The following is a 144179-nucleotide window of genomic DNA, read 5'->3' as shown; positions in this document are numbered from 1 at the left end:
ATCCTCAATGTCAGCATCTGAAAGACAAAGTTTTCATTCAGAAAGACAACACCAAGACTTCAGACTTCAGCCCATCTACTTAGCTACTTTGATCAAGGTACTGCCTGGCATCACTAAAAAATGCCTGCTATCAGACACAACAAAATAACCCTGATTAGAACTAGAGCAGAACAGCATAATACTTTCCAGAAAAGTACCTACCATAGAGCAAACAAAATCAACACTACTAATTGCAAATTTATTATATACACATATTTGTAAATTGCTAATGATCTCATAATGACTGACTCTACAAAGCCTGTACAGAATATTTCACTGGTATTAGAAATACAAAAGTTCTGTACTACTGATCCACAGTGACCATCTGTGAAATTTTCTCACTACTTTGTCTCAATTTCATCTGCTTACGTCCCCAGGGAAGTGGTCACAGCACTGAGCTTGGCTGAGTTCAAGAAGCATCTGGATGATGCATTCTGTCACATGCTCTGACTTGGCTGGCCCTGTGTGGAGCCAGGAGTTGGACTTGATGATCCTTGTGGGTCCCTTCCAACACAGTATATTCTATGAAACTATGATTCTATGATCTGTTAAGATTAAAAGATTTTTAGGGAAATGGTCTTCACTTCTTTTCTAACCCAATAATGTGAGCTATGTGGATGATGCACTAATATTATAGCAATAAATAGTAATAACGACGCACTGAGCATCTATCGCCTGAAAATATCAGTGATGCATCAAAGGATCTCTGGCTAGGCCAGAGTATTCCACATATACAGTTTCATTTGCTGTAGCTTTTAGTCATGGGTACAAAAAAAACATTATGACAAATATAGACATATAAACAGTGAATTATTTACATATTTAAGAGCAAAAATGTGGTTTTCTGCTAAGGAATAAGGCTCAAAATAATAAAAAAAAAAACCAAACCCAAAGAAACACTCATTTTGTTATTATTCAGGATAAATTCCACAGAAATCACTTCAGAAGATCCTAATCTACTTTTTCAGTAGTCCCAAACACTATCAACATGATAGCATGTCAAATTTGCCACTGGAGTCTTTGCATCTCAAATCTCAATAGAAATATATTAGCTGAGCTCATGTTAGAGATTCATTACTACATCTCACTGCATGAGAAAAATAAGGAAGCCACATCCCAACACAGTAGTCAAAACATTGCCCCCCCCCCCTTTATGTTTTTTTACAATGAGACAGAGAGCCAAAGGTACTATGTTTGAACATTGCCTTCAGGCACTGCAGTCCAGCTGTAAGGACATGGACAAATAAGTGGCTTGAATTCCGCTGCAGAAAAAATGACACTGCCATTACTCTCTTTTTCAAAAGCCAATACATCTGCCACAAAGGCAAAAAAAACCCAGATACAGATGTATCTTGCATATGCAATAATGTATACCTCTTCATATTCTAGAAGCATTAGGCAAAGGAAAATCAATTTTGAGTTTCTGTTGCCTGCTTAGCTTCCACTGCACTGTATCTGAACCTTGTCATTATCTGTCACTGAATCCAGTCCTATGTGTTGTCAATGCTTGAAAAGGAAAAAAACCAAAACATTTTTTGTGAAGTTTGGAATTTTTCCTTGCTTTTCTTTACATTGGACATAATGCATATATGGCAATGCAGTATCAAAGCAACAAAGAATGTTTTCTCCAGTTGTATTGTTAATCTGTGGGTAAAAGGCAAAAACTTTATTCTTCTATTTTATCTACCCACCAAAACCCCTGGAAGTACATCTGTGAGGAGGTATTCCCTAAGGTGGTGAGAATTCTTTGCAAAGCATCAGATGCAATATCCACAGAAAATATGCCAACAGCAGTCCTTATTTTTAAAGGATTTTATTCCTGAATTTCAAAGCACAGGCATTTTTTCCTATTATTATCATCACTGTTGTTATTATAATGCCAGTATGCTATTACTCATTTTGCTAGCTCTTTTGCAAATGTCTGTAAACATGTGGTTCTTTGTCTCGGATAATTTACTGTCTAATAAGAAACAAATACAAGTGAAATGAATAAACAGTGAAAGAAAAATAAAAAGGAAAAAAAATAAGAAAAGTAATCTAATAACCATAGTTAAAAGTTGTCTGTCACTCCCTGCTTTTTTTCAGCAAGACAATTGGGTTCTTCTTCTAATTTGTGTAGCTATTAAGCTACATTGCCACAGAAGCTAATTGTTGATTAAGATAATCATTATGTGATGAGTGTATACACTTACGCAGTGTCCTGCAGAGTTACACCTGAATTCTGTTTTGTGTCACCTAAGATAAAAGCAAGTTGTTGGGAAAAAAATCTGTGAAACTGGCAAGGCATTAGTTACAGCTAAAAAAAAACACGCTAAAACTTATGAACAAAGCCTTAGTAACTCAGACTAAGCCTCCAGATATGCCATAAAATCATTATCTTAAAGACGAGTACGACTAGGACGATTTTTCAAGCACTTAACTCTATGGTGGATTTTTTTTCTGCCAGTTCTTATATAGCATGAGTAAATTTAAAGTAAACTTTCTTTCATTAATTCTTCAGATTACAAAAAGGCAACTTCATTAAAAAAAAAACAAACAATGAGGACTTTTAAAAATATGCTATGCTTGCTTGTTCTATAAATTGGATAAATCGGGCAATGAACATGCTTGTAGAATACATTGCAATTCAGCTTTAGGCTTATGCATCCTAGCCACAGTTTATAAACTTAGACAATATTGAATTCTATGCTCCTAATAGTGGACTAATAACATTACCAGGGAGAACTGAGTTAAAACTTAATTCAAGATAATCTTCAGCTCAGATAAAACCTATTCCTTCCATAATCTACTGTGGTTGTGACTCCAGAAAGTTCGTTGCCATGAATGGCAAGACATGCAGTTTATCCAAAAAACTCTATTCATGGGGGAGGGAGAAGATTGAGCAACATGAAAAATACAGCCTCCATGGCAATGTGTTTCTCTGCCTAATTAAAATTACGTAATTGCTTAAACTATGAGTTCTGGAATTTTTTTTCCAACTAGAAGAACTCTGAGAATACCTTTATATTTTAGTGATATTTTTATATACAAGGCTTTCTAACGTAAGTATTTTGTCCCCCAAATATAACTGATCTTACTGTTGATGCACACTTATATTTAACATAATTTTATTCAAATGATTAAAGTTCAAATTAGGAAAAAAAGAAAAAAGGATGTTCTCTAGACTTGATGATTCTGAGGTTGAAGGCCTGGGTATTGTCAACTATTTCAGAACTACACAGTGCAAATTAAACTGTGTAGTCTTCATCATCTCGAAGTTATACTGACCTAAACCCTATCTGCATTCATCACTGATAAAGTGAGAGGTCATAAAATCATTCCCTTTTAGCAAAACCTACTCCAATGTTTCTGGCTACAACTATCATATTCTAGTTGACAATTTTCCAGGTCATAGCACAATGTTATTCACCAAATGGACAAAATATAAGCAGCTTAATACATGAGGTTTTATACTTTAATAAGTTTTCATATATATACATACACGTATCATTACAAGGGTCATTTATGATTGTAAGAGTAAAATTCAGGCATCTTGCAACTATGCACTAGAAGCAGTAAAATGTTCTTTATGATTTATTATTCTCTAGCAATGGTTATTCCAAATAAATTTGGTAAAATAAAATCCATGTATAATTGAAATATTCTAAAGAAACTTAGCTTGTATTTTATCACACTGATTTACAAGTCAGCAGCTTTCTTCACAACCATAAATACATTTAGTTCTATCTTTCATTGTGAAACATGTCACTTGACATTGGATCTCAATGGAAACATTAAAGTGTATAATTAAACTCTAAAACCAGGTACAGTAAAGAACTTAATTCACTTGAAAATAGCTAGACTCTACTAATGTTTTCACTGTTTATTAAAAAAGTAAATCACAGGAGCTCCAGGTCAATAAAAAAGGACAATTGTGACTCTCACACAGTAAAACAGGTCTCAGTGCTTATTAAACTGCTGAGCTTGTTCATTACTTAATGAAAAAAAACTACAGTGAAGAAAGAAGCTGTACCACGTCACACATTTACACTCAATTTACTTGGTGAATAAATAAGCTACAAAATGGACAAGACAATCTATTAAAACATAAAGGAGACGGATGACTACCCAGAGCCCTTGTTTTAATGTTTATAGCTGCATGAAAATAGGAAGACGCACAGTTGACCTACAAAATACTGATTTAGAATTCCTCTTTCTCGCTTCTTTTTGAGCTGATGCCACCCAATTCAATCATCTTTTAATGTCTGGATGCTCTAAGAATACTCACTACTCAAGGCCAAATTCTTCTTTCCGGCTCATGTTTTATCCTTCATTCATTCATACAATTGCTCTAAACACATATTCTTTACTTCTTCCAACCATGGAGCTCATATCTAAATTGAACAATCAAAGGTTGCTGCATAGACACAGAGTAGCCTCCCTACTGTTGAAGACACACAAGTATGTGTCATTAAAGGCCATTTTCTAATGAATGTATAATCTTCCCTTCTTTATTTCAGCTTTGACACTGCTACTCACTCCATCTTGCCACACCACTTTAGGAAAAGAGACACTAAAATGGAGCATATTGTTATTTTCAGCTTCTGCATTTCAATTAAATGAGTTAACAGAGGCAAATCCTTTAACATAAATGATAGTGGAACCAATTTGTGTGTTTATAAGACAGTTCATTTTCACTGTCATATTTCCAAATTAGCCCTATAGATGTCTACGTTACACTGAAGTTTGGTTTATATGCTTCTTTGAAAATTTCACAAGTTACACAAGAATAGCAAAACAGTAGAATTGGACATATTCATCCACAACAGATATGTGGAAATCATGGAACTGCTGCTGCTAGGTCAGAAAGTAATCCATTTTGCATTACTAACCTGTTACTTGAATTATTAACATGTAACAAAATTGTCCATCCCACTAATTTTTCTTAGGAAGAAGATACCCATCCTCTACCAGTAAGATTACATGCACCAGTTGTTTTAGTTTGTAGTTTCATGCCTATTGGTGAAATATTTCATATCATCAAGCTTAAAAGTAATCAACATCTATTAGTTAACATTTTTTTTAAATTGTCATTTCATAGGCAATCCATTCATTCACTGATAGCAGATAATAAAGAACATTCAGTTATTCTTAGTATTTTCAGAGGAATTTTCTGACCTCTTTATAGGTAATTTTCAATAGAAGTGTCTTGCAACAGTGAATAGAGCAGTAATAATTGGAGAAAAAAGCATTACTAAACAGTATATGAAAATAAGAAATTTTTGTGCTTGCTCATAAAAAAAAAATTGCTACAGAGAAAAAAACACATTAGTTGTATCTACATAGTTAAAATCTGAATAAATCCTTATAAAAACCTATAATAAATACCCATAGTGGAGTGAAAATCAAAGAAATAAACAACTGACCTTTAAGAAATTCTATTGCAAGGTATAGTCATCAAAAATTTGAAAGAGACAGTCGGCCTTTTGCATACAGATGAAGCAATACCTAATTTCATTACCCAGATGCTACTTATTCCAAATGAATAAGTATTTTGTACAGTGCACAATAGGTCTAGGTGGTGATAAATGTATGTAAGGAAGATCCACAGTATCTCTTCCTTAGTGGACTCTAAAAATTATGATGTATATCAATGGCTACATTCACCTGACTTTTTTCTGCAATGCAGCTATTAATTTGCTAAATGATAATGATGGCACTCCTCACTTCATAGCTGAGTTTGTAAGATACGCTAATCAATGTCTATCAAGCAGTTACGTATCTAAGTGATGTTTATAGGGAAATTAACAGTTCTGTCTTCTGAGCTGAATAGAAGACAATAAAAAACAAAGGAAAACATGAACCCAACGAGGAGAAAAATCCTATTCTATGGCTGCCTATTCTCTTAGTACTATTTTAGAAATCACAGAACTTCATGGAGTGAATAACTAATTTGATATTTAAAGCAAGGTAATACTCCATATTTCAAGAATTTCTGTTTGGGCACATCTTAAATTTGTGATGCTTGGCATGATCTTATCAAAACACTCCTAAGATAAGCTTTTGCTCATTGTTTTGCTTTGGGCTTTGTTTGTTTAATTTACTATGAGGGGCAAAACAAGCTGCATTTAGGAATGTGTCATATTTTCTATATAATTTGATTAAATTTGAAATAATTTGAAAGCATATTCTAAAAATCAGAATGTTTTTCTGTAGCTCTCCATGTTTTTTCCCTGACTTGTGCTTTGCCAGTCCTTTTCTAGAAAAGCTCAGGGCTGAAACCAGATGTTTGTTATTTTGAGTGTTTCTCTTGATATATGATCCAGTAACACTTGCTGAATTCACAAACACAGTCAATAGAGAATAGGGCAGTCTGTCATTAGTTTCCCTGATTATTAAAATGCATTCCATTTAGTCTCCAGTAGAACAATATCTTTTAAATACAGCCTTCACTTAGATGAATGTGGTACAGTAATACACGCTCTGTGGATAATGCAAACATCAGGCCAAAATCCATCATTGCAAAGCTCAAAAAATCAATTTACAGGACCTGGCGAATTATGTGCTATTGTTGTAAAACCGCATTTTCTGACTGAGAATTGGACATGACTCAGAAAGACAGGTTCTCATTAATTCATAGAATTTTCAAAGTCACATGTTTCCTATGGTTAACAAACAGTTTAATAGGATTTAAAAGTGTAATTTAGAACCACATCTGAAATAGGATAAGAAACCCTCTTACAAAACTATTATTCAGAAAAAGGTAGAAATACTGGTATAAATGAAGTAAGTTTTTCAGATCATTAATCTCCTGAAGTCACTTAAATACTATTGTCAGATGTGTGCTTTCCATGGGCAACATTTCTTTTCTTTAATCCAAACTGGGAAAAATGACCAAAATGGCTCCCTTAGCTGTAAAACCAGAAGCACTATCTCACAAGTCCCTCACCAAAATCATTTGTTCTAGAAGTTATTTCTCTTCTTGTATTGGACACTGACTTCTGTGACCTGCTTTATGCCTCAGCTCACAGTGCAATGAAAGATCAGGAGTGCTGTGAGTAACAACCATTTCTTTCAAAGACAGTATTTCACAGGACAGCAAAGCAGTAAGAATGAGGAAAGGTGAGATAAGAAGTGCCCAGATCCTTTCTAAATACTGCTTTTGAACAGACGTTGAACTGCATTTTCAGAAGTACTTACTAAGACTTTTGTGACTGTCTTCCTGAAGAGTAAAATTTCTTCAGCTCCAAGTATTTTTCAAAAATTACCAGGGGAGGTTTACAGTACAGATAATATATTTTATTTGTCCAACTAATTAAGTATAAAAAAACCCAAACAAACAACTTTTGGCATAGTAGAATTCCTCTTCAGTAGGAACAGCAAAAACAAGTTGTATGACCTTTGAAATTCACTTTGGCTCTATCAATATCCTTCAGCCACACTACTGTATGTGGAGACACAGTAGAGAACTTTAGTATAGTTTTCTTTGCATAAGTAAAGAACCCAAGAAGTAAAGGAAGTTTTAATGAAATTTGGAAGGAAAGTTAAGATTCATACTCAATTTTGTTTCCTGTATTTTTATGACAATGATATTCTAAACAATAACTTTAAATATTAAAGATAAATTATAAATTTATTGTAGTGTTGCAGTAAAGTATACTAGTAAAGTAACATACAGCTTAGTAAGCTTTAAGTAAAACTGACCAAAACAGGTTTAGTTTACTGTAAAAGGACATACCATTCAGTACTCAAATTTATGGATACAGCCAGTAACTTACAAAATCCCATTTTGGGAAAATGCTTTTATTACCTTTTACAATAAAGGATTAGAAAGAAATTTCAGCATTAAATAAAAATATCTCTAAAGTAAGGACTTTTGAGACTAAATGAAAAGAAACATTATTAAGTGAACAAAAATAGAAGTTTTCATATTTTATCCCAAAAATAAAAGAATTGGGAGCATTCGTCAGATAACCAAATGAACAAAAACAGTTTTGCAGTCTTTTGACTCTTAGTGAAGCAGAGAAAAAAATCATGCGCTTAACCCAAAAAACCTCCTTACAAATATACCAGAGAACTTAACTTGCTTAAGGGGAAAATTAATTCTTCACCTGACAATTCAAGTGAAGAATTCTCTATCTTAATTAATGATTTAGTCAGTATTGAAATAGCTTCAATGTATGCTTTTTCTAGGGTGATGTAAAAATAAGGCAATGCATGATATCACTGGATGGCATTTCTTTTGCACTTAAAAGAAGAACAACTAATTTTTTTCCATATCTTTCTTTATTACTAGTAATTTTTTTCATTAATTATATACTTACTATTATACTTCTTGGCAGTTACATTTTACCATTGGCATATTATGCAAAGGCAGGAATAATTTTTGGGTTTGAATTTATGGACTGGACTTCTAGTTTTATTTTGATACATTATTAGTGAACACACTAAAAAGTCTACATTCCATGATATTATAATTCTATAAATGGCTCTCATAATCAGAAATAGGATTTGCATGTAAAAGCCACATTAATAAAAGTGTCCTATTATAAGATACAGAAACATCCACAGACAGATAAAAGAGGTCTGTGGGAAACATTCTTTGAGGACTCTAAGGTGAGCTAAGTGTGAAGCTGACTAGATATTGAAATGTTTATCTTACAGAAAAGCCCCCAAATTACAAACCAAATACTTTTCCAAAGGCTAGAAGGATTACAAACTTGAGATGTTGATACCTTTGGTTATGGCTGCCTCTACCTGCACAGCAAAGAAAACCTGGAAAACTTCATTCTCCCTCTGAGTCTTCAAGAGTGTGCACCATTGAGGAGAGGAGCAGGGAAGGCTGATTGCTGGGAGATCTTAGCCAGCAGAGCTGTGGAAGCATGTTCAGCATAGCGGGTGTACTTGTTTGAGCTCGAGTAATTTGCTTCATAGTAGCTTGTCTGGGACCATGGTTTGGATTTGTGCTGGAAACGGTGTTGATAACACAGGCTTGTGTTATCAGGGCTTGCTGAGCAGGGCTTGCACACAGCCAAGGCCTTTTCTGCTGCTCACACCACCCCACTAGGCAGGAGGCTCGGGGAACACAAAGAACTGGGAGAGGATACAAGCAGGACAGCTGACCCCAGCTGACCAAAGGGATATACCATACCATATGACATCATGATCAGCATATAAAGCTGAGGGAAGAAGGAGGAAGGGTCAAAGGTTCGGAGTGATGGCATTTGTCTTCCCAAGTCACTGTTAGGCATGATGGACCCTTGCTTTCCTAGAGATGGCTGAACACCTGCCTGCTGCTGGGAATTTGTGAATGAATTCCTCCTCTTGCTTTGCTTGTGTGTGAGGCTTTTGCTTTACCAATTATGGTATGTCTTTGTCTCATACCACAATTTTTCTCACTTTTACTCTACTGATTCTCTCCTGCATCCTGCTGGGATGAGGAATAAGCAAGCAGCTGTGTGGTGCTTGGATGCTGACAGTTTAAACCATGACAGCAGGGCAGTCCAAATCCAAAGTCCTGGAAAAACTCACATCATGTACTCGTTCTTTACAAGCTGACTGAAATCCATCGTAGATTCCAGAAAAAAAAAAAAAAAAACAAAAAACAACTAAATGGATGTTTCATAAATGTGTTCATGTTTTACCACATGAACACTTTCCAGAAAAATACCTCAACGTTACTGGAAAATTGAGTCAAACTCTAAGAAACTCCTTGCTGCTGAAACATTCCTTTCCTGGACAGCTATGAAAATCAAGACCAAAGGTATGATCCAAACTGAAACATCAAGAATAAAAGTACTGGGTGAAGGGAAGTGTTTCTCAGATTAACTTCAAGGGGGAAGTGGGGAGGGGAGAGGAAAAAAAAACCCACAGCTTGTAAGAAAACTGGTTGCAAAGGAAAGAAAAGTAGCAAACAGAAAAAATTGAATGGGTCAGAGAGCAACAAATACGGGTTTGGTCAATTTTAACTCAGTTCTTACACGTTCCTGTACTTTCATGTTCCAGCACTGTATGGAGTAACAGTAGGTGATAGGAGGTGGTTGTCTGTTGCTTAAAGAACTAGTTCTTCATACTCTGTACTGAACAGCATGATCAGCTTGCATACTCTTCCCTTAAAAACAAAACAAACTAAACAAACCATTTTCATAGCAAAACGTTTCTATAATGTCCTTCATGATGACCTCACACAGGAATGCATCTAAATAGAAAGACGGTATCTGAAATCGATTAAAAGCTATAGTGGCTATTTTCCTTGTCCCACATTATACCTTCAACAGGTGCTGAATCTGATCTTTGGGTCTCAGGGTTATAAAATGACTAGAGCTTCTAAGAGCTCAGGATTAACAACATGTATAATTAAACATTACTTTGTGTTCATGTGAACTTGAACCCTTTACAATATCCATGATCACTGCATTTACATCTTTCTTCGATTTTCCAGGAAACAGACATTTTCTTTACATCTAAAACCAGGTTTTTTGATCAGAGAACACTTAAACATACTGAATACGTGTATGTACATAATTGTGTCTTTCTGTCAGTCTTCTCAGCTTCTTAGGTCATTGGGCCAATTTCATTCAACTTCAATGAACAGAAGAAATGTAAACATTTTATGTATTTTTAAGGTGGTCAGCAAAAAAACCCCCATAAAGCCACATCTTATTACCATTCACTTTTAATATAACACTTCTTTTCTATGCTCAAAATATTTCCTAGCAGTTTTTAAACAGAACCATAATTTTGATCAAATTATTCCCTTAATGTCTCTACTGATTCCCAGGGGGCTTACTTTCAGATCCAAATTCTCTCCTTGTATGCTAAAAGCATATTCTAACCACGTAAGCCCTGTAATTAGACGTATAACATCATGTAATTACCACTGCATCCAAAGAATAATATTGAAAGCTGCATTTGTTGGCTTTTACCCTTTCACATCTCACAGCAAAATCAAGTGATTTGGCAACGTAGCTTTATTGATTTTATAAAATAATATGCTAACATCTTATAACCTGCTTAAGCACCTTTCTATTTTAAAAGAACTTAATCTTATTTACAGGACTGTTTAGATTTTTACTATTTTAACAGGACCTTCAAGAAATCTTTAAAGGATAATTCCATCTTCTGTTCATATATGGCTCCTACAGGTTTCAGCTTTGTACACTTATTCCTAGGAAAAGTTTATAAAACTTGAAGAGAGAGATTACAAATAATAAAGCAAGATATGATACCATGTGCACCTTGTGAGATAATGGAAAAAAATAATTCAAATCCTTCACTGAATTTTAATGTGGTGTATTGATGTTTGTATATTTTCTTTTAAAAAAACCAAAAAATGCCCCACCCTCCACTCCTGCAAACAGACAAACCAAGAGCAAAAAGCACCACACTGGGATGTGCACTGTTTCACTATTCCAGTTAATTTGAGTAATGAAACCTAAAGCCAAAATCCAAAACAAAGAATTGTCTCTCTACCCTGATCATACAACCCACATCCAAGAGTGAATTGCTTTTCTCATACTTCTACGTGGTAATTCTTCATGTTGTTTTATTTGCAGAAACATCACCAAGTTATCTGTGTACAGCAATCCTTTGTTAACTTTACGTCACATAAATATTTGAGGTAGGATATGTGAGAGTGCACATGTGTATAGACTGGAAGGTTCTGTTTTGTTTGTTTTCTCCATAAAGCCTCTTAATGCCCCTATTCCCCTAACCTGTAGACTCAAGAACAGGAGGACACAAACATAAAGTTTTACTTTTTGTGCCATCAAAGATGTCATCACAGCAAAGGCAGCAATGGGCTAGTGCTTTTCCACATCCTGCAACTGAACGTAATATGCCAGAGATGTGCCACATAGCTCACCAGCAAGTATCTCATTCTCCTCTGGTACAGACAGCAAACACAGTGTGAAAATCTTCTACTGCTGATTCACTGAGTTAGCAGATAATTTTCAGGTCTAAATACTGTACCTGTGTGAACCATATAGATTTTGTTCAGATGATACAAAATGTCAAGAATACTTTTTTTTTAAGCCTAAAACATATACTGAAAATTTTAAGTCAAGTCAACACTTCTGTGTGCAGAGGTCACTTTTGATTAGACATTTTATTCTGGCTTTGGCAATGATGCTTGCAGTTGTTCAGCCAACAACTGAAAGTCTCTTAAACATTGGTGGTTTTCCAAATGCCTGCTGCAATTATTTGCTGTTCAGTGTTGTAAACTGTGGTGCTTGGCACCTGTTTGTTTTTTCCTTCTTCCACTCTGCAAGTAAAAAAACCTGCAAACTTTTGCAGAGGACAAGTAAATTCTGTACCTATTTGAAAACATGTGGGTTTTTGAAACTAGAAAGATTTGGTTCATGATAATAGACCTGTTCCTAGAGTGCACAGTAGAATTACTGCTGTATTTAGTAAGTGAAGAACCTTGTTTGAAGATTCTTAGAGCTTATTTTAGTTATCTCCTGCCCTTCTCCACTCCACCCCCTATTGACCTTTATTTCTTAATTCATTCAGTTAGGAGACAGGTGTCTGATACTGCAGCTGTGGAAGGCTGCCTCTTGGAAACTGCTTTCTAAGGTTTGAAATGGTGATTGGGGCAGGATTTTCCATGCTGTGCTACAGCATGAGAGATTGCTGGATGTGACTTTACATCAGTGACAGCATCTAGTGCCCAAGACATCTTGCCCTCAGGAAACAAAAGATGAAATTCTTGCTTAAGCTTCTTGTTGGTGTCCATATTCTGTGTTTCCAAGACTGTCTTCCTGACACTGATGGACAGCTGCAGGAGTTCCTTTCCATGTGATTCAAGACAGGCAGGTGTGAGAGGGCTTTGATCTGGAGGCTGTGCAGCTCTGCTGGGCTGCAGCCTGGTAATGGGCAGCAGCGTAAGTGCTGCCTTGGCTCTGGCTCCCTGTGCTCACAGCATTTCAGTGTCTCAGCTGAGGGATGGAGGTAAAGGTTATGTTTTCAAGCGTTGATAGGTCTGTTTCCCAGTGCTTGAGCTGGGATTTTTTGCTTTTGTTTGTTTGGGTTTTAGTTCCCTCCTCTTGGATACCTGCTTATTGCTCCAGTGTGCTAAGAAAATGCCAGTGTACTCTTATTTTTCTGTGTTTAAGCACTGATAGTGTGCTCTGTGCTGTGCAAGGTAGGCAGCGAAGACAGTTCTTGTTTATAGGAGCCAAGTCTAAAGATCTACAAAAGCCAAAGGTGCGCTGGGATGTCTTGAGGGTTTAGGTTAGGCTTTGAAGAGTAACAGTTGACCCTGTTTGTGGGTGGCATGGAAGTTTAATATCTTATTTTGTTTTAGTACCCCAAGCTTTGTACCATCAGCATTACTTAATTTGTATTGTGCTGCTCAGTGAGATGCTGAGACTGCTCTGTGGCTTGCTTACAAAAGCTAATTCTAAAACCTTCTAGTGACTTGCATGGTTTTTACTACTAACGTATAGTACCTAAGATAGAGCTTTTTTTTTTAATAGCAAAATTATACAGCTTTTTTTTAATCAAAATGCCTGCAGTGATTTCAAAACAGCTTAAAGTTGCTATAGTTAGATTGAGAATTTTATTCTTCATCTCACGTTCCCCATGTTAAGTGCTGTAGTATTCTGGCTGTACTGGTAAAATGCTGCAATTGAGGTCCAGCTATTTTTGAAATATTTTCTGTCCCATAGGATAGCTTTTATAAAAGAAACATTATTTTGCACCGGCTAAATAATTGTAGAAGTTTTATCCTGCTGAGTAAACGTATTTGAAAACATGGCAACCAAATCTAAAGTTTGCCTGAAAAGTCTGACTACATATTATCTTTTCTTTCTGTGTGTCAAAATCACATTTTGATACTTTTATAATAAATCTCTTGTTTTGGTTTTTCTTTTCTGCTCATCTGGTTCACCAGAAAAGTTCACGGGCTTCCTCCATCTTTATCTTTTCAGTCATCTGATTTAGACAAAGGTGCTTGGTTTCTTTGTTCAACAAAGGCATTGTATTCATTTTGCCTCTTCTAGTTTTAGTTGCATCCGTCAAGCTTTTTTATTTTGCTGTAGAATCAAAAATCCTCTGGTTAAAGGGGTGAAAGTTTTAAAAATTGGGGTCTTGTGGCATTTTTCTTGTGTTTTATTTAAGTTACCAGCATAATAGCATTAGATAGATGTATTGAAGGAAATAAATGATCCTAACTCTTTCCAAGTATTCAAAACAGCAATCCTTACCCCAAGCATGCTTGAATGCACTCCTCATTAACAGGCCTTGAGAACATGAATCAGTATTAGTAGTCATTTGCAGTAAAGTTCCTTTTAACCATTCCAGCCAGCTTTCTGCAGCACTAAGCATTCTCTTAGTACCTCCTGAGATCATCAGGATCAGTTAATAGGCATGCTTTGACAACCTGTGGCTGGTACCTTTTATTTGAAGGAGCCTGTGCTGCAGTCTGAGTCAGTCCTGTTTGAGCTCAGTTCAAGTAGGATGCAGAGATTCACTGTCCTCACTAGGTGTCTGGAAAACATTTTTGTCCTTGGCTTAATTTTTAAAGCTTCTCCCCTGTTTACACTGATCTTTCCTATAGGCGATTTCAACTTCCTAATGTTAGTAACTTTTTCCCTTGTTTCACTCACCCCACAGAGGAACTGGGCTGATTCTTTCCCAGTTCTTGTGGGAAAACGTACAGAAGTGACAACTGAAATGAGATTTGCTGTGTCTTAACTCCAGTCTTCAGAGGTGTAACGTGCAGTTTGCAGGTCCTGCTGTGCCTTCTCTGCCTACAGGTATTTCAGTTTGTAGGGGGAAAAGTAAGTTTGTTGTGCAGAACCTGAATGTGATCAGAACAGGAGGAAGCTCCTAGCTGGACACCAGCCAGTGCTGTCAGGCTCTAACCTTGGTACATTAAATGCAGCACCAATTACCAGTCCTTGCTTGTCGCATAACCCTGCAGGCTGGTTTTCAGGAAAACCTGATGGCCAGAGAAACCCAGCTGTAGCTCTCTGCAAAAGTACCAACATTCTGTCCTTCAGAAACTGTGTAGAACCTTTTTTGAAGTCTGTTGCGCTGGAAACTTTGCACTCTTCCTGCTTTCACTTGTCATCTCACCTCTAGATGCTCTTTTGGAACTGTAACATCAGAGTTTGTAAAAGAAAACTCTAGATAACTGATGCTATATGCATGTAGTTCTTAGTCAGGTTTATATAAATTATTCTGAAGGATAAGCACCTTTTTCCCCTCTTAAATGATGTCAAATTATGCTTTAAATCTTTTTGATTTTGTTCCTTCCAAGCACAAAAAAAACCAAATGACAAGTCTGCTTTTGCCTCAGGAGTTTTGAGGCTCTTGCATTTTGATTTAAAAGCACATGCTAATTTTTACCTTCTCCCTTCTGCATGTCTGGTGCTTTGTGACCCTTAAATTTAGGGGTTACTCCCCTGAGCTTTATAAAGCAGAAGCATTTTTTTTTTAAAAACACTAAGAATAATTTGCACTTGATTTTAAAAACAGAATTAAAATAAAAGAGCTAAACCAGTTTCCAACTACTGTGAAATTAATAAATTCTTCTTTAGCAAGTCGTAACTTAATTAATATTTCAGCTATGAGAATTCCAGTTAGCACTGTAAAGGTTATACATCTGGATTTTTGTTTTAAAGTAATGAAAACCGTGTCTCAATTCTTCAGAAATTCATCAAAATGTTTTCAGTGAAGAGCAGAACTTTAATGTTCTGTACTGATTGCCTTCACTAAGTGTCTCTTAGCTATCTATTTTTAGACACCTGTGTACTTTGTTTTTTGATTTCTCTGATATAGTCCTGTTTCTTAGCAAGAGGAATGTGGGTTCTCTTGATACATACCAAGTACATAAGTAAAATATTCAAGGTAGAAACTATGCATCAAGATCATTGAGCATAGAAAAGACTGGAAGCTCTCTAGATGAATTTTTCAGCTCATATCAACTTGTATTTGAGGCTTCTTCTGGGGTTCATGTTCTGTTATCTTCTGCATAGAGATTCCATAGCAGTTAAAATATTTTGCTGTTTGTCTAATTCAGACCTGTGCATGTTTGCTCAGCAGCTTCTGGGTGATATAGTGGCTTCTCACTAGTGGGACTTGTGAAACATGGGTTTGGCAACATCCAGACTACTCTGGATTTTGCAATTGAGGTGAGCTTGCTTAAAAATCCATTGTTTTTTTCTTTTAAAGGAGAGAAGAAAGATGGGCTGGTGTTGCAGCAGTACTTACTATTTTGGCTTGCAGAGGGGAGAGATGGGAACCAGGGCATAGTGTGGGACCGTTTCAGTGGGTGGCATGTGGGGGAAAACAATTAGGTGTTTATTGGTTTGGTTGATGTGGTTTGGCTTGCTTTGTTTGCGTCTTTTTAAAAAAAAAAAAAAAAGTTGGGCTCAACTTCAAGTTGAGTAATGTTTTGAATAAATATATCTTATCAAGAACTGAGTTCTGGAGTTATGTTTGAGTCTGGTTTCCTAGGAAACCAGAATACATGTTTCTCTCCATTCACTGTCACAGTTTTGCCAATTTAATCCAAACTTTAGAGAGGACGAGATACTCTAGACATTGAATTCTTGAATATTTCATAAAAATATGCAGCTGGGAAGAGGGGAGAGAACTTATGATTGCCCCCTTAAGGGAAAAGGTTTAACACAAGTGCAACTTGCGATGGGGATTGCTCTAGGCAGTGCTTTCAGTTAATGAATCCAGTGGTGATGCTCTGCATGGAGCTATAGAAGATAAAAACTCTCTACTGTGCTTGAATTGCTGCCTATGTGATTACTGAAACTTCTTTCAATTAGTGGTTGGTATGTTTCCTCCATGCTGGGTATCCTTTTCCTTCCAATTTCCAATGGTATTTACTAGTGAATCCTAGGTATTGTTACCTAAATAGGTTGATCAGAATTATCACCTCTAAATGTGAGATGCAGTCTGATTCTGGCCTAACACTGCCCAAGAAAGGAAGAAATCACTCCATGGGATTTTTCTGAAGAGCAGAAAAATAAAGTTGTAGAGAATGGTGGGGTATTTTCCCCTGGATTCTGCAACCAAGTGTAGCCTTGTTTTCACAGCACTAAAAAAACTCCTAATGATGTTTGAAGGGGAGTGGATTTGTCTCCAATCCAGACTGGTTTTAGCACTTTTGTTTGCTGGTATAGTGAATGGAAGAAGGGAAGGGGGGTATTGTCTCTTGCAGAAATTTTGGAAGAAAATTAAAATCTGATTTAAAGCTGAAATGAGAAGGTAAGAAATATCTTGATTTCCTCACTCAATGCACATTTAGACAAAAAAGTGGATAGTCTTCTCTCTGGTAGCTTGAATTTTTACTTTGCTTTTTGGGAGCACAGCAAAACTCTAGATGCCTGAAATGGTGGAAGGTGTGTGTGTGTGTGTCACAAGTTAGCATGCATTTTCTGTTTGAGAGTACCTTACCTCAGAAAAACACATTGTCCATTTTGAATGAGGCTGGAGAGTTCTGTTCTGTACTGGCCAGTCCCATTCCTAAGAAGAGATCAAAAGGTTTTTGGATAGTGACCAAAAACCCATGAGAACTGCCTATCTGTGTAATATGAGATAGCGAGCCTGCTTTGGCAGGGGGGTTGGACCCGATGATCTCTTGAGGTCCCTTCCAACCCCTAAGATTCTGTGATTCTGTGATTCTGTGAGAACGAGTTGCTAGACTGTAGAGAGGTTGGAGCTTACCTAGGAAGAGATGGTTGTAGTGCTTGAGTGTGAGGAATATTGGGAGACACAACTGCCTCAGCTGTGTTTCCAGCTCTTAAGGTGTGATACTTGCAGGCTGACACTCTCAAGGTGAGGTGTACGGCTGCTGTATCTATTTTCCACTGGCTTTCCGTAATGATAAAGTAGCTGGCAGGATAAGGTCACTGAGGGATCTGGAGTGTTTTAGTTCAATGGAGCCTGTTTGCACAAGCCATTTTTAAAAAAATGATTTTACTTGGGTTTCCAAGCAGTCTGTCAAGGATGACTTCCTGAAACGTACTGCATGGACCACTGAGTCTCAAAAGCTGTGCTCTTAGAAGCACTGACTATACTTAAGTGAATTACTTGTTTAATACAAAAAGCATTCCTGCAGATCTTGCTGTGAAATCCAGAGCATTCGCTGGTCACAGTGCTGCTTTTCTGGGGACAGTTGGCTGCACTTAGAAGGTTACTTATCCTGGAGAAGAGAGTTTAGAAATTAAGGGTGAATATTCTCACGTGCAAGGATGTGAAAGTCTCTGACACCTTCAGTATCACCAGGCTGAACAGGGAAGGGAATTACTACTGGGTGTAAGTGTGGAGAGACTTCCGGCTCCTTTCTTCTTTTTCATTTTTCTCTTTTTTTGAAAACCTCTCCATTCTGTTTCCCTCCCAGCTTCATTCCAGATACTGAGAAAAAGATCCATAATAATCAGATCCTACTGTTAAGAATGATTTTATTTAACTTGAAACATTGATTTTAGCTACTATTTTGTCTTCCATTTATGAAGAGGTTGAGAACTGATTATATTGAAATTATATGTGCTCCTTCTGTGTTTCCTGAAGGGACTTGATGTGTATAGCCTTATGCTAGCTTCATGAGTGGTTTAAGCTGCCAGAAGGAGCTGTCTTGCCATTCCCTTCCATGGTGGTGAGGTTTGTGTGCCTGCATAGGTTAGGTGGAACCTAATTTGGGGAGCCTGATTATTTTTCAGTCAGATTTGTTTGAAGTTTTGGAAAGGGGCAGAACTGTCTCCTTTGCAGGAACCTAATTTAGGGAGCCTGATTATTTTTCAGTCAGATTTGCATGAAGTTTTGGAAAGGGGCAGAACTGTCTCCTTTGCAGCAGAAGGGCCTGGTCTGACTTGCTGCATGAGGTGAGGCAGCACCTTTGTGGTACTGTTTGAGTACCTGGTTAAGTCAGTCTGGAGATTGGTTCCCACTTCACATCTGTGCCCTGTGCAGTATTGTTTCAAGCCAGGTTAGTGTACTGGCTGTAGGTTTAGAAGTCTCCCCTTCCCCAAGGAGGCACCTGCCGCAGGGTGAAGGAAGGGAGTAGGACTGTCCTTTCTGTAGGAACAGGATGGTAATTGAGTTGAATTGTCTTGTCAGTCCATGTTGCTGGACTTAATAAATGATGTGACTTTTCAGTAGCCTCTTGTGTGCGTGTGTGTGTCTGTCATAGAATCACAGGCTGGTTTGGGTTGTAAGGAACCTCAGAGCCCATCCAGTTCCACCCCCTTGCTATGGGCAGGAATGCCCTTCACCAGGCCAGGGTGCCAAAACCCCATCCAACCTGGCCTTGGACACTGCCAGGGAGGAGGCAGCCACAGCTTCTCTGGGCAGCCTGTGCCAGGGCCTCACCATCCTCACAGGGAAGAATTTTTTTCCATCCATCTAATCTCAGTCTGTCTGTCTTCAGATTAAGGCCGTTACCCCTTGTCCTATCACTCGCCCTTGTAAACAGCCCCTCTCCATCTCTCTTGTAGCCCTTTCAGGTACTGGAAAGTCTCCCATGAGCCTTCTCTTCTCCAGGCTGAACAAGCCCAGCTCTCTCAGCCGCTCTTTATAGGAGAGGTGCTCCAGCCCTCTGATCATCGTCATGGGTCTCTACTGGACTTGCTCTGACAGGTCCAGAACTGGACACGGTGCTGCAGATGGGATGTCACCAGAGCAGACCAGAGGGGCAGAATCACCACCCTTGACTTGCTGCTCACTTTTGATGCAGCCCAGGACATGGTTGGCTTTCTGGTCTATGAGCACACATTGCTGGCTGCGTTGAGGGTTTTGTGTGCTAACACCCCCAGGTCCTTCTCCTCAGGGCTCCTCATTCTTTACCCAGCTCGTAGTTGTACTTGGGATTGTGCCAGCCCATGTGCAGGACCTTGCACTTAGCTTTGTTGAACTTCAGAGTAGCTATAGTTTAGTAAGCAGAAGGAAATTGTTTTAGACTGTAGTGATGATCAGTACTTCAGAGAAACTCCTTTTCTAACAGAAGCTGGGCAGTCACTATATTTGAAATAAATATTTTTGTTTTGTGGTGTGTTTTGTTGGGTTTTTAATTGCAGGGTATTAAAAACAGTGGATTTCTGCAGCTCCTGGTGCCCCCGCGCCGAGAAGGGCCCTGGCTGGGTTCGGCCGTTCCCGGCCGGTGGGTTCGGCAATTCCCGGTGGGTTCGGTCGTTTCCGGCCGGTGGGTTCGGCAATTCCCGGCAGACTCGGCAATTCCCGGCGGGTTCGGCAAGTCCCGGCGGGTTCGGCGGCCGGTCGCGCGTCGCCGTTGCCCGGGCAGCCGGTCCGGCCAGTCCCGGGCGGGGCCGTTAAACGCTTTCGGACTCCCCGCTCCGTTTCCCGGGACACGCGTCCTGCCCACCCGCCGCTCTCGCTCAGTCGAGCCTTCGGCCATGGCTGAGCCGGTCGGTACTGCGGGAGCGGGAGAGGAGACCGGCCCCGAGCGCCGGGAGCGCGCTGAGCAAAGGGCTCGGTAAGCCCCGGGAGCCTCCGTCCTCTCACCCGCTGAGCCGGGGGGAGGAGACCGGAGGGGGAACCTGCCCAGGGGCCTGGCCACTGGCCGGTCCCACCCACCTGCGTCCCCCGGGCCACGGACCCCGCGGTTTGGGGGGGGAGAGAGAGAGGAGAGAGCCGCCCCTCTGCTCCGGCACCGCCGGGGAGAGCTCAGCAGCTCCCGCAGCGCCCACGCACGGCCCGGGCGGCGGCTGCTCGGCGCCGAGCTCCCCGGAGAAGCCCCGCCCGGGGCTTTCCGAAGGCGAGGGAAGAGGGAAGCGTCCCGCCCAGCCGGAGGAGGGGCCGGCCGGCCGGGAAGCAGGAGGCAGAGCCGGGGGAGGGGGGATGGACACGGCCCAGCCCACCCAGCCCGGTGCTGGCGAGGGAGGCCCCGCCCGCGGGAGGGGGAGCAGCGTGACCGCCCCTGGCCCCGCCCCTTGGGTTCCCTGGGCTCTCCCTCCCCTGACAGGCAGCGGTAGGAGCCCATGGAGGGGCTGCTCCGCAGGGTCGTGGGAGGGGCGGACGGGCTGGGCCGTGCCTGGCGTCGCGCGGGATGGGCGTGTTTCCACTGCAGGCTGCCGGGGTCCGTGTACCAATGGCTGCCGGGGGTCTCCGCCGCTCAAGAGGCCGCCCCAAGACCGTACGGCCACTGAGAGCCTCGTCCCGTCCCGAGTCCCCGCGGCCTCTCGGGGTGCAGCCTGTGGGACCTGTCCCCCCGCTCCCCTCCGAGCCAGCCCGGAGCGCGGCGCCTCGGCCGCCTCTCCTCGGCCTTAGAGCCCAGGGCGGGAGCGGAGCTGGGTGTCCCCCCGCCCCGAGAACGCCCCTGGCAAACACACCCCCCTCCCCCCCCCGCCCCCCGGCCATCCCCCACCGTTGGCTTTTCCGTCTGTGAAGCGGGAATTTGAAAAGAAACGGGCCCTGGGAGCATGTGTGGGGCAGAAGCAGAGGAGTGTGTGTGGGGGGGGTGGGGGTGTCTGTGTCTGTGTCTCTGTCTCTGTCTGCCAGTCTGTCTGTGTGTGTCTGTGTGTGTGTGAGGGGATACAGCGGGTGGAGAGGGGTCCCGGCGTAGGGCGTGTGGAGAAACAGGGATGCCTTCCCAGGTGTTAACAGTTGCCAGTATCTCAGAGCTCCCAGTAAGAGATGGTGGATGGTTGTGGGGTGAGAAAGGACCTTAGAGATCCGTCTTGTTCCAGCCCCCATGCTGTGGGCAGCGGTGGCCACCCCATGCCTGTGGCTTCTGTGTCCCTGAGGAGAAGGAGCGTCTGGTGAAGAGAGACACCGGCTGCACCAGTAGTAGTTCCCAGCAGCCGTGCAGAGCGCAGGGCCAGGGCAGGAAGGTGCCTGTGCAGGCGCTGCTGGCTGTCCTGGCACGATGTGAGCGGGAGACCCGGTTTCCCTCAGCGACCCCTTGCTGGGAATGGCGGGCGAAGCGGTGCCAGGGAAGCCGCATCAGGTGCTCCAGCTGCTCTCCCGCTGCAAAGGGGTTTTCCAGCAGCGCTGGCTGGGACGGGCTGTAAGGTGCCACAGGTGTTCCCAGGTCCCCTGTGTGAGTCCTTGCACGGAGCTCTCAGAAGGGAATTATCCCGGTGTGGCAGGAGAATTAGCGGTGCCTTGGCTGGGAGAGGCGGGGGATGCTCTGCGGTGGCTCTGTGTGTGTCTGAGATGATCCTGGGGGCTTGGAAGGGGAACTACAGCAATTAGCTTTGGAAGTTTGCTTGTGGGAAGCTCAGCCGTGGTTGTAAATCCCTGTTCTGTGTGTTCTTTCCTCAGCCCTCAGCCACCTGCAGAACATCCTGATGGGCAGGAAGCTCAACAGCTACAAGCAGGTGCCGCCCATGACAGAGGTATTTCACAGCCCTGGTTCTTCTGGGGTTTGGTGTCCCTTGGGAAACTGTGGGGTGTCTGAAACTGCAGAAGGGTGTGCAGCTTGGAATGAATCCCAGTGCTTTGGGTGGGATTAAGGTGGTGTGGGTGGAGGTTTTGCCCTGGCTACAGGCCAAATGCCCACCACGCCGCTTGCTCACTCCCCTTTGTTAGAAATGCCAAAGGTCCCAAGAAAGGACTCGCAGTGACATACTAGTGAAGCAGTAATTTATTATACCTTCCTGCAAGAGAGGGTGACCGAGCAAAGTAGGCACACCTGTGGTCAGAGTTTACAGCATTTTTATACCATATTCCCCTCCGAAATCCCTCCCCTGTTTATCTATGGATTAGGTGTTTCCAACAGGAAAACCTGGTACAGGCTCAACCAAGGCGCCTTCTTCACCTGCTGCATGTCTGGCAGGTTCCTGCTTTCCATTGAAGCCAAATGGGGACCCTCAAATGCTTGCCTTTATCTCACTGCTTAGGCAGCTGAATAGCGGGGCTTGATTGGGACTCAGGGCACGTCTTATTTTATTTCTTCTCCAATCCCCATATGTTATACTTGTCTGTTTATAACACCACAAAGAACATGGAATCCCCACACAAGAAAGTAAAAGTAAAATACTTCTCAAAATAACAAATGTGAAAAGTTGTTTGAGCCAGGCAAAGTTTGGGAGCCAGGAAGTGAGCTGATTCCAGACTACTTTAAATCCCCAGGGTGTATCATCTTGAGCTACTCGGTAGAGAATCTTTGTTTGCTTCCACATATTATTTAAATCTGTTTCAATTTCTTTTTTCTGACTTATGTATGCACAACAGCTTTGTTATAATACCATGCACACACCTCCTTCTTTGGCCAGCAGCAGATCTGAGGCCATCCGATTGTGTCTAACTACGTTACTGAAGGAGGAAACTTGTAATTGCAATCTATGGACAGCATCCCTTGTGTCCCTTTGGAAGAACTCCATGCTAGCAGATATATTAACTACAAAGAGTCCTTTTTCTTGTTGTATCTTTTGTGTTTGATCTGTTAATTTCTGAATGCTGGCATGAATGGACTGAGAGTGGTCAGACAGATTCCTGCAGCACGTGCCACCAGAATCTTGACACCCGTGTCTGTGAGCCAGGAACAGGAGATCAGTTGCTGCAGGATTCTGTGAGGTGGCAGGTCTCACAGAATCCACATCTGTGGCCAAGTGCCTTAGCTACCTTTGCTGTTGTATTTGTTTGCTTTGCCAGTCAGGAGTGTCAGGAGTGTCTGGGTGTAGGTTACAGCAGCTTCTCTTCTGGTACAGGCAGCCATTATTGTCAGTGATCTTAGGCTGTGGGGAAGTCACTGTTTCACTAATTTTCAGGCGTATTTTAAAGACTGTCAAATAGTTCAGTATGTCCCAGAACAAAACTTGAGTCCACCGTGGCTGCAGTTGGAACACTTGACTGATCCTGGTGTCAGGATCTGGTCCTGGTTCCTGCAGGCTTGCTTTCTTCTGGATGCACAGCTTTATCCACTTGGCTGGTCCCCACTAGGTTCCCGTATCTGTAATGACACAGGCAGATCTCCTTCCCCCAGTTAGTACCTGTAACTTCATTTCTTCCTAACACCTGACATTGACTTTCTTTGATCCCTTCCAAACCTCCTTTTAAACCTACTCCGTGTTTCACCATTGGAGGTGCCAAACTGTCCTGAGGCAGACTTAAATGGTTCAAAAGAGAAAGAGCTTTGTTTAGTCGAGCAGCTGGGGAGATGTCCTTCCCTCCCCCTTTTTGTTTGTGAAGCAAACGCTTGAGAGTTTGATTCCTCCGTTCCCCCATGGCCTGGCCTGTGGGCGAGTGCGGTGTCCCTGTGACATGGGGAATGCCCCAGAGCTGGCAGGAGGTTTGTGTTGCCTGTGCTGTATATCCTGGGCCACTGTCGGGTCTGATTTCAGGGGGTACCCCAGGTGCTGCTGTGGCAGAGCGCACGTGGCGTTGGACATGTTTACTAGATCCCCCTTTGTGCAGTAGCCCCACACTGCCAGAGAAAAGGGCTCTAGACAAACATGGACATACTTTTGCCCTCCAAATTCTGGGAGGTGGGTAACGTCCATTTGCCAGGCTTCTGGTGGGCCTGTGCCACGAGGACTGACACCAGGGGCAAGGCCACTGGTGAACTGCTGACAGTCCAGGCACGACTGTTCAATCCCTTTAGCCTCAGCAACTGACAGGTGGTGTTGTCGCTGAAGCACCCTGGCAGACTGATGAAAGGATTCATGTGATGTCCGAGCCTGTGCGCAGCGCTCTGCTGAGGGAGCAGCCCACGCTGGTGCTGCCAACCTGTCTGCTCTCTCATCGCCTTCTGCCAGACCTTGAGTTAGTGCAGTGTGACTGCAAATATGGGTAATAAAGTACTGATGCTGTCGGTTAGACAGGAGGAGCCAGAATTCCTTAACCTGTTCAGAGTCCTGTTTCTTTAGGAGAAGACTTGCAGTGGTGGCCAGAGAAGGTACTGAATTGTTTTTACTCTGTTATTTGCATGCTGTGCAGTTGATTTCTGATCCATTTTCTTTTTGTTTTTTAAATTAAATCCCCCCCCCCCAAATGTATTTTCTGTATTTCCTTTTGGAATATTGTATCTCAGTTTATGTGATATAATGTAATAAAGATTATTCTTTATTGTGCGCTTAGGAAAATTAAAAATAGCACCCTTATAGCTGCACGCCTGTTATTGCTGTTTTAACTTCCTTCTCTGTTTGCTCTGAAGGCCCTGCTGGAGATAATATGGTTTGGGGTGGGTTTTACTTCTTTTCTTTTTTAGGTGCACAAAGCATTTAATGTGCAATGGGAAACTCGTGAAGCAGTTTAAACTATCCTTCATCAAGAAACCTTCTTTGTTTTGATTGGCATTATTCCCAGAGATACTTTAGGCTTTTAAGCAGCAACAATGAAAGTTGATGTTTATTTGCAGTTGTGTTTGGAGTTGCCCAATAACAGAAACAAGTATCAGTTACTCCTTCAGAATCCCTTTGGCTTTGAATAGCTGGTTTTCTTTGTAACCTGAATTCATTTCCAGGCAAGAACTAATTCCCACATGAGATACAAGAATAATAGGGACACTAGCCAGCTAGCCCGGTGGTCAGGGGGTATCTGTAGTCACTTAAAGAAATCTTTGAGTGACTTTGACACTTGGGGAAATGTCTTTAAAAACAAAGCAAACAACCCAAAAAACTTGCCAGGAATAAAAGTGATTTTTGAATAAGGATATGGTATAAAAGTGCTACAAACTCTGTCCAAAGGTGTGCCGACTTTGTTAGGTCACCCGCTCTGGCAAGAATGTGTAAGAAATGACTGTTTCACTGACGTGTCTAACTCAAGACCTTTCTCTAGGACCACTGGCATTTCTAACACCAGTGCTGTGGGAACAGCCTGTGCAGTTTGCTCTGTACCCAGATCACAAACGTTCGCTCCACACGCTGAGCTCCTGAGCTCCTGTTTTAATTCTTCCCCCCCCCCCCCCGCTCCGTTCTGCAGCTCCTGGTGCCCCCGCGCCGAGAAGGGCCCTGGCTGGGTTCGGCCGTTCCCGGCCGGTGGGTTCGGCAATTCCCGGTGGGTTCGGTCGTTTCCGGCCGGTGGGTTCGGCAATTCCCGGCAGGCTCGGCAATTCCCGGCGGGTTCGGCAATTCCCGGCGGGTTCGGCGGCCGGTCGCGCGTCGCCGTTGCCCGGGCAGCCGGTCCGGCCAGTCCCGGGCGGGGCCGTTAAACGCTTTCGGACTCCCCGCTCCGTTTCCCGGGACACGCGTCCTGCCCACCCGCCGCTCTCGCTCAGTCGAGCCTTCGGCCATGGCTGAGCCGGTCGGTACTGCGGGAGCGGGAGAGGAGACCGGCCCCGAGCGCCGGGAGAGCGCTGAGCAAAGGGCTCGGTAAGCCCCGGGAGCCTCCGTCCTCTCACCCGCTGAGCCGGGGGGAGGAGACCGGAGGGGGAACCTGCCCAGGGGCCTGGCCACTGGCCGGTCCCACCCACCTGCGTCCCCCGGGCCACGGACCCCGCGGTTTGGGGGGGGAGAGAGAGAGGAGAGAGCCGCCCCTCTCCTCCGGCACCGCCGGGGAGAGCTCAGCAGCTCCCGCAGCGCCCACGCACGGCCCGGGCGGCGGCTGCTCGGCGCCGAGCTCCCCGGAGAAGCCCCGCCCGGGGCTTTCCGAAGGCGAGGGAAGAGGGAAGCGTCCCGCCCAGCCGGAGGAGGGGCCGGCCGGCCGGGAAGCAGGAGGCAGAGCCGGGGGAGGGGGGATGGACACGGCCCAGCCCACCCAGCCCGGTGCTGGCGAGGGAGGCCCCGCCCGCGGGAGGGGGAGCAGCGTGACCGCCCCTGGCCCCGCCCCTTGGGTTCCCTGGGCTCTCCCTCCCCTGACAGGCAGCGGTAGGAGCCCATGGAGGGGCTGCTCCGCAGGGTCGTGGGAGGGGCGGCCGGGCTGGGCCGTGCCTGGCGTCGCGCGGGATGGGCGCGTTTCCACCGCAGGCTGCCGGGGTCCGTGTACCAATGGCTGCTGGGGGTCCTTGGCGCCCTCCGAGCTGTTTGCGGCCTCGCCGCCGTTCAAGGGGCCGCCCCCCAGGTCAGGGAGCCGCCCCGAGACCGTACGGCCACTGAGAGCCTCGTCCCGTCCCGAGTCCCCGCGGCCTCTCGGGGTGCAGCCTGTGGGACCTGTCCCCCCACTCCCCTCCGAGCCAGCCCGGAGCGCGGCGCCTCGGCCGCCTCTCCTCGGCCTTAGAGCCCAGGGCGGGAGCGGAGCTCGGTGTCCCCCCGCCCCGAGAACGCCCCTGGCAAACACACCCCGCTCCCCCCCCGCCCCCCCGGCCATCCCCCACCGTTGGCTTTTCCGTCTGTGAAGCGGGAATTTGAAAAGAAACGGGCCCTGGGAGCATGTGTGGGGCAGGAGCAGAGGGGGGGGGGGGTGGGGGTGTCTGTGTCTGTGTCTGTGTCTCTGTCTGCCAGTCTGTCTGTGTGTGTCTGTGTGTGTGTGAGGGGATACAGCGGGTGGAGAGGGGTCCCGGCGTAGGGCGTGTGGAGAAACAGGGATGCCTTCCCAGGTGTTAACAGTTGCCAGTATCTCAGAGCTCCCAGTAAGAGATGGTGGATGGTTGTGGGGTGAGAAAGGACCTTAGAGATCCGTCTTGTTCCAGCCCCCATGCTGTGGGCAGCGGTGGCCACCCCATGCCTGTGGCTTCTGTGTCCCTGAGGAGAAGGAGCGTCTGGTGGAGAGAGACACCGGCTGCACCAGTAGTAGTTCCCAGCAGCCGTGCAGAGCGCAGGGCCAGGGCAGGAAGGTGCCTGTGCAGGCGCTGCTGGCTGTCCTGGCACGATGTGAGCGGGAGACCCGGTTTCCCTCAGCGACCCCTCGCTGGGAATGGCGGGCGAAGCGGTGCCAGGGAAACCGCATCAGGTGCTCCAGCTGCTCTCCCGCTGCAAAGGGGTTTTCCAGCAGCGCTGGCTGGGACGGGCTGTAAGGTGCCACAGGTGTTCCCAGGTCCCCTGTGTGAGTCCTTGCACGGAGCTCTCAGAAGGGAATTATCCCGGTGTGGCAGGAGAATTAGCGGTGCCTTGGCTGGGAGAGGTGGGGGATGCTCTGCGGTGGCTCTGTGTGTGTCTGAGATGATCCTGGGGGCTTGGAAGGGGAACTACAGCAATTAGCTTTGGAAGTTTGCTTGTGGGAAGCTCAGCCGTGGTTGTAAATCCCTGTTCTGTGTGTTCTTTCCTCAGCCCTCAGCCACCTGCAGAACATCCTGATGGGCAGGAAGCTCAACAGCTACAAGCAGGTGCCGCCCATGACAGAGGTATTTCACAGCCCTGGTTCTTCTGGGGTTTGGTGTCCCTTGGGAAACTGTGGGGTGTCTGAAACTGCAGAAGGGTGTGCAGCTTGGAATGAATCCCAGTGCTTTGGGTGGGATTAAGGTGGTGTGGGTGGAGGTTTTGCCCTGGCTACAGGCCAAATGCCCACCACGCCGCTTGCTCACTCCCCTTTGTTAGAAATGCCAAAGGTCCCAAGAAAGGACTCGCAGTGACATACTAGTGAAGCAGTAATTTATTATACCTTCCTGCAAGAGAGGGTGACCGAGCAAAGTAGGCACACCTGTGGTCAGAGTTTACAGCATTTTTATACCATATTCCCCTCCGAAATCCCTCCCCTGTTTATCTATGGATTAGGTGTTTCCAACAGGAAAACCTGGTACAGGCTCAACCAAGGCGCCTTCTTCACCTGCTGCATGTCTGGCAGGTTCCTGCTTTCCATTGAAGCCAAATGGGGACCCTCAAATGCTTGCCTTTATCTCACTGCTTAGGCAGCTGAATAGCGGGGCTTGATTGGGACTCAGGGCACGTCTTATTTTATTTCTTCTCCAATCCCCATATGTTATACTTGTCTGTTTATAACACCACAAAGAACATGGAATCCCCACACAAGAAAGTAAAAGTAAAATACTTCTCAAAATAACAAATGTGAAAAGTTGTTTGAGCCAGGCAAAGTTTGGGAGCCAGGAAGTGAGCTGATTCCAGACTACTTTAAATCCCCAGGGTGTATCATCTTGAGCTACTCGGTAGAGAATCTTTGTTTGCTTCCACATATTATTTAAATCTGTTTCAATTTCTTTTTTCTGACTTATGTATGCACAACAGCTTTGTTATAATACCATGCACACACCTCCTTCTTTGGCCAGCAGCAGATCTGAGGCCATCCGATTGTGTCTAACTACGTTACTGAAGGAGGAAACTTGTAATTGCAATCTATGGACAGCATCCCTTGTGTCCCTTTGGAAGAACTCCATGCTAGCAGATATATTAACTACAAAGAGTCCTTTTTCTTGTTGTATCTTTTGTGTTTGATCTGTTAATTTCTGAATGCTGGCATGAATGGACTGAGAGTGGTCAGACAGATTCCTGCAGCACGTGCCACCAGAATCTTGACACCCGTGTCTGTGAGCCAGGAACAGGAGATCAGTTGCTGCAGGATTCTGTGAGGTGGCAGGTCTCACAGAATCCACATCCGTGGCCAAGTGCCTTAGCTACCTTTGCTGTTGTATTTGTTTGCTTTGCCAGTCAGGAGTGTCAGGAGTGTCTGGGTGTAGGTTACAGCAGCTTCTCTTCTGGTACAGGCAGCCATTATTGTCAGTGATCTTAGGCTGTGGGGAAGTCACTGTTTCACTAATTTTCAGGCGTATTTTAAAGACTGTCAAATAGTTCAGTATGTCCCAGAACAAAACTTGAGTCCACCGTGGCTGCAGTTGGAACACTTGACTGATCCTGGTGTCAGGATCTGGTCCTGGTTCCTGCAGGCTTGCTTTCTTCTGGATGCACAGCTTTATCCACTTGGCTGGTCCCCACTAGGTTCCCGTATCTGTAATGACACAGGCAGATCTCCTTCCCCCAGTTAGTACCTGTAACTTCATTTCTTCCTAACACCTGACATTGACTTTCTTTGATCCCTTCCAAACCTCCTTTTAAACCTACTCCGTGTTTCACCATTGGAGGTGCCAAACTGTCCTGAGGCAGACTTAAATGGTTCAAAAGAGAAAGAGCTTTGTTTAGTCGAGCAGCTGGGGAGATGTCCTTCCCTCCCCCTTTTTGTTTGTGAAGCAAACGCTTGAGAGTTTGATTCCTCCGTTCCCCCATGGCCTGGCCTGTGGGCGAGTGCGGTGTCCCTGTGACATGGGGAATGCCCCAGAGCTGGCAGGAGGTTTGTGTTGCCTGTGCTGTATATCCTGGGCCACTGTCGGGTCTGATTTCAGGGGGTACCCCAGGTGCTGCTGTGGCAGAGCGCACGTGGCGTTGGACATGTTTACTAGATCCCCCTTTGTGCAGTAGCCCCACACTGCCAGAGAAAAGGGCTCTAGACAAACACGGACATACTTTTGCCCTCCAAATTCTGGGAGGTGGGTAACGTCCATTTGCCAGGCTTCTGGTGGGCCTGTGCCACGAGGACTGACACCAGGGGCAAGGCCACTGGTGAACTGCTGACAGTCCAGGCACGACTGTACAATCCCTTTAGCCTCAGCAACTGACAGGTGGTGTTGTCGCTGAAGCACCCTGGCAGACTGATGAAAGGATTCATGTGATGTCCGAGCCTGTGCACAGCGCTCTGCTGAGGGAGCAGCCCACGCTGGTGCTGCCAACCTGTCTGCTCTCTCATCGCCTTCTGCCAGACCTTGAGTTAGTGCAGTGTGGCTGCAAATATGGGTAATAAAGTACTGATGCTGTCGGTTAGACAGGAGGAGCCAGAATTCCTTAACCAACCTGTACAATCTCTGGTCTGAAACCCCTTTCAATAGTGCCCGTTCCATGCGGGTCACTATTCCCACCACACACAGGGAGTCACAGACTGTATGAACCGGTTCAGCTTTCCGCTTGTCAAACACTTGTACAGCTGCCTGCACCTCCAACTGCTGAGCTGAGGCTGGGGCTCCTTTTAATATCAAATGCTGCCTTTCTCCATTCTCTTGCCATGTCATTGCAGCCTTCTGAGTTCTGCCTCCCCCATCAGTAAATACTGTAACACCCCGAACCGGACACCCAGACAACAAGGGCTTTTCTTCTGTTTGACAGTTCTGTGCTACTGTAGAGATTCTGTGTGGTGGGTAATGCACTTTCATTTCCCCTGCACAGTCTAATAAAGCTATTTGCAGGGCAGTGCTGTTCCTCAAGGCAGTGACCTGGGCTGTCGCCTCCAAACACAGAGTCACAGTTCCCTTTGGCTGCATGGGCAAGAACACCCATTCTAACAGCCTTAAGGGATCTTTGTCATTAGTCCCCTGCATTATAATAGCAAACAGTCAGAATCCCATGGATGGGCACTAATAACTTCCAGGGCCTTTTCAGCTGCTTCTGACAGGATTCTGGGTGCTCCTGCACCACCTCCTCCCTTCAGCAATGCCACTAAAGGTTCCAGTTCCCTATTTGTAATGCCAGACAATGGTCTAACCTAGTTAATATCTCCGAGCAGCTTTTGAACATCATTTACCGTGCTGACCTCAGCTGGGATCTCAATCTTTTGGGGTGTTACGGTACTTTTATCAATCTGCCACCCCAGATATTTCCACACTGGCTTCTTTTGAATTTCCTCTGGAGCAATCTGTAACCCCTTGCTTTTCAAATGCCCTGTTAACTCATGAATCCAACTGTCAATGCTCAAGTTTTTTCCTGCAATCAGCCTCTCCTCCATGTCATGAGAGAAGATGAGGTCAGGATGGGCTTTTCGTACTGGAGCCAGTGCCCAGGGTACATGAGCCTGGCACACAGTGGGTGAATGTTTCGTGCCTTGTGGGAGCACCACCCAAAGATTCCTCTCCATGGGTTCATTTTTGTTTGTAGCAGGGACTGAAAAGGCAATTTTTCCTAATCATCAGGGTGTAGAGGAATAGTGAAAAAACAATCTTTGAGCTCAGTGATGAAAACGCCCCCGTTTTTAGGTCTGCTGTCTGGAGGGGTCATCCCGGGCTGCCAAGCTCCCAGCTCTCCCATCCCTGGAGGGACTTTCCTTAACTCGTGCTCCCAGCGCCATCTCCCGTCCTTTCCAGGAATGGCACCAAGAGGCGTGTTCCAGGGCCCTGTGGCAGGCGGGATGTGTCCCTTAGCCAGTGGCTCCCGTGTTGGATCCTGTCGGTGGGCAAGTGGCTGTGCGGGTCACAGCCCCTGATCAGCCCCAGCGGGGTTTCTGTTCCCAGGGTCAGTGTTTCCCGGGAGCTGCCCCCTGTCACCGGTGGCTCTCAGAGCCCCTTTCGCTGTGTCCCCAGCCCTGCTCTCAGGGGATAAGCGCATCCCTGGCCGCGCTCTCTCGGCCGCTTCTCGCAGCGCCGCTTTTCTGCCTCCCCCAGCGCGCAGCACAGCGCGGTCCTGCCGGCCAGCGGGGCTGAGCCCCGGGCGAGCGCTCGGAGCCGGGGCAGCGCCGGGACCGGGCGCCGTTTCCACGCTCCCACCTCCCCCCGTCCCGCTGTCAACTTTCTCCCCCACCCGCTCGTTCCCGGGTCAGCTTTTCCCTGGTAGTTTCTGCGATTGAGCAGCAATTGAGTTCCCTTCAGTTGGAATCCACATCCCCAGATGGGGCTGTTTTTCCCGCTCTGATGCCACCTGACGTGCCCAGGCTCAGGTGTGATCCCCCATCTGATGCAATGACCCCAAATCGAGGTATTCTTTCATTTAGCAGTACCTTAGTTACTTCTCTTGCTTTGTTAGTTCTGCAAGGGAAAGCTTCTGGCCATCCAGTAAAAGTATCCGTCAGTGCCAACAGGTATGGATAACCCCCTTTTCTTTGGAATTCAGACAAATCAATTGGCCAGGTTTCTCCAGGAGTATTTCCCTTTCCAATCGTACCCCATTTATTCGATTCCCTGTATTAGGATGATTTCTTCAGCACACTGCACGTTGCTGTGTGATCTGTTGGACAGTTGTACACATATTTTTCCCTATCCACTTTTGGCTTAAATATTCCTTTAAAGCATCTGCTCCCCAATGGGTTTTATCATGTTCTTTCTTAACCAAATTCCAAATGAGATTGGAGGGTCTAATTATCCTTCCATCCTCTAAAAGTGCCCATCCTTTAGAGGGGATTTGTACTTTAAGTTCTGACATGAATTCCTGATCTGATTTAGAATATTTAACATTTTCCTGATCACATAATTCAAGTTCATAGTCTTTACTGGTTGGAACCAGAGTTAAAATTTGATTTCCAGATGTCCTTTCTGCAGCCTGCTTAGCTTCATGATCGGCCAGTCTGTTACCTTTTTCTGGATCAGTGTTACTTTTGGTATGTCCCCGACAGTGCAGAATGGCAACCCTGGCTGGTGGCTGTACTGCTTCTAATAAGGGAAGTATTTCTCCTGCATGCTTAATGTGTTTCCCTTGACTTGTTAAAAGTCCACGTTCTTTCCAAATCGCTCCATGGGCAGCACAGCTCCAAAAGCATTCTTGGAGTCTGTCCATATATTTATCCTTTTTCCTGCTGCAAGTTCCAGTGCTGTGGTGAGGGCACTGATTTCTGCTTTTTGGGCTGAAGTTCCAATAGGTAAAGGATTTGATTCTCTTACCTGGTCAGTAGTGGTCACTGCATACCCAGCCTTAGGGATTCCTTGTCAGACGAAACTGCTGCCGCCTGTGAACCAGGAATCTTGGGCACCTTCTAAAGGTTCTTCCTTCAAATCAGGTCTGCTAGAATACACAGCTTCCATAGTCTCCAAGCAATCGTGTACCAGTGGTTCGGTTGTAGTTTCACTGAGAAAAGCAGCTGGCTTCACAGTGTTAGTTACTTTAATCACAGTGTCATCAGACTCCACAAGAATTGCTTGATATGTCAGAAATCTGGATGGGGAAAGCCAATGACTTCCCTTTTGTTGCAGAAGAGCAGACACAGTGTGAGAGACCATTGGTGTTATCTTCTGTCCTAAAGTGAATTTCTGGGTTTCTTCAATGTTAAGAATCCCAGCAGCTCCTGCTCGTGAACACCCTGGCCATCCCTTGCTCACTTCATCTAGCTGTTTAGAGAAGTTTGCCACCGCTCTTTTATAAGGTCCTAAATGCTGAGCCAGGGTTCCCAGGGCTACTCTTTGTTTCTCATGTGAGAAGAGCAAGAAGGGTTTAGTCACGTGCGGTAGCCCTAAGGCTGGAGCTCTCATGAGTTCCTTTTTTACTGTATTAAAAACGTTCTGAGCCTCTTTTGTCCACACCAGTTCTTCTCCGATCTCTTTCCAGTGCAGAATCACACAACCCAGGGGCTTTCCTTAGGGATTTCGCTGCTTTGTTTCCCTCCCATCCTTAGTCAGAGTTACCTCTCAACCCCCATCTTTAAGGAGAACATTAAATACATTCCACACCGATTACACCAAAAAGAAAACAAACTGTAGATTTCTATCAGGTCATTTTCTCTCTCTCACAGACACGCTGTGACTCGGGCACTCCCCACTCACACCAGAGTCAGCTCATTCCACTCACACCAACCGCTCATCAAATCCAAATCCCTTTTCAAAAGTCAGTTCCTTGTAACAATATCCAAAGTTCAGAGCAATCACTCAGTGCCACCAGAGCAGCGTTGGGACTCAAACCCTGGTCTCCCTGTGACAGGCAGGAGCTCTCTCACTGACCGCAGAGCAGCACGCTGTGACAGAAGGTGGCAGCAGGACTCCACACTCACCTTGTGATTACTGAAACACCTCGGTCACACTGCACAAGATCTTTATATGATAAATCCAAACCAGAACAATGCTCACTCAATACAGTTATGGAGATTCTGATTGTTAGCAGCATTTACAGGCTACTAACCAGGTGTATACAATCAGGCACCAGTGACCTGGGATACGACACTCGCCTGGGATGTCTCCCAACTGCCTACAGTATCCCCAGACGACCGGTCTCCAGAAACCAAATGCCAAGATACCCAAGTACACCAGATACAGACGGGCATCCACCACACCAGGAGCTCAAATAAAGTTAAAGGAACACCTTAACAATGGGAGGATGGTCCTGGTCTGCTGTTGCAGTGAGCCAGGCAGGGCGCGGAGTCCCTGCGGGAAATCCCAGGGCGTGCTTGGGGAGTCCTGTTCCTCACTGGGTCCTGCAGCCCAGCAGAGAGGGTCCCATCTGGGTGCCAAAGTGATGCCTCGGAAAGCTGGAATCCAAACTCACCAGCCTTGGTGACTGTTAAGCAGGGATCCTTTATTGTAGCTCTGGGCACACAGGGGATCGCTTCTCCCAGTGTGTATGCCCATTAGAGCCAAATTTCTCCTATTTATACAGATTAACTCTACATATTCATTCTAATTTCTAGGGAAAGGCAGAGTTATGCAAATGATTTGTAAGAAGTCATTTCTCTTAATTCCCCACAGATAGAGCATGCTCAGTGACAGCCAGGGGGTCCCTCGGTGGTCCCCAGGGGTGAAGGCTGAACGCCCTCCTTGCTCCCAGCGCACGTTCCCCACGTCTCCTCTCCATGCTTTTCTGGGCTCCCAACACCTGCACCAACTAGTTAGTTTTTTACTGAAAACATGATTACAGCCTGTCGTGGTTTTACCCCGGCTGAGAGCCGAGATCCACGCAGCTGCCTGCTCCTTAATTGAAACGAGCAGGGAAAGAGTGAAGAGCGGATGAGGTGAGAGGCAAGGGAAGGGAAAGGAAAGGGGCAAATAACAACCCCAAAACCAAGACACTAAGAGGCCCGTGGGTTGGGATAAGGATAGTTTACTAAGATAACAGAAAGATACAATATAACAATGCTAACAGGACTTCAGAGCAAAAACACATGAAGCTGTTGATACACAATGCAGTTTCTCACCGAACCACATAACTCAGGCTGTGCCACCCAGAGCCGTCCTGGAACCCAACCTTCCTCCAAGAATTGTGCGTCCCGGAGCCGCCCCTGCTCTTTCCTCATCAGCCCCCCGATATCCTGGGCAGGACATAATTGGCATGGAATACTCTTTTTGGCCAGTTTGGGTCACCTGTCAGGGCTTCGCCCCTCCTTTCTCATGAATAGAGAAATACGAAGAGCTGAGAAAGTCCTTGACTGTCTGACAGCAGCTAAAACCATCAGGGTGTTATCAGCACTGCTTTCATTTTAACTCTCAAACACAGCATTCCATCCTCTGCTACAAATGAAGTTAGTTCTATCCTGACCAAAACCAGGACATTCTCCACCCCTTATTCCATACCATTTACGTCATGACCAGATCCAACCATTTCTTCTGGGTACAACCAGTTTCTTGTTTCAGACACACATATATGCATGTACACATGTATACGCACACATGTGCATACAGGGATTATTCCCTTAGTCTCTGGACCATTCCTCTGCGTTTGTTGAGTGAATGAACATTTAGTCCATGATGATTTTCAGGCTTCATTCGTTGTAACAGTCTCTCATGGTGTCAGTATGCGCCATTGGATCGTTGCGTGCTGCATCTCGGGCTCTCGACCAATACACCTGATATGGTCCATGTTCATAGTCTGTGAATCCAAGATGCTCATATTCAAAGGGAAGGAGGAAGAAGTTCTTGGAACACCAGGTCTTGGTCCCGTCATCCTTCATTGACTTGTTATGACTCCGGCTGTGACTCCATTAGTACAACATACAACAACATACAGCAATAATAGCAATAATGAATGTACAGTAATGGGTTATTTAGCAATTATAATAATAGAATTTCTACCTTATTAATTATATTGGCTATTCTCACCTAAAATCAAATCCCTTTGAGGTACACATTGAATTTCTCCATCCTCCTGCATTACCCACCAAGTACAACCAGGTCCTTGAGCAAAAACAATCCCAGACATGGGTTTACCTTTGCCTGAAGCAGGGATGACCCAAACTGTCTTCCCTAATATACTCTTCATATGCACCACTGGGACTCTGTCTCCTTCTACAGTGTGTGGAAATTTTGACTGGGCAGGACCAGCTCGATTGGTGGATCCCCTAGAGTTAACTGACCACATGACTTTGGCTAAATGTGTATCCCAATGTTTGAATGTTCCACCACCCATCGCTTTCAGGGTAGTCTTTAAGAGCCCATTATATCGTTCAATTTTCCCAGAGGCTGGTGCATGATAAGGAATGTGGTACACCCACTCAATGCCATGCTCTTTGGCCCAGGTGTCTATGACAGCGTTTCGGAAATGAGTCCCGTTGTCTGACTCGATTCTTTCTGGGGTGCCGTGTCGCCATAGGACTTGCCTTTCCAGGCCCAGGATTGTATTCCAGGCAGTGGCATGTGGTACGGGATCGTAAGCACGTAACGTTTGCCATGGCGGGTTCGTGGGAGGGTGATGTAATCAATCTGCCAGGCCTCCCCATATTTATATTTCATCCACCGTCCTCCATACCAAAGGGGCTTTAACCTCTTAGCTTGCTTGATTGTGGCACACGTCTCACATTCATGGATAACTTGTGCAATAGCATCCATGGATAAGTCCACCCCTCGATCCTGAGCCCATCTATATGTTGCATCTCTCCCTTGATGACCTGAGGAATCATGAGCCCATTGAGCTATGAATAATTCACCTTTACATTGCCAGTCTAGATCTACCTGAGCCACTTCAATGCTAGCAGCCTGATCTGCCTGATGGTTGTTTTGATGTTCCTCTACGGCCCAACTCTTTGGTACATGGGCGTCAACATGACGTACCTTTGCAACAAGCTTCTCTAACTGGGCAGCAATAACTTGCCATAAGTCAGCAGCCCATATGGGTTTGCCTCTACGCTGCCAGTTGTTCTTTTTTCACTGCTGCAACCACCCCCACAGAGCATTAGCTACCATCCATGAATCAGTATAAAGGTAGAGGATTGGCCACTTTTCTCTCTCAGCAATGTCCAGGGCTAACTGGATGGCCTTCACCTCAGCAAACTGGCTTGATTCACCTTTTCCTTCAGTGGCTTCTGCTATTCGTCTCGTAGGACTCCATACAGCAGCTTTCCATCTTCGATGGTTTCCCACAAGGCGACAGGAGCCATCAGTAAACAGGGCATATGGCTTCTCATTCTCAGGCAGTTTGTTGTAAGGTGGGGCTTCTTCAGCTCGTGTTACCTCCTCATCCTCTGGTGACATCCCAAAATCTTTGCCTTCTGGCCAGTCTGTGATCACTTCCACAATACCTGGGCGATTAGGGTTTCCTATTCGAGCCCGCTGAGTAATTAGTGCAACCCCCCTTGCTCCACGTAGCATCAGTGGCCCGACTCCAAAACCCCAGCGGTTGACCTCGAGTCTCCCCTTGTGCTTTCTGCCAGAGACTCCAGGTAGGGCCATTCTTCCCAACTGCCGTGTAAAGCACATTTTTAACATCTGTCCCTGTCTGGACAGGCCCAAGGGCCACTGCATGGACTATCTCGCATTTGATCTGCTCAAAGGCTTGTTGCTGCTCAGGGCCCCATTGGAAATCATTCTTCTTCCGAGTCATGTGGTAGAGTGGGCTCACAATGAGACTGTAGTTTGGGACATGCATTCTTCAAAAACCTATAACACCTAAGAAAGCTTGTGTTTCCTTTTTGTTGCTTGGTGGAGACATAGCTGCTATTTTATTGATAATGTCCATTGGGATCTGACGATGCCCATCCTGCCATTTTATTCCTAAAAACTGTATTTCTTGCGTAGGCCCCTTGACTTTACTTTGTTTTATAGCAAGACCAGCTTCTAAAAGGATTTGAATTATCCTTTTTCCTTTCTCAAATACTTCCTTTGCTGTATTGCCCCATACAATGATGTCATCAATATACTGCAGGTGCTCTGGGGCTTCACCCTTTTCCAGTGTAGTCGGAATTAGTCCATGGCAGATGGTGGGGCTGTGTTTCCACCCCTGGGGCAGACGATTCCATGTATATTGGATGCCTCTCCAAGTGAAAGCAAACTGTGGCCTGCACTCTGGCACCAGTGGTATTGAGAAGAAAGCATTCGCAATGTCAGTTGTGGTGTACCACTTGGCTGCCTTTGATTCCAGTTCATACTGCAGTTCCAGCATGTCCGGTACAGCAGCACTCATACCTGGAGTGACTTCATTTAGGCCACGATAATCCACTGTCAGCCTCCACTCTCCATCAGACTTCCGCACTGGCCATATGGGACTGTTACAGGGTGAGCGGGTTCGGCTGATCACTCCTTGACTCTCCAGTTGACGAATCATCTTATGGATGGGGATAAGGGAGTCTCGGTTAGTACGGTATTGTCTTCTGTGCACCGTCATCGTAGCAATTGGCACTTGCTGTTCTTCGACCTTCAACAACCCCACAACAGAAGGATCCTCCGAGAGTCCAGGCAAGGCACACAATTGTTCAATGTCTTCTGTCTCCAAAGCAGCTATTCCAAAACCCCACCGGTACCCTTTTGGGTCTTTGAAATACCCTCTATAGAGATAATCTATACCTAAAATGCACGAAGCGTCTGGGCCAGTCAGAATGAGGTGTTTCTCCCAGTCCTTCCCAGTTAGGCTCACTTCAGCCTCTAACACAGTCAATTGTTGGGATCCCCCTGTCACTCTGGAAATACAAACAGGTTCTGCCCCTACATGATTCGATGGCATTAGCGTACACTGGGCAGCAGTATCCACCAGAGCCTTGTACTCTTGTGGGTCTGAGAGCCAGGCCATCGGATTCGCACAGTCCAATAAACACTGTTATCCCTCTCCTCCACCAGGATGGAGGCAGGGTCCCTCTATTGTTGCTGATTGTATTTGCAGCGTTCTTCCTGGCAGAATCTCATTGTGCAATTGTTTTACCCCGCAGCTCATTTACTCATGTCTCACGATCTGCACCCAGATAGACTGCTTTGGCAGAGGTTAAACCCCCTTGCGTTCAAACCGACATCAGATTGCTATGGGTGGCCTGGGGCAGCTGGGCTTAACCCCTGAGTGATGTCCAATTAGGTGCTTTATCGTGAGGAGGTCTTCACAATTCTCGGGAACAGAATTAAGACTCAAAATGAAGTCAAGGTTTAAGTTACTTTACTTGGCCTGCAACAAGTGTGCAGGAGAAGGGGGGGAATAGGGAAGAGAAAGAGAAAAGAGTGAGAAAGAGAGTGAGAGAGAGAGAGATTGCAATATCTACCACCACGGAGCTGAGATGTCCCATCAGTCTGAATTGACTTCACGTCAGATGGGGGTGGGGTTTCATTAGTTGCTACTTGTCATGGTTCAGCGCTGGGTGCATGGGGCATTGCTCCACTGCAGACATGCACACTAACGTGGTAGTTCTTCTTGGTTATATACAGTTCAATGTTACTTATTCATTAGGTTACCTCATACACCTGTACATATTCATAACCTGTCCCGCTTCGTATTAAAATGAGTTCCAAGAAGTGATTTCCATCAACTCCTCCCCGCTGCGCCTGCGCACTGCTGTTTGGTGGTGGTGGTTGAGGGTCATGGGGATGAAGTCGGATGGCTCCTCCGAAGGCAAGTAACCTTCTGTTTTGCGCAGACTCAGACAAAAACTGAACCCTTGACTCTGATCCAAACTACAAGTTTGGTTTCAGCAGGTTTTGTGTACCTTCAAGGACAAGGGGGAGCTTGAACTAGTTACAATGAAATGCTTTGCCTGCATTTGTGACCAATTCGAGACAAGCAAGGAATTCATCGAACAGATCAGGAGGAGGGGGGTACTGGAAATTGTCAAAGAAGTCATTTTATTTCCACAGAGCACATAGTCCTTGGATGTGTAATTTACTTAAAATACGGTGTTAGACTCAAACTTACATCCTAATTGATGTTTCTTTGCCACGACGGAGAGAGACGGGACACAGCTTGATGCAAGCAAGAGTCGATTTATTGTTAAGAATCATTCCTTTTTATATGCTCTGCAGACAGCTGCTTACTTTCAAACATAGGGTGTTCGTGGGCTACATCTGATTGGTCAACGTTTTGCTATCACAGCAGCATCTCTATCTTACCATGGTAATAGGAACTCTAAAACCTCATCGGATAGCAGATATACCTTAACAATAGAGGACACTTTTTACTAGAGCCTGCCCAATCAGGGGGCCGGCAACGATGCTGCCACCTTGTTTACTAAGTAGAGGAGGACAAGGAAGAGGATGAAATGGAGGATGATGAGGACAAGAGGAAGAAGGATCCAAGAAGGAATATGAAAAGGAGAAGGAGGTGCAAGTGGAGGTGGAGGAGGAGGCGTAGAAGGAGAAAGACGGACAATGAACAGTAATAGGAGGAATATTAAGGAAGAATATAGGTAAGTGGAGGAAGAATTTGAGGAAGAGAATGAGTCAGACAAAGAAGAGGTTGAGAAAGAGGAAGAAGAGGACGAAAAGAAAGAAGATTCCAGAAAGTAATACAGAGAAGAATATGAGGAGGAGGTGGATGCAGAGGTGGAGGAGCACGGACAGTGAATAGTATGAAGAGGAATAATAAGGAAGAATACAGGCAAGTGGAGGAGGACATGGAGGAGGATGTGATGGAGGAAGAAAAGGAAGAAGAATGCAAGAAAGAATATGAGGAGAAGAAGGAGTTGGACATTCAGGTGGAGGAAGAGTTGGAGTAGGAGGAAGACAGACAATGAAGAGTAGGAGGTGGAATACTTATAAGGAACTAAAGATAAGAGATGGAAAACTACAGGGATGAGAAAGAGACAGAGGAAGAATAGGTTGAAAAAGAGGAAGGACTAGGAGAATGAAGATTCCAGAAAGGAATACTGAGAAGAATATGAGGAGGCGGAGGAGGTGGTGGCGGAGGAGGAGGAGGACGGAGAATGAACAGTATGAAGAGGAATAATAAGGAAGAATACAGGTAAGAAGAGGAGGACAAGGAGGAGGATGAGATGGAGGAAAATGAGGACAAGGAGGAGGAAGAATCCAAGAAGGAATAGGAAAAGGAGAAGGAGGTGCAAGTGGAGGAGAAGGAGGAGGCAAGTAGGATGGAAGCAAACAATGAACAGTATGAGGAGGAATATTAAGGAGGAATACAGGTAAAGTGGAGGAAGAATACATGGATGAGGATGAGACAGACAAAGAAGAAGCTGAGAAAGAGGAAGAAGAGGACGAGGAGAAAGAAGATTCCAGAAAGGAATACAAAAAATGTTATGAGGAGGAGGAGGAGGTGGAGGCAGAGGCAGAGGAGCACAGACAATGAACAGTATGAGGAGGAATAATAAGGACGAATAGAGGTAAGTGGAGGAGGACTAAGAGCAGGAGAAAGATGCGATGGAGGAAGAAGAGAAAGAGGAGGAAGAAGAATCTAAGAAGGAATATGAGGAGGAGGAGAAGGAGGTGGAGGAGGAGGAAGACAGACAACGAAGAATAAGAGGAGGAATACTTATAAGTAACTAAAGGTAAGAGGTGGAAAACTACAAGGATGAGAATGAGACAGAGGAAGAGGAGGTTGAAAAGGAGGAAGAAGAGGATGAGGAGAAAGAAAATTCTAGAAAGGAATACTGAGAAGAATATGAGGAGGATGAGGAGGTTGAGGTGGAGGAGCACGGACAGTGAACATTATGAGGAGGAATACTAAGGAGGAACACAGATAAGAGAAAGAAGGAATATGAGGAGGATACATACTAAGAAGAGATTGATAAAGATGAAAAACAGGACTGGGAGAAATGAAGATTCAGGAAAGGAATACTGAGAAGAGTATTAGAAGGCAGAGGAGATGGAGGTGGAGGTGCACGGGGAATGAAGAATATGAGGAGGACTACTAATGATCAATACAGGTAAGCAGAGCAGGATAAGGAGGAGGATGAGATGGAGGACGAAGAGAAAAAGGAGAAAGAAGAATACAAGAAGGAATATGAGGAGAAGGAGGAGGTGGAGGTTCTGATGGAGGAGGAGTCGGAGTGGGAGGAAGACAGACAATGAAGAGGAAGACGTGAAATACTAATAAAGAACTAAAGATAAGATGTGGAAAACTACGAGTATGAGAATGAGACAGAGGAAGAAGAGGTTGAAAAGGAGGAAGAGGACGAGTAGGATGAAGAATCCAGAAAGGAATCCAGGGAGGAATCTGAGGCAGAGGAGGAGGAGGAGGCATAGGAGGAGGAAGGACAATGAAGAGTATGAGGAAGAATAAGAAGGAAGAAAACAGGTAAGTGGAGGAGGACGAGGTGGAATATGTGGTGGAGGAAGAAGAGGAAGAAGAATCCAAGAAGGATTGCGAAAAGGAGGAGGTAGAGGGGGAGCAGAAGGAGGAGGTGAGGAGGACGAAGACAGACAATGAACAGTATGAGGAGGAATATTAAGGAGGAATACAGGTAAAGTGGAGGAAGAATACAGGAAGAGGATGAGACAGACAAAGAAGAGGTTGAGAAAGAGGAAGAAGAGGATGAGGAGAAAGAAGATTCCAAAAAGGAATACAGGGAGGAATATGAGGAAGAGAAGGATTAGGAGGCAGATTTGGAGGAGGACCGACAATGAACAGTATGAGGAGGAGGAGGAAGACAGACAATGAACAAGATGAGGAGGAATACTAAGGAGGAACACAGGTAAGAGAAAGAAGGAACATGAGGAGGAGTGAGAGACAGTGGAAGAAATGGTTGTGAAGCAGGGAGAAGAGGACGAGGAGAATGAAGATTCCAGAAAGGAATAGTGAGAAGAATATGAGGAGGTGGAGGAGGTGGAGGCGGAGTTGGAGGAGGACTGACAATGAACAGTATGAGGAGGAATAATAAGGAAGAATACAGGTAAGATGAAGAGGACGATGAAGAGGATGAGATGGAGGAAGAAAAGGAAGAGGAGGAAGAAATATCCAATACGGAATACGAGGAGGAGGAGGAGGTGGAGGAGGAGGAAGACAGAATATGAAGAATAAGAGGAGGAATACTAAGGAGGAACTAAATCCAAGAAAAGGAATGATATGATGATGAAAATAGTACAGAGGAAGAAGAGTTTGAGAATGAGGAAGAAGAGGACGAGAAGGAATTATCCAGAGAGTTATACAGGGAGGAATATGAGGAAGAATAAGAGGAGGAATCCAAGGAGGAACATAAGAAGGAACACAAGAAGTAATACGAGGAGAAGGAGGAATGCAAGGAGGAAATGAGAAGGAATATGAGGAGGATGAGGAGTACTTGGAGGTGGAGGAGGAGGCGGAGGATAGACAATGAACAGTATGAGGAGGTATAGGCTGAGGAAGAAGATGAGAAAAAAAAGACGAAAGAAAAAACGGCGACGAAAGAAAAATCGGAGGAAGAAAAAACGGCGATGAAAGAAAAAACGGCGACGAAAGAAAAAACGGAGACAAAAAAACGAAGGAGAAAGAAAAAACCGCGATGAGAGAAAAAACGAAGGAAAAAGAAAAAACGGCGACGAAAGAAAAAACGAAGGATAAAGAAAAAACGTCGACGAAAGAGAAAACGAAGGTGAAAGAAAAAACGGTGACGAAAGAAAGAACAACGACGAAAGAAAAAATGAAGGAGAAAGAAAAATGGCGACGAAAGAAAAAACGAAGGAGATTGAAAAAACGGCGACGAAAGAAAAAACGGCGACGAAAGAAAAAACAAAGTAGAAAGAAAAAGCCGAAGAAAGAAAAAACAGAGACGAAAGAAAAAACGAGGGAGAAAGAAAAAACGAACGAGAAAGAAAAAACGAATGAGGAAGAAAAAACAGCGATGAAATAAAAAACGGCGACGAAAGAAAAAACGAAGGAGAAAGAAAAAACGAAGGAGAAAGAAAAAAAGGCGACAAAAGAAAAAACGGAGAAGAAAAAAAACAAAGGATAAAGAAAAAACGACGACGAAAGAAAAAACGACGAAAGAAAAAACAGAGGAGAAAGAAAATACGAATGAGAAAGAAAAAACGGCGACGAAAGAAAAAAAGGAGAAAGAAAAAACTGCGACCAAAGAAAAAATGGTGACAAAAGAAAAAACGGCGACGAAAGAAAAATCGGAGGAAGAAAAAACGGCGACAAATAATAAAAATGGAGAAAGAAAAAAAGGCGACTAAAGAAAAGAAGAAAGAGAAAGAAAAAACAAAGGAGAAAGAAATAACAAAGGAGAAAGAAAAAAGGCGACGAAAGAAAAATTGAAGGAGAAAGAAAAAACGTTGACGAAAGAAAAAATGGCGATGAAAGAAAAAACGGTGACGAAAGAAAAAACGAAGGAGAAAGAAAAAACGGTGACGAAAGAAAAAACGGAGAAAGAAAAAACGGCGACAAAAAAAAACGCAAGAAAAAATGGCGATGAAAGAAAAAACGAAGGAGAAAGAAAAAATGGCGACGAAAGAAGAAACGAAGGAGAAAGAAAAAACGGCGACGAAAGAAAAAAGAGCGACGAAAGAAAAAAGGAAGGAGAATGAAAAAACGGCGACGAAAGAAAAAACGAAGAAGAAAGAAAAAATGGCGACGATAGAAAAAAAAAAGGAGAAAGAAAAAATGCTGGAGAAAGAAAAAATGAAGGGAAAAAAAGGCGACAAAAGAAAAAACGAAGGAGAAAGAAAAAATGAAGGAGAAAGAAAAAAGGAGAATGGAAAAACGAAGGAGAAAGAAAAAAAGGCAAAGAAAAAACAAAGGAGAAAGAAAAAACGGCGACAAAAGAAAACATGAAGGAGAAAGAAAAAACGAAGGAGAAAGAAAAAACGTTGATGAAAGAAAAAACGGAGAAGAAAGAAAAAACAAAGTAGAAATAAAATACGACGAATAAAGAAAAAACGGCGATGAAAGAAAAAACGAAGGAGAAAGAAAAAACTGCGGTGAAAGAAAAAACAAAGGAGAAAGAAAAAACTGCGACGAAAGAAAAACAATGATGAAAGAAAAAACAAAGAAAAAAGAAAAATCTGCGAAGAAGAAAGAAAAATAGGCGACGAAAGAAAAAACGAAGGAGAAATAAAAAACGTCGACGAAAGAAAAAACGAAGGAGAAAGAAAACACGGAGACATAAGAAAAAACGAAGGTGAAAGACGAAACGGCGAAAAAAGAAAAAACGAAGGAGAAAGAAATAACAAAGGAGAAAGAAAAAACGGTGACGAAAGAAAAAACGGAGTAATATAAAACTGCGACGAAAGAAAAAACAAAGGAGAAAGAAAAAACGGTGACGAAAGAAAAAATGAAGGTGAAAGACGAAACGGCGACAAAAGAAAAAACGAAGGAGAAAGAAATAACAAAGGAGAAAGAAAAAATGGTGACGAAAGAAAAAACGAAGGAGAAAGAAAACACGGTGACATAAGAAAAAACGAAGGAGAAAGAAAAAACGGCAATGAAAGAAAAACTGAAGGAGAAAGAAAAAACGACGACGAAAGAAAAAACGAAGGAAAAAGAAAAAACGGCGATGAAAGAAAAAACGGATAAAGAAAAAATGGCGACGAAAGAAAGAACAACAACGAAAGAAAAAACGAAGAAGAAACAAAAACGGCGATGAAAGTAAAACGGCGACGAAAGAAAGAAGTAGAAAGAAAAATGCCGAATAAAGAAAAAACGGTGACGAAAGAAAAAACTAAGGAGAAAGTAAAAACGAATGAGAAAGAAAAACGAATGAGGATGAAAAAACAGCGAAGAAAGAAAAATTGGTGACAAAAGAAAAAACGAAGGAGAAAGAAAATACGAAGGAGAAAAAAAAACAAAGAAAGAAAATATGACGACGAAAGAAAAAACAAAGAAAGAAAAAACTGCGACGAAAGAAAAAACGGCGACGAAAGAAAACACGAAGGAGAAAGAAAAAACGGCAACAAAAAAAAAACGATGGAGAAAGATAAAATGGCGACGAAAGAAAAAACGAAGGAGAAAGAAAAAACGTAGACAAAAGGAAAAACGGAACAGAAAAAAAGAAGAAAAAATGACAGCAAAAGAAAAAACAACGACGAAAGAAAAAACAGAGGAGAAAGAAAATACGAATGAGAAAGAAAAATGGCGACGAAAGAAAAAAAGGAGAAAGAAAAAACTGCGATGAAAGAAAAAACGGCGACGAAAGAAAAAAAGGAGAAAGAATAAACTGCGACGAAAGAAAAAACGGCATCGAAAGAAATATCGGAGGAAGAAAAAACGGCGAGGAAAGAAAAAACAAAGTAGAAAGAAAAACAGAGGAGAAAGAAATAACAAAGGAGAATGAAAAAAGGCGATGAAAGTAATAACGGAGTAAGATAAAACGGCGACGAAAGATAAACCGAAGGAGAAAGAAAAAATGGCGACAAAAGAAAAAACGAAGGAGAAAGAAAAAACGGCGATGAAAAAAAACGAAGGAGAAAGAAAAAATGGCGATGAAAGAAAAAACAAAGGAGAAAGAAAAAATGGTGAAGAAAGAAAAAACGAAGGAGAAAGAAAAAACAGCGACGAGAGAAAAAACGAAGGAAAAAGAAAAAACGGCGACGAAAGAAAAAACGAAGGAGAAATAAAAAACGTCGACGAAAGAAAAAACGAAGGAGAAAGAAAACACGGAGACATAAGAAAAAACGAAGGTGAGAGACGAAACCGCGACAAAAGAAAAAAGGAAGGAGAAAGAAATAACAAAGGAAAAAGAAAAAACGGTGACGAAAGAAAAAATGAAGGAGTAATATAAAACTGCGACGAAAGAAAAAACGAAGGAGAAAGAAATAACAAAGGAGAAAGAAAAAACGGTGACAAAAGAAAAAACGAAGGAGAAAGAAAACACGGAGAAATAAGAAAAAACGAAGGAGAAAGAAAAAACGGCGATGAAAGAAAAACTGAAGGAGAAAGAAAAAACGGCGATGAAAGAAAAAATGAAGGAAAAATAACGGCGACGAAAGAAAAAACGAAGGTGAAAGACGAAACGGCGACAAAAGAAAAAACGAAGGAGAAAGAAATAACAAAGGAGAAAGAAAAAATGGTGACAAAAGAAAAAACGAAGGGGAAAGAAAACACGGTGACATAAGAAAAAACGAAGGAGAAAAAAAACGGCAATGAAAGAAAAAACGAAAGAGAAAGAAAAAACTGCGACGAAAGAAATAACAGCGACGAAAGAAAACACGAAGGAGAAAGAAAAAACGAATGAGAAAGAAAAAATGAATGAGGAAGAAAAAACAGTGACGAAAGAAAAAACGAAGGAGAATGAAAAAATGGTGACGACAGAAAAAATGGCGACGAAAGAAAAAACGGCGACGAAAGAAAAAAACGAAGGAGAAAGAAAAAACAGCGACGAATGAAAAACCGAAGGAGAAAGAAAAAACGGCGACGGAAAAAATGAAGGAGATAGAAAATACGGCGACGAAAGAAAAAACGACGGAGAAAGAAAAAAAGGCGACGAAAGAAAAACTGAAGGAGAAAGAAAAAAGGCGATGAAAGAAAAAACGAATGAGTATGAAAAAAAGGCGATGAAAGAAAAAAAGGAGAAAGAAAAAACGGCGACGAAACAAAAAACAGCGATGAAAGAAAAAATGGCAACTAAATAAAAACGGGAGAAAGAATAAAAGGCGACTAAAGAAAAGACGAAAGAGAAAGAAAAAATGAAGGAGAAAGAAATAACAAAGGAGAAAGAAAAAAGGCGACGAAAGAAAAAACGAAGGAGTAAGAAAAAACACCGACGAAAGAAAAAACGAAGGAGAAAGAAAAAATGTTGACGAAAGAAAAAACGGCAATGAAAGAAAAAACGGCGACGAAAGAAAAAACGGAGAAAGAAAAAACGGCGACAAAAAAAAAACGCAAGAAAAAATGGCGATGAAAGAAAAAATGAAGGAGAAAATAATCGGAGATGAAAGAAAAAACGAAGGAGAAAGAAAAAATGGCGACGAAAGAAGAAACGAAGGAGAAAGAAAACACGGTGACATAAGAAAAAACGAAGGAGAAAGAAAAAACGGCAATGAAAGAAAAACTGAAGGAGAAAGAAAAAACGACGACGAAAGAAAAAACGAAGGAAAAAGAAAAAACGGCGATGAAAGAAAAAACGGATAAAGAAAAAATGGCGACGAAAGAAAGAACAACAACGAAAGAAAAAACGAAGAAGAAACAAAAACGGCGATGAAAGTAAAACGGCGACGAAAGAAAGAAGTAGAAAGAAAAATGCCGAATAAAGAAAAAACGGTGACGAAAGAAAAAACTAAGGAGAAAGTAAAAACGAATGAGAAAGAAAAACGAATGAGGATGAAAAAACAGCGAAGAAAGAAAAATTGGTGACAAAAGAAAAAACGAAGGAGAAAGAAAATACGAAGGAGAAAAAAAAACAAAGAAAGAAAATATGACGACGAAAGAAAAAACAAAGAAAAAACTGCGACGAAAGAAAAAACGGCGACGAAAGAAAACACGAAGGAGAAAGAAAAAACGGCAACAAAAAAAAAACGATGGAGAAAGATAAAATGGCGACGAAAGAAAAAACGAAGGAGAAAGAAAAAACGTAGACAAAAGGAAAAACGGAACAGAAAAAAAGAAGAAAAAATGACAGCAAAAGAAAAAACAACGACGAAAGAAAAAACAGAGGAGAAAGAAAATACGAATGAGAAAGAAAAATGGCGACGAAAGAAAAAAAGGAGAAAGAAAAAACTGCGATGAAAGAAAAAACGGCGACGAAAGAAAAAAAGGAGAAAGAATAAACTGCGACGAAAGAAAAAACGGCATCGAAAGAAATATCGGAGGAAGAAAAAACGGCGAGGAAAGAAAAAACAAAGTAGAAAGAAAAACAGAGGAGAAAGAAATAACAAAGGAGAATGAAAAAAGGCGATGAAAGTAATAACGGAGTAAGATGAAACGGCGACGAAAGATAAACCGAAGGAGAAAGAAAAAATGGCGACAAAAGAAAAAACGAAGGAGAAAGAAAAAACGGCGATGAAAAAAAACGAAGGAGAAAGAAAAAATGGCGATGAAAGAAAAAACAAAGGAGAAAGAAAAAATGGTGAAGAAAGAAAAAACGAAGGAGAAAGAAAAAACAGCGACGAGAGAAAAAACGAAGGAAAAAGAAAAAACGGCGACGAAAGAAAAAACGAAGGAGAAATAAAAAACGTCGACGAAAGAAAAAACGAAGGAGAAAGAAAACACGGAGACATAAGAAAAAACGAAGGTGAGAGACGAAACCGCGACAAAAGAAAAAAGGAAGGAGAAAGAAATAACAAAGGAAAAAGAAAAAACGGTGACGAAAGAAAAAATGAAGGAGTAATATAAAACTGCGACGAAAGAAAAAACGAAGGAGAAAGAAATAACAAAGGAGAAAGAAAAAACGGTGACAAAAGAAAAAACGAAGGAGAAAGAAAACACGGAGAAATAAGAAAAAACGAAGGAGAAAGAAAAAACGGCGATGAAAGAAAAACTGAAGGAGAAAGAAAAAACGGCGATGAAAGAAAAAATGAAGGAAAAATAACGGCGACGAAAGAAAAAACGAAGGTGAAAGACGAAACGGCGACAAAAGAAAAAACGAAGGAGAAAGAAATAACAAAGGAGAAAGAAAAAATGGTGACAAAAGAAAAAACGAAGGGGAAAGAAAACACGGTGACATAAGAAAAAACGAAGGAGAAAAAAAACGGCAATGAAAGAAAAAACGAAAGAGAAAGAAAAAACTGCGACGAAAGAAATAACAGCGACGAAAGAAAACACGAAGGAGAAAGAAAAAACGAATGAGAAAGAAAAAATGAATGAGGAAGAAAAAACAGTGACGAAAGAAAAAACGAAGGAGAATGAAAAAATGGTGACGACAGAAAAAATGGCGACGAAAGAAAAAACGGCGACGAAAGAAAAAAACGAAGGAGAAAGAAAAAACAGCGACGAATGAAAAACCGAAGGAGAAAGAAAAAACGGCGACGGAAAAAATGAAGGAGATAGAAAATACGGCGACGAAAGAAAAAACGACGGAGAAAGAAAAAAAGGCGACGAAAGAAAAACTGAAGGAGAAAGAAAAAAGGCGATGAAAGAAAAAACGAATGAGTATGAAAAAAAGGCGATGAAAGAAAAAAAGGAGAAAGAAAAAACGGCGACGAAACAAAAAACAGCGATGAAAGAAAAAATGGCAACTAAATAAAAACGGGAGAAAGAATAAAAGGCGACTAAAGAAAAGACGAAAGAGAAAGAAAAAATGAAGGAGAAAGAAATAACAAAGGAGAAAGAAAAAAGGCGACGAAAGAAAAAACGAAGGAGTAAGAAAAAACACCGACGAAAGAAAAAACGAAGGAGAAAGAAAAAATGTTGACGAAAGAAAAAACGGCAATGAAAGAAAAAACGGCGACGAAAGAAAAAACGGAGAAAGAAAAAACGGCGACAAAAAAAAAACGCAAGAAAAAATGGCGACGAAAGAAAAAATGAAGGAGAAAATAATCGGAGATGAAAGAAAAAACGAAGGAGAAAGAAAAAATGGCGACGAAAGAAGAAACGAAGAAGAAAGAAAAAACGGCGACGAAAGAAAAAACGGCGACGAAAGAAAAAACGGAGACGAAAGAAAAATCGAAGGAGGAAGAAAAAACGGCGACGAAAGAAAAAACGGCGACGAAAGAAAAAATGGCGACGAAAGAAGAAACGAAGGAGAAAGAAAAAACGGCGACGAAAGAAAAATCGGAGGAAGAAAAAACGGCGACGAAAGAAAAAACGACGATGAAAGAAAAAACAAAGGAGAAAAAAAAAACAGAGGAGAAAGAAATAACAAAGGAGAATGAAAAAAGGCGATGAAAGTAATAACGGAGTAAGATAAAACGGCGACGAAAGAAAAAACGGAGAAAGAAAAAACTTTGACGAAAGAAAAAACGGCGACGAAAGTAAAAACGAAGGAGAAAGAAAAAACCGCGACGAGAGAAAAAACGAAGGAAAAAGAAAAAAATCGCGATGAAAGAAAAAAAGAAGGATAAAGACAAAACGGCGATGAAAGAAAAAACGACGAAAGAAAAAACAAAGGAGAAAGAAAAACGGCGACGAAAGAAAAAACGGCGACGAAAGAAAGAAGGAGAAAGAAAAAACGGCGACGAAACAAAAACCGAAGGAGATTGAAAAAACGGCTAAGAAAGAAAAAACAAAGTAGAAAGAAAAATGCCGAAGAAAGAAAAAACAGAGACGAAAGAAAAAACGAAGGAGAAAGAAAAAACGAATGAGGAAGAAAAAACAGTGACGAAAGAAAAAACGGTGACGAAAGAAAAAACATAGGAGAAAGAAAATACGAATGAAAAAGAAAAAACGGCGACGAAAGAAAAAACGATGGAGAAAGATAAAACGGCGACGAAAGAAAAAACGAAGGAGAAAAAAAAACGGCGACAAAAGAAAAAACAAAGGAGAAAAAAAAAAGGACAAAAAAAACGACGATGAAAGTAAAAACAACGACGAAAGAAAAAACAGAGGAGAAAGAAAATACAAATGAGAAAGAAAAAACGGCGACGAAAGAAAAAAAGGAGGAAGAAAAAAAGGCGACTAAAGAAAAGAAGAAAGAGAAAGAAAAAACAAAGGAGAAAGAAATAACAAAGGAGAAAGAAAAAAGGCTACGAAAGAAAAAACGGAGTAAGAAAAAACAACGACGAAAGAAAAAACGAAGGAGAAAGAATAAACGGTGATGAAAGAAAAAACGTCGACAAAAGAAAAAACGGCAATAAAAAAAAACCGAAGGTGAAAGAAAAAACAGCGTCGAAAGAAAAAACGTTGAAAGAAAAAATGGCGAAGAAAGAAAAAACGGCGACGAAAGGAAAAAGGAAGTAGAAAGAAAACACGGAGACGTAAGAAAAAACGAAGGAGAAAAAAAATGGCGAATAAATAAAAAACGGAGAAAGATAAAACGGCGATGAAAGAAAAAATGAAGGAGAAAGAAAAAGTGGTGACGAAAGAAAAAACGAAGCAGAAAGAAAAAATGGCGACGATAGAAAAAACAAAGGAGGAAGAAAAAATGCCGAAGAAAGAAAAAATGAAGGGAAAAAAAGGCGACAAAAAAAAATCGAAGGAGAAAGAAAAAACGAAGGAGAAAGAAAAAAAGTAGGAGAACGGAAAAATGAAGGAGAAAGAAAGAACAAAGGAGGAAGAAAAAACGAAGTATGAAGAAAAATGGCGACGAAAGAAAAAACGAAGGGGAAAGAAAAAAACTGTGACAAAAAGAAAAACGGCAACGAAAGAAAAAACGAAGGAAAAAGAATAAACGGTGATGAAAGAAAAAACGAAGGAGAAAGAAAAACAACTACGAAAAAAACGGCGACGAAAGAAAAAACGGCGACAAATGAAAAAACGAAGGAGAAAGAAAAAATGGCGACGAAAGAAAAAACGAAGGAGAAAGAAAAAATGGCGACGAATGAAAAAACCAAGGAGAAAGAAAAAACAGCGAAGAAAGAAAAAACGTTGAAAGAAAAAATGAAGGAGAAAGAAAAAACGGCAATGAAAGAAAAAATGAAGGAAAAATAACGGCGACGAAAGAAAAATGAATGAGAAAGAAAAACGGCGAAGAAAGGAAAAACGAAAGAGAAAGAAAAAACGAAGGAGAAAGAAAAAACGGCGATGAAAGAAAAATTGGAGAAGAAAGAAAAAACAAAGGAGAAAGAAAATACAACGATGAAAGAAAAAACAAAGGAGAAAGAAAATATGAGAAAGAAAAAATGGCGAAGAAAGAAAGAGCAGCAACGAAAGAAAAAACGAAGGAGAAAAAAAACCGGCGACTAAAGAAAAAACGGCGATGAAAGAAAGAACGAAGGAGAAAGAAAAAACAGTGACGAAAGAAAACACGGCGACAAAACAAAAAACGAAGGAGATAGAAAAAACGGCGACGAGAGAAAAAACGGCTACGAAAGAAAAAACAAAGTAGAAAGAAATTGCCGAAGAAAGAAAAAACAACGAAAGAAAAAATGAAGGAGAAAGAAAAAACGAATGAGAAAGAAAAAACGAATGAGGATGAAAAAACAGCGACGAAAGAAAAAATGGCGACGAAATAAAAAACGAAGGAGAAAGAAAAAACGAAGGAGAAAAAAAACAATGGAGAAAGAAAATATGACGACGAAAGAAAAAACGGCGACGAAAGAAAAAACGGCGATGAAAGAAAAAACGGCGACGAAAGAAAACACGAAGGAGAAAGAAAAAAGGCGACGAAAGAAAAAACGGAGAAAGAAAAAACGGCGATGAAAGAAAAAACGAAGGAGAAAGAAAAAACGAAGGAGAAAGAAAAATCAAAGACAAAAGAAAAACAACGACAAAAGAAAAAACAGAGGAGAAAGAAAATAGGAATGAGAAAGAAAAAACGGCGACGAAAGAAAAAATGAAGGTGAAAGAAAAAAAGGCGACGAAAGAAAGAACGACGAAAGTAAAAACGAAGGAGAAAGAAAAACGGCGACGAAAGCAAAAACAGAGGCGAAAGAAAGAACGAAGGAGAAAGAAAAAACACTAACGAAAGAAAAAACGGCGACGAAAGAAAAAACGAAGGAGATTGAAAAAACGGCGACGAAAGAAAAAACGGCGATGAAAGAAAAAACGGCGACGAAAGTAAAAACGGCGTCGAAAGAAAAAACGGCGACGAAAGAAAAAACGGAGAAAGAAAAAACGGCGAATAAAGAAAAGACGAAAGAGAAAGAAAAAACGAAGGAGAAAGAAATAACAAAGGAGAAAGAAAAAAGGCGACGAAAGATAAAACAAAGGAGTAAGTAAAAACAACGAAGGAAAAAAAACGAAGGAGAAAGAAAAAACAGTGACGAAAGAAAAAACGAAGGAGAAAAAAAACGGCGACGAAAGAAAAAACAGCGACGAAAGTAAAAACGGCAACAAAAGAAAAAACGAAGGAGAAAGAAAAAACGGCGACAAAAAAAACGAAGGAGAAAGAAAAAATGGCGACGAAAGAAAAAACGAAGGAGAAAGAAAAATCGGCGACGAAAGAAAAAATGGAGAAAGATAAAACGTCGACAAAAGAAAAAGCGGCGACAAAAAAAAAACGAAGGATAAACAAAAAATGGCGACGAAAGAAAAAAGAAGGAGTAAGAAAAAATGGCGATGAAGGAGAAAGAAAAAACTAAGGAGAAATAAAAAACGTCGACGATGCAGAAAGAAAAAACTAAGGAGAAAGAAAATACGGCGACGAAGCAGAAAGAAAAAACGAAGGAGAAAGAAAAAACAGCGACGATGCAGAAAGAAAAAACGGCCTGTCCGGACAGGGACAGATGTTAAAAATGTGCTTTACACGGCAGTTGGGAAGAATGGCCCTACCTGGAGTCTCTGGCAGAAAGCACAAGGGGAGACTCGAGGTCAACCGCTGGGGTTTTGGAGTCGGGCCACTGATGCTACGTGGAGCAAGAGGGGTTGCACTAATTACTCAGCGGGCTCGAATAGGAAACCCTAATCGCCCAGGTATTGTGGAAGTGATCACAGACTGGCCAGAAGGCAAAGATTTTGGGATGTCACCAGAGGATGAGGAGGTAACACGGGCTGAAGAAGCCCCACCTTACAACAAACTGCCTGAGAATGAGAAGCAATATGCCCTTTTCACTGATGGCTCCTGTCGCCTTGTGGGAAGGCATTGAAGATGGAAAGCTGCTGTATGGAGTCCCACAAGACGAGTAGCAGAAGCCACTGAAGGAAAAGGTGAATCAAGCCAGTTATCTGAGGTGAAGGCCATTCAGTTAGCCCTGGACATTGCTGAGAGAGAAAAGTGGCCAATCCCCTACCTTTATACTGATTCATGGATGGTAGCTAATGCACTGTGGGGGTGGTTGCAGCAGTGAAAAAAGAACAACTGGCAGCGTAGAGGCAAACCCATATGGGCTGCTGACTTATAGCAAGATATTGCTGCCCGGTTAGAGAAGCTTGTTGCAAAGGTACGTCATGTTGACGCCCATGTACCTAAGAGTTGGGCCATAGAGGAACATCAAAACAACCATCAGGCAGATCAGGCTGCTAGCATTGAAGTGGCTCAGGTAGATCTAGACTGGCAACGTAAAGGTGAATTATTCATAGCTCGATGGGCTCATGATTCCTCAGGTCATCAAGGGAGAGATGCAACATATAGATGGGCTCAGGATCGAGGGGTGGACTTAACCATGGATGCTATTGCACAAGTTATCCATGAGTGTGAGACGTGTGCCACAATCAAGCAAGCTAAGAGGTTAAAGCCACTTTGGTATGGAGGAAGGTGGATGAAATATAAATATGGGGAGGCCTGGCAGATTGATTACATCACCCTCCCACGAACCCGCCATGGCAAACGTTACGTGCTTACGATGGTGGAGGCAACCACCGGCTGGCTAGAAACATATCCCGTACCACATGCCACTGCCCGGAATACAATCCTGGGTCTGGAAAGGCAAGTCCTATGGCGACACGGCACCCCAGAAAGAATCGAGTCAGACAACGGGACTCATTTCCGAAACGCTGTCATAGACACCTGGGCCAAAGAGCATGGCATTGAGTGGGTGTACCACATTCCTTATCATGCACCAGCCTCTGGGAAAATTGAACGATATAATGGACTCTTAAAGACTACCCTGAAAGCGATGGGTGGTGGAACATTCAAACATTGGGATACACATTTAGCCAAAGCCACGTGGTTGGTTAACTCTAGGGGATCCACCAATCGGGCTGGTCCTGCCCAGTCAAAATTTCTACGTACTGTAGAAGGAGACAGAGTCCCAGTGGTGCATATGAAGAGTATATTAGGGAAGACGGTTTGGGTCATCCCTGCTTCAGGCAAAGGTAAACCCATGTCTGGGATTGGTTTTGCTCAAGGACCTGGCTGTACTTGGTGGGTAATGCAGAAGGATGGAGAAGTTTGATGTGTACCTCAGAGGGATTTGATTCCCTCCCCAAACCCCCTTCCTTTTAAGGAATAAGTGATTTTGTGGTGCTTGGCTCTCAGCTGGGGCAAAACCACAACATACAGGTACAGCGGAAGATGCATATTTCTTCTGCTACCATCAATACCAATCCTGGAAATTCCCAAGTAGTCAAGTGATTCAAGCGATCAGTGCTCTGTCACCCTCACAGTTAAAAGAGAACAAATGTGTCCCTTTCTATGCAGACATAATGCAAAGAGAGCACAGCTCGTCATTGCACAGTCTGGGTCACACAAGACTTTGAGAACCTTATGTTCTAATGGGATGAATGTGGACCATGATATTATAGCTTAGACAAAAAGAATTAAAAAGAAACAAACAACTAAAATCCCTACTAAATCAGACTAGTTCTAACATGTTCTGTAGTCAGCAAAATGCAGAAGAAGATAAGGAGTTTGTTGTTATTTAGAAATAACCAGTCATCAGTTTCCACGTGGCATTCTTAAGCTCCTGGTTCCTCATGCTGTAGATGAGGGGGTTCACTGCTGGTGGAAACACCGAGTAAAGAAATGCCACTACCAGGTCCAGAAATAGTGAGGAGATGGAGGGGGACTTCAGGTAGGAAAACCCTGCAGTGCTAACAAACAGGAAGACCACGACCAAGCGAGGGAGGCAGGTGGAAAAAGCTTTGTGCTGTCCCTGCTGTGATAGATGAGCCTTTGTTCAGTAAACCACATGTACCTTGAAACAGGTTGTAACATTCTGATTTTGTAAGAATGATTGTGTAACGTATATTGTTAGTTGCTAACGAAGCATAGAACTGAGTTATAGGTAACTTAGAAGTGGAAACCATAGGAATTAAGTAGCCAATGAATGAGCTTGCTGTTAAAGATGACCAAATATGGGAGAGGGGTCAACTAAGGGACAAGTGAGGAAGAGGAGCAACTTCATCCCATCGACCACTAGAAGGTAGAAGACGACCCCCTAACAACAACTGGCGCATGTGCAGAAGAAGCCTCAGTGAAACAATCGGGACCCGGAACTAAAGGACTATAAAACCCTGAATTGGGAGAGGGACGGTGCGTGCCGTTGGTAGAGCTGAGACTCTCCGGCCGCCCAGCGCTGTTTGCTTAATTGCCGCCTGCCAAATTAATAAAATTAAGTTTGTAACTGAATTAACTGGTTTCCGACTGGTGACTGGGAAACCCACGATAACAATTTGGTGCCGTGACTCGGATGGAGAACAACCGGACGTGAGCCTCTGAGCAGGGAGGCGCCCCGCTGTATCAGCGGCCCTGCCAGAGGATCCGCTCGGCTCTCCACCGACGAACCGAAATTCTCAGCAATAAGCACAGGAAAGCCGGCAAAGCCCCTTAATCTTTGTGCACGAAGCCCCGGACGAAGACGCAGGACGCGTGAGTACAGGCCAGTTTACCGTTCGGTTGGGGCCAGGATTCCCGGGGTGGGAGAGGTACGAACCCCGAGAGGTGAGTAAGAGTACAGACCCTGGATGATGGGACAGAGGAAAAGCAGGCCCACTGTCACCATGGGTGGGGGAGATCCTGTGAATCTTTCCCCAGTACCCCCGAGTAGTCCATTGGGACTGATGATTAAGTACTGGGATGCTCACCCTTCTAGGCGGGTAAGAGTAAAGTAAAGATGATACATTAATGTATGGAAGTCTGGGCAGGACAACCCATAAGGGGTGAATCTGTTCGCTGGCCCAGGTTTGGTTCCTTTGAGGATTGGGTATGTCAAGCTCTAAATTTGTGTGTAAATGAAAAGGAACCCTTTAGTTTAGAAGAAAGTGAATATGCAGCCCTTTGGGTAATTTCTGAAACAAGGGCAAATTTATACCCTTTAAGTGAAAGAGAACCCTTTACGAGAAGTGGCAATGGGGGGATGAGAAAATGTTTAAAGAAGACTAGGGGTGTCAAGAACTTTATTTGCTGGGGATAAGGAGTAAGACAGAGCCCCTGGTAAAACTGAAAGTATGTCCCCAGCAGTAAGAAATTGAGTTCCTTGTGGACTCAGGGACGGAAAGATCCACCATCCAAAGTTTACCCCCGGGGATGTAAAATTTCCTCGGAGACAGTACAGGTAATTGGCGCAAAAGGGGAACCCTTTGCGGTACCCGTGGTCAAGGAAATATTATTTGAAAGCAACTCCAAAATTGGCTTAGAGTCATTGTTGCTGGTGCCTGAAGCCGACTATAATTTACTGAGACGAGACTTAATGGTTAAACTAGGAATTTCTTTGGAAATAAATAAAAAAACCAATTACGAGTTAAATTACGCTCCCTTAAAGTCGAAGACGAAAAGCAAATTAACCCTGAGGTATGGTATACCCCAGAGACCACGGGAAGATTAAATATTAAACCTTTTGTGATTGTGATTAAGGACCCTGAGGTCCCGGTACAAATTAAAAAATGCCCACTACCTGAGGAGGGTAGGAGGGGATTGGAACCAGAAATTAAAAGACTAACAACTTTTACGGGAATATGAGCCGGGCCAAGGAGTAACCCTCGTCCAGTCTGTGGACGACTTGTTGTTGGTCGGAGAACATGAGGAAACAATTAGACGGGAGAGTATTAAACTTTTAAACTTTTTAGCTTTACAGGGTTTAAAGGTGTTTAAACAAAAATTACAGTCTGTAGAAGAAGTAGCAAAGTACCTAGGACACAGACTCAGTAAAGGAACTAAAAAATTGGATCGTGAAAGGGTTAATGGAATACTCTCTATGCCTCTGCCCAGAAATAAATGACAAGTGTAACAATTATTGGGACTTTTTGGGTATTGTAGGCAATGGGTTGAGAATTTTAGTGGAAAAGCAAAATTTTTATATGCTAAATTAGCTCACGATGGGTTGCTAAAGTGGACTCCAGAGGATGGAGAAAAATTGGAAACACTTAAGAGGGAATTGACAAATGCCCCCATGCTCAGTTTACCCGACTTGCAGAGACCCTTTTTATTATTTGTTAATACAGAGGGAGGTGTCGCATACGGGGTATTGGCTCAGGAGTGGGCAGGAAGCAAAAACCTATAGCCTATCAAACTATTAGACCCGATTAGCAGGGGATGGCCCATTTGTCTGCAAATAATAGCAGCCACGGCACTATTGGTGGAGGAAGCTCTCAAAATTACCTTTGGAGGAGATTGAAAGTAATCTCCCCACAGAACATCAGGGGAGTATTACAACAAAAAAAAAAGCAGACAAATGGATATTAATTGCTTCTCCAACGTTGTCTCTAGAAACTACCTCTCTGCAGAATCCGGCCCAATTTTTATATCTGGAACCTTATTCACAGACTCAAAATATGCTTTTGGAATAGCTTGTACATTTAGAAGATTTGGAAATAGAGAGGGTTAACAAATTTACAAGGAAAAGACTAATCCATCAAGAGCTTACAAGCCATAAGGGGCCTTAAGAAAATTGCAGTGGTACGCTTGAGGGGACACCAGAAAGGGTTAACCCTGCAAATAAGAGCAAATAATTTAGCTGACTAAGAAGCTAAAAGAGCTGCTTTACTAATTCTGGAGACTAGGGACACAGATATATCGGATAAGAGGCAGAAAGAACTAAATCCACAGGTACCGAAATTCATACCACAGGAGTAAGAAAAACTAATAACGATGGGAATACAAAAGAATAGTTCAGGAACCTGAGAATTACCTGACAGCCAAGAGGTTTTTCCTAAAACAATGGCCCTCAAAATTTTACAAAGAATACACAGCGGTACACACTGGGGCACTCAAGCCTTAATTGACCAATTTGTAATTAAGTATATGTGCATTGGTTTATATGATCTGGCTAAGCAAATTTTAAGGGGATGTATAACGTGTCAAAGGGTCAATAGACAATATCTAAGAAAAAATAAAGCAGCTGAATCCTGTAGTTTCACAAAATGTTTTAACTAGTTTTTTTAACAGTACTGCTGCCTACAACAAGAGGTTTCCTCCTCCCAGGCACTGTGCCCCTCCCCTGTGCTGGCATCTTGCTGGTGCCAGTGTATCTGCGGGGTGGACCTGGCCAGGGAGATCACAGAGTTACAGCTGCGTGGTGGTGTGCTGACTTAGCAGGCAGCTCAGCTGCTTCCCCTGGCTGGTTCACCAAGCAAGCATGGAAGCTGCTTGCACTGGCTGGAGGGAAGCACAAGATGCACATGGAAAAAGCAGGAGGAAGAATCCTGGCCCATAGACCCTTTTCTAATACACAAATTGATTTTACCGATTCGACAACACGAACCACGGCCTGGGTGGAGGTTAAAATATTATTTGAAAAAAAAAAAATTAATTACTCCCCGATGTGGGATTGTTGAAACTGTAGATTTGGAATTGAGTGGCAACACCACACACCATGGCACTCACAAAGTTCTGGCAGAGTTGAAAGAATGAATGGAGAAATTAAAAAACAATTAACAAAATTAAAATTGGAAACAGGGATGTCCTGGATTAGGTGTTGACCATTGGCTCTATTAAATATCTAAACACAGCCAAGAACTGATGTGGGTGTTTCTCCCTTTGAAATGTTATATGGGATGTCATATGACATGAGTAACCCGGGGAATCATCCGCGATTGGAGGATTCCCTAGTAGAGGCTTACAAAACACAACTAATGGCAAGAAGAAAGGAGTTAATAAGAAAAGGAATATTGGCACAACGCCCCCCCCCCCCCCCCTTGGATATGGCGATACACAAGATACAACCGGGTGACAAAGTCCTGATAAAGACTTGGAAAGAAACTTCTTTAACACCTCAAAGGGAGGGACCTTTTCTTGTCTTACTTACAGCAGATACAGCCATTAGATCTGCTGAGTGTGGATGGACACATGCCAGTCGAGTGAAGGGACCTATTTCGGATTCAACATTGCAAGAGCCATCCTGGAAGGTCATCAATTCCCCTGGAAGTCTCAGAATGACCCTAAAGAGATCTTAAACACCGATGTTCTTATACAGATAAGTGATGAAGGAGAAACTTGTAACTCTAAGTGTGTAAAGACTTTACAGTTAAGTGTGGAGTCAAACGTTGTAATTGTTATCCTTTTGTGTGTTTTATTTGTAAAACCTGCCAAGGACGGTTGTGGTCTCATTGTTAGGAAGGAACCCCTCCTAGGGGAATTTATGGGAATAATTACACACAAAAATTGAAATTGACACAAGAAATATTTGAGTATAAAACAGCTGAAGGGGAAATTGAAAAATGGTCACCACAGTGGTGGAATATATATAGGTTACCAGAATATTATTGTTTCCACCCAAACGAGCCTGTTCCTCTTTCAATAACTCTTGTCCAGGTGTGTTGCCGGAGAGACCTAAGTGGAGTATGGTGCAGCTCCCCAGAGTAAAACGAATAACTGGGAGAAATTCAAACAAAGGTGCGCTAAGAGAAAAATCTCAGAGCCTCCTGAAGAATACCCCTGCTGCCGGGAAGATGGAACACCCCGTGACTCGAAGCAACCGAGCCGACGGGCGAGGCAGAGGTGTAAAAACTGTGGAGGACGGAACCCCGAGATCAGAGTAATGCACAAGCCTCGGAGGAGCTGCCCTAGTGCAAATCCCGGCTTAACACTGCCTCAGGAACACACCCACCTAGGAAAAGAAAAAGGGGGGCTAGAGGGCAATAAATGGGATCAAGAAAAACCTTGTAGGAAATCAGAATACCACCACCCATCCTGGCTGATTATTTTAATTATTGTATGTATCTGGGGCAATTAATTAGACCATGTCAAGGATCCTTGTTAGGTGGGAGGATTCAAAGGTCCTTAAAGTTAATGTTAACGGAAAAATCCCTAAGATCACGATCTGAGGTGGTGTTACAGAACAGGAGAGGTTTAGATCTCCTATTTTTAAAACAAGGGGGACTTTGTATAGCCTTAGGAGAAGAGTGTTGCTTCTATGCTGACCACACCAGGATAGTCCGTGATTCATTAGCTAAGGTACGAGAAAGGCTGGAACAAAGAAAAAGAGAAAGAGAATCTCAAGCTCCTTGGTATGAAAATTGGTTCAAGGGATCACCCTGGCTTACTATCTTGTTGTCAACTATTGCTGGACCAGTAATTATCCTTATCCTTATATTGACCGTTGGACCATGTGTGTTAAATAAAATAGTATCTTTGATCCAACAGAGAATAGATCGAATTGAAATCCTTACTATTCAAACCATAGAATCAGCAAACAGGTGATTAAAGAAAAGGGGTGGAATTGTTATGAACGTTTGCTGATTCTTCCGATAATAGTTGAAAATAGTACGAGGTTTGGATGAATGATCATAAACGGAATGCTTTAGAAGCTTTTCTGCTTGCCTAGACTCGAACAAAATAAACTGCAGGAGGAGGGAATGATTCTTTTTATGCTTGTACGAGTTAAAACAAAGGTAAAATAGTTTAAAGTTAATATTAAGCTTATTTTGTATTATGCTTTGCTTATGGAACGGAACGAGCATTAAGAGGAAGAGAAAGAAGACGAGGCTAATTTGGAAAACATCCTATAAAAAGTCTGTGACCACACTAGTGTGTCGAAAGACATCTTAAACCAGGGTCACCGATGAGGAAGAATGAAAAAGTCTGTTTAATGATTGGACAAGAAGACGAAGACAAATCATATATGAACTTTCTTGACTAATCACAAAAATTAATAGATAACTGGAAAACAAATTGCTTTGTTTATTAAAGAGTATAAATACTTGTATCCTACCGCTCTACGGCGCGGAGTGGTGAGACTTAGGTCTCCTCCCGCCCAGCGCTGTTTCTTTCTCTCTGAATAAACTGCTGCTAACCACACTCCCAGCGTGAGTGTCTCGTTTGTCGATAACAATTTTGGTGCCGTGACTCGGATCCGGTAATTGATCACCAGATACTTCTACGGGAGGCGCCCCACTCTATTTTGAGTGGCCCGAGGGAGGTTTTTGGGTGATCAGTCCCGGATTTTCCGAACGGCAGAGAGAAAGAAAGAAAAATCTGATATCCGTGCATGAAGAATACCGAACGAAGCAGCTCACCAGACGTTGTGGGCTTTCGGACTTCCAGTACAGTGGTCCTACGGTTCCGGTTTTTACCGAAGGTACTGGTAAGTCATTGCGTTCAGAGGTATTCTTAAAAATGGGCCAGGGGAACAGTAAAACTAAACTAACCCCCGATTCCAAGGTTCCCCCGGAAAGTCCGTTAGGACTGATGATACGTCATTGGGGAGAATCTTCTATGAGAAAAGGAAAATCTAAGGAGAAAATGATTCATTATTGTGTAAATATATGGGGAGAAAAAGAAATTGGCAAAAATATTTTTTGGCCCCGATTTGGTTCCTTTGAGGATTGGGTATGTCAAGCTCTAAATTTGAGTGTCAATGAAAAGGAATCCTTTAGTTTAGAAGAAAGTGAATATGCAGCCCTTTGGATAATTTCTGAAACAAGGGCAAATTTATACCCTTTAAGTGAAAAAGAGAACCCCTTACGAGAAGTGGCAATGGGGGGATGAGAAAATGTTTAAAGAAGACTAGGGGTGTCAAGAACTTTATTTGCTGGGGATAAGGAGTAAGACAGAGGCCCTGGTAAAACTGAAAGTATGTCCCCAGCAGTAAGAAATTGAGTTCCTCGTGGACTCAGGGATGGAAAGATCCACCATCCAAAGTTTACCCACAGGGATGTAAAATTTCCTCAGAGACAGTACAGGTAATTGGTACCCTTTGCGGTACCCGTGGTCAAGGAAATATTATTTGAAAGCAACTCCAAAATTGGCTTAGAATCATTGTTGCTGGTGCCTGAAGCCGACTATAATTTACTGAGACGAGACTTAATGGTTAAACTAGGAATTTCTTTGGAAATAAATAAAAAACCAATTACGAGTTAAATTATGCTCCCTTAAAGTCGAAGACGAAAAGCAAATTAACCCTGAGGTATGGTATACCCCAGAGACCACGGGAAGATTAAATATTAAACCTTTTGTGATTGTGATTAAGGACCCTGAGGTCCCGGTACAAATTAAACAATGCCCACTACCTGAGGAGGGTAGGAGGGGATTGGAACCAGAAATTAAAAGACTAACAACTTTTACGGGAATATGAGCCGGGCCAAGGAGTAACCCTCGTCCAGTCTGTGGACGACTTGTTGTTGGTCGGAGAACATGAGGAAACAATTAGACGGGAGAGTATTAAACTTTTAAACTTTTTAGGTTTACAGGGTTTAAAGGTGTTTAAACAAAAATTACAGTCTGTAGAAGAAGTAGCAAAGTACCTAGGACACAGACTCAGTAAAGGAACTAAGAAATTGGATCGTGAAAGGGTTAATGGAATACTCTCTATGCCTCTGCCCAGAAATAAATGACAAGTGTAACAATTATTGGGACTTTTTGGGTATTGTAGACAATGGGTTGAGAATTTTAGTGGAAAAGCAAAATTTTTATATGCTAAATTAGCTCATGATGGGTTGCTAAAGTGGACTCCAAAGGATGGAGAAAAAAATTGTAAACACTTAAGAGGGAACTGACAAATGCCCCCATGCTCAGTTTACCCGACTTGCGGAGACCCTTTTTCTTATTTGTTAATACAGAGGGAGGTGTCGCATACGGGGTATTGGCTCAGGAGTGGGCAGGAACCAAAAACCTATAGCTTATATTTCCAAACTATTAGACCCGACTAGCAGGGGATGGCCCATTTGTCTGCAAATAATATCAGCCACAGCACTATTGGTGGAGGAAGCTCTCAAAATTACCTTTGGAGGAGAGTTGAAAGTAATCTCCCCACATAACATCAGGGGAGTATTACAACAAAAAAAAAAGCAGACAAATGGATATTAATTGCTTCTCCAACGTTGTCTCTAGAAACTACCTCTCTGCAGAATCTGGCCCAATTTTTATATCTGGAACCATATTCACAGACTCAAAATATGCTTTTGGAATAGCTTGTACATTTAGAAGATTTGGGAATAGAGAGGGTTAACAAATTTACAAGGAAAAGACTAATTCATCAAGAGCTTACAAGCCATAAGGGGCCTTAAGAAAATTGCAGTGGTACGCTTGAGGGGACACCAGAAAGGGTTAACCCCGCAAATAAGAGCAAATAATTTAGCTGACCAAGAAGCTAAAAGAGCTGCTTTACTAATTCTGGAGACTAGGGACACAGATATATCGGATAAGAGGCAGAAAGAACTAAATCCACAGGTACCGAAATTCATACCACAGGAGTAAGAAAAACTAATAAAGATGGGAATACAAAAGAATAGTTCAGGAACCTGAGAATTACCTGACAGCTGAGAGGTTTTTCCTAAAACAATGGCCCTCAAAATTTTACAAAGAATACACAGCGGTACACACTGGGGCACTCAAGCCTTAATTGACCAATTTGTAATTAAGTATATGTGCATTGGTTTATATGATCTGGCTAAGCAAATTTTAAGGGGATGTATAATGTGTCAAAGGGTCAATAGACAATACTAAGAAAAATAAAGCAGCTGAATCCTGTAGTTTCACAAAATGTTTTTAATTAGTATTTTTAACAGTACTGCTGCCTACAACAAGAGTTTTCCTCCTCCCAGGCCCTGTGCCCCTCCCCTGTGCTGGCATCTTGCTGGTGCCAGTGTATCTGCGGGGTGGACTTGGCCAGGGAGATCACAGAGTTACAGCTGCGTGGTGGTGTGCTGACTTAGCAGGCAGCTCAGCTGCTTCCCCGGCTGGTTCACCAAGCAAGCATGGAAGCTGCTTGCACTGGCTGGAGGGAAGCACAAGATGCACATGGAAAAAGCAGGAGGAAGAATTCTGTCCCATAGACCCTTTTCTAATACACAAATTGATTTTACCGATTCAACAACACGAACCACGGCCTGGGTGGAGGTTAAAATATTATTAGAAAAAAAAAAAATTAATTACTCCCCGATGTGGGATTGTTGAAACTGTAGATTTGGAATTGAGTGGCAACACCACACACCATGGCACTCACAAAGTTCTGGCAGAGTTGAAAGAATGAATGGAGAAATTAAAAAACAATTAACAAAATTAAAATTGGAAACAGGGATGTCCTGGATTAGGTGTTTACCATTGGCTCTATTAAATATCTAAACACAGCCGAGAACTGATGTGGGTGTTTCTCCCTTTGAAATGTTATATGGGATGTCATATGACATGAGTAACCCGGGGAATCATCCGCGATTGGAGGATTCCCTAGTAGAGGCTTACAAAACACAACTAATGGCAAGAAGAAAGGAGTTAATAAGAAAAGGAATATTGGCACAACGCCCCCCCCCCCCCCCCCCTTGGATATGGCGATACACAAGATACAACCGGGTGACAAAGTCCTGATAAAGACTTGGAAAGAAACTTCTTTAACACCTCAAAGGGAGGGACCTTTTCTTGTCTTACTTACAACAGATACAGCCATTAGGACTGCTGAGTGTGGATGGACACATGCCAGTCGAGTGAAGGGACCTATTTCGGATTCAACATTGCAAGAGCCATCCTGGAAGGTCATCAATTCCCCTGGAAGTCTCAGAATGACCCTAAAGAGATCTTAAACACCGATGTTCTTATACAGATAAGTGATGAAGGAGAAACTTGTAACTCTAAGTGTGTAAAGACTTTACAGTTAAGTGTGGAGTCAAACGTTGTAATTGTTATCCTTTTGTGTGTTTTATTTGTAAAACCTGCCAAGGACGGTTGTGGTCTCATTGTTAGGAAGGAACCCCTCCTAGGGGAATTTATGGGAATAATTACACACAAAAATTGAAATTGACACAAGAAATATTTGAGTATAAAACAGCTGAAGGGGAAATTGAAAAATGGTCACCACAGTGGTGGAATATATATAGGTTACCAGAATATTATTGTTTCCACCCAAACGAGCCTGTTCCTCTTTCAATAACTCTTGTCCAGGTGTGTTGCCGGAGAGACCTAAGTGGAGTATGGTGCAGCTCCCCAGAGTAAAACGAATAACTGGGAGAAATTCAAACAAAGGTGCGCTAAGAGAAAAATCTCGGAGCCTCCTGAAGAATACCCCTGCTGCCGGGAAGATGGAACACCCCGTGACTCGAAGCAACCGAGCCGACGGGCGAGGCAGAGGTGTAAAAACTGTGGAGGACGGAACCCCGAGATCAGAGTAACGCGCAAGCCTCGGAGGAGCTGCCCTAGTGCAAATCCGTCTCTGCCACATGAGACCCCCCTGCCCCATAGAACGCCCCCGGTGCCAAGAGACCCCCCTGCCCCATAGAGACCCCCCCGTACCACAGAGACCCCCCTGTACAATAGAGAATCTTCTGCCCCATAGACCCCTGCCCCATAGAAACCCCCCTGTAGAAGAGAGACCCCCCTGCCCCATAGATCCCCCTGCCCCATAGAGACCCCACTGCCCCATAGCAACCCCCCTGCCCCATAGAGATCCCCTGCCCCATAGAGACCACACTGCCCCATAGAGACCCCCTGACCCATAGAAAACCCCCCTGCCCCAGAGATCCCCCTGCCCCATAGAGACCCCACTGCCCCACAGAGACCCTCCCTGCCCCATAGATAACTCCCAGCCCCATAGAGACCCTCCTGTACAACAGAGACCCCCCTGTACAATAAGGACCCCCTGCCCCATAGAGACCCCTGCCACATAGAGATTCCCTGCCCCATAGAGACGCCCTGCCCCATAGAAAACACTCCTGCTCCATAGATCCCCCAGCCCCATAGAGATCCCCCTGCCCCATAGCAACCCCCCTGCCCCATAGAGACTCCCATGTACCACAGACAACCCCCAGCCTCATGGAAACCCCCCTGCCCCATAGAGACCTCCTGCCCCATAGATCCCCCCTGCCCCATAGATCCGTCTCTGCCATGAGACCCCCCTGCCCCATAGAGACCACCTGTACCCCAGAAACCCCCCTGCCCAATAGAGACCCCCTGCCCCATAGAGGCCCCCCTGCCCCATAGATCCGTCTCTACCGCATAGAGACACCCCTGCCCCACAGAACTCCCTGCCCCATAGAGACCCCCCTGTAAAAAACAGGGTCCCCTGCCCCAGAGAGTTCCACTGCCCCATAGAGACTCCCCTGCCCCATATCAAACCCCCTGCCCCATAGAGATCCCCGTGTACCACAGAGACCCCCCATACAATAGAGACCCCCTGCCCCATAGCACCCCCCCAGCCCCATAGAGACCCCCTTGTACCACAGAGACCCCCCTGTACAATAGAGACCCCCTGCCCCATAGAGACCCCCTGCCCCATAGAGACCTCCCTGTACCACAGAGACCCCCCTGTACAATAAGGACCCCCTGCCCCATAGATCTGTCTCTGCCGCATAGAGACCCACCTGCCCCATAGATCCCCCTGCCCCATAGAGACCCCCTGCCCCATACAGACCCTCTGCCCCATAGCAACCCCCCTGCCCCATAGAGATCCCCTGCCCCATAGAGACCCCCCTGTACCATAGAGACCCCCCTGTAAAAAACAGACCCCCCTGTACAATAGAAACGCCACCTGCCCTATAGCAACCCCCCTGCCCCATAGATCGGTCCCTGCCACATGAGACCCCCCTGCCCCATAGAAACCCCCCTGTACCACAGACACCCCCCTGTACAACAGAGACCCCTCTGCCCCATAGAACACCCTGCCCCATAGAGACCCCCGTCCCCATAGCAAAACCCCTGCCCCATAGAGAACCCCTTGTACCACAGAGACCCCCCCTGTACAATAGAGACCCCCCTGCCCCATAGAGACCCCCTGCCCCATAGAGACCCCCCTGTACCATAGAGACCCTCTGTACAATAGAGACCCCCCTGCCACATAGCAACCCCCCTGCCCCATAGAGACTCCCCTGTACCATAGAGACCCCCCTGTACAATAAGTACCCCCCCATGTACAATAGAGACCCCCTGCCCCATAGAGACCCCCCTGTCCCATAGAGACCCCCTGCCCCATACATTCCCCTACCCCACACATCCCCCTGCCCCATAGAGACTCCCCTGCCCCATAGAAAACCCCCTGCCCCATAGAGACCCCCCTATACCACAGAGACCCCCCTGTAAAATAGAGACACCCCTGCCCCATAGAGACCCCCTGCCCCATAAAAACCCCCCTGCCCCACAGAGAACCCCCTATACCACAGAGACCCCCCTATAAAATAGAGAACCGCTGCCCCATAGAAACCCCCCTGTAGAAGAGAGACCCCCCCGACCCATAGATCCCCCTGCCCCATAGAGAACCCACTGCCCCATAGCAAAACCCCTTGCCCCATAGAGATCCACTGACCCATAGAAACCCCCGCTGCCCCATAGATCCCTCAGCCCCATAGAGACCCCACTGCCCCACAGAGACCCTCCCTGCCCCATAGCACCCCCCCAGCCCCATAGAGACCCCCCTGTACCACAGAGACCCCCCTGTACAATAAGGACCCCCTGCCCCATAGATCCGTCTCTGCCGCATAGAGACCCACCTGCCCCATAGATCCCCCTGCCCCATAGAGACCCCCTGCCCCATAGATCCCCCTGCCCCATAGCAACCCCCCTGCCCCATAGAGACCCCCCTGTAAAAAACAGACCCCCCTGTACAATAGAGACCCCCCCTGCCCCATAGAAACACCCTGCCCCATAGAGAACCCCCTACCCCATAGAGACCCCCCTGCCCCATAGCAACCTCTCTGCCCCATAGAGACCCCCCTGCCCCATAGAGACACCCGTGCCCCATAGAGACTCCCTGCCCCATAAAAACCCCCCTGCCCCATGGAGACCCCCTGCCCCAAAGAGATCCCCCTGCCCCATAGCAACCCCCCTGCCCCATACAGACCCCCCTGCCCCATACAGACCCACTGACCCATAGAAAAACCCCCTGCCCCATAGATCCTCCCTGCCCCATAGATCCGTCTCTGCCACATGAGACCCCCCTGCCCCATAGAAACCCCCCTGTGCCACAGAAAACCCCCTGCCCCATAGAGACGCCCCTGCCCCATAGAGACCCCCCTGTAAAAAACAGACCCCCCTGCCCCAGAGAGTTCCACTGCCCCATAGAGACTCCCCTGCCCCATAGAGACCCCCCTGTACCACAGAGACCCCCCTATAAAATAGAGACCCCCTAACCCATAGAGACCCCCCTTCCACATAGATCCCCCTGCCCCATAGAGACCCCTGCCCCATAGAGACCACCCTGCTCCATAGAGATCCCCTGCCCCATAGAGACCACACTGCCCCATAGAGACCCCCTGACCCATAGAAACCCCCGGTGCCCTATAGATCCCCCAGCCCCATAGAGACCTCACTGCCCCACAGAGACCCTCCCTGCCCCATAGCACCCCCCCAGCCCCATAGAGACCCCCCTGTACCACAGAGACCCCCCTGTACAATGGAGACCCCCTGCCCCATAGATCCGTCTCTGCCGCATAGAGACCCACCTGCCCCATAGATCCCCCTGCCCCATAGAGAACCCCGTGCCCCATAGCAACCCCCCTGCCCCAGAGATCCCCCTGCCCCATAGCAACCCCCCTGCCCCATAGCAACCCCCCTGCCCCATAGAGACCCCCCTGTACCACAGACACCCCCCTGCCCCATAGAGACCCCCCTGCCCCATAGAGATCACCCTGACCCGTGGAAAACCCCCCTGCCCCATAGATCCCCCTGCCCCACAGAGATCCCCCTGCCCCATAGCAACCGCCCTGCCCCATAGAGACTCCCATGTACCACAGACAACCCCCTGCCCCATGGAAACCCCCCTGCCCCATAGAGACCTCCTGCCCCATAGATCCCCCCTGCCCCATAGATCCGTCTCTGCCACGAGACCCCCCTGCCCCATAGAGACCCCCCTGTACCACTGAGACCCCCCTGTACAATAGAGACTGGAGAAATTCAAACGAAGGTGCACTAAGAGAAAAATCTCGGCGCCTCCTGAAGAATACCCCTGCTGCCGGGAAGATGGAACACCCCGTGACTCGAAGCAACCGAGCCGACGGGCGAGGCAGAGGTGTAAAAACTGTGGAGGACGGAACCCCGAGATCAGAGTAACGCGCAAGCCTCGGAGGAGCTGCCCTAGTGCAAATCCCGGCTTAACACTGCCTCAGGAACACACCCACCTAGGAAAAGAAAAAGGGGGGCTAGAGGGCAATAAATGGGATCAAGAAAAACCTTGTAGGAAATCAGAATACCACCACCCATCCTGGCTGATTATTTTAATTATTGTATGTATCTGGGAGCAATTAATTAGACCATGTCAAGGACCCTTGTTAGGTGGGAGGATTCAAAGGTCCTTAAAGTTAATGTTAACGGAAAAATCCCTAAGATCACGATCTGAGGTGGTGTTACAGAACAGGAGAGGTTTAGATCTCCTATTTTTAAAACAAGGGGGACTTTGTGTAGCCTTAGGAGAAGAATGCTGTATTTATGCAGATCATACCGGCATTGTTAGAGATACTGTGGCTAAACTTAGGGAAGGGTTGGAAAAGAGATGACGAGAAAGAGACTCTCAACAAGGCTGGTATGAATCCTGGTTTAACTCTTCCCCCGGTTGACTAAACTCTTATACTAAGCCACCAAGAATTACAATGGTTTACTGAACAAAATGGTGATAAAAACAAAAAGGGGGGATTGTGATAGATGAGCCTTTGTTCAGTAAACCACATGTACCTTGAAACAGGTTGTAACGTTCTGATTTTGTAAGAATGATTGTGTAACGTATATTGTTAGTTGCTAACGAAGCATAGAACTGAGTTATAGGTCACTTAGTAGTGGAAACCATAGAAATTAAGTAGCCAATGAATGAGCTTGCTGTTAAAGATGACCAAATATGGGAGAGGGGTCAACTAAGGGACAAGTGAGGAAGAGGAGCAACTTCATCCCATCGACCACTAGAAGGTAGAAGACGACCCCCTAACAACAACTGGCGCATGTGCAGAATAAGCCTCAGTGAAACAATCGGGACCCGGAACTAAAGGACTATAAAACCCTGAATTCGGAGAGGGACGGTGCGTGCCGTTGGTAGAGCTGAGACTCTCCGGCCGCCCAGCGCTGTTTGCTTAATTGCCGCCTGCCAAATTAATAAAATTAAGTTTGTAACTGAATTAACTGGTTTCCGACTGATGACTGGGAAACCCACGATAACAGTCTTCTTTTCTACTCTTTGTATAAACAGGTGTAATTTTTCCTTTATTCCTGTCACTGGGGACTTCACCTGACTTCTATGACTTTTCAAATATTATGGAGAGTGGCTTGGAAACTACATCAGCCAATTCCCTGAGGACTCTGGGATGCACCTCATCAGGTTCCATGGGCTTGAGCAGTCAGTTTCCTAAGATGGTCATGAACTTCATGTTCACTAACAGCAGAAGCGATATAGTGATCCCAGGTCCCCCATTACAGAATCATATAATGTGTTAAGTTGGTAGGGACCTTTAAAGGTCACCTAGTCCAAATCCTCAGCAGTACACATGGACATCTTTAATAGATCAGATTGCTCAGACCCTCATCAAACTTGACCTTGAATATCTCCAAGGATGGGGCCTCTGCTATCTCTCTGGGGAACCTGTTCCAATGATCTACCATCTTCATATTGAAGAATCTTTTCCTAATATCTAACCCAAATTTACCTTTTTCTAGTTTAAATCCATTTCCTCTTGTCATATCACTACACGTCCTTATAAACAGTCCTTCCCCAGCTTTCCAGTAAGTCCCCTTCAGGTACTTGAAGGCTGTTATAAGGTTTCCTCAGAGCCTTCTCTTCTCCAGGCTGAACAAATCCAACTCTCTCAGCCTGTCTGCATCAGAGAGGTGCTCCAGTCCTTTGATCATTTTGTGGCCCTCCTCTGGACACGCTCCAACAGGTCCATGTCCTTCTTGTGTTGAGGGCTCCAAAGCTGGACACAGTTTTCCACGTGAGGTCTCGCCAGAGCAGAGCAGAGGGGCAGAATCACCTCTCCCGCTCTGCTGGCCACACTTCTTTTGATGCAGCCCAGGATGCTGTTGGCCTTCTGGGCTGCAGATGCACATTGATGGCTCATGTACAGCTTTTCATCCATGAGTACCACAAAGCCTTTTTCCACAGGGTTGCTCTTCATCTCATCATCCTGCAGCCTGTATTCATAATGAGGATTGTCCCAACCTCTGTGCAGGACCATGCATTTAGGTTGCCAAGTTTGCATGGGCCCATGTCTCTAGCTGGTCCAACTCCCTGTGTGTGGCATCCTGTCCCTCTGGCGTACTGACTGCACTACCCTGCTTGATACCATCAGCAAACTTGCTGAGGGTGCACTCAATCACATCTTATTAGTTATCATTAATAAAGATATTGAACAAGCACAGAAGTGAGGCTGACAGGTTGGTAGTTCCTGGGGTCCTCTTTCCTACCCTTTTTGAAAATGAATGTAATATTTCCTCTCTTCCAGTCACTAGGGACTTCACCTGACTGCCATAACTTTTCAAATATCATGGAGAATGGCTTGGAAACTACATGAGCCAATTCCTTCAGGACTCTGGGATGCATGTCATCATTATGTATATTCAGGCTCCTCAGGTGGCCATGAACCTTATCTTCAATTACAGTGGGAGGAACTCTGTCTCCCTGGTCCCTGTCTTGTGGGCCATCAACTTGAGACCAGTGAGGAGAGGGGTAACCAGTGAAGACTGAGGCAAAAAAAAAATTGAAAACCTCAGTCTCTTCCTCCTCTGATGTTACCAGTTCACTATTGTAGCTCAATGTGGAGGGTATGTGTTCTTTATCCTTCTTTTTCTTATTTACCTGTAGAAGCCCTTCTTCTGTTCTTGGCATCCTGTGTCAAGTTCAGCTCCAGCCATGCTTTGGCTTTCCTAAACTCGTCCCTACAGAACCTGGCAACATCCCTGTACTTCCCCCAGGATACCTGTCCCACTTTCACTGCCTGTGTAGTTCCATCCTGCTCATGACTATTCTTTATGGACATCTCTTCACACTCTATTCATTTCTTAACATAAAAGGCAACACCTCCACCCCTCCTTCTCCTGTCCCTTCTGAACAGCTTGTAGCCATCGATAGCCACACTCTAGTCATTGGATTCATCACAGCAAGTTTCGTTAGTGGCCACTACGTTGTAGCTTTCCAGTAGCATGGTAGGTTCCAGTTCCTCCTGTTAGTTGTCCATGCTGTGTGCATTGGTGTAGAGGCACTTCAGCTGGCTAGTGGCTGTGTCACCTTCTTAGATGGACATCCCTTTATTCCTTCAAGGCATTCCATGGAAGTTGCTCTGTCATCTCCTATTACGTCAGGAGCCTCTGGGTTGGGCTGCAGTGCCCTTTCTTAACCCTCCTTTTCAGGTTGATATATCTGTACAAGTCCTTCTTGTTATTCTTGGCATCCCTTGCCCCATAGAACACCCATGTGATCTGATAAAAGGCCTTGTGTATAGACAATACATATCAACCTGAGGGCAGATCACAGGAAGGATAACTACTGTGTTTATGACATTCAGAAACAAAACATGAGAATTCGTGAATTTCAGAAGATCAGGTGAATTTTACCATTTAAATAATTTGAGTGAAATAGATCTCTCTGCATCATAGCTTTCTCATCTGTGAACATGAAATTGTACAGTGCATATTTGACATATACAATTTTTAAATAACAACACAAGGAATGCATAGAAGATTACAGACTTTTATTTCAGTAGATATGAAGATGAAATCTGGATATTTTATCAGCAACATTACAAGTGTCATCCACTGGTTATCAGCATTAATTTGAACATAAAGACGCATTTGGTGCCTAACAGCACCCAGACCATTATGAAGACAGATGTTGGGCTGAGGGCACATTTAATTAGATGAGCTAGCTACATTACTGAGTGAGTTACTATTTCTGTTTGCTCTGACTAACAAATGGTTTCAGAATGTTGTTAACCACCCATTCTTTTGCACGTTGCTTTTAGCAAATGCTGCATTCATTTGTAATCCCCCAGAACACACATATTCTTCAGCTTCTTAGGCACAAGAATCTAGTCTCTAAATAGGACTGGCGGTAGCAATTATAAAACAATGTGGAAAGATAATTTCCTGTGAGAAAATTGTGAGCAAACAGTGCTTTGTTCATTATAAATTTTTGCACAAAGGCTACTTTTAACAATTATCTTCAGGAAAAACAGTGGTGAATTCTAGCTAGAATCTTCCACTTACTTTCCTGCTGCTTTCCATCTAGTTACTTATCTACCTTCCATGCCTATCTTCATTTAGACATTTGTTAGATCTTTGATCTAACCCAGTCCACACTGTATTAGACCACAGATCCACTAATAATCCTGCTTTCTGCAGTGTACAGTTGCATATATTATGCAAAAATGGATACTACATTAGGGGCATGTCAGACAGTCATCCTTGCCTTGACATCTCCTGTCTGTTTCTGTCAGCTGACATTTTTGTCATAGAGGGAAATCTTCAGCTACTATAGGCACTATTCCATTAGCATAAAAAGTCAGTGTGGACATATCAGAAACTGAGACAGAGTTGTAGAATTTTTGAACTGTTACCTTGACACTTGAAATCTATTCTAAATAACATCATTTTGGGTAGTCATCAGGGTAGCAGCTTTTATGACACTTTTTCTACAAGTAAACACACCCAAAGTAAAACAGAAAACAGGCAGAAAAACACTGCTTTGTACCACAGAACTGTGCTCACCTATAGCACTCCTTTGGGCTTCAAGCAAGCCTTTTCATCCCCATGTCAGGAAAGCAGGTAAGGTTAATGGATGATGTATTTTCCTAAGCATGTTTCTCAGTTTGCTATATTGCCCTTTAAAATATGAAGCAGACTCTCTGAAGCCATATAAATAATAGTTTACCAGAGACCTTCAAAAAGGTGGTTGATGCCCTTGCCTTTGGCTGTATTTTCCTGACTCTGTCAGATAGGAACAAGAAGAATTGCTCTGTAAAACAGGTGATTAAAACAAAAACCAAAAAAACCCTATCTACCACCACCACCACAAAGCTTCTTCCATTAATACAAATTAAACTGATGGAAACTAAAACCAATGGGCAAGGATGATAAACCATTCAAGTAGTGCACTACAAATAACGCAGTTATCACTGCACATACTTTTGTAGGGAAGATGTGCACTGTTCTGTCAGATGAAGGCAGGATTACTTCTTGAATTTTCCTCTTGGCATTTGTAGACTGCTAAATTAATTATTGCTATTCAACCTTGTTTTGAACCTTGGGCGGGGTAATGTAGCTTTTATTTCTATCAGGAAATGCTGATAACCCTCATTCTGTTTTTGAGCTTTATTTCTTGCATTTAGTGTTACAGATGCCAGCTTTATCAGTCCCTTTCTCTGAGGGAAGCTTTTAAATCTTTTTTTAGTATTATGATTCAGTAACTTATTTCTGCCAACAAGCTTTTCAGGTATGTGTACCAATAGATTTTTTCCAGATTCCCATGTAAGTAGAAATCAGTTGGAGAGTAAGTCTGAGTGACGAAAACATTGCAGAGATCCAGCTCTACATGCTTATTCATTTTTACCACATGCCAGCCCTCATATTTGCCTAGTTCCTTCCCTCACAGTCTCCTATCAAACCAATTTAAATCCACAGCAACAGAATCCTCAGAACTACAGGATGGCATCCCTGACACAGCCTCAGACCCTTCTAGTCAGATGAGAAAAATTTTCTTCTCATTTATGTTTGGTTTATACTACTGACCAGAATGGTGTGATCCTAGTATATTCCACAGTACAGCAAAACAGGATCCAACCTTCGTGCAAGTACCCTGATGCCACCAGCAGGGTCTGCACCTCTGCAGTCTCTGGAAGGGGAAGCTGGGGCTGCCCTAGGCCAGATCTTGCCGGTTCCAACTGATTCCAGCAGACCCGCCATAGGGCACAACTGAGCCCCTCAGCCATGGGTGGGCACCTCAGGGAATGTGCTGCTAAAGGAGGGCAAGATGCTGCCTGGTGATGAGGAAAATAGAGCTGGGGTGGAGGGGAGGGTGGTTTTGCTTTTTTGCATTTGTTTTTCACCACCTAACTCTATTTTAATTGGCAAAAATTGACATTTACCACAAGTTGCATCTCTTTTGCCTGTGACAATAACTGGTAAGTGATCTCACCATCTTTATCGGGCTCCTTGAGCTTTTCTATCTTATTTTATCTCCTTGTCCTGTTGAAGAGAGGGATTGAGTTATCTGTTGGGTGGGCATCTGGCAGTTGGCCAAGGTCAACCCACTGTAGGCGTTAACACCAACAGATTTTGCTTATGACACCAACAAGAAGTTTCAGCTCAACAAATAGTAAACACAGGACAGTAAAGCTTTGTTTGTCGTTTCATGAAGCTAATATGAAGCTTCTGAAAAGGTTTCAAACACATCAATTTCATTCATGAGTGAGAATCATTAATAAACAAAATTAAAATATCACTAGTGTCCAGAGACTAGTTACTTCACCCTTGCAAAACCTTAACTTGCTCACGTAGACTGTGCATTTAAAGAGAGATGTAATTTTTGTTCCATTATACTTGTAGAATTCTATTTTTAAAAGATAATTAAAATACTTGAGGACTTGACTGAGACATACAGAAGATGTATGGTTATCCTCAACTTCAACTGGGGTGACAGAAGTTTAGTGGCTTGAAAAAGGCAGCCCTCACCATTATACTATTTAAAATATTGGAGACATCTTGCCCACTGCTAAAATGTATTACTATTATGGTGTCAGATTAATCCATTTTGCTTATGTCCAGCAAAGTAGAAAAATTGCCTTAAACAGAAAGATCTCATAATCATAACACAGTTGAGTAGCAAGGGATTGAATCGGGTCAAAAACATTACTTAAAAGCTAAAAGTCAGTTGCAGAAGCAGCGATGTTCCATCCCTTTAGACTACAACTAAGGTTCTACCTCAGAAGACTTTGGATCGTAACTGAATACTACCATAATTCTATTGCCAAGGCAATGAGTGAATACCTTCATCTAGCCATATCAAAAGACAGCTCAACTCAGAGCTGCTGCCTTTTACATCACACACACATTCCACAAACTCCGTGGGCATCAAAAGTGATGGTAGAAAAAGAGTATCTCCCAGCTAATACCATCTGTAGCAATTAAAGGTAAGAAAGTATGTTATCTTTATAGCTTAAATTGAGAAATTTTGCTGTTACTGGAACAAGCAGCTTGCTAGGCTTCCGGCCTTCGATCTAAATAAAGTAATAATTCATGCCACTGATAACACCAGAATTGTTACACATGGTTGAATACCAAGACAGATTCAATTGCAAGGTACTATTATTTTCATAAGTTTTGCTTTTATTCCCTAGATGACTATAAGTAAGGAAATGTATTACCACTTCATTCAAAAAATACAAATACAGTAACTTACATGTTTAATAGTTTTTAGTGTTCTGAGGTTATGTCAAGCACAGATGATCATCCAGTGATTTAACTCACATGGATAAATCCCGTTGTTCATTTCTTTTCCCTTCTGTTTCAGCAGAGTTCTATGGATATTACAGTTGTCATTATCTACCCACAGGCAGTTTCAAAATGCCCACAGGCATCTTGCTTAGCTGCAGCTTGAGGTTTTGGACAAAAGTAGTGTCATATAGAGCTGCAAAACTTAAAATATGTATATATAAAAAAATATCTGTCATTTTGTGGTATTTCAACCTGTAAGACATATGCTGGAGGTCTAAAGCTGCCACTGGTAAAACAGCCTCAATGTTCCTACGAATTCTACACGAGAACTCTTATCAGAAAAACATTGCTTAAGGCAGTCCTATACAAGACAGAAGTTTGAAAGATAAATGGTTCCCTAAGCTGAAACCGATGTGTTTTTTTCTAAGTACAAGTGATTACAGCATAATTTCATGAGCTGCTAGCAAAGATTTTACAGTCCCAACTGGTAATATAAGTAGACACTGTGACTTAATAAGATATTTTCCAAAATGTGAAGTATGAACACATCTTGAAAAAAGTATGAAAAGCGTGTTTTGGCAGCATTTTCTAGAGTAAGTGGCAAGGGAGAGTCTGTACCTCGCATAACAGATCACCCTCAAGAAATGCAGAAAAATGGTGCTGGGAAGTCTCAGGAAGCTTGCAAAATTGGTGGAAGACAAAACAGGCTACATTTTGATGTGCTCATGCTTCCCATTTTTCCTGCATTAAGATGAAAATAATGGCATCAATTAAAACCAAAACAAACTATCCTTAACAAAGTTAGGAAGATATATTGAGGTAAATAAAACCTTAATGATATTGAAACTCTGACACTAGATCAGAACATTAAAACTGAAAAATATGAATTATTGAATTTACATTATTCTTCAGTATTTACACAGAAGCAGAATCATTCACGCTGCAAGAATAGCAAAATATTTTCTATTGATTAAAAGCTGTGAAGTAGTAATTATAGTAATCTTTCAGATTTTTTTGACTGAGTAAAATCTTATCTGAGAATATTGAAAGATTTAGCTGAGAAGTTTATCAAATTTTTAGAGAAATACTAAAACATCAGTGGAGATCTGGAGGCCTGAAAAGAATCCAGTATTATGTCAATTCCTGAAAATTATGCAAAATTATGAGATGTGAGAAACTAGAGGCAGCATAGCATGATATAAATACTGTTAAAAGAACAATAACCAGGACAGGAGTTACAACTAGAGTAGAACAAAAATGATAATACTCTTGTGATACAAGTCTTGTGGAATCACAAATCTAGTTAATGGAAGCAATGGCATCATCATAGTAGTGAGCAAAGGGCTCAGCTTAGTTACACAAGACACTCTTTAAAAACAATGTAAAAATGAGAAAAAAGAGATAACTAGTCAAATGGTCCTGTGAGAGACCTGGATAGAACTGTTACCTATGCAATATCCTGGCATCATTATCAAACTCCCTAATCCATACTACTATGTTAGTAAACTTTCTGTTAGGGGGTCATAACTGAAATTGATCTTTAATAAAACAAATATGTAAACTAACAAGTGATTAAAGAGCTCATGGAATGGAATTTTGTTTTCTCAATCAGTTTGATGTCACCTGATGCAACAGGAAAGGATACCATGAAAATTTAACCAGATTTCTTGGTAAAATGAGCTCATCTGAACAATTTACGTTCTAATATGTGCTCTAATACAAGGTTTTTGAATAAAAGCTGTACTTAAAAGGACAGAAGTGTGGAATCCTGCAATGGAGAAGTCTAGATTTCTTCAGAAAAAAAAACCAACCCTGAAAAGTGAAGTTTCATTTAAGGAAGGGAATAAGGGAATATGACACCCACAGGTATTTCATGAAAGGACTGTAAAAAGAAGACAATGTGTTTAATCATACAGGATTAACCAGACCTTTACTTAAAGTCCTGTTCCTAGTTCTGTCTGCTACAGTTAAAATCATTATGAGCGAGAACGAGCACCTTTCAAATGGAAGTAAGAATTTTTTGTCAGTTCAGTAATTCAAACTGGTACAGAAAATTTCCATGAATAACCAAGTTAAATTCGTTATACAAGCCTTCCCGCTACCCATTCTTCTTCCTGAAAATTATGCTTACCTTCCCCCTGTCTATCTAGGTTGTCTGGCTGACATTTCAGTTTTTCTGAAGAACAGGGGTAGGAGGTGGGAAGAGATAGCTATGATAAGGTCCTTGCTGGGAGGATTCTGCTGTTTATGGTGGCAGGGCTCCATCATCAATGTTAGGGCCCTTTGGGGCTACTTTTATAGATTTTCAGCCATAGTCTTCCTCTTTTTCCAAGCTAAAGGCTACTCCTACCTGTAGCTCACCCACACACAGGGTTACTGTTTGCTACATGGAGACTTCAGGATTTGTGAGCCCTTCGCTGCCTGTGGGACTCAACATCCAGGTCACGCACCAGTCAGGTGGCCGCTGGCAGCTATTAACCGAGCTTCAACCAGCAGCTCATGCCAAAGCAAATCCAGGTATTTCCTGACAACCTGTACAGTCAGAAAAGCAGAAAGCCTGTGTCCATTCACTAGTAATGCAAAATTTTTATGTCTGGGCTACAGTTTACTTTTCTTCTTAAAAACACGGAAAAATGAAAAGAGGCTAGAAATACAAAAGTTAGAGCAATCACATCTATTTGCCAGAGTCTATAGAACTTTGCTTTAGGTACAAAAGTGGCAATGAGATCTGAAATCTCCAAGTTGAAGCTAGATGAATTTAGGCTTGAAATAAGACACGTACTATTAACTGTGAAAAAAATTAACCACTAGGGTGAATTAAATGAATAGACAGAAGGTTTTCTATGTCTTAATTATATGAAGATCATCTTTAAAAAATAGAAAAGGAAAATAGAGGAAGGTATTATTAATGGAAGTATTGAAGGTTCCGACCATAATCTACGGCAATCTTTTCTGTTTAGTTCCCACAGAGTGGCTTAATTTGCCTGTAATTCTACAGAGATATGTCTTGCAAAATTTAGCAAAAACCAAGTCCTCAGTTAATAGTATCCCTGCTATCATTCTGAGGGCAAAACCATAACCTTTTAAAAAAGTATTTCATAGTGTTTCTGGCTTTTCCATCTGCTCTCTGTTCAAAGGCCTTGCCTTCTAAAACCTTACTGGCCCAAGACCACAATTTAGGAACCACAGAATAAATGTAGTTAAGAGTTCATTCCTACCGGTGCTGAAAACTGGTAACACGCTATGATCACTTTTCACATAATTAAACTAGCAGTTAGAAGCACATTCATCACCACAGAGAAAGAAATTTGTAGCCCCTGCCAACAATCATCTAGTCTCAAGGGCAACAGTAGAGGAGTTAATCTAAAGGGTCTCTAAAAAAACAGCACCAGCGCTCCTAAGGGCTTTCTTCCTTGATACAAACCTCACAATTTTTCCATGTGTTCTGTCCAATAAAAACTAACAGGAACAACATGGACTTGCAGGGTAGGCTAGTTCAGACATGCACCAAATTACAATACATTTTATATAAAACAATTTTTTCCCTACTTTATGGCTTAACAGTGGAGCAGAAAACCAGGACCAAGATTTGGCTTTGTTTTTTCTTGGTTCTGTTTTGCTTGCATTTCCCCCCCCTCAAACATAGTTATAAATCATATAGGATTCACTGAGGCAGAAAGCCCTTTTACTTTCCAAGTTACAACCCTCTACCTTCTGCCCCAAGGATTTAGCTTGTACTTAAATAGCTATGTGCCTTGCATGTCTGTCCAGTTTAAAAATCTAGTTTTTTCTTTTCAATTTACTGTTCAACCTGACCTGAGATTTCTATAGCTACAATCCACTGTTGCTTTCTACAGCAAAACTCCTAATACAAGTAGCAATACTGCCTAGACAAGATATAACACAACTCAAGCCTGTCAAACCGTTTGGCAAGTATTGCTTACTGATTTTAATTCTGCCTTTTTATGCCTGCTTCACTTTACTCTTTAAAGCACTATACCTCAAATCCATCACTCCTCTTTTTTCTTTTTTTCCCTTTCTCTCATATTTTAGGATAACAGATTACTTCAACAGGGACACAGACTTTTTAAAAAAATATTTCAAGTTACAGTGATTAGTAACTGTATTTTCCTTTACTGCTTGTACTGGGGTAGAATAAAATAAATGAGCCCATAGGTATACATCTGTTAGGTTTAAATAATACCTGAAGGTAAAAAAGGAGAAAGTATATTTTTCAAGGACAAAATTCTGCGTGTTCAAATGTATTTCTAACATCAAACAGTAGCATTATACACTTATATCAAATCAGAAACTTCTTTCAAAACATAATTATACTGTTCAAAGACAACTACTGTGTACTTTTCTGAGACAATACAATGCAACTACACTATGCAGAGCACATTTCATACAAACTGCATTATGAAATGTACCACTGAGATAAATAATAGTTACACAGTCAAACAACAATAGCAAAGAGAGAAAAACATTAAGTCATAAGAAATAGAGACTATATTCCATATAATTTGAAAAGAGGACAGAGTCAGTAAGACAGGTATAAAGGCATTTCTAGGAGTTAAGAATAATAAAGGTTTTCAGAACAGCTAAAGTAAGACTGTATAAGATACATGAGTTTGCCACTATGTTAGCAAATGGAGTGAGTTACTGTCAAAGAGAAAAGGTCATCATTTATTTTCTGCGATTTTCTAAGTAATTGTAATATTGCCAGTGAAGCATTAATCGCTTGAAACATGCTGACAACCACCAATGAAATACTAAGTATGAAAAATTAGGATGGCAAGTCCAAATAAATTCTGTCAATACTAAACAAAGAAAACAAATGTGCCAGAGGGGCTTATGTGACCAAACACTAGAGTAAGTTAGCCTTTGATATTACGACTGATCTTGAGTTAAAATAAGCCACCTGAAGAAAGTGACTATGCTTGAAGACCTGTTACTGCTCTCAGAGGCTTTGAATCAAACAAAAGATCAGAAACAATGCCTGATGGTCCCTTGAACAATGCTTCAGATGAGTAAATTTAATACAAAGGCCAGAATATTATCTAGCAGAAGCTATACAATAAGAGAGCGTGAGAGAAGGAAACATTAGTAAATTCTACAATGAATTCTGTTGGATATGAGTCAGAGCAAGAAGTAATTTTGATTACTGAGTTAATGATTTTGAGGTCAGCTTGCATTCTAGTTAGTCTGTCACTTGAGTTTAGTGGGCAACTGTAAGGCAACAGTCAGGTAGAACTAAGGTCTATAATACTGCAAGAACTGCAGGAATTCTGGCATTGGAAAGGCAAATCAATTGCTCCAGATAAAAAAAAAACCCCAAGCAGGTATTTCCTTTCACCATTAAAGTGGAAATATTTTAGGAGTTGGATTTCTTCTTTCCTCTAGAATTCTCTGTAGCTTGCAATTTTTCCTTACGTAGAAAAGTGAAAAAACAGGTGAGAGCTACCTTAAATGAAAGTGAAAATTTCCACCTTTGATTTGCATTAGAGGAAGTTAATAGATTGGGTCTATCAAAGACTGCCCTTTGTATGTGTACAAATTGACTAGGACCATTAGCTATAAAATGTCTAGACAACTTTTCAACCCCATAAATTTTAGGAATTTGACTTGAAAGGTATTCGGAATTAAATAGAAATCCAGGTCAGCAACATTCCTACATAGAAAATAAACATTTCAAGTGAAAAATTAAGCCCTTAAAAACTGTGAAGCTGAGTGAAATGAGAATCTACAGTGCTATCTAGTACTGAAGGCTAGACAGCACTGAACATCCTTCCTTAAAATTGTTTGATGTTACTTGACTTACATAATATCTGAGTTAATCTCATTATCTATGACTAATTTCTCGTTTGCCTGTTCATTATCTGAAAATGAACAAAGAAAATTCTGCATATTTCAACATGGGAGGTAAATCTTCCTTTAGATGAGAGCTATTTAATGATTTAAACTTTGAAAACTTAAAATACTTCCTATAATGCAAAAACTCAAAATCACAGTTGAGTCAATTTCTGGCATTTCACAATGTTGCCTTAGAAATGACTAATGTATAAAGCTGTAAGGGAATATGGACTGATATAAACCAATTAAATCCTCCTAGCAACTTGTTTCAATTGACCTTTGAATCGCGATCTACAACATATCTAAACATTATATGAAATCCATAGTGTCATACAGATTAATCACAACAATCACAATGTTGTGATATGAGAAATTATACGGACCGATGAAAACTGTTGTATCCTTTTCCCCAGATCTAATCAATTCCGATTGACAGAGCAACTATTAGGTGCCAAGATAAAAAGTTGAAGTCAAATTAACTGCTGCCCTCTAACAAGTCTGTCTTAACAATGAAACATACCATACTGAAATAAAAAGTTATCAGCTGAATGCATGGCAGCAGATAAATGCAACAAACATACAAGCAACAATTATCTTTTCAATAAGATTCAGATGCTTTTTTTCTAGGCACAAAAAATTATAGGTCTAAAGTCTGTAACACCTTAGAAGAAATGTGTGTTTCTGCTATACCATGTCAGTTCAGTTTAAATTCTTGATTCTTAGGGCCTCGGCAAGCATTTGTAAAGGCTTTCAAATCCTAGGCACAATTAGAAAAGCATGTTTTTCATGTGTAGGCATGGGTTTGAAATCTCTTTTGTCCCCACCCCCCCACCCCGAGTGGAAAGATGTTCTATTTAATTGGAACTAGAACACTGAGTTTCCTATTCACCAGCATTGTTTCTAAACCAGGAATGTATAAATTCAATATTCTGAAATACACACCAAAATTGCTGCCAATTTAAAGTCCATAGGCATCATATGTATGCTCTTCCTAGGAATCAGTAAGTAGTCTCTATGATTTTCTCTCTCCCTTGTACTAAATCTAACAAACCATCTACCTAAGTTTCTTTGGCTTCCCTTCTGCTTTGATTAGTTTGCACTGTTTAGAGTTTTTTTAACAGTTATGCCAAATACAGTATGCAATACAGTTGTAATGCCTACAGTTAGTGCAGGGTAGCTACACCCTACACTACAAATTGAATATACATTCAACAAGCTGCAACTTACAGTCTGTGGGCAGAAGCTGGCCTGTAACAAGAGACAACCACATAGGCAAGTAATAGAGCCTGAACATGCACACACTTCTGCCTCAATACACAAAGACAGAATTGGAACATGTTGCTCCCACCACAACCAACTCAGAGAGAAAGGAGGTGCTGAGCAGCCTTGCATGCTATGCTGTTTGCTCTGCTGCCAGTCTAAACTTATCACCAAACTGGTTTCTACCACAAGTGTGGCTTAAACCAACCCTCACTTAAGCAGTAAGCACAAGGGAGGAATTTCAGAGGTACTATACCATCATACTGCCCTTGGCTTCACTGAGAATCTTTTAATATATCTATTGCTTAGAGCTCTCATTATGTACATAATTTAATATAGATTTATTACAAGTCTAAATTAGCATCTCATAACGTGCCATTTTGCTGTTCTTCAAGATGTTGTCCTAACTGACTGAATTTGAGAGATCTATTTCAAAAGCAGTAACCATAATTCTATTAAGCATATTTTCACCATTTTTTCATTATTGTGATGTTTTATAAGTAGCTTTTTCATCAAAACGATAAGTTTTATGTAATAAATTGCAAGAAATAAATGATAGTGAAAATTTTGTTGCCAACATTGAAGTGTAAGACATAAAACCTCTGTTTTTCCCTCTAGGAGAAAAAAGAAAGTTATGGCTATGGCTTTTCTTTGGTCAGAATTATACTTCGCAGCCTAAAAAGTCTTAGGCTAAATCATTTATTCTACAGTTATATGTGAGCCATTGTTGGACTAAACATTCCTCTGAATGAACAGGTCTTGTAAAAATACTTATTTGGGGATCACTCAGGTAAGAAAAGGATATGTACTTTTTTCTTGATGAAAAGGACGTATTTACCGCACAGATTAAATATCTTCCTTCTGGAGAAATCCAACCCTATTCATCTCTCTCCTAATCTAGATCTTTATTCAATATTAATTTCCTTTCTGTACCCTCCTCTTTTGAAACAGCTAATCTAATCTACTGGTGACATTCACAGGGAATGAATGAAGACCTGTTTACTGAAACCTACAGGATTGTATTAGTTAGTTCATTTAAACTATCCTTCCAGGAATGCATCAAGGATTAAGCAAGTAGCATCTGACATACATTCCTCCAAGGAGTTTTCTCATTTCCAATTCCTCGCAAGAAATCTGCTTATGTTTTAACTCAATTTCTCATCGGGAATTGCCACCTGCCTCTAATTTGATGCACAACAGAAATCTGCAGACTCACAAATACTAAAGTGCATAATTATAATCACAAAATTTTTGTGCAATAGCTTTAAATCTATTCAATATAATGTTGAAAGTTGACTATACTGGAAAACAAGTTTCCTCTGGAACTGGAGAGAATCCAAATCCTTGTTCAACCTGGAAGGTTTGTGTCATCTTGGTCAACCACCAGATGACCCCAAAGCTGTTTATGTGTCTACAGTGAAAGTTACACAAAAAAACACCATCTGGCTGCTTCAACACCTAAAGTTTACCAAAGCAGCAATGGCAAAACTGACCCTCTCTTTACTTAGCCTGCTGTAAAACCCTTCTGGGGATAAAACACATAAGCACTGTTTGAAGCAGAGACTGTATAGTAAGATCTCCTCTCATACAGGTGTATGTTCTCATTTGAAATATTTCTAGGCCATAAATTTCTGCCCACAATCTTCTCAATACTTGCTCAGTGTTTTGGCTGTAGTTAATCCTGCTCCTTGATGCCTATACCTACCTACTTATGCTCCACAGAACTCATCCCCTTCCCACTGGCAGAGCCACAAAGGTTGACCTTACATGTAAATCCTCTAAAGAATCTACACCTTATTCTCTCGCTGCATTTCCCTTAAAGGAAAATGTCACCATAAACACAATAGAAATGCCAGGATCCTCAGGAATGTTAATATTCCTGGCTACAGTAAAGCATAAAAGGTAAATCTGTTCCGTTCAATGTGCTAGTAGCAAAAATGAATTTGATTACATATGTTTTGTTAGGTGGTTCTTCAAAACATCTGTGAAATCAGTATCTGGGAGAAATTTGAGACTGTCACATGAAATAATACCTTCCTCAATGGATGGACTCCTTCAAATTGCTTCCAAAGACTCACTACCAGCAAAAATTCAGAAACATAACAACCACTTTTTTTGAGAAAAAGAAGCAGGAGAGATATGAGACAGTATTAAGCCTAAAGCACACATCTATGCATTATTATATTATTATTACTATTATCATAATTACCAGTGATTTCATAACTATGTTATTTCCCCAAGATTTAAAGAGCAACTTATTACAAGACTACTTATACTCTGTTAGACTTGTAGCTTACTTTACATTCTAACCAATATGAACATACTGCATTCAAAATGCTAGTTTTAAGTTATGATTCCTGAAAAAGAGGAAGAATATAAATCCAGCAGGAACTCCACAACGAGACATTTTCTTCTACAAAAAACCACAAATAGCTAACAGTCCTTATTAGTAACAGTTTTTTATGCAAGACAAACTACTTATTCTGGAGATTTTATTGTTTGCCTGTATGAAAAAAAGATGAACCTAACATTTTACTAAGACAGGTATTTTGTCAAAATTACTACTATAGAAAGCTATTGCCAGATTATGAAATGGTTGTTCTATGGTTTTACAACCACCTGTAACAAATCCAGTGGAAATTCCAATAATCAAACATGATTGGCTATCTCCCAGGTTTGGATGCAGCTCACAGCTTAATATCTGATTACAAACTCAGAGCTGCATTCATAATCAAAACTCAGCTGAGTAACCAGGAAGTTAGTGTTTCAAAAATATTATGGGATCACATCAATATTTAGGTCTTGCAATGGTATACATTTCATGTCCAAGAGAGAGTTTGTGAATATTTCCTCAGTGCTCATAGCTTCCCCACAGGAGGATAAAAATAAGCAAAATACAACCTGCACATTCAATTATCCTGAGTATAGTAACACGTTTAAAAGAAAACAATTTCCACAGAAAGCTTTTGGTTAAGAATTCCATATAGATTACCGCCTTTGATTAAGCTGTTCCTGTATCAATGATAGCAAAAAAGCAGAGGTTCTGTAAAAAAAGCTTGTAACATTAAGATTTTAAAAGTTTGACACAGCTTGTTTTCTCGAAATGGATGTCCTACTAATCCTACCAGATTAGTAAATGTAGGTTGGTGCCTCTGTGACAGTACCCCTCTTCTCTCAGGTACTGAACATAAAAATCTGTTACATGGAGTTACCAAGAGCCTGGGGCAAGCCACTGACTCACACCCACGCTGCCTGAATCAGGTCATCAGATTTGACTTTGTTTTGTGAATCCATTTTAGAACTGATGCTCACAAGCATTAGCAGAATGGTAAGGAGCAGGCTGTATCACTCCTCAGCAGAGCTTTGAAAACATCCCTTACAGTCTGGCAAAAGAAAGACACAGAGCCACCACAAGGAGCATTAGGGATTCAGGCCAAGCAGTCTGTTTTCTGAATAGACCTGAGATAAATTGGCAACAACACAAAAAAGAAAAAATACCTCACAGAACTATGGTGTGGTACTGTGAGGTATTTTCCAAAGGATGACACGTAGCCATGACAAGCATACTTCTGCCCTTCCAAAACTTGCTCTGTTCCTGTGCTGCTCAGCCAGTGCTGCAGGAAAAGAGCTCTTGTGGCTGCCCCGTGTGGGTGCAGCGAGCCGGGAGCCCTTCTCAGCAGGGGCTGTTTTGCCCAAGCAAGATCCCCTGGGGAAAGCGAGCCCTGTCAAGGGGCTGTGCTCAGTGCTACCGAGGAAAAGAGGACAGTCCTGGGGGGGCCTCCCTTGGGGCCCGCCCGGGGGTCCAGAAAGCTTCCTCCCCCGGCACGTGGGGCACGAGTGCACCTTCGTGGGGCCCGAGCAGCGGGCCCCGAGCCAAAACGGCCCTAAGGAGCCCTGGCAAGGGACCAGCGCACTCAGTGCCACAGAGGCAGGCAAAAAACCCCAGTGCACAGCTACTAGCCCACCGCGGGGGAAAAAAAGCCCTCCTCTCCCCAGCTGCAGGGCACGAGAGGCCACCTTCATGGGGCACCAGCAGCAGGCAGTGACCCAGCCCAGATGGTCGGGAGGGGCCCTGGCAAGGGGTCCTGCTCAGTGCTGCAGAGGAAGGCAAAAAACCCCCGGGGACCAGTGCCAATCCGCCCCGGGGGAAAATTCCTTCCTGACCCCAGCCGCAGAGCTGGCGATCGGCTATTCCCTGAGCAGGTGAGCAAGACCGGCTCCCTCCTCCCACCGGCTGGTCACGCCTCCCAGGAGAGGCCCGAGCCCTGTTCTCCCTCAGCCCGGAGCCTGATCTCCTCCCCGGCCCCATCAACTTGGGGGCAAGGATGCTTCCCGCGCCTGGCAGGGTGCCGGCATGGGCTCCAAAGCTCTGGGACGCCTTCAGAATTGCTGCACCCTGGTTGCTTACGGCTGCTGCCCCTGGCTCCGCGGGGGATGAGGGTGGTGAGCTCTGCAGGCTTCTCAAGAAGGCATCCCCTTGCTCTTGCCATGGCCTTCCAGCTGGAAAGGTCCATCAAATGATCTTCAAAGGCAGCTCTGCTGTGAGCTGGTATTGCATTAGAAGACCTCCAGCAGCCCTGTCCTGCCCTTGGAGTGTCATCCTCCCTCAGCCCCCTTTTCACCAGCTCCTCTAGGAGCTCATCCTCCTACATATGCCTGGGGCTGTCCCCGGGACAGCTCTGGCAGGGGCCTGGCAGGACACCCCCTTTTACACTGCCCCGGGGCATTGTGACTTCACTGTTTCCTGGCGACCGGGTGTGACGGGCAGGCCTCCCCCCCCCCCCCCCCCCCCCCGCCGGCCATGCACAGCCCCGCCAGCTGCAGCCCCGCCCAGCACCCTTAGAGGAAGGCCTTTGGGGTGCTGGGCCCCAGGCAGTCGCTGTGCCCAGGAGGCACAGGGGCTGTCCCGGCCTTTGGTGGCCATGCAGCGGGCACAGCTGCTCAGTGTCCCTGACCTGTCCTCTGCCCCTGAGCTCCCAAGGACAAAGCCAGTGGCCTTAGTCTTCTCTCACAAACCAAGCATGACACAAACCAATCCTGTGGCACAGAGACCATCCCTATAACCCATCAGGTAGTTCAGAACTCTGCTTCACATACTCCTCAGAAATATACCTAAATTTTTACTACACTAGATTTTGGTTTAAGAAGAACAAGTATTCATCATGAACAAATAATCCACTAGCTCCAGAAAATTATTTCAGTAACATACATTTCCATAATAGAACGACAGACTGATACTCAAGTTAAAATAAAGGATTTCCCCCCTCCCCCCCCGCCTGCTGTTTATCTTAGGTTCTTTAATTTTAGGATTAAATACAAAACAAAGAACATTTGAGGATTTGGGTATTTCGAAATGTTTAGGCATCCAGCTACAAGATTATGTATAACCCACAGAGTTACATGAAAGAGTCTCGTAAAAATATTATTGACTATTGTAACCTGTATTGTATAAGTTAAAGTGAATAAAGAAAAAGAAAATGGCAAATGTATAAGCATAAAATAGTGTTCAAAGCATCTGCTTTCCAAACCTCCCTAAATCGCTATTGAATGCACTATTAAGTTATTTAACAGTCTGGGTCATTAGTCATACTGTTCCACACAGGGAACCTCACATGCTTTCCCCCTTCTGTCCATGTAATCCTACTCCATCCCTTGGTGCTGCTTTTTTTTTTTTTTTTGGTGGCAGCTTCAACCATCTAATCAGGATCATTTTCTCTTTTTGAAGTTTTTAAGCTCCATCATCCAAGCTCTAAAGTGATTATAGTTCTTGCTGAAAACTACAGAAAAGAAACCAACTATCTTCTTTCTCACCCCCTCCATGAAAGAACACTTACATCCACTTCACATGTTGGTTCCCTGCACATACTTTGGTTTCAAATTCCATAAATTACACCTCTTAGCATTTAAGCAAGTAATACTTTAACATATTCCACTCATCTCTCTTGAGATGAAGTGCGATGGTGATGAACCCTAAACATCTAAAACCCCTTTTTTCCTCCTCAAGGTATATCCTAGCTTTATGAACACGTTTAATACATTCCGTAAAATGACCACCTTGCTTAGAACAGAAACTGTGCCCTTCCTTTTATCTGTCATTTCAGACTTAACTTGATTAACTTGATATCTGAATCATAATGAATGTCAGTATTTCCATGTGCAGTTTACATTAAATTGTTTTAGAATGTTTGTGAACATTTGGAAAAAACAATTAATTCAATTTGTTTGTGTTTCTCATGGGTTTTTTTTTTTGCAGTTTTAACAATGTCGTGTGTGTGTCCCCTTTTTTTTTAATGTGAGATAATGGAGGGGTTTTTTTCACAGTAAAAAAAATATTCTTGCAGAAAACTAAAATACACTTTGAAGAGAAAGGTAAATAAACCATCCCTATTTTCTGGCCAGCTCTGTAGAGTTGGTAATTTCCAGCTGTCTTGATTTGTTAAGTAATATGGCTGTTGTGACACACTTGTACATAGAGGACAGTATTAAAAGTACCATCACTGTCACCTATCACTGTCACCTGAGCTACAATCTATGTCTATAAAGTCACCTTTCTGGATTGAATTGCATTATGAAGTAAATGCATTTGAATCTCTTGTTGAAAGGCAGCTTTCACCTCCATTTCTACATGTGGTTCATATGGTTCACAAGAGAAGTGGGAAGAGGGAGAGCAGAGGAAGAAGATGCATGTAGGAAGTGGCTTCCACCCACATGGCCATGAACATCTTCAGATGAAGTAATGATACAGATTCAGTTCTTCCCCAGTGCTATGTTGCTTGTTTTTTTTCTTGGGACTACCTCAGCTGTAAAGCAGGTGGTGGGCATTGTCATGTCATCTACTTCTTATGCGGAGAACTACAGGATGGTGTCTGGGTTATTCCTCATGGTCTCCCTCACCACTGAACTGGAAGAGGGTGAAGTACAGAGAGAAAGGCCAGAAACATAAAGTCCATGTAAAGAGCCTGAAGTGACGAATTTTAAGACTGTTTGCAATGATGATTTTTAATTCCAAAGAAATTCTGTCATGCTGCCAATGTTACATTGTGGCCAGTTTCATGCACCAACATGCTTGCTATGTTTTGTTATTTAAATGAATTATTTCAAATTTTAACTGGGAATCACGTAGTCTAGAGAATGTGGCAGTATGGGAATAAAGCTGAATGCTGGCACTCTGTCATACAGAGTGCATCACTACAGCAGGTGAGCAATAATAACACAGAAATATTCTGCTGCCCATTTCTGATTACTTACATTAATACTCAATGTGGTACCGTATTTTTTTCCCTATTTGTGTCATTTCATCTCTTATGGTACACAGATTTTCGTTAAAATTGGCATATGCTCTGCATAATCTACAATGCCACTATATTTTGAAATCATTTCAGTATCATTGTGATTTCGTGATTAAAATCCGTAATTCTGGCCACAACAAAGGCAAGCTTTAGAATTCTCTGGGACAAATTAGTTGTGAGTAATAATTCCTGTTCAATGTCCTGTGCTAAAATCCTAAAGTACAACTGTACCATCTGGACTATAACAACAAGTTAGTTTGTTAGTGATAAGTAAAGGAGGTGTACAGGGACCTGTGCTGTCACAAGCAGTACAGCATGTTGATCGCTGTGACAACAATGCAACTTCCATTGCTAATACAATTAAAGTTAATTAAGTTACAGAAAGAGGGATGATTATTTTTTCTCTGTAGCATTTTAACTGCCTGTAATTACTATATTATTACACCTACATGAAATTACATGCATTTATACCCTTTGGCCTCTGGTGAAAACAAAATGTTCCTTAGCTTTGGTGTTCCCTTTTAGTTAGTAAGATCTCTACAGTCTTTGCAATAGTGAAATGCTCATGTGAGCAGGGGAAGACTAAAAATAAAAAGACACTGGTTCAACACTGTATCTCCCAAGTACAAGTCTAGTACTCTAACGTGATTGTTTTTCTAATGTCTTAAAAGAACCCTGGAACCAAAATGCAGAAACCCTTTCTGTACAGGACTGGTCTTTAGCTTGGCAGAACCTGGGACTTCAGAGCAGTTACCTCCAGGTTGGTGCAAATGAGAACTCACCACCCTTGGGACATTCTGTCATATTCTTATAGAGAAAACTGTACCTTCCTTACTATCTGCTCTGGCTAACGATGAAAAATTCCACTGTTTACAACTTCACATATTTTTTCCCCCAACCACATGAAATTTGCAGTAAGAATAATTCAGTGTGACAGCTTATCTTTTTGCCCAGTGGGGGGTCTTCACCTGAGTGTGGCTGTGAAAGCAATTTCCATGTTGATGATGACCGAAGCCTTTATGTTTCAGAGCCAAACAAGTTAAAAGAAGCGGGATGATACCAGTATCATAGTCACAAGTATCTTCCCATTTCAAAGGAAATGAAATTAAGCTAATAAACAGCACACATGGTACTCGGATCCTTTAAAATAAATCCACATAAATAATGCTATATATAGTGGCATACTATAACAGAAATGCTTGTAAAGTCTTATTTGTAGATGTTAATAAGACAGTCAAGATCTAAAGCTTGGCATTATTACTTCTTAGTCAAAGGGTTTGTTTTAAAGTGCAAACTACAAAGAAATAACCTTGATCGTGGGAGAACAGCAAACTAGATTACATCTCAATCCTTAAATAAAGCAAAAAACAACCCTAGCATACCCTCTAGTAGCGTATGGAATGCCACGTTTGGGAGTGCTGATAACACAGGGATGTTTCTAGTTGTTGCCAAGCAATCAAGGACTTTTCAGTTGTTCCTATTTCTCTCCACTCCCCGCCCCTCTTCCCCTTCTCCCTCCTCCCACCCTCCCCCGTCTGTGGCTAACGAGAAAGGAGGGGAGACAGCCAGGACAGATGACCCGAGCAGGCCAAAGGCGGTATTCCACGCCAATTACGTCATGGGCAGCATAAACGGGGGGGGGGGGGCTGGTGGGGGGAGGAGCAGGAGGCAGCTCTAGGATCAACGGTTTTCAGGGCTGTCCTGTGCTATATGACCTGAGTTTGTGTGGTTTGGTGGGACACTGCATTGTGTATCACCAGTTTCATATATTTTGCTATAAAGTCCTGTTATCATTGTTATATCTATCTTTCTGCTCTCCCAGTAAACTATCCCAACCCGCAAGGTTTTGGTTCCTTGGTTAGGTTTTTTTTTCCCCGTCTCCCCCTCCCTTAACTCCTCCCTCCCCCCCCACTCCCTTTTAAAGAACAAGGGGCTCCTTAGTGCTCGGTTCTCAGCTGGCGCAAAATCATGATAATATCTAAACCAATTGTATTTCTATTAAAATATATTGTAAATATAAAGCATAATCATAATTTAAAATAATAAAAGGCATGTAATATGCCTTATGTATGATAGATGGCATTATATGATATGTTTGAATACATATTATTATCTGTTACAGAATCACAGAATTGTTGGGGTTGGAAGGGACCTCGAGAGGTCATCAGGTCCAACCTCCCTGCCAAAGCAGCTCCCCAGCTCATATTGCACAGAGAGGCATCCAGACGGGTCTTGAATATCTCCAGAGAAGGAGACTCCACCACCTCCCTGGGCAGCCTGTGCCAGGGCTCCCTCACCCTCACTGGGAAAAAGTTCTTCCGCATGTTGGTGCGGAACTTCCTGTGCTCCAACTTGCAGCCATTGCCCCTTGTCCTGTCTCCACAGACCACTGAAAAGGGGCTGGCCATTTCCCCCTGCATCCCATACTTAAGATATTTATAAACATTAATAAGGTCCCCCCTTAGTCTTCTTTTCTCTAGACTGAACAGTCCCAGCTCACTCAGCCTTTCCTCACAGGGGAGATGCTCCAGGCCCTTAATCATCTTTGTAGCCCTTCTCTGGACTCTCTCCAGGAGATCCCTGTCCTTTTTATACCAGGGAGCCCAGAACTGGACACAATACTCGAGGTGGGGCCTGACCAGGGCGGAGTAGAGGGGGAGGATCACCTCCTTTGACCTGCTGGCCACACTCCTCTTGATGCACCCCAGGATCCCACTGGCTCTCTTAGCCACCAGGGCACACTGCTGGCTCATGGCCAACCTGTCATCTACCAGGACCCCCAGGTCCTTCTCTGCAGAAATTACAAAAGTAACTTCTACATGAAGTTCACTTTAAAACTAAGCAGTTTGACACAGGAAGCTTTAAGTCCTGTTTTTCAAAAATGCATTGTAAAGCTCTTGAGTCTAATTAACTTACATTGTAAGGTAATTACATTGTAATACATTGCAAAAGCCTAATTCTGATTAACTTCACTATGATGGAATTATTTCTAATCAACATTGGCATAAGTGGATTCAATACGAACTGTCACATAAGCTTAGATTTTCGGGGGGGGAAGCAGAGACTTAATTAGATATATCTTCACATCCTTCTTGCAAGTCAATTTACATTTCCGAAGACAAATATTCAAAATAAACTAAGGATTTCAAGCTACCAAATACTAGCCCTTTCTAATTTCAGTTGTATGTAAGGAAACAGAACAAACTCCTTCCCTATGATAGCATCTCTTCCTTCCTTCACTATGACTAACCCTCCAGAGGCCTGTGAGAAGCAGCAATCCCAAGTGGCCAGACATGCCAGAAGAACTCACTGGTGTGCCATAAAGCACGCTCCTTAACACTGACATTACTCAAATGGTTTACTGGGTCTGTTGGGATGAAGTTAACTGTCTTCACAGCATTGTGTATGGTGCTGTGTTCCCCATCTAGAGTGGTGGTAACACTCCAGTGTGCTGCCTGCTGCTGAATGGCACTGGCACAGTGTCAAGGCTGTCCCTCCACACCTTTCCCTATAATGGTCAGGAGGCCAGGGATGAGCAGAATGATAGGAGGGAACAGCTGACTTAAACTGACCATAGGAATTTTCCATACAATGTCATACTCAGCAATAAGAACTCAGGGAATGGAGAAGGAAGAGGAGGTGTTTAGTGTGATAGAGCTTCCCTTCAGCCACTACATGTGCTGAGGCCCTGCTTCCCAGAAAGCGTCTGGACATCTGCCTGCTGATGTGAAGGAGTGAATTAACTCCTTATTTTTGCTTTGCTTGTATGTGTAGCTTTTGCTTCTCTTATTAAATTGCCATTCTTACTAAATTGTCATCTTAATCCATAAATCATTTCACCATCCTTCCATTTTTTCCTCTATCTCCTGGGAGAAAGGAGAGAGCAAAAGGTAAGAAGGGTTGTTTGGCTGCTGAAAAATGTCAACTCACCACAACACGTTTAGTGCAAAGTGATTATCAACATTTCAGGAAGAGAAGACATTTTGTGTGACCAAAGCAGTATGCTATGTTTCATTTATTCACAGTACCATTTATCTCTTTGAGACTCTCTTAATTTTCAGTAGGAAAATAAAAGCACATATATTTCCTTACTACAGCTATGCAGATCTTTACTGATGACATTCAGAGTCAGTTGGCCTGTGGAATCTCCATCCATGGAGTTACTCAAAACTTGACTGGATATGGCCCTGAGCAACCTGACACAGCTTTGAAGTTTGCCCTGCTTTGAATCATGTTTGGACCACACGAACTCCAATGTTTGCTTGTTACCTCAGTTATTTTAGGGTTCTGTGATAATGTAATCTTTGCTTCTTTGAAAGCAGAATTCTAAAAGGTCACTTTCAGCATTCCAGCAGACTCACAGAGGGTTTAATAAACCAAGCTGCCTGCATTAAGGAGTTGGGCTACTTGCTTTTTCCCTGTCTTTCCTAGTTTTCTTCTTTTATGGCAACAAAGAAGAAATTGTTAATCAGGAGTAACAGAAATTAACTGGTTGAAAGGGTGGGGCTCAAAGAGAAAGCCTGCAATAATTATGATCTACTCTTCTCAGTTTGTGTCCTGGTTTCGGTCAGGATGGAGGAAAAAAACCAAAAAACTAAGCATTATTTTAATAATGTTTGCACAGTTGTGCAAGTATGTGGACCTATTTCAGTTCTCAGAGAAATTCAGCAAAGCCAGAAGGCACTGAAGCCAGGAACCACAACTGCTAGTTGCAAAAAGAACTCCATAGAAATCATCTAAGAAATCAACAAAATGTGTGACTTTTTGGGAGAGTTCCCTCTATTCAAGGCAGCCATATTATTGACCTGTGGGCTTAACTGAACTTGAAAGAGCTTTTCATCTCCTCTGCCCGAGACTAGGGATATTGGAGATATGCTTTCCACTGCAAAGTGCAAAATCTACAACTTACAGCCATCATCTCCAGTTCCCACTGCTAAAAAGGTAGGGATGCTTTGACGTGATCACTGGCAGTGTCAGAACCATCCTTTCTGTATCACTGTGTATTTGCAGAATATGCAGGACATCTATCGAGTATCAGAGATGTCTCCACAACTCACCTGTCGATAATGGCACACATGTCAATGGGAACGTTGGCAAAGCTTCCCAGCTGCCCGTGCTCCACTGCGTGCAAGTCCACCAGCTGGTCATCCACATGAATAAACTGCATGCATCCTTGAAACGAATGTTGGAATAGCCAGTGATCCGAGTCATTCATCTGCAGCGGAAACCCTGCAGAGCAGCAGAATAAAGAACATTATTAGCTTCCCATACTATTACCCGAGTCAGTATTTTTTCACAGGAAAGGACGTGTTTTCTAGATGAAGGAAGAAAAAGGCAAGTTGGGAAGGAAATATTATACAGTTATTAGATTACATTGCAATGTTATTGATGTCAGTCATTGGCAACTACCTGCAAGAATTCACACTGGTGACTCCCTAATTTTTGTCTACAGGATGGAAGTTTTCTCCAACCCTTCTCCTTCTACAGCCCCCTTTTGCAGTTTCTCGTTAGTTCTCTCTTCATACAGAGATTAAGAGAAGAAGGATTCATTGCTGAATTTTAGGAATCATATTCCCATTCCTCAGATTTTTCTGAGAAAAAAGGATTCCATGAATCCCATGAAGTGAAGCTCCAGTTCAGCTTTCTCTAGAATTGAGCTTCTTGGGCAATGAGTATTTGTGCTGGAAACTTTCTACAAAATTGAAACTAGGCCTAAAATCTAATGTCTTGGCCCGTTTCTGAAAGATCTGATGACAATCTGTAGTATTTTCATTTTCACACTGAATACATTCATTTGCCTGTCTTTCTGAAGGTGGTTTATAAGAGGTGAGAATGAATTAGTGTCTTGACTCAGACTAAAAGGCAGGAAGCAGAGGATGTTTGTATGAAATTGTTTAACTGAATACTCTTCAGAAGTGAATGTGTCAATTTACTTGAGAAAAATGTCCTTGATAAGACAGAACTTGATTCTCTACTTATAAATCTTTGCCAATGAAGTCCCTGAAAACGCTTGAAGAAAATAATTTAGAATCTGTTTAAGATGAAAGCAGGAAGGGAGAGGAGTTAACAACAGTTTATTGGTACAAAAGGTAGAAAGTTTGAAAAATGTAAAAGGGTTCTGCAGACTTCAGCTAGGAAGACGACTAGCCAAGCAGTTCTTAATGGACAATGGTAAAAAAAGATTCACATAATCTTGTTTTGTTAGCTAAAACAGATAATACAGCTCCCCTTCCTTCTCCCATTTTCCTACCCAACTTCTGATCCACAACGCATTATTGCCTTCTTCAGTAACATGGAAACAACTATTTGTGGAGACGGTTGAGTAACAGATTATCAAACGGACAATGTTTGAACAGCAACAGGAAAAAGGAATAAGCATAATTTTAAATTCTGTTCCTGAATACAGTTTATCACGTGCCTCACCAATAGTTGGCTTGGCTGAAATAAAGGGCAATGGATAGAGGGCAGTAATGAGTAATTGGAGCTTGAGGACAGATGCTACTTAATGTAGCACCTATTACTAAAAATAACTCAGCTAACGTAAGTCCTTCCCAAAATACAATTAAAAACCATCATAACTGAAAGGCTTTACCAGAACATTCATATGACCAGCATTTTAAAAAAAGAATAAAATTCTACAACAGTCTTGCCCATCAGCCAAAAATTACTGCTGGTAGCTCCTCAATTTCTGTGTTCACATCAGTGAACACTTAGGAGTTCACTGGTGGCACCGCAGAATTATCAGAGATATTGCAGTAATTAATCAGTGACCATGCTAAATATTAGCTCTGACAAGCATTTCAAGAAATTGGACAAAGACTTGGCTTGAGGTGGTATCACCTTCAGAGCAAAATTATGATACTATAGCAGTGAGCCATAAACTGCTATGACAAAGGTAAATAACCCTCTCCCACTAATACACATCAGATGGAGAATAAAAAAACTCCTAGGGATCCCTCAATTGCCTAACTAGTGCATAATACCCTCACCAGACCAACTGACTCCCACCAAAATGGTGCCAATCCTAGACTGTGTGCATTGTTATTTTGGATTGACAGAAAAGTAAAGTTGAGGAACAGGATTTATCTTCTCTTCCCTGCATGTGCATTGTCTTATCTGATGAAGAGAGGACAGTGCATTCAGAAACCTGCCTCACAGGGTTTATTAACTTGCTATTTCTAGTGACTGATTAAATCAGTTCATCTGAGGCTTTACAAACAGATCAGAGAGACAGAAAGTGCAAGTTAATCCTTTGTGTGGTGGATGCAAACACAGTATTTGCAGGTTCCTATCAGGTGCTTTCTCCAGTTATATTTAAACAGCTAACTTTTCGGTATAATTGTCTGTTTTTCAAGCTGACACTGAAACTACCCTGAACTCCTCAACAAGAGCCCCAAACTAACACCAAGCACATGATCATTTAGATCTTCAGTGCATTGGCAGACCTGTGCAGGAAACCTGTGTATCAAGTTCCAGTTCAAAGCATTTCCATAGTTTCTTTGTTTTAAATATTAAATTCAAGGTCACCAAGACTGAAGTAAATTCTTAGTAGCATTCATGTAAACTCAGAAATTCAAGGACATTATATCAGTGTATGTTAATATAATGAAAGATTATCCACGATCCTACAAGCATTAAGATCAAAGGCGTAGAGCCACCATTTACTCCTCACATAAAAAGGAGCACGATCCAAGTAACTAAGCCACAAATGTATGATTAGATTCAGCAATATATTCCAAAATTTATAACCAATATTTGATAGCATTTGAGAACTATGGAGGCATTTAGGTATGTGATTCTCAGTTTCACTGCATCTGATTATCAGTTCTTGTCCTACACAATAATAGCCACAGTTATTACTGGTCTCTGGAACATGTTCTTCAGCTTCGCTGCTGGTTGAACCTGCAAACAGGAATGTGGCAGCTGGCTCACTCAGCCTGGGACAGACACCCCAGGTCCCTGGGTCCCCAGGCTGAGCTGCGTTGACTGCAGTGGAAGGAGTTATATGGGCTGGAGTGGCTGGAGATGGCGATTGCTCCTACCCTAATTACATAAACCAAGCTTTCCTCCATTACCTAATGGAGCTGCATTCATTGAACATTAGTCAGTTTGGGATTCTGAACTTTTCTGCATTTACCAATGGATGAAGACTATGTCTTTGCCTATCTTCCTGCTACTCCCTTTCCTGTTTCTAATCAGGTAAGGAACTAGAAGAAGAAGGGATTTTATGCACCTGTACAGCACCTTGTTTAAATTGTCTGTCAGACTGACTGGCTGCCTCAAGGCACTTCAGTCATGCTATACTATAACAGATATGGAAAGAGATAATTTCAAAAACCAATTTGCTATCCAAAGGGAATGGAAGAATGGTGATTTTTTGAACCATAAGCTTCTCACAAACTGGCCTTCTCTAAGACCATTTTTTTCTTGTTTTACAATCATTGCCATAGCTTTGACAAACTTTTCAGAATGCAGTTAATAAACATGCTGTTAAGTAAAGAGTTTAGCATGTAGTAAAGCAACTAGATAAGCCTTGTGTGTAACACTTACATTGTTTCGAACCATTAGGCATACAGTCTAACCCTCAGTACTATTGGTGTGACCTGGACAATTTGGACAACTCTAGTCCCAGGCAATTGGGGCAAAGCTTCTGCCTCAAACATATATCTAGAATGACCTTCTAGTTCTTGTTTCAACATACAGAACAACACCTTCCCCTTCCTGATTTCCATTACTGAGACATGATTCACTTCATCATCCTTCCTACAGTGAATGAATTTTTAATTAAATGAAGTTCTGTAACCAAAGCTGACAGTAATGCTCTCACTTGAAAAATTAAAAATAATGAATGAACAATTTGGACAGCACTGTATTGATCTTGCTGACAAGAAATTATTTACATTTTCCAAATGCACATGAAATACAGTTTGGACAGTTTAAAACAATGTTCATACTTGTGATTACAAATGCACCTTAAAGTCAGGTACTCTCCTTTACACTCCAATATCAGGATTAATAAACAGCACAGTATTGTTCAAGTGTCAACTAATATTCAAATTTTCTATACATAATCATACAGAGACAAAAGATGTTATTCTGAACCCACAGAACAAAATTCGAATTCAGTGCTAATAATGTACTCAGATTGAAGACATAGCTGGTGTTTCATATGTTAATAAACAGGAAAAGATGCTAAAAGCTCCATACACCTACCTACCCAAAAATCACTGTACGATTATATGCGTGCTTCAGTCAGATCAGAATGCAGTCCTTAGTGTGAAATGGAACACAGGCAATAACTCTGGAAAACTAGAAGTCTCCTGCTCTGAGACCATGCCATAAACTAAATTAAACAAACTGCAGAAGGGATGAGTTAAAATGGAGTATTTTTTTCATTTCATTGCATCTATGCGAAGCTATAGAAATGCTCAAAAAAAGCACACACATACACTTTCTAAGTATTTGAAGGAACACAGGTCCAGTACTGGAGGTTTCGAGTCATGCCTCTCCAAGTTCAGTCATAATTCTGCCTTATGGAATATCAAGACTAAGGATAGAGTTTGCCAAGATATTTGGATCCCATGTCTAGTAACTGTATTAACTATCCTGAAAATAAAAGGACTTCAGAGTCCTGCTCAGTGGAGTGTAGAAAGGCAAACCAGAATGGGAACTACAATTTTTCTCAGTGTGTTTGCAGAGAAAGCCACCAATTCATTGAATAAAGCATTGTCTAATAAATTAATCTTTACTTTTGCCATGAAAGAGAAACATGAGAATGTTTCTTTTTAGGTAGAGAAAAGCACATCTTACTAACGCTAGAGCTTAGGACAAGAGCATATTGTACTTCTAGCACTCCTTGAGCACACAGGAGCCCTCTAGGTAAAACTGGATAGCTTTAATGAAGTCTCCAGTGGGCTTTGCAGAATCTTCTCTGTACATGTAATTCACATTATGATGAAAAAGTTTAATCATATCTCACAAGACTTGGCAGCATTTTCTACCAGTGGTGTGACTCCTGATTTGTTTTGTCTCCTCTGGAAATCTGGTCTTCAGCCAGACCGTCTTCTCAAAAAATATTTTATAGCCATCTGTCTGCTTATTAATTAAAGACAGTTCTGGAAAAGCATTGAGATTTGTCAGTCTCTCTGTAAACTATGATTCCTTAATCCTCAGTTCAGTCCAATAACACTGATTCAGTACCTAACAGTTCTTGATGGGATTTAATTATTTGAAATGCAGCTTCTAGGACATCTCTACCTGAGGTACAAAGAATACCAATACAGTTCTCCTTTACCAGAGAAATTCTTCCTGGAGCATACCTGAGATGTAGGTATAATGATTCTACAGTTATGTGACCTAGCCATAGATATAGGTCATGTATGGCATAATAGTTTATCTGAACATGCAAATATACTGGTATTGTTTATAAGTTGGTCACCAGGGAAAGAAACAGGTAGATAATAAAACAATCTAACTAAGAAAAAGCCCAAAAGGTACTCAGATGCTAACAGCTGAGCAACTAGCTGTGAACCAACTATCTTCAAGCCACAATGCAATATATACAAGTATTATTTTACAAGATATTAAATGGCTTAGATAACAGGCCAGAAAAGAAGTAGAGGAAATACAGCTACGAAGGCAGCAACAAAACCAGAAACAGGAGCAAGGCAGACTATCTTTAACAGCATACTGGAAAATTATTAATGGTAACAAGGGAAGAATAAGACTACAGCTTTGTTAATTCAGTGCTCCTCTCAGATCGCTCTGGACCTTTACTGTGAAAAACAGTGTACTTGTTTAGAAGAACTGTTTTGAGACGCTTTTCCCAATGGCTGGCCATAGTATTCAAAAGATTCAAATATATTTGGGGCTTCTAGTTTGTGTTGGAAAATAGCAAGGTTGTAACTTGGACTTTCAGCTTGCAAGGTGATGGTACCAGTTCAACCGTCTGAAATGAACTGTAATAAGAACTATAATAGGCCCGGTAATAGGCGCTGGGGTATATCTCACCTTTAACTATGGTGTCTTTTTCCTTTCCTTTTACTTTTCAATGCCCAAGGACAGGTACTATTTTTTCTTCTTGTTTTTTTTTTTTTTTTCTTTTTCCTTTCTTAAGGTAATTGCAAACATAGTCTCTTTCCCATTTTTAAAGTCATCATCTGAAAAACATGTAGACCATGTCATTGCCAAAGAGAGAGAGAATGTCTGGCAGATTGTGCCCAAGGGGGGAAAATCCTTCTGCTAGGGGGAAACAGGCACATAGCCCCCCTCTGTTCTCAAAACACATACCACCTGCACTACACTTGTTAAGAAATCTAACTAATTAAGCAGAACACAAGTGTGATTTTCATTCACAGGGAGTTATTTCAGTTTTAATAAATACCACAAGATGTCCTAAATACCAGAATTTGTTTAAATAGCTAAACTTCATACCCTAGTTCAGGTAGCACTGCAATAGAAAGGATTACAGAATCACAGAATTGTAGAGGTTGGATTCCTAACAATCTAAAAAGACTTCTATATTCAGAAAAGAAACTATTACTATTGTCAGATAAAACTCTTCAATGAAAAGACCTGTTGCAAACCAGGTACAAGAATAGTATATCTGACTGCTGCAGGCTTACCTTCCCATAATAGACATCATTACAAATACAAATACCCTACAGACACCAAAATTTTGTAAGATGAACCACTGCTTGGTGCTGGAAGAGAACAAATATAATTATTGCATGGCACTGGTTTTACTGATTTTGTTTTCAGACTGGGGGAAGATGAGATTGAAGTCTCTTCTAGCTCTGTGACCACATGACACATAATGGCTTCTCCCCCTTTATGGCTGTCTCTGAAGTTCTTCTGTAGATTGGATAGATGCTCGCCTAGATATTTTAGAACGGCAGTAAAATATTATTGTCCGCTGGGAAAAAAAGGATTAAATGTTACTGTATGTAGGGTATGGTAGAATCTTCAAAGGAAGAGCACAAGGGGAAAAAATTAAGGAAAATAGCCTTAAAAATACACATAAATGCTAAAATTGATACTTGTCCAAATCACAACAGAAATAAATCAGGTATTATCTACTCAATGCACAGATAATTTTCCATCTTTTGTTTGAATCGCTGCTCTGCTTCCTTTGCATGGTGGGTGGCTCAGTTGTGCATATTGTTGGTTTTACTACACTTATTGATATAGGAAATGCATGTTTTTTCACAAAATAATATAAAAACTGGATCCTCTTGCTATTTCTATATTCAAAAATGGAATGAACAGCAAGATTTATTTTCTTGCAAATAAATGTTTTCCCAAGTCCATATTTTGACAAGAACTGATGTAAATGGGTAAATGGTTGGTAATTCATGCTATAAAAGCAATTTATTTTATGCTGAAGTGGAAGCAGCAGCTCTGCTTGATGGAAAGTGTATCTTATATAGACAAGAGCTCCACTGAGGAAAGTCCAGTTTTTGTAGTAGCTAGTTTTCTTTTTTTTTCTTTTCAGAAATTATTTTGCCAGTTGTCAAACATTTCCAGTTCCTGACTACTTCAACAGACTTTGAGAGTAGTCAGCTACTTAAGACACAAATAGAAACTCCTCAGGAAAAGTACAATAAAAAGACAATCAACTACTTTAAAATTTTAGATACCTGTTACTCAGAAACTGGGAATAATCAAAATAATGCAGGACACTGCAATTGTAATAATCACAGAATCACAGAATCATAGGGGTTGGAAGGGACCTCCAGAGATCATCGGGTCCAACCCCCCTGCCAAAGCAGCTCCCTAGGACAGATCACACAGACAGGCGTCCAGGCGGGTCTTGAATATCTGCAGAGATGGAGACTCCACCACCTCCCTGGGCAGCCTGTGCCAGTGTCACCCTCACTGTGAAAAAGTTCTTCTGCATATTGGTTAGTATAAATAACATAATGGAATGAGATAAAATTGGGGGAAAAAAAAGTGTGCAAAAATATCACTTATTATGAAGCACTTAGGCAGAGTTTTATGCTCTGGTTGTTCTTATCACAAGGACAATTTTGTTTCCTGTCAGAGGAACAGTTAAACTTCTTATAAAATATTTTTGGTATCCTCTGAAAAACTAATAGGAATGAAAATGTCCTCTGCTGTTTTTAAATGAAATTTCCTCTGCTTGTAAGTGAGATTCCATTTAAAAAAATATAGGGCATGCATGGCTGAAACCCTAAAATATGAAATCAGCAAGAACTCGGTTTTGTAATAAACTCAAAAGCTCTCCCCATTTTCTTGTCTAGATAACACTGTACTTCAAGTAACTGGAAACAAAAGCTATAGTAGCAAGTTTCAAGCATGACTTTTCTGACATGGAGAGAAGCAAGTAAGAATGATCACTATTAACAGTCTTGACTAATGTAATTCCATCTAACACTTTACTGCAATTTCTATCTTATTTTGTTGGATATAACAGAAATTGCAGAAAGCTACATAATGATCAAATTGCAGCAAATCTGTACATTTACACTACTCATTTAATACACGCTATTCACAGGATTTCTATTTTATAACAAAGAGAATAAATGTACAGTAGATTTTCAAAGTTTCACTTCTACAGAAAATCCCTCATGAAGATTAAAAATGCCCAGAGACTGCTGGAGATAATTACATTTAAGGAGATATAAGCAGCAAAAAAATACTCAATCACTATTTACAGCCTTTAAGAGATTCATAGTGTGGAGATTATACAGTTGGCGTTAAATGTGCAATCTTATTTGCTGCTCCTGCATCAACTTGCTTTGCATTTTTATGTACTGTAAAGTTCTGGCTATGATATCACTACGGTGAATTTACTTCAACTGAAAATATTATTATAGAAATCATTGAACCAATTCTGTTAGATTCACATGATTTACTGCCACCAAGTTCCAGCTAAGAGATTTTTTGTTTTTTCAAAGTAATAGAGGTACAAAGATGAAAGCAACTACAGTTTGTATGACCATAACACATCCCTTTGTGGTAAACGGCACCAGTTTGGAGTTGAATTTTGTTTTAGGTAAACATGTTATTTCTAGTTTCATGACATCCTCTTCATGTTCTCCAGGACTGCCAGATTTCTCACTGACCTCATAACTACCTTTTATCAATTATAAGCACAGAGAGAAACACCTTCCTCAGGGATTTACCAAGAAAACAACATTATCTCTTGGTTTCGAAGACTTGTTGGAGCTTTGCTGCTAATATATGCTTCCACATATTTGAAACTTTAAAAGTGATCTGATTTGAAGTGCATTCAGACAGTCAGAGCATCTTAAATATCTATTCTGACACTTACAGGTTTTGAACACCATAAATTCATTTTCCAGACTTCAAAAACTATCTTAAGCATATTAATCACCAGTAATAAATATATCAGCATTTAGATGGTTTCTATAAATTAAAACTAAGGATGCCCTTTAAGGCAAATTAGAAAAAATAATTAATTGGATGTTTAAAGAGTTATCTTACATAATTTTCATATTTTGTAAAGCTTAGATTTTCCTTGATTAATCATATTTTTGTTCTAAAATTCACATAAAATTATATTATCTGAGTAATTAAATTGAGTACATTAAGTTCTGTAGGGCTTAATGGAATGCCTATAAATGGTCACTAAATTCATAGTAAAGTCTGTCTTTCTGGTTCTTAGAATCTTATGCAAGAAAGACACTGTAATTACTTTTAAAATCTCCGCGTTAAAAAGAGCAGAATTATGGTGGTGCTACTCTCTCTTGAGCTGCTCGGTGCTTGTGTGAGCTCTCCCCCTTTTCCTGGGCTGCAGAGCAGCCTGTGATAAGTTGGGTACAGATCGTGAAAGATAACAGAGCAAAGTGTTCGGACCACCCCCTTAATGTGCCTGGCTCTTGCTTTCCCTGTTGATTGGGAATGGTAATAATGATCATTCTCCTCCTGATAACCTGGTACATATCAGTATCTGGGTCAAGACCCAAAAGGGGGAGATGTCAGAAAAGCTCCAAGTCTACACAGCTGGTGGAAGGTACCAGAATATTTTGCCAACTGAGCTGAACCAACATGGAAAAGTACCTGGCAAACGTCAGTTGCCTTGGACACTATAAATAGCGATTCTAAGCAAGACCCTTTGAGCTGTCCTGGATCACAGTATGTTGTGACCAGAATCTCCCCTGAGGTGGAATGTCTGTCAGGCAAATCCCTCAAGATTTGTCTGCTGACAGAGGACCAAGGTAAAGTCAGCCTTTTGAGTCTCAACTGTCACTTGCTGAGGAATGCTGATGCATTGTGAGTTTTTTCTCTTAAACTTGAAGAGGAAAGAGCTTCTCTCATCCACCTTTCCACATACACAAACTACAGATACTTGCCTATATGAGTGTGGGTCACATATTTCTGTTTGACATATTACTGTTTGTCTATCTTATGTTTTATGTATACATATCACTACCTATGTACTTTAACATACATTATAGTAAGTTAGTGTGAACCTTGTCATCTTAGTATCTATATTTAAGTTACTATTTAATCAATATAGATATATACACGTATTTTTACTAAATCACCTGTAAATCTTTAAATTAGTCAATCATTAAATGCTGTTAAGATTTAACCTCTGATTTATGTTATACAATTAATCAATTCCAGATTGACTAAATTGTAACCATGTCAAACACCTTTTCACCCCGGACAAGAACAGATTAAGAATTTTTTTTTTTTTTTTTTTTTTTACATTTTTCAGTTTATAATAACTAAAGACATGAGAGACAAAAAAATGTTGCATGGTATTTTTCTTATTAGTTGCATTTTTACTATGTATTATATGAAGACAAGATGAAAAAAAGGCAAAATCACATAGTCATTCTGATACTTTAGAAGTAAATAGAGCAATATGATTAGTAGACGCTCCACTTTCCAATAGATTAGCTCTGCTTGTACTAGAAGATATTTATAAACTTTTCCAATTACAAACCCATTTGGGCAAACTGAATAGTTTAGCTCAAGTGTTAGACATCTTTAACTCAGTGGTAGAGTAGAACATTGTATCTGCTTTTTCACATGGTTATGATTTAAATACTTAGCTTTCTTATTTCTAAGTAGAAAGACAAATATAGAAATAGATTGCCAGTAGATTATCTATCAAAACTTAGTAAGGAATAACAACGAATCTCTACAATGTAACCATACACTTTTTCTCCTTTCTGAATCTGAACTAATTTATTAGTGGATGATTTGTATCTGCTCAGTTGAATGACTTGTATCTGCTCAATGTTCAATTGAAAAGTTAGCAGTTATTAACATTTTTGTAAGTGGAAAGCACTCATTTAGCAGCACATATTCAACTGATATCAGTATTTGAAAAAAATCCATATAATAAATCAGCATTAACTGTAGTCAACAATAGCAACAAAATAAATTTTCTGTTACCTCCTTAATTACTTGATGTTATTATGAATTGAAACATTTATACTAAATGAAACTAAATAGAAAAGAAACTGAAGTCTATTTGTCTCTTAATCCTAAAACTGTTAGGAAAGTTAGGAAAGATCACCATTCTGCTATGTTTTCTTAAACTTGATGGTTGGTCTCTCTCTCAAAAAAGAAAAAAAAAGAAACTGATTTTTAACCTTGTTGAATTAAAACTTTAAGGAAAATAATTTCTGTTATTGGGCTATACTACTTTTCTACTTTTTCAGCTAATCCAACCTTCACTACAAGTCTGCTCACTCAAAACAAGGTATATGTACAGCAGAAAACTTGTAGAAAGTAATATAAAGCAATTACTTTAACTTCAGTCTCCTGTCTATTTTTATCAATAAAAATTATAAAAATGTTTTTAAAGACCGTGAACGCAACCTTACACTGAAACCATAAAACCATCTCTTAAGAAGCATAACCCTCAACATTCTTTCCTCATCTCAGTATTAATATCAAGTCCAGTGGATCCAAGGAATAGACACCAAGGCTGTCTATTCAGAAGCACCGTAGGCATAGCAGCAAAGGCCTCATGTACTAACGCAACATAAACTCAATGCAAGTTTTTTATTTTAATAACGTTACAGGACTGAACAGTGACAAATTGTATTGGCTCATTAAAGTTCTCCTGAAAGTGCTTTAAGACGCATGATAGTATATATTGACTCACATTAGAAGAAAATACGCTTTGTTAAAAGAACCATGGTTATTTCCTTGAAAGAAGGTTTATTTTCTTGAAAGTACACATTGGAAAGTACACAGTGAAAATAATGCTACTGATATGCCACATCCAAGATGGATTTCCTCCTACTCTAATACTGAAAAGTCCTACAAAAATGACTGAAGCAATTTAGTGTGTTGAGGAAAGCTACATAAAGAAAAATACTGCTGTCCAAATATGAAAGAAACATTAGCTTTTAAATTTTTCTTTGGTTGTTTGAAGTAATATTTATACTCTTAAAGGTTCAAAATAATTGTAGAAATTATGATGGGTTAATTTTAAAATATTTTTCAAGAGGAACTCAACTGCAATATTTAACAGATATCAAATGCTTTTTCCAAAATGCTGTTTCCTTTTTGCATTTGAACTCAGTGAGGTGCTCCCTTTCTTCTACAGCTATGATCGTTTCATTTAAACATTATGAATTATTGAAATAGATCTCGTAAAATAAAAAAAATAAAAAAAAAAAATCCCAGGAGTTTTCTTTGACTGTATGGGCATTAAATTCCACATATATACACACACTCCCTAGTATAAATTGGAAAGGATAAGGAAAATTACAATGTAAATTACCCTAATGTTCACTTCATTCATATTACATTCTTTACAGGCTGCTACAGCGAGACTTAAGGATATTTTTGAAAAGTGCCAACTGTTAAAAACATTTTTCTATTCAGTGTTTTTTACTACTTTAAAGCATATAATGCATTGGTAGTTAAAAGGTGTATGGAGTGTATCTGAGGGAAAAGGCTGAGAAAGGATGTGATAAAATAAGACAGAGAAATTACATCTAACCTCTAAGCCTGCTCCTCTTTCTGTTGCTTTGTCTCTCAATCACAATGCCGAAGCAATATTTACTTTAAGCCAATGATGAAACAAGGCAATAATTTTGCCGAGGACATGCTTTGCAGACATTGTTATTCAGCTAGCAAAACAGGGGTGCCTTACTCCAGTCCTCTTCCTTTCCTTTCTGTTGTGGTGAGCCAAGCTACGCAAACAAAAGCTCTGTGGCAGCTTTACCAAAACCTTATGCAGGACTCTACATCCATTTTCTGGGGTGAAAAGAGTTCCTGACTACAGGGAAGATAACGGATTCCCTTGGCAGATCTTTGATAAAATTGAAGCAGGGGATGCAAAAGCTGTGGATGATTTTTTTTTTTCTTCTCTATGAAGTACAGGCATTTCCAGGAAGCTCTACAGAAAGATACTGCACTGGTGCAGCTTCACCTTGAGTACTGTGTGCAGTTTTGGGCACCACAGTATAAGAGGGGCATGAAACTACTGGAGAATTAAGAACCACTAATTTGTTCACTGACTGAGCACACCAATCTGATTCATAGTTTTGTATCTCAGTGGAATAACATTTAAAGATTTGTTTGGTTTTGAAAAGATGCTAAGTTAAACACAATGATTTTCTTTGATTAGGTCTTGGAGCTTCTGAATTTTTTTAAACTGAAAGAGCAGCTTTCTGATTTGTATCTAAAGTGATCAAACAAGCACAAAGGAAAAGAAAATATGACATTAAGACATCTTGGTAAACTAATAGAGAGGCTTAAGAGAATCTGTACTCCACTGACTTAATATAGGGTTTCATGTGACTAAAATCATAGATCTCACTGGAAAAAAAGAGGAATATTTTAATATTTGCAGTTTAAACCCACAACTCCTTATTCAAGAAAGCACATAACAAATAACAAATTGTTTATTTCCTATCTTATAGGTAGCATTGTCTTGATAATATGTCTTTAAAAGAGCACAGGAGACCACTTGCTACATCCTATCTGACTTTGTTAATCAGCAAGATTTGTCAACCTTTGGAGGATGGTAAGCAGTGAAGTCGTCATTGCACATGTGATTAGAAGTTAGCCTATAACCTAATGACTCAAAGAATACTTATATTACCTAGACATGTTGCAAATGACTTTATATGCAATTTCTAGTCTCTGTCAGATCACTTACCCTGAGTTGTAACTTTTTTTTACCTCTCTTTTTCCTTTTTCCTTTAGATATTTTGTAAGACATACTAGGAGAATTTGAAATGTGAGTGAAAAATGGCAAATGTACTATTTCCAGTATTCCTCAGAAATAAACAAGAGGCTTTCTTTTATTGCAGTCAGAGATCAGTATGAAACAGATTTTTTAGTCCAAAAACATATAATGCAGCTACACAGAGAAATACATATTTGCCTTTCATTCTTCATTTTTGGACAGACTCCCATCATCAGAAGTCCATGTGCTTCAGTGCAGTACCCATCAGTCAGGTTCTATTTCTGCATGTCTACATAGGGTATACTTAGTTTCTGTTTTGGTGATCTTCAAAAGACAACATTCACAAAGCTGTGATTTGTGAATACATAGGGCACATTTTGTAAGCAGGAATATTTTGTGAAAGTTTGATGTTCATTTTAGTATTCACAATGGCAGATAATTAACGCCCAGTTCTAATCTGGGAGGCAAACACAGTAATATTTGTACTCAATTTGCCTCCAGATGTATGCATGGCAGGAGTAAAAAGGAGGGAAAAAGTGAAAAGGAGAAAGTAGGGCATTGCTAGTGTCGAGCAAATGTATATATAGCAATAATTAGTAAGATCTTAGTTCTCCAAGTTTGACTGGGCAGTGCATCTGAGGAAAGCCCATCTTGGCAAGAACCCTGATTTGCCAGTCATTAATGTTTAACTCTGAAATCCAAGGCCACTTAAGCGCAAGGAAGCAATGTTAGCAGAGGCCTAACAGAGAAAGGCAGAAATTGATAGCAATTATAAGAACAAAAAGTAAGAAAATTCTTTTATCTAGACTCCAGTTAAGAATCATCAGGTTGTACTGTCTGAATTATTTTTTTTCTTTAATACAGATAACTATTACAGGCATCCGAACTGTTAAGAAGTGCCAACTTACCTTATAATTAAAACAATATACTTCTTTTTAATAGTTAGGTTTACATTCAAGATTAATTTAAGCATGTACACTTAAGCCATGAAGACAATGAAGGCTTAACTGATTTACAAGCTGGTCTTGAGAGTCTAATAAAATACTTTAATGCAAAGGTCTTGTGAAGACCTATCTGAATGAGGACACTCAGAGGCTATGTAAAAACTGAAATCTTGCACACAAGACTTAAACACACACCTACATATGCATATACAAAAGAGAACCTGCACTCAAAGTTTAATTATTGTCATGGATCTTTAAAATATCCACTGTTACGGTCATGTAAAGATGGGTGTTTGTAACTGGAAAATGTGGAAAATATGTACACAATTGTATCAGCACCAGTCTTCAGGAAAGAGGAGAGAGCTTTGTCAGTATGCATTTTTATGAGCCATGTCAACTATGTTGTGCCAAATTGACCTGATTGGCAAGGATAAAAGGCAGCTAGTTATATAATTTCATTGAAGTCTATCGAATAAAGCATTACACAAAATCCTGAATACCAATGATATAACGTAAAAAATCAAATTTAATTATCATAATGATATAGGCAGAAATATACTACCTGCTCATTTCAAAGCCCACCACAGCTAAAAAAGCTAATACGCATGACATAAGCAGAATCGGTTCTTTTGCTACATCACTATACTCTTAACTCATATTCCCAGAAGTTAGGAAGGCACATCATTCAATTCCATCACTCAATTTGAAGAAAAAAGATAAGCAAATGTACTGATACACATAAGCCAAGGAACACCTTTGTCATAGTTTTGCGTGTCTGAGTTCTGATGGAAAAGGGGGGCTGCAGGGGTGGCTTCTGCTAGAAGCTACTAGAAGCTCTCTGTGGGGGCCAGAGAGTAAACACCAGCCGGCTCAAGGCCAGAGTCATTCTGACCAAGGCCAAGCCCATCAGCAATGGTCACAGCACCTCTGGGAATCACATTTAGGAGAAAAAAGCCCACTACTAACAGCTGCATTTTGCCACCAGAGAAAGGAGTGAGATGATGTAAGAAACTGTGCAGACACCAAAGCCAGGAAAGGCAGGGAGGAGGAACCCCAGGTGCCAGAGAGAAAGATGCCCCTGCAGCCTGTGGAGAAACCCATGGTGGAGTGGGTGTCCCCCCACAGCCCATGGAAAAGGCCGAGTCCCCACCTGAAGCCCCTGGAGAGGCCCCACGCTGGAGCAGGTGGAGACATACAGAAGACACTGTGACCAGTGTTGGAGCAACTGTTTGCACACACTTGCAGCCCGTGGAGAGAGACAAAGAGGAACGAGAGAGAGAAATATCCACGCCAGAGCAGGTTTGCTGGAGAAGGCAGGAAAGCTTGTGACTCCATGGAGGACCAGGCTGGACCAGTCTGGGCTTGAGAGACAGAGACATTCTGTGATTTATGTCTGCACCCCATAGAAGTGACCCACACTGGGGCAGCTGGTGAAGAGTTGAAGCCCCGTGGGAAAGGACTCATGAGAGGGACCCGACACAGCTTGATGCAAGCAAGAGTCGATTTATTGTAAAGAATCATTCCATTTTACATGCTCTGCTGACGGCTGCTTTCTTGCAAACATACAGTGTTCATGGGCTACATCTGATTGGTCAACGTTTTGCTGTCCCAGCAGCATCTCTGTCTTACCATGCTAATAGAACTTCTAAAACCTCGTCGGACAGCAGATAGACCTTAACAATAGAGGACACTTTTTCCTGGAGCCTGTCCCAGCAGGGGGCCGGCAACGATGTTGCCACCTTGTTTAGTTTCCCCGAGGTTCATGGCCTAAAGGCTCCATCCCGTTATCTGTTAACCTGGCAGTGCTTGACCCCTTGTTTCTCAAGCTGCATGCCACAATGATGGAGAAGTTCATGGAGGACTGTCTCCCATGGGTGGGACCCCAGGGTGCAGCAGGGGAAAGGTGTGAGGAATGCCCAACCCCCCCCAACCACGATGGAAAACAACTCACGAGGAACTGACCAAAACCCCCTTTCCCCCATTCCCTGCCCCTCTCTGTGCTACAATGTGGGCAAAGAAAGGAGAAAAACAATGAATAAAGTTAAGTCTGCTATGAAGGGATCTGGTCGCACTTCTTAGTATCCAACTCTGTTTTCACTGTGTGTGTCGTGTACTGTAATAAATTAGAGAGTTTTCTTTCCTTTCTTCTCTGTTGAGTCTGTTTTGCCCATGACACTAATTTCAGAATGATCTTTCTCTGTCCTTATCTCGGACTCCTGAGCCTCTCAATGTATATTTTATCCCCCGTCCAGCTGAAAAGGGGAGTGATAGAGTGACTTCGGTGTGCATCTAGCCTGCAGCCAGGGCCAAACTATCACCACCTGACTGAAGAGTGAAAGGTAGATTCTCCACATACAGAAGAAAACGGATTGTAAGAGTCGTATAGCTGCTGCTGCTGCTCAAGAAAAACTCTGGAAAATAATTATTTGAAAATGAGAAACATACATAAATCAACTACTCTGATTTATAAGTGAAATTTTGACCACAGATCCTGACAAACCTAGGTAACTAGCAAAAGACCAAAAATGTTAATTATGTCATTTACATGTCTATAATATTTACCTGTCATGTAACAGTGAAATCAGCATTGTCTTCACAGAAAACAAACACTTCCTTTTAGAAACAAATGAGTAGACACAGATGTTCCCTATGTACTTACAAACTCTACTGCCTTCATAAATATTTGCAAGACAGAAAAGCTATGAGCAACATTTACCTTAAAACTATTCTGCCAACTTCTTCAATATAGCTTCCTGTGCCAGTACTGTCTCCAAAATCAATATTCATATCCCACTTTGTAACAAGGTCAACTTTTTAAGTTCAGTACAACCGATGTGCGCCTATTATACATTTACACATATGTATTTTATCTCCTCCCTCTTACATACTCTATTTTCAGTAATGCAAGTAGATTACAAAGAGAATATTTTCTAATCATGCAAGGAAGGAAACTCAGGAATGACAGCAAATCAGATAACATGGGGAAAAGAGTTTATAGTGTTTTAAAATGCAGTAAGATAAATTAATGGAAGAAATCATATGGCAGCTTAGTGTGATTTTTGATTCATAAATCAAGGTTGTGATATGAGATCTTTGGTGTGTTATGTGTTGTATTCCTCATCACAGAATGGTGGGAGTTGGAACAGTCCATCCCTCTTCCTAATCATCTAATCCAACCCTCCTGCTAAAGCAGCATCACCTACAGCACGTTGCACAGGATCATGTCCAGACAGATTATGAGTATTTCCAGAGAAGACTCTACAACCTGTTTGGGAAACGTGTTGTAGTGCTTGGTCACTCTCAGAGGAAGTCTTTCCCTATACTGACGTAGAACTTCCTGTGTTGCATTTTGTGCTCACTGCCCTTTGTCCTGTCACTGGGCATCAATGAGAAGATTCCAGACACCTCCTCTTGACACATGCTCTTTAGATATTTATAAGTATTAATCAGATCCCATCACAGTCAGATGTGCAGGCTCAACAGACCTGGCTCTCTCAGACTCTCCTCTTAAGAGAGGTGCTCCAGTCCCTTCATCATCTCTGTAGCCTTCTGCTGGGCTCTTTCCAATAGTTTCCTGTCTTTCTTCAACTGGGGAGCCCAGAACTGGACACAGTACTCCAGATGTGGCCTCACCAGGTGTCCTAGGTTTGACTACAATAGAGTTAACTTCCTTTCTAGTAGCTGATGTAATGCTGCATTTGGGATTTAGGATGATACCAGTGTTGATAACATACTGATGGCCCTCCTTCAACATGCTGGCCACATTTCCTAATGCACCCCAGGCCACCTTGGCCACAAAGGCACACTGCTGGCTCATAGAGAGTCTGCTGTCCCGGGTTCTTCTCTGCAGCTCTACTTTCCAACATGTCAACCACTAACTTGTACTGGTGCATGAGATTGTTCCTCCCCAGGTGCTGGACCCTACACTTGCCATAGTCGAACTTCAATTGGTTCCATTCCACCCAACTATCTATCCTACCCAGGTCTCACTGAGTGGCAGCATAAACTTCTGGTGTATCAGCCATTCCTCCCAGTTTTGTATTATCAGCAAACCTGAATAGAAAAAATTGGATTGCTGTCTGTTCATCATGTTTCTACCGTATTTATATTGTACAAACACAATGCTTCAGGGCTTCTGTATATGTATATAACCTACAAGGCCATATACAAGTTTAGAGTTGTTTTTTTGCTTTTCAATTCTTTGATGTATCAAGACTTTCAATTTATTTTTGCCCTTCTGTGAGGCACTGAACTGCCACAGTAAGACTGACGTAAGGAAGGCCAGTGCTCCTAGAGCTTTTATATTTGTGTGTGATTCCCGTTGGCCTGCTCATATAGCAAGATCTGCAAACTGGAATGGCAGATATCTCTGGGACAACTTAAGGTATTGCTCTACAGGTAAGCCCCTTTCACCAGGATGCATGGGTAATTTCAGATGTAACAGTGGCTCCTACAGCAGTAGGCCATTGGTGCTACCTCATCAGCTCTCCAATTCTTTTTCTGTGACTACTAATAAGAAGGTTTTTTAATTTGCCTTCTTATCAAAAGTCAGGCTTAAAGTACTGAGAATTTTCTGTTGGTAGATGAGTGTATAGAGACAAAATGGTCTAAAACCTGTTGGATTAAACATCTACCACATAGCGTTGGGGGAAACAATTCTCTTCAGCCCTATGTTTTAAGCCATACCTGAGATACAGTACCTGAAAGTGCAGGGAATATTTATAATGAATATAGCTTTTAATAACTTAGATTTTTGCTTCCATTCAAAATCCAGTATCTAGATCACAAAGGTTCAAATTTAAGATTCTGTGCCATCTCTTCATACTTTAACACTTTTAGCACAACTGGCCAAGAATGAAGAAGTTTTTAAAGATGGATTTTAACACTGGCAACTTATAAAACTTAGGCAAATTTGCTTAATGTTACCTAGGTTATACAGAATTTAACAGATAATTCCCTTCTCTGCCATTCTATTACTAGTTCTTTGATAGAACAAACACTGAAAGAATATGCAGAAAGTCTTATTTTAAATAAAATTCCATAATTAAGCTTGATTACTTCTATTTTCAAATAGCCACAGATGTTTTTCTAATCAGCACTGGGAATTTTAAACTGGCACTGACTCTGCTGTCTTTTCCTACAGGAAATTGTGCACTTCTGTCTATTAACTTGAGTGAGGAAAAAACGTCAACAGGATAACACGTGCAAGCAATATGTTAGCCACATTTCTAGACTGTCCTTTTTTTGGGTATATTCCCTTAGGAGTCTACACAGCTAGTACTGTAAAATTATATTGAAAATGCCATAAAGCACGCAGTTTTCTGACTTCACACCAGTATTGAATTTCAACACACTATACTTAAAATGCCATTTAAAATATTGTCAAATGATTACGTCCAGGGGAGGGAAAACTGTCACAAAATGAACAATTAGTTAAAATTTTTACTCTCATAAAAATTATAATATGACTTTCAGGAGAAGTAATATGCCCTGCTTTATCTGTGTTGTATTGAAGTATACCTGACATGTTGAGCAGTATTTTACTTCAGTTTATTTCATAGGACGGTGTTAGCAGACACCACTGTGGTATGTCTGCTGACTGGCCCCTGGAAAACCCTACTGCCGTCCATGGAAACCACTGTATGAATACTGGATCTCTGTCTGTTTCATTGGGCTGGTAGGTCAATATTTCTGATATCTGGAATATCTGTTGGCATGCGTGGATATTGTTAAGGTAAACAAATAGGATCTTTTGGTTATTTTGCCCTCATTTTATTTCCATAATCTGATTAGAAGAGCAAAGTCGCATTTTTTGACATTTTCCACACACCCACTGTCAAGTTTTACTATCAAGTTGTGCTCATATCTGCAATTATGGGCATTTACACATGCCCACTGTGTAGGAAATGCATCCCTAGCTCATTCGGTGCCTAATTACTTGCCCACTGTTGCCCTAATTTATGGAACTCTGTCTTCTTCCAATCAATTTGCACAGTTCTTACCTGCTTTAGACATTATGCTGAAACTTTACCTTTCAAGCTCTGTTTTTAATAATTCATAGTGATTAATCATGCTTACATATTTGCATAAAAAGCAGTGTATCAGGGAAAATGACTGATCTGTAAAGAAAAATAAAAGCATACCAACACTGCACCTTCAGCTACCATTAATTGGCCTAGTCCATTAACTTTAGTAGAGGAATCTAACTTTACACCATCTGAGAATGTGCTTCTTTATCCTGTAACCCAAAAAATTTCTTCTTGACTTCTGCTGGTATTTTACACTGAATGTAAATGACTATTCCCTTATGTATTTTGGTAATCTGGATAGTAAGTAATGTAAGAATTAAAGTTAATAAGGATTTAAGAATAAGATTCCTTCTCAGATTTAAAATACAAGGCTTTATTACAGACAACTTGGTAGGGATTTACCCCATGCAAAGAGATACATGCCACTTGTTTTCAGTTGAGCTACTCTATCCTGAGACTCATGTTAAAATTTGAAACCGGAAGATTAAAAGTAGGAAGCTTTGATCTCAATGCATTGGATACTGTCTTATTAAATTTGGCCACTGTAGAAGTGACTCTAGTTGTCCAGAAACACAGCTGTTTGGTTGACATTAGGCTACAAGTAAAATTCCCCTGCATATAAATGAATAGTCCTGATATGAGATTAGGCCCCAAGCACATGAGCAATTAATATCCAAAGTATCATGTTCTCTTAAAAAGCCATGCATAACGTGTTACCATATCCAGGTGACCTGCAAAGACTCTGCACGTAGTAAAAAAGAAAAAGCAGTCAAACTTTTTTCCCACTGCTGTGCATTTCCAGTACTCAGATATATCTGATTTTCTCCCATTACCACTGTCATGTATTCATTCACAATTCTTTTGAGGTCTCTACTCTTCTTTATGTATATTTCAACTCACTCCCTCTTCAGAAATTCCCCTCTACCAGTTTTTCACTCCACTTCCTGCCAAAATTTTGCCTTCTGCCCATCTATATTATTCTTCAATTCTCTTTCATGGGTCTCTTGCCCATCGAACACTGATATCTTTCCCTTCTGTTTATTACTTCCCATTTTCTCTACTATCACAATTTTTTTCAATTTTTGTATTCCTGAACAAACATAAAAAAAAAGCCATATGATCTTTAAAAGTGGCCAGTAGATTCCCAGGAAAATACATAGAAGCACAACAAGCATATGGTTATCATATCCTGCAGTACACTCTCCCAAATTCCTGTAGCATGCAATAAAGCAACATCTTGAGCCAGCTTGCACACCTTACTTGTTGATGAACTTTTCTTCTGTGAGGTGACATAACTGCTCTTTGAAGCCCATTCTACTGTTCTCATCTGCAGCAGTGTTTTGCATTTGAATATACTTTCATTCATTTAAAACATGCTATTAATGCTTGGATTGCGAGAAACACAGAATAGTCATTTCCTATGTATAAATATTCCATGCCATTCATGACTGCACACTCAGATCACATCCTTCCTCATCCAAAAGTGAGATGAGAAGCCTTTTCTGTTCGTAATCTCTTCTGATACAGAAGTTTTGATCAGCTTTGCCACCCTTCCCATAAGCTTTTTATTCGACTTCTACTGTATCTTTGTGAGATGAGCCAACCATATCAAAATGCAAACAACATTCAAAAGATGAGGGAGTATCATTGATTTATATATTATTATCTCCCATTTTTATTCCTTGTCAGCTCAGTTTCTTGAAGAACCTGTGATAAGGAACTTGGTCTAAAGCTGCTTTTTTTTTTTTTTTTTAAATTCAGATATATCAGCTGGACAGGTGTTTATCCATATGCTTACTGACTTCCATGAACAGCTGTGAATCCCTCTACAAGAACCATATGTATTATTTCTTTTCACACATAAATGATTTATATACTTGATCAGATTTTTCCAGATTTGCCTCCACTTCAGAAAACAGATTTGTTCTTAGATCTTTCCTGTTATACTTTATAAGTGTTGTCACATTTTCTATACCTCTGGAACACGGCCTGAACAATGAGATAAGTAATCAGTTAAAAGTTGTTTATTTTTTGATATTTGACTTCCTTTAGAACTCTCTGGTGAATGCTCTCTGCTCTTGGAAATGTTTCTTTATTTAGGTACTCAAAGTGTTCCTTCAGTCCATTAACTAGTTATCCTTGGATCTTTCAACCCTTCCTTGTTTCAACATAGCTCTTCTGGTTGATGCATGCCCATGCTTCCATTTTTTTTAATGCTACCTGAAAGCTTCTAGTATGAAGTCTGAATTCTGCTAGTCTAGCTACTGTCTAAGTCTCCTGAGTCCAAGGTATATGCAGGCTACGATGCATCAGAATATATGAAAGTTTCTTACGTTTCCAATATTATTTTATTCTCTTTGATTATAAAAGAAGATGCTCTCTTATTCCTTTATTATAAAAACAACCCAGAAGACAACTATGTATCCAGTTTTCAATTTACAGTTCAAAAGAAATTCTGTAAAAGAATGTTGGTTTGAGTTTTGTGTTTCGAATATTGCTAGACTTTTTTTAATCGGACAGTCATTCAAGAGACAAAACAGATGATGGAAAGAACTGCAATATCATAATTCAGAGGTATTTTTCACTTAAAGTCTCTGTCAGGCATGAGAGGAAGAAAAAAAGAAAACCACAGGTAAATAACACCTAATATGAAAAAGATTACATGGTTTACTAGTGACTTACATTAGGGTTTTTTTAACTAGACAAATATTTTTTCTGTACACATGCCATTTTAATCTTTTAAAAAGTACCCCTAAGCATTTATGGTTGCCTTCTAATCTCTCTTAAACTTCCATTCAATAAAAGTTTATTGTGCGTCTTCTATTCATCTATAACTTGAAATCAAAAATCAACAGCTCATTTTAGGGTTCAATTCTATTTCTGCTCTGGAGATGACAGACTCAGGTCTTTAAAACAGAAGGGAACCAGATTTCTTTAATTTCCTTTAGTGCTGTAGGTGCTGATGATACAGTCACTCTGGAAGCACAAATAAACACATAGCCACCACTGAAATCCTCACAGAAAAATTAACATAAATTTAAATTAAAAAAAAAAAACGAAACAAAAAATTCTATTGTCTACATTTTTTGGGGGGGGACATAAGTGCTCATTACAGAATTACCACTGAAAGTGTTAAGAAAACACTTTTTCCTGCAAATCACAGAATCACAAGGTTGGAAGAGACCTTTGAAGATCATCAAGTCCAACCATTCCCATCCTATGCTAAACCATATCACTAAGTACCTCATCTACCCTTTTTTTGAACACAACCAGGGAAGGTGACTCAACCCCCTCCCTGGGCAGCCTGTTCCAGGCCCTGACAACTCTTGCAGTAAAATTTTTTTTCTAATATCCAATCTGACCCTGCCCTGGCACAGCTTCATGCCATTGCCCCTTGTCCTATCTCCTGTCATCTGGCTGAAGAGACCATCGTCCACCTCTCTACAACCTCCCTTCAGGTACCTATAGGTGGTGATAAGGTCTCCCCTCAGCCTCCTCTTCTCCAGGCTAAACATCCCCAGCTCCCTCAGCCGCTCCTCATAGGATTTGCCCTCCAGCCCCTTCACCAACCTGGAAAAAAAAAACCGGGACGATGCGCGGAGTGGAGGGAGCAAGCTCCAGCTCCAACTCCCAGCACCAAAAATCCATTTAATATAAAGTCCTCTCATCGAGGACGTACCAGATATTAAATTGATAAGAACAGATACCACACTAATAATTCTAATATCCAAATTACTGCTCTATTTTTCATTTCATATTTTGAACCATTAGAGCTTACATCTGTACAAGTTTCTCTCATAACTCAAGAGGACTCAAACCAAGAAAAGCCAAGGGTCTAAAAAATCACAGTTATATACCAAACAGTGGGAAAAAGGAGAGGGATATCAGTGCAAGACTCCTCTCAGGGTCAGCTGCTCGTGGCGCTTCCAGACAGTTATTGTATTGTATGAAAGGCTGTCATTTTACCTGCAGGGAAGAAATACATGTTTGATGCAGAATGAGGAGGCAAGCAACATATCTAGAATTTTTTCTATGTGCCCTTAAGGAGAAAGAGAGAAAGAAGAAAGAATGCAAGGTTCCTATTAACTATGAAAAGGGAAAAAACAACAATATGCTCCAGTGAGCACCAAGATGACTGTTCAGTCCTAGTATAAGAACACATGATCTGTGCCACATGACAGATGTGCATTAGTGCTGAAAATCACAACTACCATTTTGAAATGACACCAGGAGAGAGACACAAACAGTGGCTGAAGATTCAGTTAGCAAAAGTGACATGGTAGTGCATATCATTCTAGAAACTTTTAACAGCTGGACTTTTTAAGAAGTGAGGTCACTTTAAATGGAAATTGAATGTCAAATGACACTTCAGTCATAAGTACATTACTGCTGTTTTCCTGTATTTGATATAGTTGCCATTAATGCCTACAGTCATTTAATGAAGGGTCTTTAATGAAACATCTTCCTGGAAATACGTCCAAGTTTGCTTCCCTAATAATACAGGAAAATTTAGAAAATCTATAGCAATTTATTTCACAGCCAGGTGGCAAAGGATGCATAGATCAATGATCATAACACTACTGGAAAACTTTTGTATTTCATTTTTTATTTAAGTATAGGATCATTGCCTTTCAAATTTGCATGTTTTCTACAAGGAATGTGTGTTGTATTTCATATAGTATGTGTTCAAGTTTGCTTCTAGTAAGCAAAGCAAAGATGCCTTGATGTTCATACTACTTCAGGAGGAACAAGATTAGTTGTGGTTAGTATTTTCACTGACTCACACATCAGCAGGTACTTGAAGGCAGTGGCTTCATCGTAGCGTGGGCATCTCAAATATTGAGTGGATTACATTTTGTTCAACTATTTTAACAGGTTATAAGAAGTTTTATAAAGTCAGAATAGGTAAGTGACGAAGAGTCCACCATTCTCAGTGACTAATTCGTAACTGCAAGAAGCATACAGGTTTAATGGTTACCTTAAATGTACTTCATCACTTTGACTTTGGAGAGCCGTTTACTAATGCAGGCATCTGCTAGGTCAGTCTGAGACCAGAAACAGTTTTCAGACCAGTTGACATAGCTTAGTAGCACTGTGCCACTCAAAACTCTGAAGTGTAAGACTCACTGTGCTTTCTGTGATCTTGAAATATATTCAAATTCTCTTAAACACATTTAGACAGTTACAAAGGAGGACAAATTGCAGGAATCATTACTACTGGCAAGTCTGGCCTTGATAGCATATGGAAGCAGTGGCAGGGAAAGAAAACTAAAGGATACTCAAAGGCTAACAAGAGGCTGGAGGCCTTGCTTCAACTGGCTGCTTATGTAACCATCTGAGCTACCACCTTATCTTTTACAAACATACACTTCCTTGCCATTATTATTGAATACAATAAAAGACCAGGACCTAGGAAGATTTTTCTGAATACTGTTTAACTGAATGTCTAATGTGTTCTTCACAAGTTCTATGCCTTTGAAAATAGAAAATCTGCAGGGGAATGTTCCTTGCTTTAAAAACAGAGGAGGGAATTGTTCTTGCAATAATTCTCTTGTATGAGAATTATTTCATTTTCAACTAAATTAAATGCAAAATTTAGAGATGTTACTCTGCATATGCAGTCTTCAGAAAAGTCCTTAAATTGTGTCACCGACAAAGATTTGCACGGAAGCCAAAGTCTGAGGTCCTTTATTAGGCAAATGCTTTACTGACTCCCAAGGTTTTCAGAAATAGGTTGCTAGCAGTTTAATATTAACAACACCTTTCTGGAAAGACAGTAAGGGTTGATTTCGGGACATTTTAAGGAGGGTACAAACAGCTAAGCTGCTCAGGGATCAGTATTTGCACTTCACTCTCATTAGAGTATGCATTCGGCAGCATCAGTGCAGGAAAAGACCACAAAATAAGATCAGCAGTTAGAAATGCAGTAGCAGCATTTCCTGGTTTTGAATCCAACACTTACACGGGGCTTTAGACCCATCATAGTATATAAATAAAATGGTAATCCCACAAGTGATTTAACTTTGAATTTGTCTCCGCTGTAAGGAGGAAGGACCACATGACCCCCACATTGGCCCCTTCCAACCAAATTATTCTAGGATTTTAGCTATGAATTGAACTTTATAACCCAAGTTTTAGATTTAGAATGCCTGAGAAGATGCTTATTCAGCTGATCTATACTAGCATAGTCCTGTGATGAAATGGATCAATCAGAAAAGACAAACAGCAAAGTAAAACCTGGAGCATTTTTCAGTGGAAGAAATTCTGAGTATTAGAAACTATTTCAAATTATTAAGACATTGTAAATACAAACATTACTATGCTATTATTTATGTCTCCTTTGAGAAACACTACCTACTGAAATGTTTCTCATTATAAAAGCCTACATGTACTATCTTATCTTTTAAATTATTTTTCAATGAAGAATGCTCAACTTTCACTTCTGCTCTTCCCAGAAAGCTGCAGATGTCAGTTGCTCATTTCTGCCACTCTTAGTCATCTCAAATAGGGCTTTGTGCTCACCCAGTCTCTCATTTCACTAGTTAACAGGATACAGCTAAATGCAACTTCCATGAGTGAGGTCTCAGAGTACATTCCTTTTTTATACAATTTTTAGATCCAAACTCCAATTACTTTAGTGACAGCAATGACAGAGGATAGCAAGATTTAACCCCCTTCCTTATCTCTGGCCACTGAAAGCCAAGCTCTAAAATGAATGAGATTCTGATTGCATCAAGCATAAGTTTGAAAAAGCTAGAAAAATACTTCAACCACTTATCACCTCATTTTCATCTCTGTCCGATCATATTCATCTATTTTTATATTCACAGAATATTCATATATGTTCTATTTATATATTTTTGATTTATATTTATTGAGTTCTTGATACCTGATCACATCAATATACACAAAGAATGAATTTGTTGCTAGTGCTATGATCTTATTTATTAGACTTGAAGCAAGCTCCAGTTTTCTGTATTTGAAGTGAGAGTTCTTTGGTGGAGAAACACACTATAGCATTCATTGGTACTGTTTGTGTCACTGTATTGCAGAAAGTTTGATGACAATATCCTGTTACCAAAGTAGGATTGTAAATTACTGTTAACTCTTTCTGGGAATAACTACTAAGAGAGACATCAAAATCCTACTTCAGGTCTGGTCTTTCTGCCTCCTTTGTTTTCTCATGTAGTCTAAAAAGGAACTGAAGTCACCAGCCCCTGTGTTTTGAACTGAAAGAACATAGGATTCCTTCTGCCTCTTTGAAAGAGGCAAATTATCTACAGGCCAAGGAATCTAACTGAAAGAACTGCTCTCCTAACTAGTCAGGTGCACAAAGCATACAGTGCATTTCCTCTTGTTCTCAGCTGTTACAAATGGGGAGCAATTTGTAATACTGGACCAAAGTTTCTGATTGCCTCCTTTGCAAACTGTTACAATCTGATCATGCTAAAGTGTGTATAGAATTAGGTACCATTACCCAGCAGAACAAAGTGGCAAAAGCTTCAAGCCTCCACCTATTTTGTAATCCACTGTTATTATTTTACCAGGAAATATTTTCCTATTATAAATACTTTAACCAGCTAAATGATACCAGACATTAGCAAGCAGTTCAAAACTGTTGTTTAAGGGACTTTTTTTTATTATTATTAATTGGTCTTGACACTGCAATTTACACTCACTTCCTAGACTAACAACCAAGAAACAACTTGCTCTATTACCAAGGACTCCAACCAATGCTTGTTAATGTTTGCAGCAAAACTCAAAACCACAAGACCTTCTCTATGTTTTGGATTTCATTATGAACTCAGTCCATGCTCAGTGAAAGATCTGATAGAAGTCTAAAACCTTTAAAGTAAGCCCAAGATCAATATTGTGCTGGGAGAAGTATATTTACTGGGTTTACTTCAAAATCATATAAACCCTCTGGTATTGGTTAGAAGCAGACAGAAGATCCTGTTCAGAATCCTAAGAAATCATGCATGAAGCCCTTTTCTGGGTCAGATTTTAACCAGATTTAAAAGAGTTTAATGACTCCAGATAAACTTTGGGATTTTCAAACACTTACTGAGACTTTCAAGGATCTACCATCAATAACTTTAATGGTAATGACCATTTCAAAAACATATTCAATGGCCTTGCAGTAGACAGACAGATGAAAGAGAAAATCTTTAGGCTGATATGCCTGAATCTCCCACACTGCTTCTGGGAAATGAGCATGACTAGGTACCCATATGAAGTACCTGTAGACCAATGCGTGTGAGATGGGGACTAAACAGGAGGAATCTGAAGTGGGTATGTAGTTGCAGGGCTACAATCTCACTGGGATCACAGAGATGTGTTATGATAGCTCATACACTGGAAATGCTACACTGGATAGGGGCTTTAAGAAGGGGACATTGGGACAGTAAGAAGGTGTACCTGTCCTGTGAGACAGCAACAGAAATGCATGAAGATCTGCCTTGGGATGGATAATGAGCTAGGTGAGATCTTATAGGTTAAGGTTAAAGGGCACACAAACATGAGGGACGTTGTTGTGGGTGTCTGCCACAGGCCACCCGAAGCCTTCTGCTAGGGAGATATTCTGTTGGACATGATACTTAGAAACACGGAAGAGGTGGTCAGGGATGTGAATGAAGGCTGGGGACAACCTTTCCTACATAATGGCCTTGCAACCGTAACATGGCAGAGTTCAGGATCCTATGAGGAAAGAACAAGGAAAAAGGCAAGATGACAAACATAAATCTGAGGAAAACAGACCAGTATACTATAAAAATTCCATGGAATATAGTTCTAGAGAAGAAAGGAAACCAGGACAGCTTGTTTCAAAGGATCACAACCTCAAGTTCAGGAATGTTCTATCCCTACATGTAGGAAATCAGGCAAATAGAGCAGGAGGCTTGTATATATCAACAAGGAGCCCCTGACAAAACTTGAACATGAAAGGGAGCATACAAGAGCTGTAAGAAGAGTCAGGTGACTCAGGGGGAATACAGACACATTTTAAGTTGTCAGGTACAGGGCTAGGAAAGCCAAAGCCATATGGAGCTGAGTCTGGCAGCATCATGAAGGACAACAAGACAGACTTCTACAAGTACTTCAGCAGCAAAATAAGATTCTGGAAAAGGAGGCCTGCTGCTGAATGGAGCCTTTAGCAAATTCAGGTCCCTGTGGCTGGTGGAAAAGTCTGCAGCAAGGAAGACTTGCCATAGGTTGAGGAGAACCAGGTTACTGCACACACATAAATCCCTGAGACTTGATGGGATGCACCCACTCATGGGTACTGAGCAAGCTAGCCAATGTCACTGTGAAGAAAATTATCTTTGAAAGATCATGGAGAGCAGGTGAGGCTCTTGAGGATCAGAGGAAATCAAATGTTACTCCTACCTACAGGAAGGGCAAGAAGGAAGAACTGGGAAATGACAGGCCAGTCAGCCTCACTTTAATCCCTGGGAAGGTGATGGAATACATAATCTCTTGAAACCTTGGGAGGCGAGAGACATTCCATTGTGCTGACAGTGTAACTGCAGCTGCAGTCTGAAGATAACCTCTAACCCAGACGACATCAGTAACCTGTGAAAAGCCTTTTGTTGATTCTGTGTTAGCCAATCAATGCAGAACTCACTAAGCTTAAACGCATCTAGAAAGTATATAAACTGCTGTGTGTGTGTAATAAACTGATCACTTGCTTACATTAAGCGGTGTCCCGTCTCTCTGTTGCGGCACTTGAACCTTTCTTATCTGAAGTTACTCCTAATGAAACTAATGTAAGCAACAATTACCAAGTGGCAAAAATGTTTCAAATTCCCCACTATTCTCACTTCTTGACCCTATTCTTTCAAATATTACTTATTAAGAGCCATAACTTGAAATGTTTATAAAGAAAAATAAGGAGGAACACGTACATATAGAGGGAATAAAACAAAAATAACTTTGCATTACGAGATGCAGATCATGAAGATAAAGATTAGGTTTCTAACATGCATCCAAAAGACTGGCATTAAGTTGCAAGTAATCTCTAATTAACAGACATAAATAGCAAAATAATATGTGTATATATATATATATAGAGAGAGAGAGAGCGCACAATATTAAAGCGGAAGGATGCTAAAATGGGTTCATCAGATTTAAGTCCCCAATAAAGACTCCTCAGATTCACTCCTTGAGGCAGTTAAAACACAAAGGTACAATGTTGCAAGTGGAGACTTCATATTTTGAAATAGAACTGGACAGGAAGGTTAGGACAGTGCTATTCTGTTGATACACCTTTAGAAGACCTTCCATGTTATAAAAGATAATAAGGAAAAACAAAACCTCCATAGTTTAGACAACAGGACAATGTATTTGGGTGAACAGATGTGAGAACAACGCTTCAGAGAATAAATTATTTTCTTTCATATCCCACTAGAATAATTAATCTGCAAGCATACTTTTTATGGAAGGATGTTGGAATCTAAAGCATAAGTCAACAATTGGAAGTTGTGCATATTTCAGAATCTAGCTGAAATGACAACAAATCCACCAGCATTTTGACTGAGAAAGTGTGTGAAAGTTACCTTATGTATAGCATTTCTTTTAATTTTTGATAGCAAGTTCATTTAAGGAGAATGCCTCCGACTGTCCTGACAAATTGAAAGTGGTATGTTTTGATGTCAAAATAACTTCCAGGCTCTAGCATATGACATCTGGCCATGCTAGAACCCTTATTTGAGGCAGTATGAGGAACAAATATTCAGCATTATTAGGTGAATTAAGGATATTGGGATTGTGATATCATCGACACAGTATTTCCAGAAATTTTGTGTCATCAGTATCTGCAGGATTACAATCTATTTTTAATTAACTATATATTAGTTTTGTAACATCATTTAAGCACTAATTTACATATATATTTTAAGGATTCTACTGATAGAAGATAATGAAATGAGAATAACCTTGAAAGAATTTCTTCCCCTGTTTACTCAAGGTACTTCATATGCCACTAACTTTTTCATCACTTGCACAATATTATGACTATTTGCAGTATCGCATTTATAGTTTATTTGATTAGCTATGAACCTTACAAAATTGAAAAAAAAAATCTGTTTTCAACACTAATAAATTCTACTTTTTGAATTCCCATTCTCTGCCCGAAGTTTTTATGTGCAACAGCACATGTGTGGGACACTTCAGATGTACAACTTGTAATTCCTTCGTGATCTTAGCATTTGAGCTTGCTAAGAACTCTGCTTGAACAAAGATTGCAAGTCATTGCTGAATTGGATTTTTTTTTCAAATTGGACTAGCAGTACAAAAAATTATACATATGCTTGAGTTAAAAAACTCTTAATAAAATTTTCCTATAAGACAGTAGCATATAAAAAACTTTTCAGCATGCTCAATAGGCTTTTCAATACAGGATTTTAAATATCTATTTTATATATCTAAGAGTTTTGATGGCGTATTTTCTTAAATGCAAACATAGGGCAACAAGGGGAAAAATCATTAAAGCCACATTTTGCAAGAACTCTTTTTAGTATATACTCTGCCAATAGACATAAATACAGAACAATCTAAGGCTTCAATTTATGAAAGTTTCTTAATTACCCACAATGATTACAGCTCAAAAAAAATATCAGCAAAAGGTTAAGACTTGTCCTGAGCAATGATATTTTTTTCTCTTCAGGATTCTGAACTTAAAAGGATAAGTTTATCTCTCTTCTCAGTGCCATTTAATTAAACTGCTAATGGAAGGTTGCCCTTTCAGAGAACAGTCTCTGAAATATTCAGAGAAAATCTGGGAAATCATTCCAAGTCAGACTGACTTTTGTACAGAACTTCTCAGAGTTTCTTTTTCAAGGATGAGGAGTTGTAAAAAGATTCTTAAAACTAAAATTAGGTTTAGTATCTTACTTTTTGATTAGCAGCACCTAGCTATTTTAGCCATATTTATGTGAATGAATTACATCATGAGCTCTGTTTCACCTATTACGTAGATTAAAATACAACAGCACTTGAGGCAGATACTTGATTTTTGTAATTTTTTTTTTTTTTTTACCTCCAAAGTAATACTTCTCTCCAGTCCTAACTTGTAGAGGGCTGTTTGTCCGAACAGCTGAAGCTTCGTCGCCATCAACAGTGAGGACAGCAAAATTTTCCTTAGCTAGGAATCTGACTTCATGCCACTGCCCATCATTGAGACCAGAGCCTATGAAGAACAGAAAACATTGGAACATTTAGTTCAATACTTATTATCTTTTAGTGTTTTGTGTGTCTTTCTACTAGGCTCATTATGTAAGATATAATGTAGGGTATTGCAGAAATGAAATAATTTTACTGTAATAACAATGCATTGTTAGTAACTATTACCAAAAACCCCAACATTATATCATAAATACAAATCTTGAAACTACCAAAGTGTCCATGCTTATATCTAATTACAGATGTTATCACTCACCTTTCCCATCAGAAGCTCAAATTATACATTGTGCTATATAGAGTATCTCTTGTTTCTGTGATCAAGTTCAAAAGGAAAATATATTGATTAATCCATTTAACTATAGTAACAATCCCCAAAGCCTAATTATTGCTGCATTTATCAAAAGCCAGATATTTCTAAGAAAATATAGGAGGGTGAAAGGCTCCCATGGAAGGTGACTTCACAGATAATCATGTCATTGCAACGTGGGGCTAGTCACAGAAGATGAAGACGTTATCACTGAGGCACCGCAAAACCAGCAAATGTCTGCCAAAACCCCCTATCTTAGGGGAGCACCATCCTCTTGATACTGGTAGCAGTGAAGCAGACAGATCTGTTCATTCATTCAGATCTTTTAAAAAACAGATTTTTTTATACTTCTGACATTGTCTCCAGCACCTGGCAGGAAGCCAGCGTGCCTGGCATGTTAAGCTGTCATTGTGGAACAGCAAAAGAGTGCTAACTTGCTCTAGTCATTACGGCGCAGATAGGTTATGTTGGGTCTTCAAGTTAAGTAGCAAACGCTCTAGTAAAAGTAAATTCTAAATTAGAGGAACTCTTACAAGTGACAATTATCTCCACGTAGATAAAAGTGCTAAGTCACCATAGCAAAAATGTCATTTGCCAAAATAATTTACAATACAGTAAGTTTTTAAAATTAAGTGGGACACACAATATCAGCAGAAATACAACATTAGATAAACTTTCCAAATATAAGAATATTATCTTCTATAAACAAGGAATAATATTCATGGCAAACAAATATACCTAGATATTTAATGATTTATTTTTTCCCCCCAGTGCTTCCGCATGTTTAAGATACAAAATCAAGTCCTGAGTCTTATACCTTGGAATATATTTGGAATGTGTCAGTGTGAATAAAAATGGCAGAAGCCCTTTAAAAAAATGTATCAATACGAAAGGTTTCTACCAAAACTTGTTCAAACTGTAGTAATAGATGAAAGACCTAATACACTAAACATAAAAGTTTTCTGTTTGTAAGCTCCTTTTTATTTTTCAACACATCTGACAAAGAAGCAGAAAAACATCTAACTCCAACACAGGTAAAAATAATTTCAACAGACAATAAACTCAGAAAGGAAAAATACATGCCTTATTATAGTTTCAAACCAAAATTGTTACAGTGTTCCTACAAGTGAAGTGTATCACAACATAAATAAACCCCCAACCTTCCATCTCTCTGACAGTTTTTATGGGGTTACTTGGTGACCTGGGTTATATAGGGTCACTCACTAACAATGATGAGAGACATCTGGACAAAGTTAAAACTTGGCTATTAAAACACAAGGGACAAAATTGGTGGCACGGGCCGTTTGTCAGTGAGTCAGAGGCTAAAGTGCTCTCTGAAAAGGGGGATATTTCAGAAAACAAGAAGCAACAGGCCATCAAGCAATAAGGCCTCAGCCTACCTTGAAGACTGTTTGCATTGCATCAAAAGAGGTAATAGAAAAGCTTTTGCACCTCCAGAAACTGCACCCAGAGTGTCACACCTCACCTGATCTCTCTGAATGCGTCCACCTCCCGCAAGCATCAAAACATCACTGCTTTTCTCTTCCTCCCGGCCTCAATTTGCAGTGGCATCAATTTAGATGGCAAATTTCTCCTCAATCTTTCACAGTAGTAACTTTCCAGGCCATTGCTGCTTGTGCTTTGATTTTTTTAATATGATGGTTCAACAACTAAACAAAAGGTTCTTGATTAGATATAAACATATGCAGAAAATGTTACCCGTTTTAAGTGCCCAGATACTGCCAGAGGGGTCTGTGCTGCGGTTCCTGTGAGGAGAGCCCAACTGCTCCGGGCCGGACACCACCAGTTCCAACCGGTTACAGCGGCCCCATCACGGGGCACAGTTGAGCCCCTCGGCCGCAGGTGGGCACCGCGGGGACGGCGCCTTTGAAGAAGGGCAGGCTGCTGCCTGGAGGTGAGGGGGTGTGAGAAGCAGTCGTGGGAGCTTGAGGAAGAGGACTTTGGCCGCTCTCTCTAAGCAGAGAGTCCCTTGCGGACCCCCCGACGGTGTTTCGAGGTGGGGGGGGGTCATCGGGGGAGCTGCTGCCTGTGGAGAGCCCGCGCTGGGGCCGCAGGCCAACGGCCTGAGGGGGCAGGAGCGGCAGAGGGGAGCGGGTGCTTCCCGAGCGTGCCCCGTGTCCTCCTGTGCTGCTCGGGAACGGGCGCCAGGGGGGCTGGAAGTCAGGAAGTGAAATTGAGGTTGGGAGTAGGAAAAGTGGTGTTTTCGTGATTGTTTTTTTACTACAGAAATTCGTTTTAATTAAGTCTGTTTTGCTTGCGGAACAATTGTAATTGTTACGTGGCCTCCCTGTCCTGCGCCAGGAGCTGATTCTCAGCCGTGTTTTCTCCCCTTCTCCTGTTGAGGGGGATTGGGAGCAGCTGGGTGCAGCAAAACACTGCAGCAACTGGTAGAGCTAAAGATTGATGCCATGAAATTGGAATTTCACTGTATTTCTTACAGTACGCTTTAGTTTTCCCTCCTCACCTCTGGAAGATAGCCTTTCTTAAAGAAATGAACTGATGGTATTAATGACAAATGTGTTTTAAGCTGGCTATTGCAGGAGATGCAAAATACTTTAGTTATATCAGTTTCTATATTTGACTGCATATCTTAGTCTGTTCTGTACATACTGAATCAGTTTTGCAAAAATACCTGTGCTTTCCTTGTATGGCATGCTAAATAACACTAGAACAGGGACTGGAACCATGTACGCAGGCTAAAGAGGCAATCTCAGACATCAGGGTTATGTAGTTATTTACTACTATGTGCCTGACTGCTTGAATAATCTTTATTGGAGAGTTTGGGTTCATCTTTTAGGGACCATGAGATGTAAAAAAAACCCCCAACAACCACACACCCCCCACCCCACACCCACAATTAGCTCAGCTTCTCCCTGAACAAATAGGGTAAATACTGAAGAGGAGGAAACAAACAAAACCAGCTCCATTGTTTCAATCACAACCAATTTGTGGAGTCCCTCCATGTGTTGGGGTTTTTTTTAGGACACACACATACACATGTGCACACTATTTGTTGAACTCAACATGGATTTCTGTACATCTTAAAAGTCTGAAAACATTTTTTCTTAAAACACAGTGATGTTACCTGCTGAATTAACAAGTGAAAATGGTGCAGAGTATGCTAACTCTCCCAGCGTGCAGTGAAGGAAAAACACCCCAAGCTCACTTACAGCACACTAAAAAACTGAACATTGCAATGACTCAAGGCTAGCAGAAAGGTGCAGCAGTGGAGCAGGTGGATCTGCTGAGCAGATGGAATAGAAATAAGAGCATGAGAAGAACTGCAGGTTGTCAACAAAACCGAATTCCATACACTCTCTGTGGGCAGAGCATTTAGCAAAATACACTAAGGGTACATGTTGCTGTCTGTAACCTGCTTGAAAGAAGCATAATTGGATGACTGGTATTTTGCTGTATATTTGCCCTTACAATGTGGCATTGTTTTTGTCAGGCCCTGAAAGTCACCCTGTTTCTGCTTTATGAACTCTTCCCTGTATTGACTCCAAAATGATTATGAGTTAAGGCTGTCTTCTTAGCCTCGCAAATTAGCCAACCTTATGGAGCTTTACAGTATGACAGTAACATTTCTAACTATTCTGGATGAAACTTTCCACAAATATTCAAGTGCAATTTTACGTTTTTTTTAAGAAAACTTTTTACTGCCACATTTTCCTGTGATTTTTCTCAGTGATAATGAGAATCCCTCTCTATAACTCTGCAAGCACTCACTATCATCTTTACAGAATTTTGCTCCCCAGTGGTGTAACTAAAAGCACCTTTTACCTCTGCCTGTGTTTTTATCTGCTTTTTATTTACACTTTGTTTTAGAGGCATTAGTGTTGATACTTCTTTCTTAATGTGATAATGCTTAGTTCCAAGGACTTAAATTTGTTATTGAGATAGATGGTATATTCTCCTATAGGAGATAAATTTGTACAGCTGCATGACCTATTTTTATTGGAATATTTTATTATATGCCTGATATATAGTGAGGAATTATTTCTACTTGTACTTAAAAAAAAAGTCAAGCTTAAAGGGTATCTGTCTGTAAACCAAGATTTAATACTAAGGCTAGAACATGGCTCTTTCTATTAAAAGTATTTTCAGCTTTAAAGTTTAGAACAGAAAATATCCCAAATGCACAGTGGTGATTTCTCATTGCAGTTTAATCTCTCTCATCAGAACTGATACATATATTTATTTGCATTCTTTTTTTCTTATTGTAACTTTCTGGTATACAAATTGAGGAAAGAGAAGATGCACATACTGCTGCCACCACTAATTCCCCGCTGAGTTCTGGAAAAGCTGGTTTCATATGCAAATTAAATATGTTAATGAAATTTATTCTTTCTATCTAGGATTTCTATTTAAATGACATTATTTTAAAAGTAGGACTCTTGAGGTAGGTGCTTTGATTGAACAAGAAGCAGCAGATGTTTTGCTTATTACAGACATGGAAGAAGGATTAGATTAACGAATACCAAAAAACTGCAAGAGTTTGATACATAATGGAGAACTCAAAAGACAACATCTGTTTGAGTTATGCTTCAGAGAAAACAATGGTAGCAAAAATCTCAGATTCTTCTACAGTTAATTTTATGTGATCCAATCTTCCTATAGAAGGTCCTGACCCATGCAGTGGCTATGAATGAGTGCCAGATTATACAGCCTGCTGATATATGTGGCCAGAATTATTCTGAAGTCAACAGCTGCATCAGAGCAGAACCTCGTAGTAATTTTGAAATATTACTGTAACTCAGAATTCGGTTAAAATGTTTATAGCAGGGAAATAATAGTATCATTAGCACTCCATGAAGCACTCAAACAATGTGGCTGCATACTGACCTTTAGTTCCTACTGTAATAGTTAATATACTGTAATTTCTTGTAAACTCTTATTAGGAGATTAAACCCTCAGTACTCCAGATGGGGAGACTTCGGAGCAAAACAGGGAGCAGGCACATGAGCAGCCCTCACAGAAGTGCTGTAAACAAGGATACTTTCCTGGGTATTCAGCAATGACTCTATAGATTCCTTGTAATCCAGGAATCCACAAGTCCAGTCAAAGTTTCTCTGTCAGTGGCAAGACCCATCCTGTCAGAAGCTGAAGGCAGAGGGAGAGGTTTCAATTCAGCCAGCCAGCACCATCTTTTGTCTGAGGATGGTGGTGTAGTTGCTATTCGTGCCTAATCCCTCACTAAATCAGTACAATTTTGCACTAAAACCAGACTATAAGGAAACAAGACAACAATGTGTTGATTGAAACATTCAGCAACAATATATGAAATGAATATTCAATCAGAAAAAAAACCACCCATCCTGATGTCATTAAAAGAGCTGTGCTTTTCTGTGCTAATCATATTTTTTAGACTGTGAAAACAAAATGACAGTTGTTCCTATAATAGGTTAGATATTTTATGGAATAAGTTATCTAACTATATAGTCCAGTTTAGGATTTATGATTCAGAATAGCCCTTTTCATGTTTAGTTTTATTAATTTTTAAGCTATCCAGATGATCAGTAAGCTGAGACACTGGCAAATGCAGTCCTTGAAGGGATCTTAATGATGGGAAAACACTGTTCTCCAGCAAAAACAAAACAGTTATGACAAATACCATCCTCGTGTTTCAGCTCAAGGTTCTTGATTAAGGTGAGAAGCATGCCACAATTTTGCCTGTTGACGATATTTTATTTATATTACACTTTGTCTGCATGTTAATGCCAGAAGAAAAAGATGAACATTTAGCTTTCAGTACATCTCCAGCCTTGTATACATAGGATGCATTTAAAAACAAACAAACCAACCAAACAAAATAGGTAATTTTCCTATTTGCATTGTTAACACTGTTGTGCAGTGCACTGAAAATGCAGCAATTTCATACAACTGCAATGCTGCAGACTCTGTAGCATTCAAACCTATTCTTATAAGAGGCTTGAGTACTGGTGATTTCAATGAAATGGACCATAAACCTGGCAAATAACGGTCAGACTCATAATGATTTTTTGGTTCTGTCTGTCAGCGAAAAACTAATAAAACTCAGATGAAAGAGTGTACTTGAATAACAGAAAAAAAACAATGTTTTGCAAATTTTAAGCTTAGACACTTGTAGAATCTAATGCAACTGCTGAAACAGTTTTAGCTTTTCAAGCACAACCTTTTTCATCTCCTCTCACTCTTCTCACATTCTCAGGGGAAAAAAAAAGTGTTATTATGCCTTAGATAGAAAAGTATGCACACCTGGAAGTTGGAATATCTATATGTGCCTCAGTTTGCAGACAGGATTCTGTTGTTAATGAACAAATACACTTTTTTCCACTACTATCTTTCTCTGTTCTAGTCCATGTCATTAAATGTTGGCTTTAGGAATACAATCTGGTGTCCTGGAATTGCACAGATTTTGTAGCTGCTCAGTGGTAATCATCTCAATGAATGGCTCCAGGATTAATCTTTAATAAAAAATACACTATGGCTGCCATCAATTACTTGTGGTAACTGTTACTAACTTCCTCAAAACTCTTTCTAGATCAGCATCTAGCTTTATCTGTTTGGGTTTTTTTTTTTTAACTGACAACAGTGTAATTACTATAAAGCACCATGGGCCATATACAGATAATCAGCCATCATTGTATAGACTTGAACAGTGATCTACATCCTTAAGAGTACACAGAACACAATTAACTTAACTTTCTTTACTTAAAACCACAAACACAAAATCTGATCTATTTCTTAGGTTTCAAATAATAATTAGGTTTCAAATAATAATCATTACTGAAACTAATAATTCAACTACTCTTTGTCCAGCATACACATTTCATACAATAAACCTCCAGATATTTTTCAGGAAAGGATTTATATTTATCTTTTCTTATTTTTCTTGTAAATGATAAGAACTAAAACATCTTAGAAACAGTATTATAGTTATAAAACTTTAAGTTAACTTCATATAGTTACCTGCCAGATACCATTTTGCACTAAAGAATTATTAATATTAATATTGTTGTTATTGTTACATGCTCAGCATCTTAATATTTTCAGTGAGCTAACTAAATTTTCCTTTCCATCTTATGAAACTTTAAGGTACTTCTTCTATGTGACTATTATTCTCTCACATTTATCCATATTAGACATATTTAGGGTCTTCTAGGAAGACCTTTCTGAATTTGGAGCCCTTCCGTATGACAACAGTTATTTAGAATATTTACTCTATATTTTTTTCACATTCATTCTGGATAAACATGATGCACCACTTTTACAAGGATTTAGCTGAACCTCTGTCACAAGGTATGAACTGTGTAAGAACCATGTCCAATGCTCCCCAGCAGAAAAAAATACCGGATGTGGACATAATCTAGCAAATAACAATGACCAATGAATTATTCTTTCTTCATTATTATTTTTCATTGAACTCAAACTACATTAAATGATCTATTCTTTAAGCTTGGAATACTCCACTGCCAGAACCACACAGTGCTATATCTGAAGACTGATTTTCTTTGAATGACTGTGCATGCTGTGGTTGAGACTCTTATTAGTGACGCCTTAAGACTGGACTTAACCTTGGTTTCAAACAGTTCTGTTGAGGTGAACAAAAGCAATGAGGATCCACACAGCAGAAGGCAGTTTCAGGCATGAAACAGACACCTGTAGAGGTGGAGGTAGAGGTTTACAGGTAAATTGCATTTGGTTTTTCCTTTGTTGCTGGAGTGTATGTATAAAGCAAATCTCGCAGTTGTCCCAGATAGTGGGCCTTGCTTTGTATTAGTATCAGTCTCAAAATGTGAGGACTGTATTTCCTTCAGCTCAAAACAAAGTCCAAGCTGACAAGCTCCAGTCTCAAGTGTGCAGATGACATTGCATGGACTTTCACAGCTCGGCATGAATTGTCCTGCTCTGCAGATCCACTCGTATTGTGCTGCACTGCTTGCTACAGCAGATATAGCCAGGTGTAAAATGTTGAAAGCAATCTTGTTTTGAAAAGAAAAACAGCTGCTTCTCTGCCAGTGAAAGGAAAAAAGGGAAAACTTAAGAGAAAAAGTGTAAACACCACCTTGCCATAGCACTCAGTGGGGTATTAGACCTGCTGCAAAGTAGAAGTTCAAGTAGCATCTCCCTGTCCTAAAACCAATATATTAACCCCAGAATTAGTATGTATTTGCTGGCACAGATGTAATTTTTCATTTGTATTAAGTGTTTGTTTTTAAAAATCAGAAAACCAACCAAAAAAACCCCAACAAACAAAAGTTCTTAGTGAATCAGAGTAAAGTCTTAATCTAGTGATCAGTTCAAATGATCCACTGTATTAACTAAAATATTTTTGTATATACTTTTTTTTTCTTTGTTAAGAGCACAGTAGCAGGTATACATATAAATGTAACAAAATATATTCTCTCTCAAAGGGAACCACACTAAAAATATTTGGACAGTAAATTTCTAAGAAAACCATAAAAACATGATTAAAAATCTATCATTGCAGGACTGCTCTGCATTTTACTGAATATTGCCTTTCACAGGCTCCTTTTGAACAATGCAAGTTATATCTCAAGAAGAAATTCAGCAGAAAGCATGTACTCTGATTCTGTCCACAAACTCTGTGCTAGGTTTTAAAAGCTTATTTCACGCGTTCATTTAGGAAGAAGTATCTTATGAAAGCAGCCTTTCGGTACAAAAGTTGCTCTAAGAAGTGAAGAAACTTGAAAATGTCTGCAGCCCCTGTATTTTCCTGCCAGTTCAATATGGCAGTATTTCCTCTCATCTGCACCTTTCGCTAGGGGTTGTTAAAGAGGAATGTGTAGTTTAAATAACTAACCCTTGCACCTTTGAAAAGGTATCAAACTATCTGTTCTTCAAAAATATGTTGCCTTATTTTGCTGCTCCTTACCAGAGTGTAAGATGAACCCTGCATGTCAGTAAAGTATCCCCAGACTCCTGGGGATGACCAGCCCAAACCTGATGAGAGAGGAAAGGCAGTTTTTTTCAAATACAGCCACGCAGTATTTGAATTCAGCATAGCCAGTGAGGTCAGAGCCAAGTGCTGCTGCCGTGCTGGATGCTAGAAGCGCTACCTTCAAAATCCAGAGTGAATCCACCAGCCATAGCGGAGAGGAGCCAGGAGTAGCAGAGCCCTGCCGGTACGACTGGGAGGACACTGGGAAAGCTGGCACGGGAGAAAGCCAAAACGGTGACACGTACCTTGCCTGTGCATCATAATTCTACCTGCTCGTTAGTAACGGAGGGGTTGAGGGGTCTGAAATTGTGATGTTATCAGCACAACTTTAGAACCACGTGCCTCGAAAAGAAAGTTAATTTATTAAAGATCCACGCAAATATATCTTTATCCTTAAGCTACGGGGAGTTCCGCTGGGTTTAATGCCACTGGAGAGGTAATTAAGACGGTAATCAAAGTAAATCCTCTGCTGAAATCCTGAATCTGTACCAGCTGAGAATTTAGGCCAGCTTATAGGAAACCCCTAAATTTTCAGGGAGAGTATCTTTCATACCAGTCTGATAATCAAAGTCATTGTAATGGAGAGGCAGTACCTTTTCCCAGTTACAACTGCTACTAGATTTAAGTATCGAAGAATTTGCTCCCAGCTCAATTTATATGTACTCATAAATACCGAATCTGTTCTGACAGTGAGGGAATCAAGCTGCATTAAATTAATACCTCCTGGGCTTGAAGTAAATTTGTTTAACCAAAATGTCCATTCTTTTGCTTTGCAATTTGACCTTTTTTCACCATTTGCTTCTCCCTATGCACGAGTAGAACTGTATTTTTATAACCCCGTATAAATTATATTCACAGTACAATCCCCTTAAAACCTTGTTTAATGGAAAAATGCATGATGGGAATATAACATTTTAAAACAACAAAGGCATATCTGGGAAAATTATGAATACTTCATTCTCTATATGGTATATAAAATTTCATTTTTCTTATCTATTAAATGCCTATTTTATCCCCTTGTGGTCACTGCAACTCAGACCTAAGGTCTTTAATCCCTAATTTCTAATGGTCACTTCAACATAACCCACGTCAAAACCAAAAGCAGCATATTAGCATCACCTCCTACGCTACAAAAAAAGTATACATATCAGCTATTTTGAGGAAAGATTTCTATACAGAAGCATAAAGCGTAAATACTTATGGCATTGAAGAGAACTTTCTGCTTTGGATTTAAATATACACTTACAAAGATGTATTTTTGTATTGGGTTGGCCTTGGCTGGTCACCAGGTGTCCACCAAGCCACTCCATCACTCCCCTCCTCAAAAGGACAGGGACGGGAGGAAAATAAGATGGAGAAAAAACCTTGTAAATCAAGATAAAAGCACTTCAGTATAGCAAAAGCAAAAGGCTGCATGCAAAAACAAAGGAAAAAAAACCCAAAAGATTTATTCTTTACTTCCCATCAGCAAGTGGTGCCCGGCCACTTTCCAAGAAGCAGGGCTTCAGTACACGTACCAGTTGCTCTGGAAGGCAAATGCTTTAAATAACACATGCCCCAGTCCATCCTCTTTTCTCTCAGCTTTTTATTACTGAGCAAACATATGGTATGGAATATCCCTTTGGTCAGTTCAGGTCAGCTGTCCTGGGGCTGTGTCTGCTAGCAAGATCTTGCCCACCCTCCGCCTCCTGGGGGGAGGGGGAAATGTTGGAGAGACAGCCTTGATACTGTGCCAGTGCTGCTGAGCAGCAGCCAAGACACTGGTGTGTTACCAACACCTTGCCACCTACCAGTATACAGCACAGTGCTATGAGGGCTGCCTACAGGGAAAATTAACTCCCATCTCAGCCAGACTATATTTCAGAAATATAAATACTTTGAAAAAATTATCTAATATTTATCAATGCTTATCATATTTTACAAGTTTAAGCATGTGATGGGACCCTCAGTTAGGACACTAAATATGGGTAGATATGTCTTTCCTTTAAAGTGGGCACACCAGAAGTACCTAGAGAAGCTAATCTGTCAACACTGGAGTTGAATCTGTCCCATTTCGTTCTAGACGTAGCTAAATTAAAACAGAATCTTTATAAAAACAGAGATTGAGATTCACTACTGAGAAAGAAATGTATGTACTACTATTATAACATTAGAGTACCTTTAAGATCAAGCCTTAATGGTTTTTACTTTGCACATGGTATATAATTAATAGAATATATTTTTTAAAATTATTAGTTCTTCATAAAGAAAAAAATATAGTACTTGATACATGGCATCTAATAAAAGAATAAATGGTTGCATTTATTATTAATGTAGAGTCTGATCAGTAATTGGGGCTTCACTGCACAGCATAAATAATCAAAGGAAAGGATATTCAATAGCTTTATGTGCAGCTATGCTTACGTTATGGAAGTTGCATGTAGGTAGGCAGGCAGGCAGACAGATAGATCCATATATACATATCTACCTATATATAAAAGGGAACAATGTGGTTCATTCAGGTCTGCAAGGTCTCGAGAGGTAACTTACTCTTGGAGGCAATAAGTGAACCTTGACTTTATGAGAAACTGGAATCACCATCTGAAGGCAGTAATTATGCCACATCCACTGTTAGAGCCATTTTCTGCCTCGCAGTGCAGCTCTGCTCTTGGGTCTGCACTGATCCAAGGTGTTAGTAGAAGGACCAGCAGTTAGTACAGTAGGTCTTGGTAATTTTATATTTTCACAGGAGACACTCAAGCTGAAGATTCAAATTCAAGTGTGAAAGTTGTTCATAGATAGAAGTTTGTTTTCTGTTCTGTTCCCTTAGGATATTTTGTTAAGGTGAATAATGATAGATTCTAATAGTTCGGCAGTTTATTACAGTGAGGTGGAACACTAATGCACATTTCAGAAGATTTTTAAGCTCTTCACTGACAACACTGTTGTAATAGCCACTTGATTATTGCTTTTTACTTCACAGGTATCTTTGCATTTTATTTTTTTTCTTTGATCCAGCAGGCAAGAAAAGAAATATGTTATACCAGGAAAAAACAAAGGGAGATGATGGAAATTTTGTTAAATTGGGTGGGATAGGAAATTTACAGCTTAGTCTAAATATTTCTCAGAAATCATCAACCAGTACTTAAGAATAAGGTGCCACTTCAGGAATTATCAATAATTGAGAAATTTTTTTCTGATTTTTTTTTCTGTCCGTTCACCTTTCAGTAATATCACCAGTTTTTTTAGATCACAAGTGAGACCACAATGGAAAAAAGAGAGGTTTAAACCTGGGAGATTTTTTTTTCTTCTTTTCTGCAGCTTCTATTAAAAATTGTTCATACAAATATAGATTCTTTAGCGTCAGAAAATTTCGTCTCAGTCCTCACTGTAAAATTTCTTTATGATACGAACTTGAACTAGAGTGCTATAATAATTTTTCATTGCAGATTTTCTGTTGTGTTTTATGCATTAGGTGGTCTGTCATATGCATAATTAGTAATTATAGGACCCACAGTCAATAAATCATGAAAACATATTATCTTTGCATCATACTTTACTTGGGT

The 144179-nt window shown here is 41.2% G+C and overlaps 1 protein-coding gene across 1 annotated transcript; it reads right to left on the bottom strand.

Moving 5' to 3' along the window:
* Positions 1 to 51873: 51873 nt before the first annotated feature.
* On the bottom strand, positions 51874 to 132116 carry LOC311201129 (uncharacterized protein; the record flags this gene model as incomplete). Its single annotated transcript, XM_084275432.1, has 6 exons — positions 51874 to 52788; positions 52826 to 53978; positions 63334 to 63415; positions 98117 to 98288; positions 131220 to 131369; positions 132104 to 132116. The coding sequence occupies 6 exons, from the start codon at positions 132114 to 132116 to the stop codon at positions 52106 to 52108; spliced, it is 2253 nt and encodes a 750-aa protein (XP_084131558.1). The 3' UTR covers positions 51874 to 52105.
* Between the last annotated feature and the right edge of the window lie 12063 nt (positions 132117 to 144179).

The sequence above is a fragment of the Gallinula chloropus genome, assembly GCF_964237585.1.
Source record: "Gallinula chloropus genome assembly, chromosome: 26".
NCBI classification, from domain to species: Eukaryota; Metazoa; Chordata; class Aves; order Gruiformes; family Rallidae; genus Gallinula; species Gallinula chloropus.
Note: the sequence above shows the minus strand (reverse complement) of the source record. Positions and strands in the feature narration are given on the sequence as shown.